Source organism: Cibotium barometz, chromosome 26, assembly GCF_041138505.1.
Source record: "Cibotium barometz isolate CiBa-2024 chromosome 26, ASM4113850v1, whole genome shotgun sequence".
Classification (NCBI taxonomy): Eukaryota; Viridiplantae; Streptophyta; class Polypodiopsida; order Cyatheales; family Cibotiaceae; genus Cibotium; species Cibotium barometz.
Genome location: NC_141071.1, coordinates 37,987,121 through 38,131,299, shown reverse-complemented (window position 1 = coordinate 38,131,299; position 144,179 = coordinate 37,987,121).

Below are 144,179 nucleotides of genomic sequence, written 5' to 3'. Positions count from 1 at the left end.
TGGTACCCGGGACAACCTAACCAAATTCTTAATTGGATCCCATCACTACAGTGGTTGGGTGGTTGGCTAACCCATGGGACTGGATGGGGTGAGGTTGGACTGATGGATCCCTAAATTGAGACTCAATTCTGTTTTGGTTCGATAGATGAAGTAAATCCTGGACAAAATTGTTCTATGGAAAAGAATCAACGGCTGTGCCTTTCAATGAGGAAAAAAGCGTTGGTCTCTATGATCCAAGTACAATCTATTCCCTGATCTGACTATGGGACTTACGGGTTCGGTCAAATCAGTTCAGTTAGTTAAGGCTTTTGACTACGTTAGAGAAAAGTTATCCTGGAGGAATCGCCCATGCTTTCCGGGCAAGGGAAGTTTTTCCGGGTTCGGTTTTGGAAGAACCGATGGATTAGTCTCTTGTCCGGATGTCCGTGTGGTGGGCGAGGCCCCGAGTGTGGGACCCTGCCCCACGCAAGAAGTGCTACTTCCGCCTGCTAGCACCCTTGAATTCGTTGTGCAGTGTGGGGATAGGGACCTCACAACTGGTATCATCTTGCGTGTGTGCATAGTACTCTAAATTTAAAAAAATGCATGTGAATTTGCAAAGTTGGAGTTGCAAGCTCAATGGAAAATAAAGATCCAATAGTCCATTGTGTGTAGATTGGGAACTTGTGTTGAAAAACCAGTGATGTGAAGGGTATTAAGAATGAGGGGGAACATGAAATTTAATGTGTTGAGTCATAAAAGAATTGGTTCAAAGACTATTTGTTGAGATAAATGTAAGATGAAGAAGTAAGAAGGGTGCCAAAGTCCAAGGTAGATCCCGAGTGATGCAAGCAATGTTGAGATAAATGTAAGAAGAAAAAGTAAGAAGGGTGGATGCCAAAGTCCCAAACAAGTGATGCAACCAATGAGGTGGCAAAGTGTCCCTTGAGGTCGTGAAGAGGTGGAGTTAGCTTTGGGAGGTGGAAAAGGGATCTAGATGCTTCCATGAAAGGCTATATAATGATGTACTATGTTGCTCATTTGTGAGCTTGATAATGCAATGTGCATAGTCTCTTGATTAAGCATATAGTTTTGTTTGCTTAAGTAAAATTAGTGTCATTATCTCTTAATCACTTTCACATATATGATGTTTCCTCAACTTTGTGGTGTTCTTCCAAGACCAATAAAGTCTATAATAGAAAGACCCAAAAGACACGGCTTCAAGGTTTATAACACCCCAATCACGGGATGTTTTAATGTTCTTGTTTGTTGATGTTTTATTATTATAAGTTTGCTTTTCCATCCCCACATTCCCAAAATCTTGGCTATCATGGCATGCTTTCATAGCTCTCCATTATCAAACTAAATCCACCACCCTCTATTTACAAGATGTGTATATTTCTTCCTTCTTAAATTTTAGATGAAACTTTCTTGAAATATAAATCATCTCAATTTAGTCAACATTTTCCACATTGTGCATGTGCAATTAGTTTTTTTTGTTCATCTTATAGGTGTGCTCATGGGTGCACCTACAAAATGTTAAGGGATAAAACTACAACCTTCCTCATAAAAGAAAGAGATAAGTGGTTGCACGCTTTGAGAGGCTAACTTGCACATTAATATTAATTTAATTAGAAGAAATGAACCAACAAATCTTTGGGTTCTCTTTTGAGCTTTCCTTTCTTCCAATATTCAAAGTATTTAATATTTTGAGGTACCATGAAACCTTTTTGATGTGGTCTAACTTGTGGATGCTTTGTTGATATATCTCGTGAATAAATGTTTCCTTCCACAATTATTATCACAAAAACATATTTCCTTCCATAACTATTACAAAAGCATACCTTAGAGATAGTACCACCTTCATTACCATATCCTTACCAAGATTTATTGTTTCTTCTCAAGGTAAAAAATGATTGCTAGCAAAAACACCGATCCAATCAATGTTGATATATCTTGTAAATCAATGCTTCCTTCCATAATTATTACAAAAACATACCTTAGAGATAGTACCACCTTCATTACCATGTCCTTACTAACATTTTTTTTCTCAAGATAAAAGTGATTGCTTGAAAAAGAACCCATCCAATCTTGAGGTTGCAAAAACATTTCTTTACAAAAGTATAAATAAATCCCCAAAAATGCACATTCTACATTAAACTTCAAGAAAAATGGTTAAGAACGGCCTTATACGGTATGAATATAAGTAGAAATGGTTATGTATGGACAAAAATTCTATGAATTCTAACCTCATTCCATTTTGCTCTAGGAAGGATTTTATGTTACGTTAAAATCAACCATTTTGGTAACTTTAGTCCCCTTTAAGAGCATGTTATGCCAACCCTTTTGTTAGTTTTAGATATTGAAAATGAAGGTGGCATACATAATTCAACCTTTATAAAAAACTTTAATTTGTATAAAGTTTGCTTTACTCAATATACATATAAATTTGGCACTAAAACTCAATAAAGACCTTACCTAAATTCAATAAACACCATACATAAATCAAAACTTAAATACTAAATCTTGAATGTTACACACATATGTAATGTTCAAAAAGTTATAGGTAATTTTTTAACACAGACAAACAAGCCAAAGCTCCATTAATATCCACCTTTACCAACATAAAATAATGATAATCAATAGTGAACACATTAGCAAATGATTAGTTTAATCAAACTAAAAATGGAATAGATGGATCAACTAAAGCCAAAAAGTATTAGTATTTTGTTAATAATGATAAAATAAAATGCAATAAGATGCATAATTTATGAAATTTTGGTTGGTCATGTAAAATCAAGAGCCTAATATTGCCAATCACCAAAGCTATACTAAGTTTTATGATTTTAACATTATGTAAAAATTATTGTGGTGTATGTGAAATTTACATTACATTTCTTCCCTTGTTTATTTTTATTTTGAAGAGAGATTATATTCTATTAATGTCCATGTACTATTCATGACTTTATACTTGATCTTTACACCCGTGGTTCCCTTACCATCAAATATTCCTTTGGTTTGTCATGTAAAATCAAGAGCCTAATATTCCCAATCACTAAATCTATACTAAGTTTTGTGATTTTAACATAATGTAAAAATTATCATGGTCCATGTGGAATTTGTATTACATTTCTTCCCTTGTTTCTTTTCTTTTAAATATAGATTATATTATATTAATATGCCTGTACTATTCATGACATTGTGCTTGATCTTTGCACCCTTGGCTCTATTACCATCCAATATTCCTTACTTTTTATTTTGACTACGGCTTGTAGTTCTCTATTTTTTAAATTCCATTTGAGATACTCCGCTCATTCTTATTTATCATTGCAACAAATTTTATTCTATTTTTTCCTCTCCATCTACAAAATGTGGGAATGGAGCGTGTATCCCCCCATACACCCCTCTTTATGTCTCTGCTTTAGTCTTTAATTGGTGGGAATGGAGCATGTACCCCCCCCCCCCCCCCCCCCCGTACACCCCTCTTTATGTCTTTGCTTTAGTCTTTAATTGGTGGGAATTAAGTTGAAAATACAAGACTAGAATGAGCTTGGGTAAATAAGAGTTTGCAAGCTATGCAATACACAATATATTAGTTTATTAAGAATCCTTTTTATAAACTCAATTGCTTTAACATTTCCATTCACTAGCAATCCATTACTCTTGGATTTGATCTTCTAAAGATGAACAAAACCTTGGAAAGGAGAAGGAAGTAGAAAATCGATACAAAAATATACTACTATCAAGAAAATAGGGTCATGTCACCTGGCATTACATGGTAATGGGCATGATGAGGACTTCAACTCTTATTTTACCACAAGATGAAAATTTTGTTGGTTTCAAGCCTTGTTTTTCATGTTACATAACCTTTTAAATGGCATTAGAATCTTCCAAAGTAAAGGTAGAATAAAGGTCTTTATAATATGGCGAAACAACCTTGGCCAAAGAAACCACAATAATCTATGATGTCAATTAAAATGTGTGTTTAAAGATGGTAGACCCCAATTCACAAGATCAACCTTGTGGTAGATATAGATCTCTTACTTACTATACTCATTTTGCTTACTTCTACATGGTTCATGTTAATTTATGAAATTGACCTTTTACTTGCTTCTACATGGTTCATGTTAATTTATGAAATTGACCTTTTACTTGCTTCTACATGGTTCACATCATTTTTGCTTGCTTCTACATGGTTCAAGTTAATTTATAAAATTGACCTTTTGGCTATTTTGAGCTCGTTCTTATACTAAAATCAAGACAAAAACCATTCAATTTATTTCATGATTGCAATTTCAAAACTTCAACCTAAATGGAATAGGATATGGTTCCTCATGTCCCTTGGTCCACCATTGTGATAAACATTTTAACAACATTTAAAACTTACAAACTAGAGGTAGAATAAGCATTACATATTCATGATATTGCAAAATAACCCACAAAAATCTATAATGTTATTCAAAATATGTGTTCCAAGGTGGAGCTCAACTTATGAAATTGAGCTTCCGTTGATTTAGATATCTGAGTGACTACCACATTTTGGTTGTTTTTTAGCTCGTAATGAAATTGTGACAACAAACACTTAAGAAGATTGATTTCATGATCATGTGGTTCACCTTAAACCTTAATGGATAAGTAAAGGGTGTGTCTCATAATAAGAGTGGTGTTAAAAGACACATGTTTAAGTTTGTGTAATAACTTAGATTGACTCCTCAATTTGTGAAACTCTTTCCTTGGTAGACTAAATACACATGTTTAAGTTTGTGTGATAACTTAAATTGACTCTTCAAATTGTGAAACTCTTTTTTTGGTAGACTAAATACTCCTATAATGGACATAAAAATCTCAAAACTTTTGAAATTGTTCTTTTGGTTGATTAGGATACATTATCTCAAGAAATATTATGCTAGCACCTTTATATATTACAAATATAATAAGAAACTTTAATACACGCTTATCATCAACCTTCTTTGGGCTACAATGTTGACTTAACTTGAGATTTTACACTAGGGTAGGAATTTTTACAAATCACTCACTCATGGCAAGGTTGAGAGAGCACACTAGCTCTCCACACATACTTGTGTGCTCATTAAGGCCACATACAACATACATTCATTTCTGACTAATGGTCGAGGCATGGGACTTAAAAACTTTGGGAGATGTACTCCCTCTTGGCACAAGGTTGTTCATGGTGAAAAGAAATGAAAATGAAAATTAAATTTTATTTAATATTTATGAAGCTAAGGTCAATGATGACATTATGGAAGCTCGTATCAAGATGCCCACCACCAGCCACATGAAACAACCCTTGACTCCTTTTATTAGCATCTTAACCTTAACCAATAAACTATAAAGAATAGTTGCATAATGAACCAGCACACTAAATGAAAAAATGGAGTGTGTTTGTAGGGCAAATTACACACCAAAAACATATCTTTCATCCATGGCACCTCTTCATCCATGACATCTTCATTAAGGCTCTATTATAAGAAACTATCCCCATCAACAAAGGAATTACCTGTTGCTGAAACATCATGCATTATGAAAGACTAATCCACCTTCTCTTTTTCCTTACATGATACATGTGAATTTGCTAATTTTTTATCCCCTGTAGTGCAACCAAATGATGTGTTAAAGTTATTGGCATTTTGCCTTAATCTTCTCGACTAAGGTCTAACAATAGACCTACTACTAGAGGACTCTCATGGTCCCCTAAGTACATGTGATTGTTGTTTATATAGCCACACTGTTGTTTACATTAGCCTCTATGGAATCCTTCGCTACTCATCTCATCAAACATAGTATCCCTGCACAAGTGCATCTCATGCGTAGTGGGGTTATAACATCTATAACCTTTCTACTTAAGGGAATAAAGATATGTTTTTTTTTTGCTTAAGGGAATAAGGGGTTATAACATCTATTCCCTTTTTGCTTAAGGGAATAAATATCTTTTTTTTGCCTTGGGATCTAATTTTCTTCTCACCTCATGTGGTACATGTACATAGGTAATGCACCCAAACAGTGTGCCAAATTTAGTTTTTTCCTACCAGTAAACTTCTATTCACGCATCATGATGTGAACTAGTGCAGTGGGGATTCTATTTATAATATAAACTATAATGGTTGTTGCTTCAACATAAAAGTAGTGAGTCATTCCTTTCTTATTTATCAATGCACGAGCAACTTTTGCAATATACATGTTCTTCTTTTCTATAACCTCATTTTGTTGTCGTGGGATATGCCTACATGTAATCTGCCTCTTTATCCCATTCTCTCTTAGATAATCAGTGAATGCATTGGAGAAATATTATCCCCATGATCTCTTAGATAATCAGTGAATTCATTGGAGAAATATTATCCCCGTCTGATTTTAGGCATTTTATGTGCATGCCTTTATCTTTCTCAACCATAGACTTGAAGCTCTGAAAGTGCATAAACACTTCACTTTTCTCTTTCATAAAATATATCCACACTTTCCTAGTGTGATCATTAATGAAAAATACATAATAATGACATTCCTTTTATTGATGTCATCTTTCTTGGTCTTCAAACATTATGATGCACCACGTCCAAATGTTTAGCTTACATTCTTATCATGTGGACATGCATGCTTAGACTATTTTCCTAATTGGCATGCTTCACATTTTTTGTGTATTATATCCACTTTGAACTTTGGCAAACCTATAACAATACTTTGGGTCAACATATTTTTGAGCCACTGAAGATTGGATGATGCGAGATAATATTTCTTCAATGAGTTTAGTGATTTCTTAAGAATCCAAAGGTAATTCACATGCAACTACACTCCGCAAACAAAATGGTGTTATAGAAAGGTAAAATAGGCACGTTGTACAAGTTTCTTATGCTTTGATGTGTCTAAAAAGAATATGCAAGATTATTTTTGGATTGAAGTAGCAACTACTGTTTACATTATGAATAGGACCCCCCATTGGTTGTTCATGGTATGACATGAATAAAAGTTTACAGGTATAAAACCACACGTGTCTCACTTGAAAGTGTTAAGATGTATTGCATACGTGCATGTTCCTGATGAATTGAGAACTAAGGTGGATCCTCCAAAGGTAGATAAATATATCTTTATTAGTTATGCTTTGGAACATAAGGGTTATAGATGCTATAACCCTACCAATCATGAGATGTTGCCTTGCTGAGATGAGTAGGTGGTATGCACCAGTGAAGGCAACTGAAGATGTAGAGGTAAGAAGTAATTATGTTTCCTCACATGTAGAGCAATAAATAATAGGTGTTTAGTGCACCTAGAGAGTCCTCTAGTAATGGATCCAAAGTTAGTTTATAGTCAAGTAGGTTGAGGACAGATGCAAGGAATGGAGATGTATCATCTCATGGTACTATAGGTTATGAGACACATGTATCATGCAAAGTGAAGGAAAAGGTAGATTAACCTTTTGTACTTGATCTATTAAAAATAGGTCACTCTTACATGGATGGTGACTTTGGCATTCCATCACGGAGAACCATGACTGATTTGAAGACACCTTGCAGTGATTCAGGTGTATGTAGGTTTACTCGAGTTAGATACCCTATTGATATGTTGAGATATGATGGATATACAACCAATCATTATGCTTACATGGTTAAAACAATATGGGAGATAAAGCCCGCTTCTTTTGAGTAAGAACTTAGAAATCAGAAATGGGAAGATGCCATGGTGGTGGATAAGGAGATGGCAACATTAGATACAAACGCAACATGGAAAATAGTATCTTTGCCTAAGAATAAGAAGGTAATTAGATATAAGTGGGTGTACAAGGTCAAGCATAACTCAGATGGATCTATGAACAGGTATAAGGTAGAGTATCTTTGCCTAAGAATAAGAAGGTAATTAGATATAAGTGGGTGTACAAGGTCAAGCAACTCAGATGGATTTGTGAACATGTATAAGGTAAGACTGCCAAGGGTTATGCACATACATATGGCATAAAGAGAATGCGGGGGATATTCAGAAAAACAACGTGTGAGGGTGCAACATGAATAGATCAAGGGGAGGAGCATGCACATTAGAAAGAGGAATTTACTAAAGGTACATTGGCAAAGGTTGATTTGTATGGTCATTTGTAAAAGGTGAAGTCAAAGGTAAAATGTTATGACATCAAAATTATCGGGAGCCTAGAGAGCTTGACCGTCTTTGGGCAAGGCACGGGCGGGGTTCAGGGGAGCCAAGAGATCGGTTACAGACTCTAGGGTGACCGGGTACTAATAAGAGTGTCTGGGCATGTGTGAAGAGCAATTTTGCTATTAAAAGAGTTGGGTTTTGATATAGGAACCGGGGTGTGTTTTTGGCATGGTTGGGTGGAGAAGGAGCTCTCAACACTCTAGTCATGAGAGGAAGGTTGCCTAGAAGAGGCTACCATAATACTAGTATCAGAGCATGGACTCTCAAGCGTTGAACGCTACGAATCGGGGAGCAAGGAAATTTTTTGGTATTGGTAAAGCGTGGAAGTGTTTGCCCGTGAATGTGCGCATAACAGTCGTATTAGTAGCCACCAACCATTGGCAAGAAGGATAACTTCCACGATGTCCACAACCACCACCACCAATGCTACTGGTCGGTACACCAATCACTTGGCTTTGGCATTGCTTGAGAGAAGTTGCCACTGCACTCCTGGTCAGCACCAAGGCATCGAATCGTGTGCCTATCTCTCTTAGGAGACAGAAGATGCACCTACACGATGTCTACGCTCTCCTTTCTGTTTATTCGCTTACTGTTGTGGATGACTAGTTGTGTTGTAGGTCCTTGTGCATCCAACAAAGAGTATCCAACAAAGAGTGGAAAAAAATTCAAAGATTTTTCTTTAAAAAAAACAAAGGTTATACCTTATTAAGGTTTAAATATTTGTATCCACCAAGAGCCTGTTCCTATGGTGTATCCAAGAGCTTGTTCCCATAAACTAAAAGTGAAGATTCAAGGCTGTTTTTACGAAGATCCAGAGGTGTTTCATCCACGACAACTCTCAACTTTCATACTGCACCGGTGATTTCACTTCGAGCTAGCAATTTAGTTGCTTTCCTAGAGCTTGGACTTGAGGTTGATGCTTGTGTTATTCTCTTGCATCGAATTTAGACGGTTCACATGGAGTCTAATAACCCTAATAAATTCGTAAGTAGAGATCCTAGTCGTTTGTTAGACACGGAGAAGGTAGTGGTTGACCATCCTGATGTCACGATACCGACGATGATCTTCTTGATGGATAATTTGGTCAACACAAAATAGTTTAAGGCTCTAGAGTCTCGTACTTTGGACATTGAGGCCAAGTATGATAAGATACTCCTCTTTGTTTAGGAGTTAAAGGATAACATGCAAGCTTTTACCATCGTAAGTGCTTCAGTGGGAGGGATGCTAGTGGCTCCCACCTGGCTCCCACCCAAGGGGGCAACATGAGAATGTTAATACATGTCACTCTAGGGAGACAAGAGGCCTCATGGGTGCTTCAATCCTTTGAGGCCTTTGATGTGGGCAAGGGAGAGCAGTGAGCAGGGTGGCTGTATATGCATGAGAAAAAAAAGATGCACGTTGTTTTCTTGCAGAGATATGTCTCTTTTGATGGAGGTCGCCTTGCAGCACCCAGAGAAGGATCAAAGAAGAGCTTTCTCTACCAAATAGAGAAGTGTTGAGCAAGCATAGGAGCTTATTTAGAAGAGGACCCCATGCAGCACCCAGAGAAGGATCAAAGAAGAGCTCGTCTCTGCCAAATAGAGAAGTGTTGAGCAAGCATAGGAGCTTATTAGAAGAGGACCCCATGCAAGGACTCGAAGGCCCTTGTGAAGAGGGAGGAGAAGAGATAAACAAGAGGCTGGAGACGTATGCACCAAACAGAGTCCCCACACTCACCATCAACATCATTACTAACAAGTCAAAGAGTAGGTTTCATTTCTCCAATAGTGCACCAGCTCTAGGGAGAAGAATAATATCGGACCACACAGTTTTTTTTGGGTGATACTATTAGATGTTCGAATAAAAGTGTGTTCACATGGGTTGGTGTCATCTCCAAGCACCTTTTTTTAGCTTCACCAAACATCATCTACAAAGGCTTTCACAAAGACAACAAAACCAACAATAACAAATTCATCATGTTTATCATTGAGTTGGGCATTTACATTATTAGCAATATGTGCATTGCATATGAGATCTTCATCAAAATCAAATTTGTCATATGGATTGGCAGAGGCGTGATAAAGCAGCTCGTCGGTATATTCTTTCTGCTCTTAGTGATTCTCTCATGCTTGATGTGTATGACTTTCCTATTTCCCATGACGTATGGGACTATGTTTTTACCAAAAATATGTAATCCTTGTAAATGCCACCAATATGAGCAGGCAATCTCAATACCAAGAGTTGAAAAATAATGTAACCTTTGAAATGAGGCCAAATGAGCACGCGTGGAGTAAGTGTGTGAGGGAAAAGAAAGAGCTCCTGGGAAAGAAATGGGCAAGAGCCACTGAGTCGTCCACAAACAAAAGGAACAAGCTAAAAGCCTCTGAGTCCAAGGTGAAGAACAAGCCAAAGAGCCCAACAAATAAAGGGCACTAAGGGTGCTAGTAAAGAAATGGCATGGCTTCTAACCCCTGGTTGTAACCCCTCTCTTCTGGTGTGTAAAGTGTCCAGTCAAAGCCAATAGTGTAGCTCATAGAGCAACCTAGATGGACCGCTCCAACCATATGAGTATGGAGTGTAGGTCAGGTTAATGCATGTTAGGTGTTAGACCCTCACCACATTGAGAGGAGGTGTTGAGAAGAAAAATGTGTGAGGATGCAACATGAATAGATCAACAGGAGGAGCATGCACATTAGAAAGAGGAATAGACTAAGGGTACATTGGCAAAGGTTGATTTGTATGGTCATTTGTAAAAGATGAAGCCAAAGGTCAAAAAGATAGCACATGGAAAGTGCAAGGGAGCACATGTAGTGTGAGAATTTATGGACACATGGCTGGCACTAGGGTGCACACATCTTGCGAGTTGCGAGCTCCATGAGAGCTATATAAGAATGTACTTGGATCAAGCTAATGCAATGAGATTATTGAGTTTATGTCATTATTGTGTGATTGCTTAACCTCTAACATAATCTTGTATTAGCATTTTTCTTAATGTTTAATTATGGCCTTGATCACTTGCTTTGAGCCTCCTTAGATTCACATTTTTAACAAGAGAGAGGGAGAGCTTGAGTTCCTTGCAAGCATACACACACACACAAGAGAGTGCAAGACACAAAAGAGAGATGGACGGTTGAATTTTCTTCTATTTTTTTCTTTTCTCTATAACCATATATCTAAAAGATAAGAGTACATGTATAAAGGGAAAATGCTCTCCTACAATAACATACAATGGTCGATCCATAGTGTGAACTCAACTATATGAGCTAGTGCTATAACTATGCCATAACTCTAGTACTCCAAAGTGGCTCTCTCATAGCCTGTCATCCACTGGTGGCATATTAATCATAATCTCACCAACCATGCCAGTGGTATAAGTGCGAAAGCTATCACTTAGGTGGGCTTTCAATGTCTGCCATAGTACTAGTTGAGCTTGACATCTCAACACTCCCCCTCGAGCTCAACTCTACACACTGTACTCCAAGTAAGCTCCTAAACCTATGGAGCTTCTCTACGCCCAATGCCTTCATGAAGATGTCAGCCATCTGATCCTTTGTGCTGACATATACTAGATCTACATCACCTACTAGAACCTTCTCCCTCACAAAGTGATAATTCACCTCAATGTGCTTCGTTCTAGCATGGTATATTGGGTTACTGATGCTACTCACATTGTCACAATAATGACAACTGTCCTATCCACCATGGGCTCACTCATATCACCAAGTAGCTTATGAAACCAAGCTACCCACAAGCTGCCATAGCAGCACCCGTGTACTCTACCTCTATACTCGAAACAAGGCATCTATTGGGGCTGCTTCTTTACTGCTCCAACTCACACTAGCACTCCCAAATGAAAACATGAAACCAAAAGTAGATCTCTTGTAGCCTAATCAACATCTATGTACCCATGTAAATGTATCTCTATACTAGCCTCATAGAAAAGTTCATAAATCAATTATGTACTTTACTTCCTAGGGGCCTGCCTAAACTGACTCACAAGTCCAATAGCATTGCTCAAGTCTGGCCTAGTAATGGTCATGTAGATCAAGCTACCACTATGTGCATGTATGTAGTGGGGTCCTCCAAAAGTTCACCTATATCTGTGGAAAGCTTTGTGTTCTACTCCAATGGCACTGAAATAGGCTTATAGCCTATCATACCATACTTGGACAATATGTCCAAGTCATACTGCCTCTGCAATAACAAAACGCCATGAGGTGATCTCACCACCACTATGCCCAAGAAATACCGCAGCTCCCCCAAATCCTTCATCTCAAACTTCTGCTTCAAAAGCCTCCTGACGTCATGTATGTTAGCATCACTATCACTAGTGTAATTAAGTCTTCCACAACATAGATGACTAATAGCATGATCCCTCTATTTGTCTTTTTCACATGAAGTGAGGCAAAGGCACTAACTCCCATGTTGCATTTGCATCAATGCTGCCATCTCCTCATTCATGGCATCTTCCCATTTCTTATTTCCAAGTGTCTGCTCAAAACAAGTGGCTTCAACTCCTGTATTGCTTTAACCATATAAGCATAATGATGGGCTCTATATCCATCATATCTCAACCTGTCAACAGGGTACCTGATTCTCGTAGACTTGCATACACTTGGATCACTGCTAGGTGTCCTCAAAATAACCCTAGTTCTCCTTACACCAAGAGTAACCATGGATTGAATGCCAAGCTCCTCATTAAGGCTCTAGTCACCATGCACATATGAGTGACCTACTAACAAATCAGGCACAAAAGGTTGATCTTCCTTTTCCTTCCCTTTGTGTAATACATGTGTACCTACATCTGTCCTCAACCTGCTTGACTATGGACTAATATTGGATCCATAGCTAGAGGACTCTCTAGGTCCACTAAGCACATGTGATTGATGCTCTACATGTGGTGCAGCATCATCACTTCTTACATCTGCATTCTTACATCTGTAGTACTTCATTTTGCCATTCTACATAGATAATGGCACTTTACCAACATGCGCAATGGGATGCGCAATATCATCACATGTTTCTACATAACCTGGTTTTTTCATTTTTTGCATGTCTCTAAACCACTCACCATGTCTGGTCATGTGGTTAGAGGTGCCAGAATCCATATACCATATATCTTACACATCTCTTGTTGTGAAACTGAGCATGTGCTACATCATAAACATTTGCTCACTTCATCACCACCCTTTTTACTAGATAATGCATAGTTACTTTGCTGCTGCAACTTTCCACTTTTAATGTCATTCTACTTTTTAAAGCAATCCTTTGCCATGTGCCTTGGTTTGCCAAAATAATAACACTCTATGCTATTTACACATGCTATTCACACTCTGATTTCTTTACCAACCACCTCGACCTCTTTGAATCCCCTGCCTCTAGACTAGCCTCTTTCACCTGTGTATAATTGTTGCCTACTACTGTGAATCATTAGACTGTCGTCTAGAATTTTACTTTCCTTGTTGGCCATTCTAATTTCTTTGTTGGCCACCACCATGACCTCTACCTCTACCCAAATTAGAGTAGAAGGGCTGTTCTGATGTGTTCTTGCTTTATAAAGAAGAGTCCTCACCTAGAGACTTTTCTTCTATGATCAACATAGATACCAAGTCCCGAAAGTTGGGAACATTCTCTTTGACTGTAATGGAGGTCTTGAATGGCTTATATACTCTTTGCCAAGCCCATTCAGACAAACCCTCACCATATCATCATCTTTCATCTCGATACATTGATAGACCCAAGGGATTCAACAATGTCCTTGATAAAGCATACTCATTGATAGACATGCTTTTCTTTTCTATAGTATGCAGCTCTTATTTTAGCTGCAGTTTCCTTGACTTTGTATTGGTTTGGAACATCTCCACACCAAGTTTTTCCATGCAACTGTTAAAGTGTTGGCATCCTGTATGTGTTATATCATTGTGTTTGTGACACTGATTGAAAGCCAATACATGACTTTCCTTACACCCTGATTCTAGACCTTGAATGCCTTTATATTTGCTAGAGTGGCCTTCTCTTTAGACAACCCTGGAGGCTCCTCATTGTCTCCTTTGATATAGTCCCAAAATCCTTTATCCATCAAGAAATTGGTCATTCTAAACTTTCAAGCATGGAATTTGTTCTTATCCAGTTTCTCACTGACAATCTGATTGAGTCCGTCAGACATGTTTTCCTGTAACAATCAGAAACTTGCAACAGACAATTTTTGTATGCAACCTGCAACACGGCAGTATCTTTTGTGATTGTTGTGCGGTACTTCAGCACAACTTGTATGTCACCAGATTTGACCAAAGTACATGTACATATACCCAATATCAACAATACATGTGCAAACATTATCTACACTCCGAAAATGCACTATTGCATTGCAATAATCTGATTTCGACTAGAGACAGTTCTCTACCAAAACGTCCTAAAATTGTCAAAAAATACCTTGCGATCTCTTCTTAAGCTTAATCCACTTCCCGTATGGTATAGTTATAGTTGAGGTGAGCTTCAACCATACTTCGAAGAGAATGGGAGAGAAGACGTATATGCACTATCTTTTGGCCAACAAATTTGTATTATGTGGACATAAGGCATTATTATATCTTTTCAACAAGCCTTGCACAAGTCAATTAATTACTTGATGATTGCTTTTACTTTTGGAATTTGACTTTACAGTCTCACTATGAGAAAAGGATCGCAACATGTGTTAGTTAATCATATGTCACGGATTCCAAATGGGAAACCCGCCACCCCACTGTAGAGTGGATGATGATTTCCAAATGCATAATTGCTCAAGATTGACATTGTGCCTAATTAGAGTGACAAAATATCTTAATACGTCACCTAAGATAAGATGGAATGGCTCATCAAGCTAGCAGCCCCCCTCCCCCCCAACAAAATTGATAGCAAGATAGCTATATAAGCTAGGTAAAAATGATGTTTTGTAAAGGTGTGTCTAAGAAGATGAATTCATACATATGTTGGAGGATGCACACTACTCGAGAATTATGGGAAACAAGTGGGACTATGGTGGCCAACATATGTTGGAGAATGCACACTCACGAATTGTAGGATAAGTGGCACTATGGTGGCCAACATTGTTTGGCGACATTGCAAAATTTGTCAAAGATTATGATGTGTGTCAAAGATTTGATGTACCATAGCAGAGGGACAAGATGCCCCTCAAGAAAATTTTTAAGAATTGTGGGGAATTGATTTTACATGACTCATTAGTCCTATTTGCCACACATAGCCACGTACTATTTTACTAAAAGTGGGCAGAAGCTAGGGTTGCCACCAGGAAAGCTGATGCTCATACTACTATCTTATATGAGCAGGTCATTTCTAGATTTGGATGCCTGTTAGAACTGGTTAATGAGACCAAGGATCACACTTTGTTAATGATGATTGCCTCATGAAGGGCTTCATAATAGTACACTAAAAGTCTTCACCATACTACCCACAAGCCAATGGCCATGTGAAAAGTACAAAAAATAATTATGTCACATCTCAACAAAAACCATTCAAGCCAGTAGAATAGATTGGGAGCATAAGCTTATAGCTATACTTTGGGCAATACCAGCATCTTACAAAAAGTGACAATTGGGTATATACCATTTTGGATGACTTATGAGATTTAATGTTGTAATGCCTATGGAATATATAGTACCCAGCTTGAGGGACCTTAAGCCTATGGGGTTGATATTGTAATGCCTATGGAATACACAATACCTAGCTTGAGGGTCATAAATCAATGAGAAGTTGATTGAAAATGCTATGGATGAGTGACTGACTGACCATGAAAAATTAGAAGAGAACAAACTTTTAACTAAAAACAACAGCCCCATGGGTAACAAAGGAAAGAGCAGAGGAAGAACCTAAACTAGATCCTACCATGGACTCAACAATGAGCTTCATCTAATATTAGGACTAAGAGATACAACACTCAAAGAAGGAGCTACAACACCTCCACCAGACATATCCCTCAATGGAAAAGGAAGAAGGTAGGTACTAGGGAACTAACGTCAGAGGGGAATTAAAGATTCAAAGAAAGAGCAGGTAAGGAAGTTCCCTATACCCCTAGAACTAACCAATAGGTGCCAATGTCCACACGTGACTTTCCTCGAGGATAGTCAAGCCATGTCACTAAAAATTCATAATGTCATAACATGTCCTAAAAGTAGTTTTAGGAACATCTTCCTCTACAATACGGATCTAATAAGAACCAATTTGCAAATCAAGCTTTGTGAAATACTTAGCTCCTTGCAACCTATTAATAAGATCGCCTGATTTAGGCAATGGGTATTTGTTCTTAATTGTAATCTTGTTAAGACGTTTGTAATCAATACACATTTGCTAGGTACCTTGATCTTTTTTCTTAACCAGGAGTACTGGTGCACCCCAAGGAGACTTACTTGGTCTAATCTGACCCATCCTCAAGTATTCATGTATACCTTATCTTCCTCAGTCTGGATAAGCCGATATGGAGGAATACTAATAGGTTCTACACCCGACACTATCTCAAATTTATGGTCCATCTCTCATTTAGGAGGTAGTCCGTGAGGTAACTCATTACGAAATACATCCTGAAATTCGCTCTTAATGGAATTTAACACTTTACTTTCCCAAACATCCAAAGAAACAATGTTTAAATCAAAATGAACATATGAAGACACTGGATCCATAACCAATTGGAAAAGTTCATAGTTAAAAAGATTTTCCATTAACTCAAGCTCAATAATAGAAGTTTCCTTGGGTACAACAATGTTTCCTTTAAGAGTAACAAGGTTTCCATTGTGATGGTGGAAAGACATCAAATGTTTGACCCAATCAACAGAAAAATCCTTATTTTCTCGATGAAACCATTCCATTCCTAAAATGATGTCTACATGACCTAAGCTCATGACATGAAAATCAAGTCTATTTGAGTACAATTGGATGTCTAACGGTAGCTTTGACACCTTCTTGTCCCAGAATTAGATTTGTCCTCTAGCCATCCTGACCTTGTACATGTGATCATTCTGTGTGGTTTCCAGCTTCATCCTCTGTACCACAATGTTGTCAATAAAATTGTGAATACTACTAGGATCAAACAAAATATAAACCTGATGTCCATTTATTGATCCATAAACATGAAATAATTTGTTTGTACCAAACACGTCTTTACTAAAAGTACAATCTGAACATTGGCTTCCTTCATGATGCATAGTATTGACTTTAAAAAATTTACCTTGAAGTTATGTAATGTGCACAGATTTCTTTGATATGAACTTCTTCGGTGCCGCCTTTTGTCCAAGCGCAGAAGGTGCTGTAGCTCCATTCAAAGGACATAATTTCTTCATGTGTCCCTTTTCCTTGCATTTGAAACATGTGATATTATCCTTGCTCACAAATTTCTACTTTTATTGGTGGCATCAATTTTTTTTGGTTTTGGTATGAAAACCAACTTTCTTTTTTGTCCACTATTTGAAAAAGTGAACGTGGATTTTTTTTCATTAGACAATGGTTTTGAAAATCTGGCGCCGACAATAGTCTTATGAAAAACCAGAGATACCTTAATAGCATCCTCAGCCGTTTTGACCTTGCATTTTTTTACCTTATACTGATAGTCATGAGCTAGATCATTGATGAAAATCCCACACAAGGTATGATCATCAGACTTGGCTTTGGTAACCAATTGTCTAAACTTCTGCACATAATTGTCAAAAGACTGATTTTCCATGCTATTTTTAACAAGCTTGGTAATTATTTCAAATTTATCCTCTTGTTTGACAAACTCTTTTTTGAAAGCTTTCTCAAAACTTTGCCAAGTGGTAGGAATAGAATCTTCTTTGAGATCCTTCCACCAAGTTAATGCCTTCTCTTTCAAGAACCTCTGCACCATCTGCAGCTTTTGCGCATCAGTGAATGGATGAATAGCAAAGTGTGTACTCTACCTACCTATTGAGCTAAGCATCTACACATTCTTGAGTCTCATTAGGGAGAAAATGGACTATAAAATGGGTCCTTTACTAATCAAAAAATTAGTGCTAATCAAGATATCCACCAATGGGAAGGGAGGGGAGTGCACATTCTATCCACTAGCTTTAGCTATAAAATATAGGGTAGTTATTACATTTCTTAGCCTTGTCACCCTATCTCTCTAGAGGTCACACCAAGTTCAAGGCAAGGGTCAAATCTCCTTTTTGAAATGACATGGGCCAACTTTTTTAAATAAAAAGTGCAACTCGGCCAAAAAAACCCTAAAAATTTGAAATTTTGGTTTTCCCTCCAAAAAGGTGTTTTTACCTCAAAAAAGGCTATCTAATCATATTCTATGGTGGGAAACCCATTTTTCAAGCTCATTTTAGCTCTCTAAGCTCTTATCTCTCTCTAATCCTCTTCCACAAGTTTCTTTAATATTCTATTATTGCATAATCATCTCTAAAGCTACTGTACTCTCCCTAATCTCACCTTGCTCTCTCTTGCTCACCCATACCAAACTTTAATCTTCTATTTCTTTAATCATTTCTTAAGTTGTTGTGCCCTCTCTTTTCCTCACTCTTCTTCACCCATACATCTCATTATGCCTACCTCTAGTAAGAGACCAAGTGATTCCATCTTTGAATACCTTCTCTACAACAGTACAGATGATGAAGGTGAGTGGATCGAGCATCCATTTAGGGTGAAAGATTGGGTTTATATGAAACCAAGTGCCATAGGTTCACATCGAGTTCTTAACCGTGGTGTTTTGGAACACCATTGGAAGGGAAGGATTCTTCATTTCAAGAAGGATAAGAATGGAGAAATCAAGGCAATAATACAACATGTGTACATGGCTGTAGACATGTATCTTCCTCCTTCCATGGAGAGGAATAGGCTTCCTTTGTAGCTTTAAGTATGTGGTTGTAAATTTTTTTTAAAATGGCTTATTTTGTTTTACTAATTATGGTATGTGGGTTGTAGACATTTTCCCATCAAGCTATATTGAAGAACAACCTTTGAGAAGCCTCACTGGTGTGTTTACTACTTTTCATAGTACAATAGGTGAGCTTATGTTTCCAGATGAGAATTATAGAGCCCTCTTCAACAAAAATATATTCTTTTACACACACTCTTACAAAGTCCCTTCTTGGCCTACAGAATATGGTAGCCTTGAGGATATCCTATGGACTCTTTACATAGTGTAAAGCGGCCAGTTTCGCAAAGGTGGAGTGTTAATGCTTTCAAAAACAAGATGTATTCTGACATACAATCCTCGAAATTTTCTAAGGCCTCTAAGTTTATGGGGCTTAGATGGTTTTCTCCAATCCATCTATTTGTATTTATGTTCTCTGAGCTTTCTCCACAACCCACCCCAACAATGTTCATTTTCAAGAAATTGGAAATTGAACAAATTAAGAAAGTCTTGGGAATTGGATGGAATATTGTGGAGGGGTTTCACAAAGGTGACATCTACTTGTGTAAAGTGGCGCCTTCAAGTGTGACCTTTCGATACTTGAAGACTCATCAGAGCTTATCCATTTGATTTTTTCTATGGACGATGGATGAAGAAGAATGGGGAGTGGGTTCCCTTACAATCAAGTGAGGGTGTGGATACACCCATAGATTTATCTGTGACTCTTCATGATGGTTCAATTGAGGTGGTGAATGCAAGCAATGAATGGAGCTTAGGAGATGTTCGGGAGCATTTGCTCATTCTGGGATTTCAAGGTGTCCAAGAAGCAAGCATCAAGATTGGCCAACGTGAAAGATGAGCCTTGATATTTGTAAATTTGCATTGCTTTGTGTTTTTTGAATATGTTGTTTTATTTATTACACTTGAATTTCCTTGATTAGATTGGAAGACATTTGGAGAAGAGCTTAAAGGTTTGCAAAGACTAGAGTAATGGTGGATGCAAATTTCAACTTTCGCAAGTCGTTTCGAGGGGCTATTTGTCTTTAAAAAAACAAAAAGATGGTTTTGTATCAAACCTACTATAAAATGATGGTTCTGAATGACCACTTGTGTTATGTCTTGTCGATTTAATTTATATTTTTATATAAATTTGGAGTTATTTACTGGTCACTTATGTTATAGTCTAAAATGCCCGATGTTTAATTTTGAGGTCTATAAATATAGGACCTCTCTCATTTTCTAACACTTTGTTTTGAAGTTCCTCTCTCTTTTACCACTCATCTCTCCATTTCTAGCATTCGTCACTCCCTTCCAGCATGGACCCAAACATGGCATACGAGAAGTTTCTCGAGTTCTTGAAGAGGACCGAGTGGCCTGACAGAGAGGAACTTTTCTTTATCTTCTCCTACGAGATTGACTTTGGAACAACCATCCTCTTGGCAGAAGAGGACTACAAAGGTACTCTTGACTACATGGAGGAGTACATGAGGCCTTGGACTACAAAGGTACTCTTGACTACATGGAGGAGTACATGAGGCCTTGGACTATCAAGCTACCACAGGAGGATGGTGATTGAGATCTCCTATGATATATCAACAAGAATGACACGAATGCTCTTAGGAGGTTGCAAAAATTCCAAAATATTGTGCTCCTTGATGGTCACTACAAGAGCAGATCACCAAGAGGAGATGCTTACACTTCAGAGGGGGAAGATTGGCCTTGATTTCCTCTCTTGGGTTGCCACCTTCATATACCTTTATGGTGAGCAAGACTCTGATGAAGAGGTAGAGATGGAGGATGTCTCAATTGGAGGCATGGTACAAGGAAAGGAGGAGGATCCTAAACCTGAGGTCCTCAACCAACTTGTTGAGGCCGTTATGGCCAAAGATCTCCTCCTCCAAATTGAGGCACCTCAATCTAGTGAAGCATCCTCGTCCAAAGGCATTGGTGCCATACTCTGGAGAGACAAGTGCCTTAGCCACAACAGAGGGTGGGGAAGAGGTGGGGGAGGGTCCTATAGAGGATACACTAGATGTACTAGATGTGGGCAAGGGAAAGGAGGCTACACATGAGATGCCGGAGCTTGAGCTTAGTAAGCTTAGCCTTATGGTGATTGAAGGGAGTAATTCCTCTTTTTACATGACCTAAAAGAGGTCTACAAGCTCAACCAAGGCGAGTGCCTCTCCTTGTTAGCTGTGAATTCCCATCCACACAACAAGGGCTCGGAGGCTTTGCAAACCCATATTTCCCAATAAAATTAATAATGCTCAAAATTTCACTTTTGATAAATACTCATAATTTGAATTATGCTAAAAATTTCTCTTTTACCATTTAATTACTTGATTCTCAAATATCATGGGAATTCTTCTTTTTGCATAAAAATAAATTTACCAAAAATTTATCTTTTCTCTTAATAAATTAATTAAGCATAATTATAAAAAAATTATTTCTCATGAATATGATGAGAATCATTCTTTTTGCATAGGATGTCCAATCCTAGAATATGGTAGGAAGTCATCTTTTAGCATTATGCATAAAAATAAGATATGTGTTAATTTCTAAATTTTTTGCCATAGCTTCGCTGCTATTACAGATAATTTTCAATTTTTCTAGAAAAGAATAAGACTTTGTAATACAATTATGATAGAAGAACTATCCTTAAACTTAAATCCAAATTATGGAATTAAATCATAAATTTACCATAATTTTATTAACATAAAAGCATAAAAATACCATTTTCTTAACCTCTAGCTTAACAAGCTTAGAGTTTGGTTTTGAATTAAGAACTTATCAATGAGAAGCATTCTTTTTCTAAAGAATAAGCCATAGGAATGACTATTCTTTTGGGAGAGAGAGATATACATAAAAAGCATTTAAAATAAACATAAAGATTAACTTTTTTTGTGATTAATCATTAAATTCTTAGAGAAAACTTGATTTGCATTAAAAACAACTAATTAGAAACTTCTCAAGCTTGAGAGGGATTGACAAGTGAAATCATTTGAGAATATTAACAAAAACCATGAAATTCCTTCTTATCTCTAGTTTTGGCTTGCTTCTTTATCTAGAAGTGAAGCCCCCAACCAATCAATTGGTTTATTGAGTTGAGAAGAAAGCTTCAAGAGTTGTTGAAGAGAGAGAGAAGCTCCAAGCTCTCCAAAAGTAGAGGATTTTTAAGGGATAATAGAAAATATCATTATTTTAATGTAATACTAGCATGGTATAGTTCACAGATTTTCTTACAAAAGACTGACGATCTATTTATAGTTGAGGGAGGCCACTAACCAAGTCCAACTGGGTTCTAGAATTTTCCAAGTTCAGTTTGACTCAATTTGGACAAGATTTGGACCAGCTTAGCTCCCTTTTTAATTTGGTTTGATTTAGGAGAGAGGAGAGATAAAAATATCACAAGTTTTTTGAATTAAAAACCCTTCCACATGTGTGAAATAGGCGCCTACCTCAAGAGTCCCCCTCTCCTTACCAAGGTGTCAAAAATGCATTATTTTTTTAAAATATCTCATTTTTTTTAGTAATATCTTATAGTTTTTAACTAATAAACCTTGTACTTAGTCAACTCTTCATCTTATGTGAGCATTTACTCGTTTTTGGGTATTTTCTTTTATTCTTTGGATTTATCTCATCCCAACACTTGGATTAATTCTATTGGCCCATAGGAACCTTAATTGGACCATAATCAAAAAATTTCTGAAAATGTAGACCCTTAGGCTAAGGTCCCTTATACCATTTTCAATTAATTTCTAATGCACATTGGAAAGCTCATTTTGAATTTTTGTTTCAGGGGAATTTTAGACACTAGGAGGATTTTTATATCCAAAGATATCTTAATTTTGGATTATCTCTCTCTCTCTCTCTCTCTCTCTCTCTCTCTCTCTCTCTCTCTCTCTCTCTCTCTCTCTAGGCCAAAACAGGGTAAAACAAGATCTTTCTTTTATTTCAGAGAGGGGAATAATTACAAGAATAGAAGAGGAGGTTCTTACACCTTTACACCTCAAAAGCTGGAGGGAGGAATCTTACATCCTACCCCACTTAAAAAACGCGAGATGTCCTCATCTCGCAGGTGGAGTATAATCTCTTCTTCTTCTTCAATCACTTCCAGTGTTACTACCTTCGAAGTGGACGGCCGATTTGGGAACATCTCTCTTTGATTTCTCCTATTTTGAGGCGGAGGTCTTGCATTACTTTGGATTGAAATTGAGGGTCGGTTAGAGGGTCTACCTCTGGGATTTCCTTGATTTTGAGGGTTGGTTAGAGGGTCTACCTCTGGGATTTCCTTGATTTGGAACCTGATTACTCTGGAAGGAAGGAGTTGGTTACAGGGTCTACTGAAAAGATGCAGGGGGGAAGAGAGCTTGAGCTCTTGCAAGCACACACACACACACTCACAAAACCCTAATAGAGAACACACAAAGTGAGAGGCTGAAAATCTTCTTCTTCTCTACTCAACACTCAACACACCATATACAAGAATAAGAGTACACACAATATGAAAGGTACTCAACCAAATACATACACGGGTTCTCTATAGTGTGAACCCGACTAAATGAGCTGGCGCTATAACTATACCAGTCTCTAGAATGGCTGTCACACAGCCTGTCATCCCACTGGCCGCATATCACCCAAGATCTCACCAACCATGCCAGTGGTGTAAATGTAGGGCCTATCCCCAAGGCGGGTCATCAGTGGCCACCGCCTCACTAGACGAGCTCGATATCTCAACACTCCCCCTCGAGCTCAACTCCATCTCATGTACACCAAGCGAAGCCCTGAATCTGCAGAGCGTCTCTGCACCCAATGCTTTGGTGAAGATGTCAGCTACCTGATCCTCTATGCTGACATAAACAAGGTCAAGGTCTCCTGCCAAGACCTTCTCTCTGACGAAGTGGTAGTGGACCTCTATATGCTTCGTACGAGCATGAAAGATTGGGTTCCTGGCCAACTGTATACTGCTAATGTTGTCACAAAAAATGACAACTTGTCTATCCACTGATAGACCCAAATTTGCAAGTAGCTTTCTCAACCAAGCTACCTCACATGTTGCCATAGCAGCTCCTCTCGGCCTCTGTACTCGATAGAGCAATCGTAGGCTGCTTCTTGCTGCTCCAAGTCACAGCAGCACTCCCCAAAGAAAACATGAAGCCACTGGTAGATCTTCTATCTGAGATACTACCAGCCCAATCAGCATCTGTGTACCCATGTACACATATCTCTGTCCCAGTCTCATAGAATAGTCCACAATGCAAAGTAGACTTCACATACCTCAGTATGCGTCTCACTGCATCCAAATGCGATTTTCGTGGAACCTGCATAAACTGACTCACCAACCCAACAGCATAGCTCAAATCTAGTCTGGTGATCGTCATGTAGATCAAACTACCTACTATGCACCTATACATAGTAGGATCCTCCAAGATCTCTCCTGAATCTACACTCAACTTGCCATTCTGATCCAATGGCACAGAAATAGGCTTACAGCCTATCATACCATACTTGGACAACATGTCCAAGCCATACTGTCTCTGCAGTAATCCAATACCATGTGGTGATCTAATCACCTCAATGCCCAAGAAATATCTGAGCTCCCCCAGATCCTTCATCTCGAACTTCTGTCTAAGCAAGATCTTTACATCAAAGATCTCTGCATCATGGTCCCCCGTAATGATCAAGTCATCTACATAGATGACAACAAGCACAACCCCTCTATCACCATGTCTCACATACAATGAGAAATCTGCATTGGCTACATGAAAGCCAATAGTGACAAGATATTCAGAAATCTTGTCAGACCATGCTCTTGGTGCTTGCTTTAAGCCATACAAGGCTTTCTTCAACCTGCAAACATGCTCGGGGTGACCCACATCCTCATATCCAGGTGGCTGCAACATATACACCTCTTCTTACAAATCCCCATGCAAGAATGCATTCTTTACATCCATCTGATGTAAAGACCATTGCTTTGACGCAGCCACTGCTATCACAACTCTCACCGTTGCCATCTTGGCAACTGGGCTGAAAGTTTCCTCATAATCAATCCCATATGTCTGCGCATATCCTTTGGCTACCAATCTAGCCTTGTACCTGTTTATGCTTCCATCACTGTTATGTTTAACTTTGTACACCCACTTGCATCCAATGGCTTTCTTGCCTTCAGGCAATTGCACTAAATCCCAAGTTTCATTTCCATATAGTGCATCCATCTCCTCATCCATAGCTTTCTCCCAACACACATTTCCACAGCCTCATCAATGCATGTGGGCTCAACAACCTGCACAACCTTTGCCATATATGCATTGTGATGTGCCACATAACCATCATATGTAAATCTCTGCACAGGGTTCTTCACTCTCCCTGATCTTCGTAGCTTTTCATTCATGGCTTCCATAGCCTTCTTTACACCAGGTGTTCTCATAGCTGGGATCCCAAGCTCCTCATCAAGGCTCATATCTGAGCCACTAGACTCTCCATCAACATGAGAATGCCCTGCAGAAATGTCAGGCATACCAAGGGGCTCAACCACTTTCTCTTTTCCTTTACGTGATGTAGTAATCACATTTGCAGGACTGGTATTATGACACAGCCTGCCACTCGATGGTCTATCAACAGACCCACTAGATGAGGACTCTCTTGGTCCACTCAAAGACTGTGATTGCTGACCTGCATTCTGTGCAACCACACTTCCACTCACATCAGCCCCAACAGCTTCTTTTTCAGCAGCATACCAGCTGCTGCATCCAAAGACTTTCAGATGAGACAAATCTGGTTTTCTGCCAGTAAACCTCTCCTCTGGGGTTACATCATGTATGGCTGCAGTTGGAGTCCTGTTCATGATGTATACTGCTGTAGAAATAGCCTCAGCCCAATAGCAGTGCGGCATATTCTTCTCTTCCATCAATGCTCGCGCAATCTCTGCAATGTGCCTATTTTTCCACTCAGTAACTCCATTTTGCTGCGGAGTGTATCTGCATGTGAACTGTCTCCGAATACCATTCTTCTTCAAAAATTCAGAGAACTCATTGGAGAAGTACTCTCCCCCTCTATCTGACCTTAGGCACTTTACATATTTCCCTGTTTGCTTTTCAACCAAAACTCTGAAATTCTGAAAGTGAGTGAACACCTCACTCTTCTCCTTCATGAAATATACCCACACTTTCCTTGTGTGGTCATCAATGAAAGTCACATAATACCTGCAGCCTCCCATAGATATGGTCTTCGTAGGACCCCATACATCTGAATGCACAACATCTAGTGCATTTCTGCTCACATATCTGTTACGTGGAAACACATGCTTTGTTTGCTTCCCAAATTGGCATGCTTCACATATTTTCTGCATACCTTCCACTTTAAATTTTGGCAGCCTTGTCACAATTCCTTTTGTCTGCATAGAATTCAATCTCTGCACATTTACATGTCCAATCCTTTTATGCCAAATGTCCATGTCTACAACAATTCCTGAACCATTTGCAAACATCGCAGCACTCATTTCAGGCATGTCTACATTCAACGTAAACATTCTGCCCACTCTGTTGCCTTTTGCAACCAACCCGCACTTGTCTTTGAAATCTTCAACATAACACCCATCAGGGTTAAACCGAACCTGCAAACCCTGCTCAATCATCTGGCCAACTGAAACCAGATTCTTTGTTATGTTCGGTACATGAAGTACATCTGCAAGGTACTTCACTTTGCCATCCTGCATAGACAATGGCACATCTCCAACATGGGCAATCGGATGAGCAGTGTCATCCCCTGTTTCCACAAAACCTGGTCTTTCCGGGTTTTTCATCTCCTTGAACCACTCTCCATGACTCGTCACTCATGTGGTTCGAAGCACCTGAATCCACATACCATACATTATCTTTTTGTGCTGCATCAACATTTTTAGACATGGCATTCACGACATGCTGCATAACAAACAACCTTTCATTATCCTCATTATTTCTGCTTGAGGATGCATAGTTGTTTTGCTGCACTTTCCCATTTTGCATGTCAGCCTGCTTCTTATGACATTCTGCCTGCACATGTCCAGGCTTACCACAATAATAGCATTCACGTGCATCATTATATTGCCTTTGCCAATTTCCACAGCCTCTTTGACTCCCCCTGCCTCTGAATTTGCCTCTTCCACCTGCGTGTTGTTGTTGTTGATGATTCTTGGACTGTTGTTGTTGCTGCCTGCTGCTGGCCATAATTTTGGTTACCTGTTCGGCCACCTCCTTGACTGCGTCCACGGCCTCCTCTACCTCGTCCTCTTCCTGAACTCGTGTAGAAGGCCTGTTGTTCTGAACTATTTTTGCTTTGTGAAGACTGTTGATCTTCACCCAAGCTCTTCTCTTCGATAATCAGCATAGACACCAAATCTGTAAAGTTGGGAATGTTTTCTCGAGTCTGAATAGACATCTTGAACGCCTTGTATTGTGGCCCGAGACCACGTAGACAGACTTCCACCTTGTCATCATCATCTACTGACACACCAATAGATGCAAGGGATTCCACAATGCCCTTTAACTTCAATGCAGTCATTCACAAACATGCTCTTTTTTTTCACAGTATGAAGTTCATTCTTCAACTGTATCTTACGTGCCTTGGTATTTGTTTCATAGAGCTTTACCAAGGTGTCCCAGGCCTCCTTGGGGGGACTTGGCATCCTGAATGTGCCCAATCATGGTGTCCTATATACTAATGGATAGCCAATACATAACCTTCCTGGCTCCTTGGTTCTAGTCTTTAAACTCTTTCACATCTGCAGCAGTCGGATTTATATCCGGTATTTTTGGTGCCTCTTCATGCTCACCTTCAATGTAGTCCCAATAGCCTTTTCCCATCAGCAAATTCGTCAACCTGAACCTCCAAGCATGGAAGTTATTCTTGTCAAGCTTCTCAGCCACAATCTGGGTTATCCCATCATTTGACATTTTGCCAAACACACAATTTTACCAGAAACTGCACTCTGGTTTTTCTGTACAAACTGCTGTATTTTCTACACAGCGGTACTGTAGTACTCTCAAATCTCACAACCAGTGACTTCAATGTACATACATACACCCAATGGCAACTGTAGATCTCTTTGCAGCATCCAAAGTGTCTGCATAGTCAATCTGTCTTCCTGCAGTTCTTAAAACAGAGTTCTGCAGAGAATCGATGACTTACCCGCAGTGCTCGAAATCGCCTGCTTTCTGAAAAACGGAGGTCCAGACGCACCCGAAACGCGTTTTCGGCCCAGAAAGTCCTGTCCGATAGGACTATATAGTTGCCCTATAGCTTTACTCCCGCGAAGAAAGCTCCTCAATCAGATATCGTTGCCGGTGCCTCCCGTAGAGCTCCCGATAAGGGTGTAGTCACCAACACAAATAGGGAAGAGTAGTTGCAGCTCTTACCCCGTACCGCTTCCTGTGGTTCTCTTGCTTGCAGCTCAGCCCTTAGGCTCTGATACCATGAAAAGATGCAGGGGGGAAGAGAGCTTGAGCTCTTGCAAGCACACACACACACACTCACAAAACCCTAATAGAGAACACACAAAGTGAGAGGCTGAAAATCTTCTTCTTCTCTACTCAACACTCAACACACCATATACAAGAATAAGAGTACACACAATATGAAAGGTACTCAACCAAATACATACACGGGTTCTCTATAGTGTGAACCCGACTAAATGAGTTGGCGCTATAACTATGCCAGTCTTTAGAATGGCTCACACAGCCTGTCATCCCACTGGCCGCATATCACCCAAGATCTCACCAACCATGCTAGTGGTGTAAGTGTGGGGCCTATCCCCCAGGCGGGTCATCAGTGGCCACCGCCTCACTAGACGAGCTCGATATCTCAACATCTACCTCTGGGATTTCCTTGATTTTGATGGAAAGGAACCTGATTACTTTGGAAGAAGGAAGGAGTTGGAGTCTGGAATCTTGGTCCTTGATTTCCCCGCCCCAAAAACCTTGATCCAAAAGGAGTTGGGCAATCCATATTGCGATGTCCAAATCCTTGACAATTATGGTATTTCACTTCCTTGTTTAAGGCTTCTGAAGTTAAATTCCAGGGGATTGAGTTTTGAGAAAAGGACCTTTCTTCCCATATCCTGAGATTGACCTTGTTGTCTCTTAGTCAGTGGGAAGTTGGAATCACCTTCCGGAGCTAGAAATCTTTTGAAAGATGATGGTGCTGGCTTTGGCAGGACCTTAACATCAAAGGCCTTGGCGAAATCCTTTGCCGTCCACACTGCTTCAGCCATGGAAACTGGCTTAGCATTCTTCACTAGGACATTCAAAGGTTCGTTCAGTCCCCGAATGAACCCGGCCATCAGCTGTTCCTTATCCAGCGGTGGCGACAAGTACTTGAGGAGGAGAGCGAACGCTTTGGTGATATATTTCAATAGCTCTGCTCCCCTGGGTTAACTCTAAGAATTCATTCATCTTGGTTTCCAAAAAGCCGGGAGGATAGAATCTCTTCCTTAGGTAAATCTTGAGATCATTCCAGGTTTGGGTGTTCTGATCTAGATGGTTTGTCTTGCAGTGGTTTCTCCATGTCACTCTGGCTGTTTCTACTATCTTTAGTCTTACAAGAGTCATTTTTCTTTTCTCATTGTACCCGGTGACATCGAAGTATTCTTCCATTGCTTCGATCCACTTCTCCCCATAGCCTCGCTTGAGTTTTCCTCTTCACCCTTGAAAGGTCCAGGCTGCGATCTCTATGAAGAGATTTACGAACATCCGGGTCGAGCTCTTCCTCATCGAGTTGGGAATTAACATTCCTACCATGACGACCTCGATCCATGATTCTATCAATACGAAAATTCTTGTTAAGTCTCTTTTTCCCAAATTAACCAAGATGCTCATGTGAAAAGATCGCTTTATAATTAAATTTTGACTTTAGATCCAACTGAATTCTGGGGTTCCTTATAGTCTAGTCAACCCACGCAAAATCCCGGGATAAAGATCCCTTCTACAAGAAGAACACACAGAACTCATTATCAGAGAATAATTCATTCAGAACATATCATTCATATCCTTAACACAGTAATTCATTCAGAATATATCATTCATATCCTTAACACAATAATGGTCCATCATATCGAAAATTTCATCTGAACATTCCTCCACAAGAATTTCAGTTATGTAGGTTCTCAATTTGTCATCCCTTAATTAGATCCACTGGGTCAAAGGTTAACAACAGCAATCTGTTAGCACAATCCACTAATCTCATAGTGATTTGCTGAAGTCATAATCGTCATTCTAGTTACTAACATTATTACTGGGATTTGTTCCATTCATCCTCATTGTGGCTTTGTTCAACTTATCTTCCTTCAACCAGAATTCAGGAATCATCATCTTTCAATCAAAATCCAAATCAACTCATCAATTCTCAACTAGAATTCTAAAAGCATATCAACCAGCATTCGAATTTATCCTCTGGATAGCATTTTTGCTTATAACTTTAAGGTCTTAGATTTACTCGTATATATTGTCAGTAAAGAGCTGCAGATATACCCAGGGTATATACGGGTAGTCACGGTCCTTGAAATACCATCATATCTAGGCCTCAAGCAAGTCAGGGATTCCATACAATTGCGGTACTTCCATTTGAAGACCCAATTCTCAATTTATGAATCTTCATTCTGAATATCAATTTGTATGAATTTCATCACACAATTACAATCTTTTATTGGTACTTCATAAATTTTTGACTTTCTGGCTTCTCGGTTGTTCCACTTTAGCCAACCTCGTTCTGAAGCTGAAAGATCCCTGCCCCCTCCGCGCAACGAATTCAGGGTGCTAGCAGCGAATGTAGCACTTCTTTCGCAGGGAAGAGTCTCTCACTTGGGGCCTTGCCCACAGATATCCGGACAAGAGACTAATCCCTCGGTTCTTCCAAAACCGAACTCGGAGAAACTTCCCTCACCCAGCAAACATAGGCGATTTCTCCAGGATATTTTATTCGAACATAGTCAAGGTCTTCATTAACCAAACTGATCCGACCGAGCTCGTAAGTCTCATGGTCACATCAAGGAAAAGACTTGCACTTGGATCATAGAGACCAACGTTTTTTTCCTCGTCAAGAGGCACAGACATTGATTCTTTTCCATAGAAAAAGGACCATTCGGGATTTACTTCATCTATCGTAACATAACAGAATTGAGTCTCATTTTAGGGATCCATTAGTCTAGCCTAACCCCATCCAAACAATCCCATGGGTTAACCAACCGCCCAACCACTATAGTGACAGGATCCATTTAGAAATTTGGTTATGTTTTGTCCCGGGTACCAGGGAAAAGAGTTCCCAAGCCCCCTAGCCGGCGCTTCAAGCAAACTTCAAGATAGTCACACCACTTACACACCCAATATGAAATTGCCTATTTCAGAGATTCAGTTGTCTTTCAAACAATCTTTTAATGAAACCATAGTATCACTGATCATAATCCTCCAAAATATCTAGTTGAATTCTAATTTCCAATCATTCCTTCATCGGTGTAACTATGGCATCATTGGCAACCAAAATGCTCACCACCTGATCACTCAGGGGCCTTTTCAATACTTCCTAGCTCATAGTACCTGGCAATATAATCACATAAGAAAATCTAGATGGACTCTCCGTTGAAGATCAGCAAGATCAACCAACAGATCTATATAAAAGAGCCATGGACTCATCTGTTGAGGACCAGCAAGGACAATCAACCAGATCCATGACCGAGTTCAGAAAACAACTCTAACACCTTATTCCATTTTCTTCCTCAATGCACGCGTGGGTATCTTTGACGACCCAGAGCCCGAGCACCATATGGTCAGCACCCTCTAGGCTCCTTCTTTGCAGGCCACCTAGTGCTTCACTCATAGGCCGCTTCCTTGGTCCCTCATCCACTATATCGGAAGCTCACCATTTAAATCGAATCGAGGCTGGTCAAGACCACGACCGACCTTGCTACATGAGACATCCTCCATTGACTCTCTATCTACTATTGCAACTTTAACACTTAGGTCTCCCACGACCTTATTCACAAGATGGTCAAAATGCTTCCCCAGCATTCTTGACATAAAACAGTCATTTAAAAACAGGTTTCATAAATACAGTTTCTAACGAACTCTTATCATTCCACATTGTTCCACATCATTTCTCATTATTCCATATTCTTCTACATCAATTCACATTGCTTATTCCACATCCAGTCATGTGTATTCCCATTATCCTTCACCCATTCTCATCCAATTACATCATATTACATCTCATCACATCTATCCACATCTATTCACATCTATCCTCATCTATTCTCATCCCATTGTCCTTCACCCATTCTCATCCAATTACATCCAATTACATCTCATCACATCTATCCACATCTATCCTCATCTATCCTCATCACATCTATCCACATCTATCCTCATCACATCACGTCACAACATGTCCACATCACATCTCATCCATTCATATCGTATCACATCCATCTACATTCATTCAGATCCACATCACATCCATTCATATCGTATCACATCCATCTACATTCATTCAGATCCACATCACATCCACATATCATCTCATCCATTCATATCGTCTCACATCCATCTACATTCATGCAGATCCACATCACATCCACATATCATCACATCACATTCACATCTATTTACATCACTTCACATCCATTCACATCTACCCAAGTCCACATCACATCACATCACATCTCATCTATCCACATCATATCTCATCCATTCATATCTAACCAGATCCACATCACATCACATCCATTCACATACCAAATTCATTCACATCTCATCATATCTCATCCACATCTTATCACATCTCGTTCACATCCATCCACATCACATCACATTCACATCCATCCACATCACATTACATTCATTCCATCCACATTACATCACATCCACATCTATCCATATCACACCACATCCATTCATAGCTCATCATATTCATCCACATCCATTCATACATTCACATGCATATCTCTCACATCACATTCACATCTTATCACATCGTATTCACATCTATTCATATTTAGTAACATTTTCTACTTTCGATACCGATGATGGGACTCTTCTAAATTTCTACCAATTGCTTGGCCTAGTTAAAGGTACTTTTTCTCGATGGATATTTTCATATTCTTTCTCAAATTTCTCAAGTGAAATATATTCAATATTCTTCTTTTGAGTAAAAGATTCATGGGATTTACAAAAATCAATTCTACCCATATTGCCCAATAAAATTAATAATGCTCAAAATTTCACTTTTGATAAATACTCATAATTTGAATTATGCTAAAAATTTCTCTTTTACTATTTAATTACTTGATTCACAAATATCATGGGAATTCCTCTCTTTGCATGAAAATAAATTTACCAAAAATTTCTTTTTTCTCTTAATCAATGGATTTAACTCATAAGATTACCATAATTTTAGAAACATAAAAGTACAAAAACCATTTTCTTAACCTCTAGCTTCACAAGCCTAGAGTTTGATTTATGAATTGAGAATTTCTCCATGAGAAGCATCAACTAGAATTTTGAAATAATTATCTTTCAATCAGAATCCAAATCAACTCATCAACCAGAATTCTAAAATCATATCAACCAGCATTCGAATTCATCATCTGGATAGCATTTTGGCTTATAATTTCAAGGTCTTAGATTCACTCGTATATACTGCCATTAAAGAGCTGCAGTTATACCCTCGGTATATACGGGTAGTCACGGTCCTTGGAATTATAAGGCAAATACCATCATGTCTGGGCCTCAAGCAAGTCAGGGATTCCATACAATTGCGGTACTTCCATCTGAAGACCCAATTACCAATTTATGAATTTCATTCTGAATATCAATTTGTATGAATTTCATCACACAATTTCAATCTTTTATTGGTATTTCATAAAATTTTGACATTTCTAGCTTCTCGATTGATCCACTTTAGCCAATTCGCTCTGATACTAGCTGAGAGATCCCTGTCCCCTCCGCGTAACGAATTCGGGGGTGCTAGCAGTGGAAGTAGCACTTCTTGCGAGGGATAGAGTCTCTCACTCGGGGCCTCGCCCACCACAAATATTCGGACAAGAGACTACCGAATCCAAAAAAACTTCCCTCTCCCCCCAGAAAGCACGGGCGATTCCTCTATGATATTTTTATTCTTACGTAGTCAAGAGCCTTAACTAAACAAACTTATCCGACCGAACCCGTAAGTTACATGGTCAGCAGATCAAGGAAAAGACTTGCACTTGGATCATAGAGACCAATGCTTTTTTCCTCATTGAGAGGCACAGCCGTTGATTCTTTTCCATAGAACAAGGACTATCCGGGATTTACTTCATCTATCGTACCATAACAGAATTGAGTCTCATTTTAGGGATTCATCAGTCCACTAGCCTACCCCATCCAGTCCCATGGGTTAGCCAACTGCCCACCACTGTAGTGATGGGATCCATTTAGGAATTTGGTTAGGTTTTGTCCCGGGTACCAGGGAAAAAAGTTTCCAAGTCCCCTAGCTGGCGCTTCATGCAAACTTCAAGATAGTCACACCACTTACACACCCAATATGAAATTGCCTTTTCCACAGATTCAGCTGACTTAAAGACAATCTTTTTAATGAAACCATAGTATCACTGATCATAATCCTCCAAAATATCCGGTTGAATTCTAATTTCCTAATCATTCCTTCAGCGGTGTACCTATGGCATCATTGGCAACCAGAACGCTGACCACCTGTCCACTCAGGGGCCTTTTTAATAGTTCCTAGCTCATAGTACCCGAAAATAAAAATCCAGATGGACTCTTCGTTGACGAGAGATCAGCAAGATCAACTAGCAGATCTATATAAAAGAGTCATGGACTCATCCGTTGAGGACCAGCAAGGTCAATCAGCAAGATCAATCAACCAGATCCATGCCCGAATTCAGAAAACAACTCTTACTCCTTGTTCCAATATCTTCCTTGACACACGCGTGGGTATATTCCGCGACCGAGAGCCCGAGCACTGTATGGTCAGCAGCCTCTAGGATCCTTCGTAGGTCACCTAGCGCTTCACTCATAGGCCGCTTCCTTGGTCCCTCATCCACCGTACACCGGAAGCTCACCATTTAAATCAAACCGAGGCTGGTCAAGACCTCGGTTGACCGTGCTATGCGAGACGTCCTCCTTTGACTCTCCGTCAGCTTTTGTAACTTTATCACTTAGGTCTCCACGACCTCATTCACAAGACGATCAAAATGCTTCCCCAGCATTCTTGACATAAAACAGTAATTTACAAACAGGTCATAAATACATTTTCTTTAACGAACTCTCGTCTTTCCACATTGTTTCACATCAATCCACTTTACTCAATCCAAGTCCAATCATATGTATTCCCATCGTCCTTCATCCATTCTCATCCAATCACATCATTTTCCATCTCATCACATCTTTCCACATTTATACTCTCATCACATCTCATCCACTCGCATCTACCCAGATCCACATCTCATCCACTCATCACATCTCATCCACTCGCATCTACCCATATCCACATCCCATCACATCACATTCATTTCACCTCACATCTCATTCATTCACATCTATCCTGATTCACATCCCATCACATCTCATCCATTCACATCACATCTCATTCATTCACATCTATCCCGATTTACATCACATCACATCCATTCACATCACATATCATTCATTCACATCTATCCCAATTTACATCATATCACATCACATCTCATTCATTCACATCTATCCCGATTCACATCACATCACATCCATTCACATCACATATCATCCATTCATATCTATCCCAATTTATATCATATCACATGACATCCATTTCACATCACATCTCACCCATTCACACTTATCCCGACTCACATCACATCACATCCATTCACATTCATTGTATCCCCATTCCATCACATAAATTCTATCCATATTACATCACGTCCACATCTATCCACATCATATCTCATTCATTCCATCCACTTTACATCACATCGTTATCATATCTCATTCATACACATCCCATCTCATTCATCCACATCCATCCAATCATTCACATGCACGAATATCCACATCTATCCATACATTCACATCTATCACTTCACATCCAAATATATTCACATCACATCACATTTCATCCACATCTCTTTACATCACATCACATCACATCTCATCCACATCCCATCACATTCACATCCACATCTCTTTACATTACATCATATCTCATCCACATCCACATCCACATCCACATCCACATCCACATCCACATCACATTCACATTCACATTCACATCTCTTTACATTACATCACATATCATCCACATCCACATCACATTCACATCCACATCCTCTTACATCACATCACATCTCATCCACATCCACATCACATTCACATCCACATCTCTTTTTAGCACATCACATCTCATCCACATCCACATCACTTTCACATCCACATCCCTTTACATTACATTCTTTCACATACACATCCATTCATTACATTCTTTCACATACACATCCACATCCCTTTACATTACATTCTTTCACATACACATCCACATCCATTTACATCACATTCTTTTACATACACATCCACATCCATTTACATCACATTCTTTCACATACACATCCACATCCATTTACATCACATTCTTTCACATCCACATCCATTTACATCACATTCATTCACATACACATCCACATTCATTTACTTCCCATCTCACCCTTTCACATATCCTCTCATCTTATTCTCATCTCATCATTCACATCTACATCATTTTACTTCACATCTCATTCACATCCATTTTCATCACACCACATCCTATCACATCCCATTCACATCTTATCACATCCATTCACATCCTATCGCATCCCATTCACATCTTATCACATCCATTCACATCCTATCGCATCCCATTTATATCTTATCACATCTATTCACATCCTATCACATCCCATTTACATCTTATCGCATCCCATTTATATCTTATCACATCCCATTTACATCTTATCACATCCGTTCACATCTTATCGCATCCTATTTACATCTTATCACATGCTATCACATCTCATTTACATCTTATCACATCTATTCACATCCTATCACATCTCATTCACATCTTATTGCATCCTATTCATAGCTTATCACATCTTTTTTCCATTTAGTAGCTTTTTCTATACTTCGATACCGATAATGGGACTTTTTCTAATTTTTGCGAATTGTTTGGCTTAGATAAAGGTTCTTTTTCTCGACGACTATTTCCATATTCTTTCTTAATTTCTCAAATGAACTATATTTAATATTCCTCTCTTGAATAAAAGAATTCATGGGATTTAAAAAAATTAATTCTACCCATATTTCCACTTTTGATAAATATTCATAAATTGAATTATATTAAAAATTCCTCTTTTTCACATTTAATTTCTTGGATCTCAAATATCATGGGAATTCCTCTTTTTGTATTTAATTAATTGCATTTCAAATGTCATGGAAATTCCTCTTTTATTATCATAAGATAAATTTATCTAAATTTTATCTTTTAACTTTAGATAAAATATCCATTAATTTTAATATACCAAGAATTCCATTTTTTCCATTTAAATGATTGAATTCCAATGTCATGGGAATTCCTCTTTTATCATTTAAATAGAATTACCATAATTTTCCCTTTTCTTAATTATTTAATTATACATAAACCTTAAAAATAGTTTTCCATTGAATGTGATGAAAATCAATTTTAGCCTAGGAGGATTTTTATATCAAAAAATATATTAATTTTGGATTACCTCCATCTAGACATTTTCTCTCTCCAAGATAAAACAGGGTAAAATAGGATCTTTCTTCTATTTCAGAGAGGGGAATAATTATAAGATCAGCAGGGGAGGTTTTTATTCCTTTACACCTCAAAAGCTGGAGGGAGGAATCTTACATCCTACCCCACTTAAAAAACACGAGATGTCCTCATCTCGCAGCAACTGGAGGTCAACTCTTTCCCTTAAGATCCAACTGATTCTGGGGTTTCTTATAGTCTGGTCAACCCAACAGAATCCTGGGATAAAAATCCCTTCTACAAGAAGAACATATAGAACTCATTATCAGATAACAATTCATTCAGAATATATCATTCATATCCTTAACACAATAAGGATCCATTAGATCGAAAATTCCATCTCAACATTCCTCCATGGGAATTTCAGTTATGCAAGTTTTTAATTTGTCAACCCTTGATCCACTGGGTCAAGTGTTAACAGTAGCAATCTGCCAGCACAATCCACTAATCTCATAGGGATTTGCTGAAGTCACAATCATCATTCCAGTTATTATCATCATCACTGGGATTCATTCCATTCATCCTCATTGTGGCTTTGTTAAGCTTACCTTCTTTCAACTAAAATTCCAAAATCATTATCTTTCAATCAGAATCCAACTCGACTCATCAATTCTCAACGAGAATTCTAAAATCATATCAACCAGCATTCGAATTCATCATCTAGATAGCATTTTGGCTTATAATTTCAAGGTCTTAGATTTACTCGTATATAGTATCAATAAAGAGCTGCAGTTATACCCTCGGTATATACGGGTAGTCATAGTCCTTGGAATTATAAGGCAAATACCATCATGTCTAGGCCTCAAGCAAGTTAGGGATTCCATACAATTGCAGTACTTCCATCTGAAGACCCAATTTTCAATTTATGAATTTCATTCTGAATATCAATTTGTATGAATTTCATCACACAATTTCAATCTTTTACTGGTACTTCATAAATTTTTAACATTTTTGGCTTCTCGGTTGATCCACTTTAGCCAATTCGCTCTGATATACCAGCAGCAGTTGAGAGATCCCAGCTGAGAAAAATCCATTAAGTCCAATATACCAAGAATTTTACTTTTTCCATTTAAATGATTGAATTCCAATGTCATGGGAGTTCCTCTTTTATCATTTAAATAGAATTACCATAATTTTCTCTTTTCTTAATTATTTAATTATACATAAATCTTAAAAATTAGTTTTTCATTGAATGTGATGAAAATCATTCTTTTAGCCTAGGATATTCAATCCTAGAATATGGTAGGAAGTCCTCTTTTCACCTTATGCATAAGAATGAATTATGTATCAATTTCTTAAAAATTTTGCCATAGCTCCGTTGCTATTACTGATAATTTTTAATATTTTAGAAAAGAATAAGACTTAGTAATGTAATTATGATAGTATAACTATCTTTTAACCTTAAATCCAATTTATGGATTTAACTCATAAGATTACCATAATTTTAGAAGCATAGAAGTATAAAAACCATTTTCTTCACCTCTAGCTTCACAAGCCTAGAGTTTGATTTATGAATTGAGAATTTCTCTATGAGAGAAGCATCAATTGAATAGAGAATTGGTCATAGGAATGACCATTATTTGGGGGAGAGAGAGATGAACATAAAAAGCATCTTAAATTAAGTATAAATGTAAACTTTTCTTAATTATTTATTACAACTATTAAAAAAAGCTTGATCTGCATTATAACCACTTAATTAAAAACTTCTCAAGCTTGAGAGGGGTTGAGAAGTGAGAAACATTGAGAATAGTAGAGAAAAACCATAAAATTACACTTTACCTCTTGTTTTTGCTTGCTTCTCTATCTTAGAAGAAGCCCCCAACCAATCAATTGGTTAGTGTGTTGAAAGGAAAGCTCCAAGGATGGTTGAAGAGAAAGAGAGAGGCTCCACTCTCTCCAAAAGTAGAGGATTTTTAAGGGATAATAAAAAATATAATTATTTTAATGTAATACTGGCATGGTATAGTTCATAGATTTTTTTACAAAGGACTAAGGATTTTTTTATAGGTGAGGGAGGCCTCTAACCAAGTCCAACTAGGTTCTAGAATTTTCTAGGTTTAGTTTGGCTGAATTTGGACAAGATTTGGACCTAGTTTGGCTCCCTTTTGACTTAATTTGATCCAGGAGAGAGGAGAGATAAAAATATCACAATTTTTTTGAGTTAAAAACTCCACCACATGTGTGAAATAGGTGCCTCCTTGAAGTCCTTCCTCTTCCTTACCAAGGTATCAAAAATGTATCATTATACCAAAATATATCATTTTTTTAGTAATATCTCATAGTTTTTAACTAATAAACCTTGTACTCAGTCAACTCTTCATCTTATGTGGGAATTTACTAATTTTTGGGTATTTTATTTTATTCATTGGATTTATCTCCTCCCCACACTTGGATTGATCCTATTGGCCCATAGGAACCTTAATTGGACCATAATCCCAATTTTTTTAAAAATCTAGACCCTTAGGCTAAGGTCCTTTATACACATTTTGAATTAATTCCAATTGCACATTGGAAAGTTCTTTTTGAATTTTTGTTTCAGGGGAAACCATTTTAGACACTAGGAGGATTTTTATATTCAAAAATATCTTAATTTTGGATTACCTCCCTCTAGACATTTTCTCTCTCCAGGCCAAAACAGGATCTTTCTTGTATTTCAGAGAGGGGAATAATTACAAGATCAGAAGGGGAGGTTCTTACTCCTTTACATCTCAAAACATGGAGGGAGGAATCTTACAGAAACGCCGGCTAGGGGGCCTGGGAACTCTTTTCCCTCTGGTAGCCGGGGCAAAACATAACCAAATTCCTAAATGGATATTAAAAGACTAAGGTCATGTAAAAGGGTAGGAGAAGGGTGTGTGTGTGTAAGGTCCACTAGCTCACCTATTTAAAGGTGAAGCTAGAAGGCTTTTGTGTATGGAGCAAGAAGCCTAGTTGTATTTGAGCAACTTAATAAGCAAGATATTTTCTTGTATTTTGTGAGTCCCTCTCCTCCACATACTTGATCTAGCATGAGCACCACGAATTCTAACATGGTATCTAGAGCCTTGGTTGAGTAGGTCCCTTTTGTGGTGTAGAATAGGTCATCTTCCTTATCTTTTCATTTGTGGAGCTCAACCCCTTGCTGGTGGAGGACCTCTAGCTATTCGTGGAGGCAGTATCTTGGGGAGACTTCAACTAGAGAAATGAAGTGGAGGTTTGGGCGCTTGGATTCGTACAGTTCATCAGTTGTGTACTTCGCTCTCAGTCGTGGCATTACTCACTGAGCAGGATGGCGTATGTTCTCTGCAGCGCAGCTGTTCATACAGTAATACGCTGCGTGTGGGCAAGCTTAAGCCTTACAAGATTAGGGCTTTTGAAGCCCTAAGCCTCAAGGTCCTATAGCCCAGGCCCCAGCCCTAATGGCGGCCTGAATCGAGTGCACGAGTCAAAATACCAAGCTGATGTCTTGTTTTTTCCATGGAAGCTTGCATAAAAGCTTCATAATTATGCTTTTTCTTGCTCTAATTCTCTCCACTTTGCTCTAATCACCTCAGTGATCTTGTGAGGGCTTGTTCCTGATCTTATTCTTGATTTTGAAGCGGTGGCCAACCACATGAGGTTTTCATAAGTCTCATTCATCAAAACGTCATCAAGCTTCCTCATCATCTTCAAGTTCACAAAGCTTTTCAAAGTGTGCTTATGAGCACTAATAGTGTTGATTAACACTAATGAAGCTTCTAATCCAACAAAGGGGAGTTATTCCAAAGTGTTTTTAAATACTAAGAGTGTTCTTAAACACTAATGGTGAATCTAATCACCAATACAAGTGTCATTAGACGCTAGAAATGTGCTCTTAAGCACTAATCATATTTTTTAAACACAAATGGTGATCTTAATCATCAAACAAAGTGTTGCTTGACACTAATGTGGTCTTAACCATCAAAGGAGGAGGTCTTTAACACTAAGGAGGCTCTTCTTCATCAACATTGGAGGCCGGGCACACACCATAAGTGCCACATTATAAGTCTTCATCGTCAACCCGCTTCTATGCTTACCTTGGCAATCTTCCAAGGAGAAATGGTGGAACCATAAGCCATTGTCTTCATCCCATAAGCCAAAGAGGTTGAAGATTTCTGGTTTTTCATCAACAAACTCAATTTTTGAGTGGTTTAAAGTTGGGCACATGTACACTAAGTGCTCATCTTTAATGTTTTCGTGTATCACCCTTGAGGCTCTTGTTTGTAAAAGGCATAGGCATGTCATAAGACATATGCTCTCATTTCCCAAGCCCAAGGCATGTTATTCCACTGCATATTCAACATTTTCATCTTCTAAGATGAGTTGTAAGGTTGAGCATAGCATCACTAAGTGCTCTACCTTGTTTTTTGTCATGTTTTTAAGCATCTCTTGGCATTGTCCTTGTAAGAGGCATAGGCAACATTATGAGCCATGCCCTCTCCTTCTTGAGCCAAGAATGATGTACCTTATTGGTTTGAGCATTTACCTCAACCACTTACTTACTTTCATTAAGCTTGTACCTTCAAATCCTAATGGGTATCATGTAACCAACATGCACAAAAGTTTTTGTTGTAATTATGGAGTAGACACTGCCCTTGACCAATTCATAAGGCAAGTCGTAAGACCCTCCCTTTCCCTTTCCCATATAAATCTACCTCATAACCATTACTCTAAGAAGGAAGACCCTCATTGCCCATGGATGAGGTATGGTATTCAAGGAAGCATCAAGCATGTTGAAGGAACATCTATGTGCAAACCACTTAAGCAAGGGTGGCAGCCTTGTTTTGATCATTGTGTGAGAATGGTCAAGGTGGAAGCAATGGCATGTATGTCTAAAGCATGTCAACTACAAGAGGTTAAGTAAACACAAAGAGTGGGGTGCACCATCATTAAGATGTACATCTTCGACATCAAATAAAGACTTAGATGGCATCATTGCATTAGCCTCTAAGGCTCTAGGAACAAAGTTGTAAGTCCTAGATAACCACACCACCATGACATCCTTGTACGCCTAATGTTATAAAGGCAACCTATGTCCAATACCACCTATTCCAATTCTTTCATAGTTGGTATTGAGGGAGGGTATTAAAAGACTAAGGTCATGTAAAAGGGTAGGAGAAGGATGTGTGTGTGAAGGGACTTAAGATCCACTAGCTCACCTATTTAAAGGTGGAGCTAGAAGGCTTTTGTGTATGGAGCAAGAAGCCTAGTTGTATTTGAGCAACTTAATAAGCAAGATATTTTCTTGTATTTTGTGAGTCCCTCTCCTCCACATACTTGATCTAGCATGAGCACCACGAATTCTAACAATGGATCCTATCACTACAGTGGTTGGGCGGTTGGCTAACCCATGGGACTGGGGATGGAGACTGATGGATCTCTAAAATGAGACTCAATTCTATTATGGTACAATAGATGAAGTAAATCCTGGATAGTCTTTGTTCTATGGAAAAGAATCAACGGCTGTGACTCTCGATGAGGAAAAAAGCATTGGTCTCTATGATCCAAGTGCAAGTCGCTTCCTTGATCTGACCATGTGACTTATGGGTTCGGTCGGTGATCAGTTTGGTTAGTTAAGGCTCTTGACTATGTTAGAATAAAAACATCCGTGGAGGAATTGCCCGTGCTTTCTGGGTGAGGGAAGTTTTTCTGGGTTAGTCTCTTGTCCGGATATCCGTGGGCGAGGCCCCGAGTGAGAGGCTCTACCCTACGCAAGAAGTGCTACTTCCGCTACTAGTACCCCCGAATTCATTGCGCGAAGGGGGCTAGGATCTTTCAGTTGGTATCAGAGCAAATTGGCTAAAGTGGATCAACTGAGAAGCAAGAAATGTCAAAAATTTATGAAGTATTAGTAAAAGATTGTAATTGTGTGATGAAATTCATACAAATTGATATTTAAAATAAAAATTCATAAATTGGTAATTGGGTCTTCAGATAGAAGTACCGCAATTGTATGGAATCCCTAACTTGCTTGACGCCCACACATGATGGTATTTACCTTATAATTCCAAGGACCGTGACTACCGGTATATATCGTGGGTATAACTGCAGCTCTTTACTGACAATATATACGAGTAAATCTAAGACCTTGAATTTATAAGCAAAAATGCTATCCAAATGATGAATTCGAATGCTGGTTGATATGATTTTAGAATTTTGGTTGAGAATTGATGAGTTGATTTGGATTCTGATTGAAAGATGATTCCTAAATTCTGGTTGAAAGGAGATAAGTTGAACAAAGCCACAATGAGGATGAATGGGACAAATCCTAGTGATGATATTGGTAACTGAAATGACGATTATGACTTCGGCAAATCACTATGAGATTAGTAGATTGTGCTGACAGATTGCTGTTGTTAACCCGACCTAGTGGATCTAATTAAGGGATGACAAATTAAAAACTTGCATAACTGAAATTCCCATGGAGGAATGATCAGATGGAATTTTCGGTCTGATGGACTAGTAGTGTATTAAGAATATGAATGAATTATTCTCTCATAATGAGTTCTGTATGTTCTTCTGTTAGAAGGAATCTTTATCCCTTGATTCTGTGGGGGGCTGACTAGTCTAAAGAACCCCAGAATTAGTTGGATTTGAAGTCAGATTTGAATTATAAATAAAGAGGGCTTAACAAGAATTTTGTATTGATAGGATCATGGATCGAGGTCGTCTCGCGGTAGGAATGATAACCCCCAACTTGATGAGGAAGAGCTCGACTTGGATGTTCGTAAAACTCTTCATTAATTGTAGCCTCGACCTTTCAAGGGTGAAGGAAAAACTTGGGTGAGGCTGTGGAGAAGTGGATCGAAGCAATGGAAGAATACTTTGTCACCGGGTACAATGAGAAGAGTAAAATGTCTCTTGCAAGGCTGAAGATAGTAGAAATAGCCAGAGTGGCATGGAGAAACCACTGCAAGACAAACTGTCTAGATCGGAACACCCAGACATGGAATGATCTCAAAATTTACCTAAGGAAGAGATTTTGTCCTCTCGGCTTTTTGGAAACCAAGATGAATGAATTCTTAGAGTTAACCCAGGGGAGTAGAACTATTGAAGTATATCACTAAGCATTTGCTCTCCTCCTCAAGTACTCGTCGCCACCGCTGGTGGATGAAGAACAGCCAGGTTCATTCGGGGACTAAACAAATCTTTGAATATCCTAGTGAAGAATGCCAAGCCAGTTTCCATGGTCGAAGCAATGTGGATGGCGAAGGATTTTACCAAAGCCTTTGATGTCAAGGTCCCACCGAAGCCACAGTACCATCATCTTTCAAAAGATTTCTAGCTCGAGAAGGTGATTCCAACCTTCCACTGCCTAAGAGACAACAAGGTCAAGCTCAGAATATGGAAAGTTCCAGAATGGAAGAAAGGTCCTTTTCCCAGAACTCAATCCCCTAGAATTCAACTTTAGAAGTCCCACCCTTGAACAAGGAAGTGAAATGTTGTGGATTGCCCAACTCCTTTTGGATTAAGGTTTTCGGGGCGGAAAAATCAAGGGCCAAGATTCTAGACTCCAGCTCCTTCCTTCCAGAGTAATCAGGTTCCTTTCCGTCAAAATCAGGGAAGTCCTAGAGGTAGACCCTCTAAACCAACCCTCACTTTTAATCCAAAGTAATGCAAGACCTCCGCTTCAGAATAGGGGAAGTCAAAGAGAGATGTTCCCAAATCGGCCATCCACTTCCAAGGCAGTAACGTTGGAAGTGATTGAAGAAGAAGAAGATGAAAGAGATTATACTCCACCTACGAGATGAGGACATCTTGCATTTTTAAGTGGGGTAGGATGATGTAAGATTCCTCCCTCCAGCTTTTGAGGTGTAAAGGTGTAAGAACCTCCTCGCCTGTTTTTGTAATTATTCTCCTCTCTAAAATAGAAGAAAGATCTTGTTTTACCCTATTTTGGCCTAGAGAGAGAAAAACTCTAGAGAGAGATAATCCTAAATTAAGATATCTTTGGATATAAAAATCTTCCTAGTGTTTAAAATGGATTCCCCTGAAACAGAAATTCAAAAAGAACTTTCTAATATGCATTTAGAATTAATTGAAAATGTGTATAAAGGACCTTAGCCTAAGAGTCTACATTTTCAGAAATTTTTGAATTATGGTCCAATTAAGGTTCCAATGGGCCAATTGGATTAATCCAAGTGTTGGGATGAGATGTGATGTGAATGGATGTGATGTGAATCAAGATAGATGTAAATGGATGAGATGTGATGATGTGATGTGAATCGGCATAGATGTGAATGAATGAGATGTGATGTGAATCGGGATAGATGTGAATGGATGAGATGTGATGTGAATGGATGTGATGTGATGTGAAGTGAATCGGGATAGATGTGAATGAATGAGATGATGTGATGTGATGTGGATGTAATGAATGAGATGGATGTGAATGGATGCGATGAAATGTGAATGGATGACGTGATGTGATGTAAATAGATGTGAATAGATGTGAATGTGATGTGATGTAAATAGATGTGAATGGATGAGATGTAATGTGAATGGATGTGATGTGATGTGAAATTGATGTGATATGAATTGAGATAGATGTGAATGAATGAGATGTGATGTGATGTGAATGGATGAGATGTGATGTGAATCGGGATAGATGTGAATGAATGAGATGTGATGTGAATCGGGATAGATGTGAATGGATGAGATGTGATGTGAATGGATGTGATGTGATGTGATGTGATGTGAACCAGGATAGATGTAAATGGATGTGATATGGATATGGGTAGATAGATGTGAATGGATGTGATATGGATATGGGTAGATAGATGTGAATGGATGAGATGTGATGAGGATAGATGTGATGAGATGTAATATGATGTGACTAGATGAGGATGGATGAAGGATGATGGGAATACATATGATTGGATGTGGATTAAACAATGTTAAGTGATGTAGAAGAATGTGGAATAACGAGAAATGATGTGGAACAATGTAGAAATATGAGAGTACGCTAGAAACTATATTTATGACCTGTTTTTAAATGATCATTTTATGTCAAGAATGATGGGGAAGCATTTTGACCATCTTGTGTGAATGAGGTCCTGGGAGACCTAAGTGATAAAGTTGCAATAGTTGACGGAGAGTGAATGGAGGACATCTTGCGTAGCAAGGTCGAGCGAGGTCTTGACCAGCCTCGGTTCGATTTAAATGGTGAGCTTATGGTACGGTGGATGAGGGACCAAGGAAGCCGCCTATGAGTGAAGTGCTAGATGACTTGCGAAGGAGCCTAGAGGAAGGTGACCATATGGTGCTCGGGCTCTGGGTCCCAAAGATACCCACACGTGCGTCGAGGAAGAAAATGGAACAAGGAGTTAGAGTTGTTTTCTGAACTCGGGCATTGATCTGGTTGGTTGTCCTTGTTGGTCTTCAATGGATGAGTCCATGGCTCTTTTATATGGATCTGTTGGTTGATCTGGATGATCTTAAACGGAGAGTCCATCTGGATTTTATAAGTGTATATTTTCGGCTACTATTAGCTAGAAACTATTGATGAAAAGGCCCTTGAATGTATAGGTGGTGAGTGTTCTGGTTGCCAATGATGCCATAGGTACACCGATGAAAGAATGATTGGAAATTAGAATTCAACTTGGATATTTTGGAGGATTATGATCAGTGATACTATGGTTTCATTAAAATATTGTTTTAAAGACAGCTGAATCTGTGAAACATGCAATTTCATATTGGGTGTGTAAGTGGTGTGACTATCTTGAAGTTTGCTTGAAGTGTTGGCTAGGGGGCCTAGGAACTCTTTTCCCTGGTACCCGGGGCAAAACATTCCTAAATGGATCCTATCACCACAGTGGTTGGCTAATGGGCGGTTGGCTAACCCATGGGGGACAGGGCTAGACTGATGGATCCCTAAAATGAGACTCAATTCTGTTATGGTATGATAGATGAAGTAAATCCCGGATAGTCCGTGCCTCTCGATGAGGAAAAAAGCATTGGTCTTTATGATCCAAGTGCAAGTCTCTTCCCTTGATCTAACCATGTGACTTACGGGTTTGGTCGGATTAGTTTGGTTAGTTAAGGCTCTTGACTACGTTAGAATAAAAATATCTGCGAAGGAATCGCCCGTGCTTTCTGGGTGAGTCTCTTATCCGGATATCCATGGGCAAGGCCCCGAGTGAGAGGCTCTGCCCCCTATGCAAGAAGTGCTACTTCTGCTACTAGCACCCCCGAATTCATTACGCGGAGGGGGCAGGAATCTTTCAGATGGTATCAGAGTGAATTTGGCTAAAGTGGATCAACCGAGAAGCAAGAAATGTCAAAAATTTATGAAGTACCAGTAAAAGATTGTAATTGTGTGATGAAATTCATACAAATTGATATTCAAAATAAAAATTCATAAATTGGTAATTGGGTCTTCAAATGGAAGTACCACAATTGTATGGAATCCCTCACTTTCTTGAGACCTCAATATGATGGTATTTACCTTATAATTCCAAGGACCGTGACTACCTGTATATACCATGGGTATAACTACAGCTCTTTTACTGACAATATATACGAGTAAATCTAAGACCTTGAAATTATAAGCAAAAATGCTATCCAAATGATAAATTCGAATGCTGGTTGATATGATTTTAGAATTTTGGTTGAGAATTGATGAATTGATTTGGATTTTGATTGAAAGATGATGATTCCTGAATTCTGGTTGAAAGGAGATAAGTTGTGAACAAAGCCACAATGAGGATGAATGGGACAAATCCTAGTGATGATATTGGTAGCTGGAATGATGATTATGACTTTAGCAAATCACTATGAGATTAGTGGATTGTGCTGACAGATTGCTGCTGTTGATTCTTGACCCAGTGGATCTACTTAAGGGATGACAAATTGAAAACCTGCATAACTGAAATTCCCATGGAGGAATGATCATATGGAATTTTCAGTCTAATGGACTATTAGTGTGTTAAGAATATGAATGAATTATTCTCTCATAATGAGTTTTGTATGTTCTTCTGTTAGAAGGGATCTTTATCCCATGATTCTGTGGGGGGCTGACCAATCTAAAGAATCCCAGAATCAGTTGGATCTAAAGTCGGATTTGAATTATAAATAAAGAGGACTTAACAAGAATTTTGTATTGATAGGATCATGGATCGAGGTCATCGTGGTAGGAATGATAACCCCTAACGCGATGAGTAAGAGCTCGACTTGGATGTTTTTAAAACTCTTCATAGATCGTAGCCTAGACCTTTTAAGGGTAAAGGGAAAAACTTGGGCGAGGCTGTGGAGAAGTGGATCGAAGAAATGGAAGAATACTTTGATGTCACTGGGTATAATAAGAAGAGTAAAATGGCTCTTACAAGGATGAAGATAGTGGAAACAACCAGAGTGGAATGGAGAAACCACTGCGAGAGACAAACCATCTTGATCGGAACATCCAGACATGGAATGATCTCAAAATTTACATAAGGAAGAGATTTTGTCCTCCCGACTTTTTGGAAACCAAGATGAATGAATTCTTAGAGTTCACGAGTTCACCCAGGGGAGCAGAACTATTGAAGTATATCACCAAGCGTTCGCTCTCCTCCTCAAGTACTCACCACCACTGAACAGTTGATGGCCAGGTTCCTTTGAATATCCTAGTGAAGAATGCCAAGTCAGTTTCCATGGCCCCGAAGCAATGTGGATGGCGAAGGATTTTGCCAAGGCCTTTGATGTCAAGGTCCCGTTGAAGCCAGCACCATCATCTTTCAAAAGATTTCTAGCTCCAGAAGGTGATTTCAACCTTCCACCGCCTAAGAGACAACAAGGTCAAGCTCAGAATATAGAAAGTTCCAGAATGGAAGAAAGGTCCTTTTCTCGGAACTCAATCCCCTCGAATTCAACTTGAGAAGTTCCACCCTTGAACAAGGAAGTGAAATGCTATAACTGTCAAGGATTTGGACATCGTAGTATGGATTGCCCAACTCCTTTCGGTTTTCGGGGCAGGGAAATCAGGGACCAAGATTCCAGACTCCAACTCCTTCCTTCTAGAGTAATCAGATTCTTTTCTATCAAAATCAGGGAAATCGCAGAGGTAGACCCTCTAACCAACCCTCAGTTTCAATCCAAAGTAGTGCAAGACCTCTGCCTTAGAATAGGGGAAGTCAAAGAGAGATGTTCCCAAATCGGCCGTCCACTTCGAAGGCAGTAACGCTGGAAGTGATTGAAGAAGAAGAAGATGAAAGAGATTATACTCCACCTGCGAGATGAGGACATCTCGCGTTTTTTGAGTGGGGTAGGATGTAAGATTCCTCCCTCCAGCTTTTGAGGTATAAAGGTATAAGAACCTCCCCATCTGTTCTTGTAATTATCCCCCTCTCTGAAATAGAAGAAAGATCTTGTTTTACCCTGTTTTGACCTAGAGAGAGAAAAAGTCTAGAGAGAGATAATCCTAAATTAAGATATCTTTGGATATAAAAATCCTCCTAGTGTCTAAAATGGATTCCCGTGGTGAAACAGAAATTCAAAAAGAACTTTCCAATGTGCATTTGGAATTAATTGAAAATGTGTATAAAGGACCTTAGCCTAAGGGTCTACATTTTCAAAAAATTTTGGATTATGGTCCAATTAAGGTTCCAATGGGCCAATTGGATTAATCCAAGTGTTGGGATGAGATGTGATGTGAATGGATGTGATGTGAATCGAGATAGATGTGAATGGATGAGATGTGATGTGATGTGAATCGGGATAGATATGAATGAATGAGATGTGATGTGATGTGAATTGGGATAGATGTGAATGGATGAGATGTGATGTGAATGGATGTGATGTGATGTGAAATGGATGTGATGTGAATCGGGATAGATGTGAATGAATGAGATGTGATGTGATGTGGATGTAATGAATGAGATGGATGTGAATGGATGTGATGAAATGTGAATGGATGACATGTGATGTGATGTAAATAGATGTGAATAGATGTGAATGTGATGTGATGTAAATAGATGTGAAAGGATGAGATGTGATGTGAATGGATGTGATGTGATGTGGAATGGATGTGATGTAATGTGGAATGGATGTGATGTGAATCAAGATAGATGTGAATGAATGAGATGTGATGTGATGTGAATCAGGATAGATGTGAATGGATGAGATGTGATGTGAATGGATGTGATGTGATGTGAATGGATGTGATGTGAATCGGGATAGATGTGAATGAATGAGATGTGATGTGAATCGGGATAGATGTGAATGGATGAGATGTTATGTGAATGGATGTGATGTGATATGGATATGGTGGGTAGATGTGAATGGATGAGATGTGATGAGAATAGACATGATGAGATGTAATATGATGTGACTAGATGAGAATGGATGAAGGACGATGGGAATACATATGATTGGATGTGGATTAAACAATATGAATTGATGTAGAAGAATGTGGAATAACGAGAAATGATGTCGAACAATGTGGAAAGATGAGAGTTCGTTAGAAATTGTATTTATGGCCTTAAGATAACATCAAGAGACCATAGCCTAAGCCTCAAGCCCCCCCTTGAGTGTGCCCCATACCCCTATTATATAGGAGGGCCATCAAGTGACTCTTGACTCTCCATCTCCCATGTGTGACCCTTGGATGCCTGACCCTAACCTTAACCCTTAAGGTTAGTCCTAACCCATGCTCCACTAGAGCTTGTTCCCATGCTCCCATGCTCACAAGCCTAATGTGGGTTAGCCTCCTAGTATATACACACATAATGTGCATATAACACGAGAGTAGATGTAATGCTCTATACAAGAGAACATCCCTTGAGAGTGCCCCATGTCCCTATTATATAGGAGGGCCCTCAAGTGACTCTTGACTCTTCATTTCCATGTGTGACCCTTGGTTGCATGACCCTAACCTTAACCCAAGTATCATTCAAGACTCCTTCTAGAAGTGGATGACAAAGTCATAAAACTAAAGAAAAGAAGGAGGACGCAGATTTGGTTGGGATGACTAATGAAGCAACTCAAGGATGAGTTTAAATTAGTTCCAAAAGAGACGGGCAATTCCCATGTCTATCCATGTAGGGAAATGGTTTGGTGTGCATACTATCAAGCAAATCATACAACTACAGAATGCCCACATCTCAAACCAAGATCTAACTTAAGGTGTGTATATTGTGCTACCATGACACCAACATATGTTATCGGCTCAATCCTACTTTAAGGATGAATCAAGCAGCTGAGCTCCGGCTTTTGAGCTCCGGCTTTACCAACTCCACAAAGACCATTAGCATTACCTACACCACACGTGACATCCCAAAGTCAAGTGTAGGTAGGGGGAGGTACAAACCCTTTAGCACCCCCAATCTTGCCACCACAACTAGTCCCTCCAAGGGTGACTCCAATGCATCAAATGGTGGCAGAACCCAAAAGTGACATTGAGAAAGTTACCATGGAACCAAGCTATGATTCTCCTGTTGAAATTTCTAAAAACAAGGAATATTTGGTCATGCCTCCTGGCTCCACCATGGTTAACTCCAAGGAATATACCATCTTGTTAAATATGATTGCGGCCAACAAAGTTAAGGACATCAAATCCTTGACTAGGAGAGCTACATTACTATTCTTGTGGGGAGGTCCTCATGTAAAAGCCAAATGCCCTAACAGAGAATACAAGGATGCTCCTATAGTTGTTACTCCAAATCCTTTGGAGAGGTGGTGTTAAAGGGTGCAGAGTAGATCACCTACTCAAGGATTTACCCTACAAAACACAATAGTCCGCCAGTGCTAGTAATCCTTTGGGGTGGACAATAGGGTTAAACATGATGAGTGTACTCCAACATAGAGATGCTGAACATTTTGTTCTATGTCCTGTCAGTGCGGCTTAGAGGGCTCAAGCCAAGAATGCCAAAATTGGCGATTTGGAAGCTTCCACTTCCAAGATTGCTAAGAGAAGAATGGCAAAGTGGAAGAACTCCATAACTATTGGCAAAGGACTAGATCAAGTGAAGATTTCGGATGGAACAAGATTATCATCTAGTGAGTCTCTTCCCTTGATCCTTGAGGATGAGGATTTGCGGTTTGTGAAAAGATCAATGGAGAATAGCCTTGAGGATGACCCTTAGAAGCTTTCTAAGAAGCTGGAGCAATACCCAAATCCTTTCAAGGAGAAAGAACAGATTACTAAAGCTAGAGTTGGTTTAAAAGACTCAACATGAGGAGGAAAGTGTTTATGGACCAATCAAGGCTCCAAAACTGAGTCCTCCACCTCCACTATCTGTCATTCTAGAGTCAGGAAGTGAGGTCTTGCCTAAGGAAGATGTGGACTATGGAATGATGATAGTTCTAGACTATGAGGAGTTAAACCTCTTTCAATTACCCAATGAGAGCAACACTGATGAAATGCCATTGGGAAATACACAAGGACAAGTTGAAAACTTGATAAGCCCTATTTCCAATCATCAAGATTAGCCAGAGTCTCATGATTTTTGGTTAAATCTTAGAAATAGATCTCCACCAAGATCTAGAGTTCCTTCTATCATCAATGCCATTGAACCTCTCGAAGGGTCAGTAAAAGGATCTATTCCTACGCTTCCAAATTACCTGGAGAGTGGTGAGAACTCTGAGTATGGGTGTGAAAAAGAAAGAGGATTCTCACTAGTGATGGCAAAAATGGAAGCCAACAGGCAAGCTAAGTGTAAATACATGGGGTAACAAGGAACAGTTGTGCCTAGGAAATTAGAATGACAAGGGAAAAACAGTAGTGGATCAAGGGTTATCAGCATATGACATGAAGATAATTGATGAGCTTATCCGCAACCTACCCTCTAGTTCAATGCCTCTTTTAGGTATAGACAATAGTAGTCGACCTCTTATTTTATTTTTAAAGGTTGGTGGTAAACTAATGTATGTCCAAAGGTTTGCCCCAATTGGAGCTGTGGATCAAAAGCTATGGCCCAAGCAAGGGGTGTTTTTTGCAATAGATAAGGGGTACATGGCTCCACATTTGGCATTTAACAGTACTTCTTGATGCTAGTTGGTTGTGGGGTCTTGAATGCATGAAATTTACCTATTGTATTTTCTTGATATAAAATCTTGACTCATTTTGGTAATTTTTGCCCTGTCCTGGCTCATAAAATCACAAATTGATACTGGAAACTAAAAATGTGGCAAGGCTTTACTAGCTACACTAAAATTTCTTTTGAGTGGCTATAATTCTTGCTATAAAACTCTGATGGCTATGATACTTTCAAATTTGAATTCCTTGTTTTTAGGAGATAAATTTTGACTATTTGGTCAACCTGATCAGAATTGTAGGTCGAAAGTTATGTCTTCCGAAAATTAGAGCTGTTTCTAGAGATAGTAGGCACACAAGCCAGGTCAGGGCTCCACGTTTGGTATTTAGGCATACTTTTGATGTTAGATTCTACCTATCAGCTCACTCATGCACTTAGTCCACATATTCAACTAGCCACATATCAAATCTCGACCCATTTTGGTAAGATTTGCCTTGTTTTCAGGCTATTCCATGGAGGATGTGGTTAACTAGTCAAAACTGCTCCAGGGATCATTATTTATCATTCACTTTTACCTGAATAGATATAACTTTTGATGGAGTGCCCATTTCTGCAAAGTTCTTTCACATTTGGAATCCATGTTTTTAGTAGATAAGTTTTGACTATTTGATCGCCATAATCAGAGTTGTAAGTAAAAAGTTACGGCCCAAACAAGACAAGGGTGTACTGGATGAAGTAGCCCAAACCTTGTCCAGATTATTCCTAATACTTCATTTCCATGTCCTTAATAATGGGTTAGGTCCTTGAATCCTTATAATATGTACAAATATTGGCTACACTAGGTAGCCAGCCCACCTGACAGCTCATTTACTATTTTCTCTTGAAGGGCATCAATTTGTTCTTGCATTGTGGGCTGTGCATGTAAATTGATCATTTTTGAATGTATTTTGGCTAATCCAAAATCATATTTGTGCTTAGAACACTTAATACAATTCTCTAATTTGTGCCTATGTGATCAAGCTCATTTACTATTCACTATCAAAAGAGGAGCAATTTGTTCTTGCATTGTTGGTTGTGTAGGTAAATTGGCCAATTTGTGTAAACTGAAAGTACAGTAAATAATTTATAAAATATTAAATAAAGCACACAAATTAACTTAGCTCAATACTCCTAATATGGCTTGAGTTTGTGTTAAAGTTGAACCAAAACTTTTTGTCAAAGGTTGAACTCGAGTCTTGCTTTACATAATAATTCGGGCGGAGTCTGTGCGAGTATACAAGAATGAGTGTAGGTCAAAATCTAGTCGAAATCAATCTTTGCACTTTGACCATTGCTTGAAAATTTTAATCCTAGTCCTAAAAGCTGAAATAAAAATGTTAAAAAATATTCTCGGTCTATTTGGGATTTTCTAGTATTTTTGGGCTATTTTTAGACCTTTTTATGCTTAAAATAGACCAAAAATTGAGTTTCGGGCCCCAAAAATGAACTAAAAATCACCTAAATTTCTGAAATTTCTGGCTGAATCTATGATTTCCCACTCGAAATTTATAGCAATCCATTCGATCACCAAAAACTCCAAATAATGAGGATTTGAGTCTTTTATAATCTTTTTTTGGGTTTTTGAGATTATGGGGGCTTAATCCCAATTAATCAAAACCACATAAGCTGAATATAGGCACATACTTGAAGAGAGAGAGCTTATTGAGAGTGGCCTAAAATCCTTGATGATGAGAGTGACCTACAAAGCTTAAATATCCACATAGTTTAACATGTAGTCAAGAATTTTCAAGGTCAGCACAAGTGACTGCCATCTTTGGCACTATGCTTTGAACAAAGAAGAGGCACTTTCATAGTACAAGTACATTAGATCATGGTGGATAAACATGAAAGTTTAATCAATAGAAAATTACCAACCCCATAGATTTCTGGCATAGTTGGTGGCACATAAGATACCCCCATTGGAGGAAGCACCCCTATAGGGGTAAGTGGTACTTCTTCTGTTTTCAAAACATAGAACTTACAGTTTGGATTCTCATATGCTAACTTAATATTTTTTCTAGGATGTGGATGATGCCACTCTATCACACATGCTAACCACCAATCTAGCTAAAACAAAATATGCAAGCTCGTTGGTAGAAGAGGGTTTCAAGGGAGCCATCAGTTTATATGATTCTGCTATTTCAGATCTTGCTAATGCCCTCTTATAATCCACAAATAAGCATCCCTTCATGCTAGGTAAATATTATAATGCAAGCCCTACAACAACAAAGTTAATGGAGAAGGCTAGATCATCATAAAAAGCTCCAAGCCTGTCAGCACCACCACTAGCATATTGGTGGGAGAAGTAGTGAGTGGTATGCCAATGCATAAGTAGCCAAACTATTTGGTGATAACACTGTAGTTACTCGGCATCTAAAACTAATTGTTATAAACCTTGAAGATAATAACACATCACATTTCCCTGAGTATGTCACAGAGAGCTAGCCATGCAAGAAAAAGGGTAGGAGGTTAAACTTTTTACCCCCTATTCCTACAGCTACACAAGGTGGTCAACACAATGAAGAAGGATTTATAAACTGAAGATGAGGTGATCCATGACTCAATGTGGACTATATTTCAAATACCTCTAATAGCAAGGTAACCTACCAACAAGGATGGTTAGGTGGCCAAGGTGTTGGCCCAAATAGGAATTGCACATTCTGCAAGCCAAAACTTTCCCAAGGACATAGCAAAAGCAATCTTAATAGGGGAGCTACCCATAGCTAAAAAGCATCGGATAGCCCTTGTAGGACAAATCCCACCATCTCATATGTAAACTCTTATGTAAACGATCTCTGTCATAATGTTATGTTGCAATGTCTGTGAATCGTTGGTCGAGCTCTATTGCAATATAAATAAATGGGCTCTTTTAAATTGTAATTCGTATTTTGTGGAGTTTGTATATGATTCGTCTTTTGTGGAGTTTGTATATGATTCGTCTTTTTATGTTCTCTGTGAGCTTCTTCATGTGTTGTAATTGCACAAAACATCAAAATCCATAAGCAAAAATGCCCTGTGCACTCCTCTCGCACATGCCTTTTTCGCACCCTTCTAGCCCACTTGTTTTTTCATTTGTTTGATATTTGGTTGATCAAAACACCATACAATTTGATTTAATTGGTTTAAATTGTTAACTTTAGTATAACTCATAAATTTTTGGGTGAATCAATTAAATTAGTCATATTGTAAAAATTAACAGTTTGTGTCTTAGGTTGAAATATTTCTAAAAATTAACAGTCTATCTTAGATTAGAATCCAAAGGGGCCAGAGGGGTGCGAAAATGCCATGTGTGTGCCTCCCACACACAGGCCTTTTTTGCACACTTTTGGGCCACTTGTTTTCTCATTTATTTCATATTGGTTAATCAAAACACCATACAAATTGATTTAAATTATTAGCTATTGTTTAACTCGTAAATTTTTGGGTGAATCAATCAAATTAGACATACTGTAAAAATTAACAGTCTGTGTCTTAGGTTAAAATATTTCTAAAAACTCCATAGAACATAGTTTTGGAAATTTAATGCCGACAAAGACCCTAATTTGAATAGAATTTTAGACTTAAGATTATGCTAATAAATTTACTCCAAAAATTATAAAAATCAATAATATTCTTTTAAGTTGGGTCAATTTAGTTAAGATGTGCATGTGTACCTCATGCACATAGGGATGTTTTGTTCAATCAATGTAGGAATATGGCCCAATAAAATTGCATTAAATTAGAAGTTTAAAATTCCTAGAATTGACCCTAGAATTAGCAAGAGGGATGCCATAATTATAGAGATATAGAATCCCTCTTAAAGACTTATATCTTTCTAGAATATTGAAGGCTAAAGGAAGGGGGGATATTCTTAAAGATAAATCCTTAAAATTAGATTTAATTTGATAAATTTTTGAATAAATTTAGGGCTAAACACTAGTGAACCCTACCAAATTCTAGAGAGAGAATAAACCCTTACAGTACAAGTAAATTTTTAAACCATTCTCAATGAAGGGATATGTATTTAAACCCGAGAGTTTGGGAATATGAATAGAATTAATATGAGATTTTGAGTTATTTAATTCTTGCATAAAACATCAAAATCCAAAGGGGCCAGAGGGGCCAGAGGGGTGCAAAAATGCCATGTGCAGGCCTCCTGCACAAGCCTTTTTTGCACCCTTTTGGCCCATCATGTGGACACGTCTTTCTAGTAAAACATCAATTCCTCTTTAGAACTATGTGACATTGCACAAAAAAGCCTCAAACATTGCACAAAACACCGAAATCCAAAGGGGCCAAAGGGGTGCAAAAATGCCCTATGTGAGCCTCCTGCACAAGTGTTTTTTGCACCCTTCTAGCCCACCTGTTTGGTACAATTTAAAAAAAAACAATTGCATACAACACAATTGCATACTATGAAACAAAGACAAAAAAGTTATCTTGCATAGACAATTGCAAAAATATGCATGTCCTTTGTCACGATGGTCACTCCCTTAGCGCATGAATTGTGCAGAGGTTAGTGTCTTCAAAAAGAGTGACTAGTTAGGCCTCTGCCGCCTCTTGCAACGCTTTGAGGGTAATGGACTGCATGTGACATTCCATCTTGTAATCCCAAAGAATTTCCTTTGCATGTCCATGCAAATGGAGCCCTTCAGCAACTTTGTCGACTTCTGGTAGTGGCGTATCTCCTGGAATACTTTAAAGACAAAAGATCTTGGGGGGTTGGGCCATGCATGTGGGGGGACCTAAAAAACATGCTCTTACGGTTGCAATGTTGCAGAGGTCACACTGGCCATTCGGGCTCTTGAAGAGTCTCGATGGCCTCTAGCTGTGACGTCCCTATCCCTACCGCGCAATGAATTCAGGGGTTCTAGCAGTGGAAGTAGCACTTTTGCGTGGGGCAGGGTCTCACACTAGGGGCCTCACCCACGGATATCCGAACAAGAGACTAATCCATCGGTTCTTCCAAAACCGATCCCGAAAAAACTTCCCTTGCCCGGAAAGCACGGGCGATTCCTCCAGGATAACTTTTCTCTAACGTAGTCAAAAGCCTTAACTAACTGAACTGATCTAACCGAACCCGTAAGTCCTAAGTCAGATCAGGGAAAAGATTGCACTTGGATCATAGAGACCAATGCTTTTTTCCTCATTGAGAGGCACATCCGTTGATTCTTTTCCATAGAACAATTTTTTGTCCGGGATTTACTTCATCTATTGTACCATAACAGAATTGAGTCTCAATTTAAGGATCCATCAGTCCACAGCGCAGTCCTGTGGGTTAGCCAACCGCCCCAACCACTATAGTGATGGGATCCAATTAAGAATTTGGTTAGGTTTTGTCCCAGGTACTAGGGAAAAGAGTTCCCAGGCCCCCTAGCCGGATATTCATGCAAACTTAAAACTAGTCACACCACTTACACACCCAATATAAAATTGCCTTTTTCTCAGCATCATCTATCTTTGAAACAATCATTTAATGAAACCATTGTGTTACTGATCACAATCCTCAAAATCTTTGGTTGAATCCTTATTTCCAATCATTCCTTCATCGGTGTACCTATGGCATCATTGGCAACCAGAACGCTCACCACGTGTTCAGTCAGGGGCCTTTTCGATAGTTCTAGCTCTTAGTAACCGGTAATATATTCACATATCAAAATGGAATCTCCGTTGAAGATCAGCAAGATCAACAAACGGATCCATATAAAAGAGCAATGGACTCATCCGTTGAGGACCAGCAAGGTCAACCAACCAGATCCATGCCAAAATTCAGAAAACAACTCTTACTCCTTGTTTCAATATCTTCCCTGACGTACGTGTGGGTATTTGATGACCCAAAGCCTGAGCACCGTATGGTCAGCACCCTCTAGGATTCTTCGCAGGTCACCTAGCGCTTCGCTCATAGGCTGCTTCCTTGGTCCCTCATCCACTGTACCGGAAGCTCTTCATTTAAATCAAACCGAGGCTGGTCAAGACCTCGGCCGACCTTGCTATGCGAGACGTCCTCCGTTGACTCTCTGTCTCAGCAGTTGCAACTTTAACAGATAGGTCTCCACACAACCTCATTCACAAGACGGTCAAAATGTTTCCCCAGCATTCTTGACATAAAACAGTCATTTAAAAACAGATTTCACATACAAAAACAGTTCCAACAATATTTCCATTTTTTCTCATCACTCCACATCCTTTCACATTAGTCCCCATATTTTCTCATCTCCCCACAATTTTTTTTTCTTCATCGATCCCTATCACATCATATTATTCCCACATCAAATCACATCCAATCGCATCATCCACACATCAATCCACATCATCCATACATCCATCCACATCATCCACACCAATCCACATCCTCCATACATCCATCCACATCAATCCTCATTATCCACACATCTTCCATACATCCATCCACATCAATCCTCATTATCCACACATCCATCCACATCTTCCATACATCCATTCACATCAATCCTCATTATCCACACATCCATCCACATCAATCCTCATTATCCACACAACCATCCACATCTTCCATACATCCATCCACATCAATCCACACATCAATCCACATCATCCATACATCCATCCACATCAATCCACATTATCCACACATCAATCCACATCATCCATACATCCATTCACGTCAATCCACATTACCCACCACACATCAATCCATATCATCCATACATCCATCCACATCAATCCACATTATCCACTCATCCATCCACATCAATCCACATTACCCACACATCAATCCACATCAATCCACATTCATTTCATAAGTATTCCCATTCTCATCTAATCACATCTTTTTCTAACTCATCACTTATTTCCTCATTTATCCTCATCAGATTATATCTACTTGCATCTACCCATGCATCTCATCACTTCACATACATTAACATCTATCCAGTTTACATCGCATCTTATCACATCCATTTCACATCACATCTCATTCATTCACATCCCGATTCACATGCTAACACATTCATTCACATCCCTTATCGTTCATTCACATCTCGATTCACATGTTATCACATTAATTCACGTCTCTTATCATTCAATCACATCCCGATTCACATGTTATCACATGTTATCACATTAATTCACGTCCCTTATCATTCATTTACATCCCTTATTGTTCATTCACATCTCGATTCACATGTTATCACATTAATTCACGTGCCTTATCATTCAATCACATCCCGATTCACATGTTATCACATTCATTTACATCCTGATTCACATGACATCACATCTCATCTATTCATTCACATTTATCTGACTCGCATCACATATCATCACATCTATTTACCTTTCATTCTCATCATTTCTATTCTCATCGCATCCATAAAAAGCAACTGTAGGTTGCTTTTTACTGCTCCAACTTACAGCTCCACTACCAAGGCTGAAAACATAGCCACTGGTAGACTGCCTGTCATATGCACTACCGGCCCAATCTGCATCTGTATATCCATAGACATGCATGTCTTTTCCTGCCTCATAGAAAAGACCATAATGCACGGTAGTTTTGACGTATCTCAGAATACGTCTCACAGCATCCAAGTGAGGTTTACGAGGACTCTGCATAAACTGACTCACCAAACCAACTGCATAACTGAGATCTGGCCTCGTAATGGTCATGTAGATAAGGCTACCAACCATTTTCCTGTACATGGTGATATCATCAAGCTCATCACCCAAATCAGCCCTAAGCTTCATGTTTTGCTCTAATGGTGTCAACATTGGTTTGCATGCTGTCATACCATACTTTGCCAGCATGTCAAGTGCATATTGCCTTTGCACCAACCATATACCCTTGCTTGTTCTAATCACCTCAATGCCAAGAAAGAACCTTAAATCACCAAGGTCTTTCATATCAAACTCTTTGCATAAAGAGGCCTTAACCTCATCAATGCCTTTTCCACAATCACCTGTGATAATCAAATCATCAACATAAATGACTATCATCACGATACCATCATGTGTCTTCTTCACATAAAGTGAAGAGTCTGCATTTCCAACCACAAATCCAATACTGACAAGATATCTACTGATCTTGTCACTCCAAGCACAAGGTGCTTGCTTCAAACCATAGATTGCTTTCTTTAATCTGCAAACAAAAGTAGGATATTTTGGATGTACATATCCTTCTGGCTGTTCCATGTACACCTCTTCTTGTAGTTCACCATTCAAGAAAGCATTTTTTACATCCATTTGATGTAAAGCCCAACCTTTTTGTGCTGCTAGTGCAATGATAGACCTCACTGTAGCCATCTTAGCCACTGGGCTGAAAGTTTCATCATAATCAAGACCATAAGTTTGTGCATATCCTTTAGCGACCAGCCTTGCCTTATGTCTCTCTAGGCTGCCATCTGACTTGCACTTTACCTTATACACCCATTTGCAACCAATTGCATTCTTTCCTTGAGGTAACTCAGCCAATTCCCATGTATCATTTTTGTCCAAAGCATCCATCTCTTCATCCATTGCTTTCTCCCATACATGCTCTCCAATAGCCTCTGTATAGCATGTAGGTTCCACATGCTTTACCATAGATGTCATGTATGCATAGTGCATAGCAAAATCTCGATATGTCAATCTTTCAACTGGATATCTGACTCTCTGGGATCTCCGCAATGCATGCGGGTCACTCTGTACACCTGTAACTCTAGCATGTGGTGGCACATATCTGTCCTGCCTAGCACCAGGTGTGCGCAAAACAGGTATGCCGAGCTCCTCATCCAAACTCTCAGAACTAGATGACTCATAACCTGTGATTCCAATTCCTTCGACTTTCTTCTTGCCTTTATCCATAGCACTACTCCCAGTGCTCACACTCTCATGCCTCAAACGTCCTGACCATGGACGTATACTACTACTCTCAGCTTCTCTGCTGCTGGCCCAGACATAGTAGTAGAACTAGAACTTGCTTGTGATGGCAAGTTCACAGGCACATTAGCCTCAAGTGAGTCAATGACTCCCTCATCTTTTGCTTTGTACCAACTAGCAAGCTCATCAAACACCACATCTCGTGAGATGACTACTTGTCTAGTTTGAGGGTTATAACATTTGTAGGCCTTTCGATCCTATGCATATCCAACAAATACACATTTCTCTGCCTTAGGATCCAACTTCCGTCTTCTTTCATCAGGCACATGGACATAAGCTACGCATCCAAAGACTTTGAGATGTCCAATGTCTGGCCTGTAACCTGTAAGCTGCATCTCTGGCGTGCTTCCATGAATGGCTGCTGTAGGTGTTTTGTTCAGGATATACACTGCAGTAGCACATGCTTCTGCCCAATAGTAATCTGGCATGCTCTTTTCATTGAGCATTGCCCTTGCCACTTCACATATGACTCGATTCTTTCTCTCAGCCACACCATTCTGCTGAGGTGTATACCTGCATGTCAACTGTCTTCTTATCCCATGCTTCCTCAAGAAATGCTCAAAAGCTTTTGAGGTGTATTCACCACCTCCATCTGTTCTCAAACATTTAATCCAACAGCCATATTGCTTTTCTACAAGAGCTTTGAAATCCATGAACTTTTCCAGCACTTCACTCTTCTCTCTCAGAAAGTATATCCATGTCATCCTGCTGAAATCATCTATAAATGTCACATAGTATAGACTGCCTTTGATAGATGGATTTTGTGCAGGGCCCCATACATCACTGTGTACTATCTCAAGTGGCTTATTACTCATATTTCCTTCTCTAGGAAACCTCAACCTTGCCTACTTTCCAAACTGACAGGCTTCACAAACATGCATATGTCCATCATATTTGAATCTAGGCAAACCACTGACAATGCCTCTTGTTTGCATGTTCTTTAATCTCTGTATATTGACATGTCCAATCCTCTTGTGCCACATGTCAATGTCCTGCACAATCCCATTGCTCTTTGAAAACATGGCTGAGCTCAATTCTGGTATGCTTGCATCCAATTTGAACAACCTTCCTTCCTTCTTGCCCTTGGCAATCAATCTACAGCCATGCTTAAAGTCTTCCACAAAACAGCCATTCTCATTGAATCTTACTTGTAGTCCCTGCTCAACCATTTGGCCTACTGATGCCAAATTCTTTGTAATGGATGGTACATATAGTACCTCTGACATATTTTTCACATTTCCATCATGCATCCTCAAAGGCACACTACCAACATGTGTTATAAGATGCTGAGTATCATCTCCTGTGACCACATAACCATTTGTATCCAATGGTTGCATCTTCTCAAACCACTCACCATGACATGTCATGTGGTTTGAGGCACCCGAATCCATATATCATGACTCATCTCCAGCATTCTGAGAATCCATTGTCCCCATAATGTGCTTCATTTCAAAAAGATGATTTGAACTCCCATCATTGTTACTGGTAGATGCATAATTTCCATGTTGTGGTCTTCCATTCCTCGCATCATTCTGCTTTTTGTAACAATCTTTTGCCATATGTCCAAGTTTGCCACAATAGTGACATTCAATCCCATTCAAATTTTGTTGAGGACCTTGCCATCGTCCTCTACCACGAGCACCTGTTCCAAATCTCCCCCTATGGGATTGAAATCCACGACCTCCACGTGATCCAAATGATGACTGTGAATTCTGAAAATTCTGATTTGATTGTGGTTGAGTAAACCTGTCATTCCAACCACGTCCTCCACGGCCTCGAGGGTTAAATCTCCCCCTGCCTCGAAAGCCTCTAGATGAGTAAAAAGCCTGATTCCTTACATGCTCATCATTGCTTGACGAGGATGCACCACCTGTAAGACTCATACCACCAAGTCCAAGCTTCAATTCTTCCACAATGAGCAATGACACAAGCTCATGAAAATCTCGCATTCCTCCCAACCTTACTGAGATGGAAGTGTCAAAAGATTTGTATTCTTTGCCTAAACCACACAATGTGAGAGCAACCAAATCATGATCATCCATTGGGGCATGGATTGATGACAAGGAATCTGCATAACCCTTGATTTCTTGAACATACTCATGTATACTCCTATTCCTTCGTGTTACACTGTGAATCTGTTCCTTTAGTTGAATCTTCCTTGCACCAGTGTCTGTCTCATACATTCAGCACAATATACCCCATGCTTCTTTCGGTGTATCTGCATCTTGGATGTGAATAAGCAAGGCATCTGTTACACATATTGAAAAGTAATGCAACACTTTCGAAGACCGCTCTACCCATTGCTTGTGAGCCAACATCTGAGCATTATTTGGTTGAGGAGGTAGGAATGGCTCTGGGTCTTCATCCGATACAAGGCTCCACAATCCTTTGCCTTTCAAAAAACTCTTCATTTGAAACTTCCACACTTGGAAGTTAGTTCTGTCAAGCTTCTCTCCAACAATTTGTACTGGGCCATCTCCCATTTTGAATACCTGTGATGTACCCTGATGTAACACTCTTCCCGATGCTTTCCAAAGCTCCAAATGATTATGAACCAAGCTCAATATGTGCTATACATATGCATTCACATCACAAATGACTTCATGTTGCATAAGAACTTCATTTGTATCATCAAAATTGAAAAGGGGTAAAGTTGAATTTTTTGGTTTTTTCTTGCCAGCCAATAACCAGTCAAAGATTATGCTCTAAATTCTTCAAATCTCGTCCAAATGCAATGATTCAACTTGCATTGGCTTCCCAACACATTGCTCCAACATATCCTAGAAGGGTTTGATCAAATTCTTCAAGGTGAATGAGAACCGCCAATTTTTTGTAGCTCCCTAGTTTGCCTTTTTCTGCATCTGTCAGAGGTACCACCTCTCACTAAAAATGCTCTATCTCCTTCAAATCTTATCCAAATTCAAAACTTTTTGAATCAAAAGTTTAGCAACTCATAGGACTCTACTTGTACCAAAGGAATTAGGCCAATTTGATATAGACAAGGATTAATGCCTTGATTAATAATGCTCTGTTTCTGGACAGACTTTCTGCAAACCTGCAAATCTCTGCTAATTGAGTTCAATGAGCTCCAAATACATCAAATGAGCTGCCCCAAATGTTATCTTTCTCTCAATCAGACTTTTGCTAAGTACTCCAAGCTTTAAAGTATCCAATTTGGTGTCCAAATGAGGGAATTAGACCATAATCATTGCAAACTGTCCAAGAAGCTGCTCCAGAATGCGCCGCCTGCTCCTGGGGGCTGTAGAAGAGGGGCAATTCACAGTTGAGGTGATAAGATTCTTAGCAATGACCTAAAACAAATTGTGCTTGAAGGGTTTGGCTCAATTCTTCCTCTAGCTTCTGCAATCGATCCTCCACCGGGCATATGTTCTCTGTTTTTGTAGAGTCCAAAAAACCAAAATTTTTTCCTTCACAAATAGCATGTAATGCATCAATTTTCCATGCAATGACTTGCCCAAAGTTGCTAATACATGTGTTCATTCACAATACATGAGAGCCTCAGTGTTTTCTTTGTATTTGATCCAATACATTTGCCAAGATACACTCCTTCATAAGCTTTCCATTAAAGCTTCAAAAATAGAAATTTTCTGCTTGCTTTTGCACCTTTAATCTTCTCTTACACTTGCTCTTGATACCTGCAATCTGCAGAGGGGGTCTTGCTACACTTACCAATGGTCCTTAGCTCTCAGATCTGATGCCGATGTGAGCTCCACAGCTTCTCCTTTGCTCCAAGCTCCAATGGCTTCCTTCACAGCTTTTTCTTCTTCTTCCCTCTTCTCTCACTCACTCTCACAACAAAGCTAATGAGCTCTAAGCTCTGATACCATGATAAAAAACAGAAGCAGGAGGGAGCACACACAAGAGAAGCAAACCCTAATCCATATCCATCAATCATAAAGAAGGAGAGAAGCCATAGTCATCATCTCTCTCTCACACACAAAGGAGAACATAACATAGTAATATGTCCACACTACAAAGTAAACCTAATGTAATGTCCACACCACACATGACCAGCTGGACGCGGTCATAAACACACCACACGATATCTATCTACCATACTGTCACTCTGTCAGCACCCATGTGCTATCCTCCAACTGTATACGAGCTTGACATTTCAACACTATTTACCTCTCATTCTCATCACTTCTATTCTCATCACATCCATCCATCCATTCATTCCCATCTATCTGATTCGCATCCCATCTCATCACATCTATTTACCTCTCATTCTCATCACTTCTATTCTCATCACATCCATCCATCCATTCATTCCCATCTATCTGATTTGCATTATCACATCTATTTACCTCTCATTCTCATCACATCAATTCATTCCCATCTATCTGATTCGCATCACATATCATCACAACTATTTACCAATCATTTACATCACTTCTATTCTCATCACATCCATCCATGCATTCTTTCCCATCTATCTGATTCGCATCCCATCTCATCACATCTATTTACCTCTCATTCTCATCACTTCTATTCTCATCACATCCATCCATCCATTCATTCCCATCTATCTGATTCGCATCCCATCTCATCACATCTATTTACCTCTCATTCTCACCACTTCTATTCTCATCACATCCATCCATCCATTCATTCCAATCTATCTGATTCGCATCCCATCCCATCACATCTATTTACCTCTCATTCTCATCACTTCTATTCTTATCCATCCATCCATCCATCCATTCCAATCTATTTCATTCGCATCCCATCTCATCACATCTATTTACCTCTCATTCTCATCACTTCTATTCTCATCACATCCATCCTCTTTCTGGTAAAATTGTGTCTGGCAAGATGTCAAATGATGGCATAACCCAGATTGTGGCTACGAAGCTTGATAAGAACAACTTCCATGCTTGGAGGTTCAGTTTGACAAATTTCCCGATTGGGAAAGGGCTATTGGGACTACATAGGTGAGCATGAAGAGGCACCGGACATAAATTCGACTGCTGATGTGAAAGAGTTTAAAGACTGTTCCAAGGAGCCAGGAAAGTTATGTATTGGCTCTCCATTAGTATACAGGACACCATGATTGGGCACATTCAGGATGCCAAGTCCCCCAAGGAGGCATGGGACACCTTGGTAAAACTCTATGAAACAAATACCAAGGCACGTAAGATACAGTTGAAGAACAAACTTCATACTATGGAGAAAAAGAGCATGTCTATGAATGATTATGCATTGAAGATAAAGGGTATTGTGGAATCCCTTGCATCTATTGGTGTGTCAGTAGATGATGATGATAAGGTGGAAGTCTGTCTACATGGTCTCAGGCCACAATACAAGGCGTTCAAGACGTCTATTCAGACTCGGGAAAACATTCTCAACTTTACAGATTTGGTGTCTATGCTGATTATAGAAGAGAAGAGCTTGGGTGAAGACCAACAGTCTTCACAAAACAAAAACAGTTCAGAGCAACAGGCTTTCTACACAAGTTCAGGAAGAGGACGAGGTAGAGGAGGCCGTGGAAGCGGTCAAGGAGGTGGCCGAACAGGTAATCAGAATTATGGCTAGTAGCAGCAGCAACAACAGTCCCCAGAATACACAACAACAACATCAACAACACACAGGTGGAAGAGGCAAATTCAGAGGCAGGGGGAGTCAAAGAGGACGTGGAAATTAGAAAAGGCAATATAATGATGCACGTGAATGCATTTATTGTGGTAAGCCTGGACATGTGCAGGCAGAATGTTATAAGAAGCAGGCTGACATGCAAAATGGGAAAGTGCAGCAGAACAACTATGCATCCTTAAGAAGAAACAATGAGGATAATGAAAGGTTGTTTGTTATGCAGCATGTCGTGAATGCCATGTCTGAAAATGTTGAAGCAGCACAAAAAGATGATGTATGGTATGTGGATTCAGGTGCTTTGAACCACATGACAAGTCATGGGGAGTGGTTCAAGGAGATGAAAAACCTTGAAAGACCAGGTTTTGTGGAAACAGGGGATGACACTGCTCATCCAATTGCCCATGTTGGAGATGTGCCATTGTCTATGCAGGATGGCAAAGTGAAGTACCTTGCAGATGTACTTCACATTCCAAACATAACAAAGAATCTGGTTTCAGTTGGCCAGATGATTGAGCAGGGTTTGCAGGTTCGGTTTAACCCTGATGGTTGTTATGTTGAAGATTTTAAAGACAAGTGCAGGTTAGTTGCAAAAGGCAACAGAGTGGGCAGAATGTTTACATTGAATGTAGACATGCCTGAAATGAGTGCTGTGATGTTTGCAAACGGTTCAAGAATTGTTGCAGACACAGACATTTGGCATAAAAGGATTGGACATGTGAATGTGCAGAGATTGAAGTCTATGCAGACTAAAGGAATTGTAACAGGGCTGCCAAAATTTAAAGTGGAAGATATGTAGAGAATATGTGAAGCATGCCAATTTGGAAAGCAAACAAAGCATGTATTTTCACGTAACAGATATGTGAGCAGAAATGCACTAGATGTTGTGCATTCAGATGTATGGGGTCCTACGAAGACCATGTCTATGGGAGGCTGCAGGTATTATGTGTCATTCATTGATGACCACACAAGGAAAGTGTGGGTATATTTCATGAAGGAGAAGAGTGAGGTGTTCACTCACTTTCAGAATTTCAGAGTTTTGGTTGAAAAGCAAACAAGGAAATATGTAAAGTGCCTAAGATCAGATGGAGGGGGAGAGTACTTCTCCAATGAGTTCTCTGAATTTTTGAAGAAGAATGGTATTCGGAGACAGTTTACATGCAGATACACTCCGTAGCAAAATGGAGTTGCTGAGTGGAAAAACAGGCACATTGCTGAGATTGTGCGAGCATTGATGGAAGAGAAGAATATGACGCATAGCTATTGGGCTGAGGCTGTTTCTACAGCAGTATACATCATGAACAGGACTCCAACTATAGCTATACATGATGTAACTCCAGAGGAGAGGTTTACTAGCAAAAAACCTGATTTGTCTCATCTAAAAGTTTTTGGATGCATTGCATATGTGCATGTGCCAGATGAGATAAGAACTAAGCTGGATCCAAAAGCTGAAAAATGTGTGTTTATTGGATATTCCCTTGAGCAAAAGGGATACAGGTGTTATAACCCTGCTACACGTGAGTTGAGGGTAAGCAGGGATGTTGTCTTTGATGAGATGAGCAACTAGTATGCTGCTGAAAAAGAAGCTGTTGGGGCTGATGTGAGTGAAAGTGTGGTTGCACAGAATGCAGGTCAGCAATCACAGTCTTTGAGTGGACCAGGAGAGTCCTCATCTAGTGGGTCTGCTGATAGGCCATGGAGTGGCAGGTTGCATCATAATACCAGTCCTGCAAATGTGATTAGTACATCACGTAAAGGAAAAGAGAAAGTGGTTGAGCCCCTTGGTATGCCTGACATTTCTGCAGGGCATTCTCATGTTGATGGAGAGTCTAGTGGCTCAGATATGAGCCTTGATGAGGAGCTTGGGATCCCAGCTATGAGAACACCTAGTGTAAAGAAGGCTATGGAAGCCATGAATGAAAAGCTGTGAAGATCTGGGAGAGTGAAAAACCGTATGCAGAGGTTTACCTATGATGGTTATGTGGCACATCACTATGCATATATGGCAAAGGTCGTGCAGGTTGTAGAGCCCACATGCATTGATGAGGCTGTTGGAAATGTGTGTTGGGAGAAAGCTATGGATGAGGAGATGGATGCACTATATGGAAATGAAACTTGGGATTTAGTGCAATTGCCTGAAGGCAAGAAAGCCATTGGATGCAAGTGGGTGTACAAAGTAAAACATAACAGTGATGGAAGCATAAACAGGTACAAGGCTAGATTGGTAGCCAAAGGCTATGCGCAGACATATGGCATTGATTATGAGGAAACTTTCAGCCCAGTTGCCAAGATGGCAACAGTGAGAGTTGTGATAGCAGTGGCTGTGTCAAAGCAATGGTCTTTACATTAGATGGATGTAAAGAATGCATTCTTGCATGGGGATTTGCAAGAAGAGGTGTATATATTGCAGCCACGTGGTTGAGGATGTGAGTCACCCCGAGCATGTTGCAGGTTGAAGAAAGCCTTGTATGGCTTAAAACAAGCACCAAGAGCATGGTCTGACAAGATTTCTAAATATCTTGTCACTATTGGCTTTCATGTAGCCAATGCAGATTTCTCGTTGTATGTGAGACATGGTGATAGAGGGGTTGTGCTTGTTGTCATCTATGTATTTGACTTGATCATTAGGGGGGACCATGATGCAGAGATCTTTGATGTAAAGATCTTGCTTAGACAGAAGTTCGAGATGAAGGATCTAGGGAGCTCAGATATTTCTTGGGCATTAAGGTGATTAGGTCACCACATGGTATTGGATTACTGCAGAGACAGTATGGCTTGGACATGTTGTCCAAGTATGGTATGACAGGCTGTAAGCCTATTTTCGTGCCATTAGATCAGAATGGCAAGTTGAGTGCAGATTCAGGAGAGATCTTGGAGGATCCTACTATGTATAGACGCATAGTAGGAAGCTTGATCTACATGACGATCACCAGACCAGATTTGAGCTATGCTGTTGGGTTAGTGAGTCAGTTTATGCAGGTTCCATGGAAATCGCATTTGGATGCATTGAGATGCATACTGAGGTATGTGAGGTCTACTTTGCATTGTGGACTATTCTATGAGACTGGGATAGAGATATGTGTACATGGGTACACAGATGCTGATTGGGCTAGTAGATGCTGATTGGGCTAGTAGTATTTTAGATATAAGATCTACTAGTGGCTTCATGTTTTCTTTGGGGAGTGCTGCTGTGACTTCAAGCAGCAAGAAGCAGCCTACGGTTGCTCTATCCAGTACAGAGGCCGAGTACAGAGGAGCTGCTATGGCAGCATGTGAGGTAGCTTGGTTGAGAAAGCTACTTGCATATTTGGGTCTATCAGTGTTGGATAGACAAGTTGTCATTTTCTGTGACAACATTAGCAATATACAGTTGGCCAGGAACCCAGTTTTTCATGCTCGCACGAAGCATATAGAGGTCCACTACCATTTTGTCAGAGAGAAGGTCTTGGCTGGAGACCTTGACCTTGTTTATGTCAGCACACAGGATCAAGTAGCTGACATCTTCACCAAAGCATTGGATACAGAGAAGCTCCGCAGATTCAGAGCTTCGCTTTGGTGTACATGAGATGGAGTTGAGCTCGAGGGGGAGTGTTGAGATATCGAGCTCGTCTAGTGAGGTGGTGGACACTGATGACCCGCCTGGGGGATAGGCCCCACACTTACACCACTGGCATGGTTGGTGAGATCTTGGATGATATGCGGCCAGTGGGATGACAGGCTATGTGACAGCCATTCTAGAGACTGGCATAGTTATAGCGCCAACTCATTTAGTTGGGTTCACACTATAGAGAACCCTTGTATGTATTTGGTTGAGTACCTTTCATATTGTGTGTACTCTTATCTTTGTATATGGTGTGTTGAGTGTTGAGTGAAGAAGAAGAAGATTTTCAGCCTCTCACCTTGTGTGTTCTCTATTAGGGTTTTGTGAGTGTGTGTGTGCTTGCAAGAGCTCAAGCTCTCTTCCCCCTTGCATCTTTTCATATAACCCTAGATGAAGGGGATAATCTACCAAGAGAAGCGTGTGAAGTGGAAGACTGTCTTTACACCAAAAAGGACATCGAGAGCAGATGATCAATCATCCCACGTTCTTACACAGGACATAGAACTCTTAATTTTGCAAAGGCATACAGAGGCAACTGATGATGAGCCATTCTAGAATGAAGTGGTCGGACCGTCCCATAGACTAGAAATGCCTAGAAGAGCCAACAAAGGAAGAGGACGAGGTCTAGGTAGGGGGGAGTAGCTCCTCAAAGACTAAGGGTAGATCCAACCATAGATCTTAATGCAACCACAAGGACATATTTGTTGAATATGGCTGTAGAAATGGGCCTAGGAATGGTCAGAGAACTAGGCACTGCTCTAGAATCCCGACCCTCTCAAATGAAGCCACACGTCATTTCAAAGCTTGTTCAAAAATTCTCTGGGGGTGTCGGGATCCTATTCAACATGTAGAGATCTTTGAGTCCACATGCGAAACTTGTGGGGCAGTAAGTGATGTAACCATCATTCATGCTTTCTCACTGACCCTAGAAAGAAAAGCACATCAATGGTTTCGAACCCTCAAACCTAAAGATAAGGTTAATTTCACACGGCTCAAGAATGTGTTTATGCCCAGCTTTGCCTAGAAGCGGCAATAGATGGAGTCCTATTCCGCAACTGCAAAACATCAAACAATAGGAAATGGAGTCGTGCAGGTGAGACTATGTGTCTAAGCTAAAGCACTTAAATTCAAGGTGCAAACTATGGGAAAGGCTAACTGATGTGATAAGTTATTGCCTTGCTTCTTCTAGAGAGGAGTTAGAGACCACAAGATGCATGATTATCTGGTATTAGCCCGACCTGCTACTCTGGATGCATGTCGTAAAACTGGCAATTGAATATGAAGACAATATGCTAGAATTGCCACAATCGATGTTAAAATACCTTTGGCAGCAACAACTTCGTGGGTTTCGAGTCACCAAGAGATTGGAACTTGGAGCAAGCAAGTTGGGAACATGATTGTGGATGAACTTAGTAATGAAATACTGGAAAAATTGAAGGTAAAGGATGGAAGAGAAACATATGGGCATGGGCATACCCATCTTTACCCTCGTAGAGAATTGGTGTGGTGCTCTATGTGCAGATTGAATCACACTACCACACCGACGAATGCCCATAGTTAAGAGAAAGGCCATTACTCTATTATGCACACTGTAAAATTAGGGAATCATGAAACCTCCATGTGCAGATATCCAAGGTTCCAAACAGTAGCACAGTTTCCACTGGCACCTAGAGCTCCATTGGCCTTACCAACCAGCACCACTTGTGCTAATCACTTCAGCATGCAGGATAGCCTAACTCTTCCTATTTAACCAGGGGATGTTTTGGGTACATGACACTTCACCTCTGCCGCCACCTTTCCTACCATCATAGGCTAAAATCAACCAAGTATTGATTGAAGAGCCATCATGAGATATGGATATGGTGCATGAAGTAGAACTCAATGGTGAGCACTATGAGAAAGCTGCGGAGATTGCACCAGAATTCTATGTCTTACAGAATAACATGCTAGTTCCTTTGTTTCAAACCATGGTACAGTGGAAGGGTAAGGACATAAACTCAAACATGAGGAGAGGATTGCTACAATGTTTTGGCTGTGGGTGGGACCGCATCAAATCGCTGAATGTCCAAACAAGAATGTGGTTCATATGCACCAACCCCAACAATTGACTACTCCACCCAATGACATGCTAGTACTTACTTGTACTAAATGTGGGATTGATCATTTGATCAAATATTGTCCATACCGCGCAAGTCGTTTGACTTCCACTTATAACTAGGCAACTGTCTGGACCATTAGTGTGCAGCCTATAAACATCACGCCACTCAATGTCCTAACACAAGCCCAGGCCCAATTGGGGGACAAAGGGAAGAACCCAGCAGATGCAACCACTTCCAAAACTGGCAGGAGAAGGAGGGTGAAAAAAATGGGTGAAGGTAACACCAGGGTCACAATCCAAAATGTATCTATAGAAGATACGATTGGCACTGGATCCACCCAATAATCAAGAGAAGAAAGGGATCAAGCGGTCAAACCAAAACATATTGACCAAGAGATGCAAGGGGAAAGACCATCAACCCCTAAAGGAGTCAGTGAATACCCAAATGCCGAGTAGGAGATAAGGAAGCTCGAAGAAGCCAGGGACCTAGTAGAAGAATGTCAACGACTTCACAAAGCCAAGTTAAGGGATACAATGTATCCAAGAAATGAACCAACAAGGGAAAGGGAATTGGACGTACCTACTCCAATTCCAAAAGAGATAGAAGAGGAACCGAGTAAGGGATACAATGTATCCAAGAAATGAACCAACAAGGGAAAGGGAATTGGACGTACCTACTCCAATTCCAAAAGAGACAGAAGAGGAATCTCAAGGAAACACGATGTCAAGAATGTTTGAGGAAGATGCGTAGGATGAGTCCATCCATTCATTCCCTTGGGATGGATACAAGACACACACATGGAAGGAACCCTAAATTGCCAGAGAACCTAGAGACATAGGCAACCTCATGGCTGTACTATCCATTTCTGTGCAAATGCCATTGGGACAATTGGATACGAGACACACACATGGAAGGAACCCTAAATTGCCAGAGAACCTAGAGACATAGGCAACCTCATGGCTGTACTATCCATTTCTGTGCAAATGCCATTGGGACAATTGCTATGCAGTTCACCAACATTATGGGCAAACATAAAAGAATGGATAGAAGGTGGTGTACTAAGGCCAACCGACACTACAAAGGATGTTATGTCACCTTTGGCAGAAAGAACCTTAAAACACACAAGGGAAAGAACAACCAGAGTTATCAAGATATCGGTTAATCAACTGGGGGCATTATTACGAAAGCGACGACACTAATGCTACGATCCCAATTCATCATAATGGATACCAGGCACTAGCTATCCTAGATGGTGGGGCAGGGGTTAGCATCATCACAAATCGATGTTGGAAAAATTGGGGAAAACCCAATCTAAAAAGAGCAGATCTTATCTCATTAAAATGGCAGATGGAACATCTTCAAGGCCCATTGGGCTTTTAGAGAATGTGAGACTCAAACTCTTTACATTTTGCTACCATCATACATTTGTAGTAATGGACTTTCTGTGCCAACCAGACTCATGACATAATATTGGGGAGACCCTTCATGAGGGAATCCAAATTGGTGCACGATTGGGATTAGACCATGTGTATGTTTGTAGGGATTCATAAATTCTAAAGATAGATCTGAGAACTTGGAAAGCACACCCCATGGAAGGGCAACTGTTTGATAATGATTCGGTCACAACCAAATTAACCACATCTGTACAAATATGCCAATCCACAGTGGAAAATTCCAAAGAGGAAGAGGAAACAGCAATGTATGCATCACTTCCTCCTTCGAATTTCAATGAAAACTAGATGCATGTGCTAGCTACCATAGATGTGATGCAACTCCGAGGAACCCAATATGTAGAATCTGGAACTATTCCCACTACCTCTGTCTGTATGGTCAATTGGCAAACCATTGATGAGGAATTAGAAGAGGAGGTCTCTAGCATAGAAGGGAATGGATCACAGGGTCTTTCTAATGCCCAATGCCTTAGAAGATAGCGGAAGCAGAAACGATATATCGCTCGACAAAATGCCCTACTATGAAGAAAACCCACAGATGCCCAATGGTTGAGATACCTCGAAGCCACTAAGGTACACGACAAGTTTTCTAAGGATTGGGGTGAGGAATTGAGTAAGATATCACTTGAAGGGAAACATAGGGAGGAGGTCATCCTTCAAGAACCGGAAACGCCTAAGCTTACGAAAGCTGGGCACCAAAAATGAAACAAAGCTTTGCTAGAGGCTGAGCAAGAGGCCAAGAAAGTTATGGCTAAAACAAAAAGTGAGAATGAGGATAAACTAGACCTGCTTTCAGTACCAGACCATTTCAAAACCTACATAATTAACGAACAAAAGGTGGTTTGACTGATGGCAAAAAGAGTTAAGGAAGATGGGTTACCCACATCATACGATGGCCCCCAGCTGAAGTAAAGGAAGTTGATATTGCGGAACCATGGGAGGAAACCAAACTTGTTTATATCGCTAAGGACTTGACTTTGGTTGAAGAAAATGAGCTTGTTACTCTCCTGAAGGAGTTTAAGGATTGATTCACCTGGAACTATAAAGAGATGAAGGGTGTACCACCTGAGGTGGTGCATACAATCCCAATCATGGAAGGATCAAGACCAACCAGGTAAAAACCATACCAAATGAATCCTAAATATGCGGCAACTATAAAGGAGGAAATCGTTAAACTCATTGCGGATTTCATCTATGAGATAGAGCATACGGATTGGTTGTCACCAATCGTAATAGTGCCAAAGAAGAATGGAAAACTTAGGGTATGTGTGGATCTTAAAAAGGTCAATGCAACTACTAGGAAGGACCATTATCCATTGCCCTATACAGAACATGTTTTGAAGATAGTAGCTGGTGAAGAAGCTTACAGCTTCTTGGACAGTTTTTCAAGCTACAATCAGGTGTCTATAGCACCCGAACACCAGCATAAGACGGACTTCAATACAATGTGGGGGACATTTGCTTACAAATTCATGCCCTTCGGTCTTACCAATGCCCCAGAAACATTCCAACGATTAATGTACACAGCCTTTAAAGACTACTTGTAGAAGTGGTTTGAGGTATTCATGATCTGTGTGCACACTCTCGATGGTGGACAGACCATCTAGCTTGCTTAAGGAAGGCGTTTAAGCGATGTTGATTGTATCAGATATCCTTAAACCCTTTAAAGTGCCAATTTTGGGTCAAACACGGTGTCATATTGGGACATAATATCTCTAAGAACGGTGTATCCATAGATGATAGCAAGGTCAGATTGATCTTGGAGCTACCACCACCCTTTAATTACAAAGGTGTGCAAATATTCATGGGCCACGTTGGGTATTACTGCCACTTCATAATCTTCTATGCTGAAATCACCAGGCCATTATATAAGCTACTCATTGTCTTTGAATGGATTGAAGAATGCTAGGAAGCATATGATAGATTGAAGCAACCATTGGCTAGCGTATATTTCATGTGCATATTGATGCATCAAACTTTGCTATTGGATGCGTATTGGCACAGCCTGGTGAGTTCAATTTGGACTACCCAATTTGCTTCGCTAGTCGCTAATTGAATGATGCAAAGGTGAATTATACTACCACACACAGAGCAAGAAGGGTTGGCCATGGTTTATGCAGTCAAGAAGTATTGAAATTACCTATTGGCCAACAAATTCGTGTTCTTCATGGACCATCCGGCCTTATTATATTTGGTTAACAAACCTTTCACCATGGGAAGAATCACACATTGGTTGCTATTATGGACTTATGGTCAAAAAACTACGAAGAAAACAATGGTTTGACAATAACTTAAAACAAAAAGAACTGGAAACGGGGGACCTTGTCCTCATGTATAGTGTAGGGAGCACCAGAAAAAAGAAACTCAAGTACAGAGGTCTAGGACCCTTCCGAGTGTCCGAGATCACACCTCAGGGGTGTAAGATTCCTCCTCAGCCCCTGAATAACAATTAAGCCTCTACTTCAATCCCTTGTAATCATTCTATGTTTCTGAATACAAGAAAATATTATTTTTCCTTATTTGGCCTAGTGAGATAAAAATTTCTAGAGAGTGGTAAATCAATATTGGTATATTTTTGGATAAATAAATTCTACAAATATCAAAAAAATGTTTCCTTGAAATAGAAAATCAAAATAGATTTTCCAAGGTGCAATTGGAATTAATTAAAAATGATTTAGAAGACCTTAGCCTAAGGGTCAAGATTTTCTAAAAATTTTAGATTAAGGTTTTTATGGACCAATAAGATTAATCCAAGTGTTGGGATAAGATAAATCCAAAGAATAAAAGAAAATACCCAAAAAATGAGTAAATGCCCACATAAGATGAAGAGTTGACTAAGTACTAGATTTATTAGTTAAAAATTATGAAGTATTAATAAAAAAATGAGATATTTTGGAGTAATCATTCATTTTTGACACATTGGTAAGGAGAAGGGGGCCCTTCAAGGAGGCGCCTATTTCACATTTGTGGATGAATTTTAAACTTAAAAATCATAGGATATTTTTATCTCTGCTCTCTCCTAGATCAAACCAAATAAAAAAGGGAGCCAAACTGGTCCAAAACTTGTCCAAATTTAGCCAAACTGAAGCTGGAAAATTCTAGAACTTAGTTGGACTCAATTAGTGGCCTCCCTCACCTATAAATAGACCCTCATTCTTTTGTATTCTCATTTGTGAACTAAACTATGCCGGTATTACTCTAAGATAAGCTTATTTTCTATTATCCTCTAAAAATCCTCTACAAATTGAAGAGATTGGAGCTTCTCTCTCTCTTCAATCTTCCTTGGAGACTTCATCAACATACCAAACCAATTGATTGCTTGGGGACCTCTACTTTGATCAAAGAATCAAGCAATCTAGGAGGTAAAATGTGGTTTATGGTCTTTTTTCTTTAATCTCCAAATGTTTCTCTCTTCTCAACCCCTCTCAAGCTTGAGAAGCATTCAATTGAATGGCTTTTGAATACAATTGAAGCTTTTTAATGAATTGTAGTGATAAAACACATAAATTTTCATTTATGCTTAAATTATAATGTTTTTTTAAGCATATCTCTCTCTCCCCCAAAGATTGGTCATTCCTATGATGTATTCTATATTCAAATGAATCTTCTCATGAAGCAATTCTCTAATCTAAAAATAATTTCTATGCTTAAAATTGAGGCCAAATAAGTGGCTTTTTAATGCTTTTTGCTATTTAACTTATGGAAAATTTAAGAATCAAGTTCATAATTGGATATTGATCCAATTAATGGTTATTCTAATCATAGGGATATTACTAAACTTTATGCTTTCAAATTATTGAGATTTATCAGTAATAGCAGCGGAGCTATGGTAAAATTTTTAAAAAATTAACACATAAATCATTTTCATTCATAATATGAAAAGAGGACTTCCTACCATATTCTAGGATTAATCATCCTAGATTAATTGAATGATTCTCATTATAATCATGGAAAATTTAATTTTTATGTTTATGCATAAATAGTTAATTAAAAAAAAGAGAAATTTCTAGTAATCCATTTTTATATTAAAAGAGTAATCCCCCCATGACAATGGATATCCATGTATTCCAATGAAGTAAGAGAAAAATTATGATGCTAAAATAATGTATATTTTATTTAAAAATTAAAGAAGGATTTTAGTTAAATTTATCTTTTTATATAGATAAGTTTAAATGATGAAAGAGGAATTCCCACCAGAATTCAAATATTTAAATGAGGAAAGTGTAATTCCTAGTGTAAAGGAATGGAGATTTTTATTTAAATTTTAAGAGAAAATTTATTTAAATTTATCTTTTTACATAGATAAGTTTAAATGATGAAAGAGGAATTCCCACCATATTGGAATTCAAATATTCAAATGAGGAAAGTGTAATTCCTAGTGTAAAGGAATTAATGGAGATTTTTATTTAAATTTTAAGAGAAAATTTAGTTAAATTTATCTTTTTGCATAGATAAGTTTAAATGATGAAACAGGAATTCCCACCATATTGGAATTCAAATATTTAAATGAGAAAAGCGGAATTTTTAGCTTAATGGAATTAATGGATATTTTTATGTAAATTTTACGAAGAATTTTAGATAGATTTAATTTTTGGTAAAAGAGGAATTCCCATGATAATTGGATTGCACTCATTAAATGTGAAAAAGAGGGATTTTAAGTTTATTCAAAAAATAGGTATTGGTATTTAGTTAAAAGAAGAAATTTTATGATATTTAAGAAAAGAGGGATTTGAATTAAATCTTAGTGTCAAAAGATGAATTTCCACCATAATTCTACCTAATGAATTAAGGTCGAGAAATTATGTGGCATAAAGAATATCTTTGGATATTTTAATTGGTAAAATCACTAAATGTATATTTACCCAAAACTAGATGTTAATCTGAAGGGAATCCTTGTAGAACTAAACCAAATGAATTTGGTTAGACTACGAGAGGGACAGACAATAAACCTACTTATCCATCTCTCGATCTCAATCAAGTAAAAACTTCATGACCAATTCCAGTTTCTAATCACAAAGAATAGACTACTAGAACTTAAGTAGTTTTTCCTGACCTGTGAGATCCCGAGCTCCTGCCCCGCCGAGCGGCGGTAGCGGCATCGGCCTCCCATGCGGGGCGGGGGTCCTGCACACTTGGGGCCTCGCCCGCGGATGTCCAGGACGAGAGGCTAGCCCGGGGGCGGTCCCTCCGAGACCGGGGCCCGGAAGACTCCCCTCGCCTAGAAGGCACGGGCAATTCCGCCAGGAAGGTGAAAAATCTTTTAACTAGGAGATTACTAACGAGTCAAGTCTCAACTAAATTAAACTGATCTGACCAAGCCTGAAGTCACATGGTCAGATCAAGCAGAGACTTGCACTTGGTCCATGGAATCACGGCTTTTTTCCTCATTTTCGAGGCACAACCGATGATCCCTTCCCACAGGACAAGGTCTTCTCAGGATTTAAACTAATTAACGTAACTAATCGTATCTAGTTGTTTCTCAAGAATCCTCCGATCTAGCCTAACCCCATCCAGCCCATGGGTTAGCCAACCACCTGACCACTGAATTGGTGGGATTCCTTTATAAAGATTTGATTGGGTTTTTGCTCGGGTAACGAGGAAAAGAGTTCCCAGGCCCCCTAGCCGACGATTCATACAAAAATCAAATAGGCACACCACATACACACCCAATATGAAATTGCCATTTATAACAGATTCGACTGGCTTTAAGACAATCCTTGAATAAAATCATAATATTTTCGATCATCATTTTCCAAAATTCCAAGTCCATTGTATTACAAACATGCATCTTCTGAACTCTCCGTTGAAGACCAGCTGGCCAACCAACGAGATCCAGTATCAAATTTTTGTTCCCAAAAACCTTTCCTTTTTGTCCATCAGATATCTTCCTCGACGTACGCCTGGGTGTCCTAGCAACCGCGAGCCCATGCATCGCCTAGTCAGAACCCTCTAGGATCCTCCTTAGGTGTCCTAGCACTTCACTCAAGGACCGCTTTGTCGGCCCTCGCCCATCATACACTACCGGAAGCACACCATTTTAACCGTACCGAGGTAGGCTTTGCCGCGGGAAACGTCCCTTGACAACTCCCCGCTAGCTATTCCACAACGAACCTCATTTAGAAAAACATAAGCCAAATACTTCCTCCAGCATTCTGGCGTAAAACAGTCCTTTGAATAAAAAACAGAGTTTCCAATGCAAGTGAGATTCTAGTTTGAGATTGGTTCGAAAGACCCTTTTTCCAATAATTCCCAGTTTCAATAATGAGGATCCTTGATCTCTCATGAGGGTAATCTACCCGTCATTTTATCCATTTATCTAACTAGATTCTTGGTAAGATTGGTGTCAGGGAAAAACTAGATTAGTTTCGGTAGTCTATTCTTTGGATTTAGTAACTCGAATTGGTCACGAAGTTTTTGTCTAATTTAGTTCGAGAGAAGGACAATTAGGTTTACTATCTGACCTCACGTGGTCTAACTAAATTCATTCAGTTTAGTTCTACCAGGATTCCTTTCAACTAAACATCTAGTTTTGGGTAAATATCCATTTAATGATTTTTCCAATCCAAGATTTTCTTTTTTCCACATAAATTCTCAACCTTAATTCATTAGGTAGAATTATGATAGAAATTCATCTTTTGACATTAGAATTTAATTCAAATCCATCTTTTCTCAATTATCATGGAAATTCAACTTTTAACTAAAATATCAATACCTATTTTTTTGAATAAACTTGAAATCCTTCTTGTTTTCATTTCAATGAGTGTTATCCAATTTATCATGGGAATTCCTCTTTTCCCTAAATTAAATCTATTAAAACTCTTCTTAAAAATTATATGAAAATAACTATTAATTCCTTTAAGCTAAAAATTCCACTTTTCTCATATAAACATTTGAATTCCAATATAGTAGGAATTCCTCTTTTATCATTTAAACTTATCTATGCAAAAAGATAAATTTAATTAAATTTTTCTCTTAAAATTTAAATAAAAATCTCCATTAATTACTTTGCACTAGGAATTACACTTCCTTCATTTAATCAATTGGATTCCAATATGGTGGGAATTCCTCTTTCATTATAAAAAATTATCTATACAAAAAGATAAATTTAACTATATTTTCTCTTAAAAATTAAATAAAAATCTTCATTAATTCCTTTGCACTAGGAATTGTACTTTCCTTATTTAAATATTTGAATTTCAATATGGTGGGAATTCCTCTTTCATTATAAAAGTTTATCTATACAAAAAGATAAATTTAATTATATTTTCTCTTAAAAATTAAATAAAAATCTTCATTAATTCCTTTGCACTAGGAATTATACTTTCCTTATTTCAATATTTGAATTTCAATATGGTGGAAATTCCTCTTTCATCATAAAAGTTTATTTATACAAAAAGATAAATTTAACTAAAATCTTTCATAAATTATACATTATTTTAGCATTCCAATTTTATTCTCTAAATCATTGGAATACATGGATTTTCAATGTCTTGGGGATTACTCTTTTAACATAAAAATAAATTACCAAAAATTTCTCTTTTTTCCAATTTACTAATTATGCATAATCATAAAAATAAATTTCTTCATGATGATTACAATGAGAATCATTCAATTAATTTAGGATGATAATTCCTAGAATATGGTAGGAAGTCCTCTTTTCATATTATGAATGAAAATGTTTTATGTGTTTATTTTACAAAAATTTTACCATAGCTCTGCTCTATTACTGATAATTCTCAATTTAGTTAAGAGAATGAAGTTTAATATTATTAGTACGATTAGAATGACCACTAATTGGATCATTATCCAATTATGGATTGATTCATAATTTCTCTATGAAATAAATATCATAAAAGCATTAAAAGTTTATTATTTTGGCCTCCAATTAAACAAGTATAAAAATTACTTTTGGATTAGAGAAATGCTTCATGAGAAGCTTCATTTGGATTGAGAATAGGTCATAGGAATGACCTTTCTTTGGGGGGAGAGAGAGAAATGCTTAAAAACTATTAAAATTAAGCATAAATGAAAATTTATGTGTTTCCTTATTACAATACATTAAAGCATTTCAATAATATTCAAAAGCCATTCAAATTAAAGCTTCTCAAGCTTGAGAGAGGTTGAGAAGAAAGAAACATTTAGAAATTATAGAAAAAAGACCATAATCCACTCTTTACCTCTTAAAATGCTTGATTCTTTAGTCACTGTAGAGGCTCCCAACCAATCAATTGGTTTAGTATGTCGTAGGAGTCACCAAGGAAGATTGAAGAGAGAGAGAAGCTCCAATCTCTTCAATTTTGTAGAGATTTTTAGAGGATAATAGAAATTAAGCTTAGTTTAGAGTAATACCGACATAGTTTTGTTCACAGATAATAATACAAAGGAATGAGGGTCTATTTATACAAGAGGGAGGCCACTTACTGAGTCCAACTGAGTTCTAGAATTTTCCAGCTTCAATTTGGCTGAATTTGGACAAGTTTTGGACTAGTTTGGCTGAATTTGGACAAGTTTTGGACCACTTTGGCTCCCTTTTTGATTTGGTTTGATTTAGGAGAGAGGAGAGATAAAAATATCCTATTATTTTTGAGTTTTTAACTCATCCAAGCATGTGAAATAGGCGCCTCCTTGAAGGTCTCCCTTTTCCTTACACATGTGTCAAAAATGAATGATTACTCCAAAATATCCCTTTTTTTAATACACCATAATTTTTAACTAATAAACCTAGTACTTGGTCAACTCTTCATCTTATGTGGGCATTTACTCATTTTTGGGTATTTTCTTTTATTCTTTGGATTTATCTTGTCCCAACACTTGGATTAATCTTATTGGTCCATAGGAACCTTAATTAGACCATAATTAAAAAAAATCAAAAATCTGGACCCTTAAGCTAAGGTCTTCTGAATCGATTTTAATTAATTCCAATCGCACCTTGGAAAATCTATTTTGATTTTCTGTTTTAGGGAAACATTTTTCTGATATTTGAAGAATTTATTTATCCAAAAGTATCCCAATTTTGACTTACCACTCTCTAGAATTTTTTATCTCACTAGGCAAAACAAGGAAAAATGATATTTTCTTGTATTCAAAATCATAGAATGATTACAAGGGATTGAAGTAGAGGCTTATTTGATATTCAGGCTGAGGAGGAATCTTACATCCTCTCCCACTTGAAAAACGTGAGATGTCCTCATCTCGTAAAGTGAGGGTAATCCTTCGCCAACTCTTCTTCTTTCTCCCAAGTGGCGTCTTCTAGAGGGAAGAACTTCCATTTTACTAAGAATTCTTTGAGGACTCTGCTTCTGAGAATCTTCTCCCGAACGTCAAGGATTTCCTTAGGTTGGAGTACCATCTAGCCTTGAGTCGAAGAGATCAATTGCTCATCACCAAACACGTGATTCGGGCTAGATACATACTTCTTAAGCAAACTGACATGGAATACATCATGTACCTTGAGATGGGGAGGTAGAAGAAGTTTGTAGGACTTTCTTTATGACAGCATACAGCCCACAATATTTGGGAGAGAGCTTCTTGTAATTCCCTAAGGATAAGAAACTTCTTTTTGGTTGTACTCGAATGAAGACCATATCTGATTCTTCAAACTCTCTCTCGGATCTCTTTTTATCTGCATACTGCTCTTTATATCTTTACGGATTGATTGCATCTGCTGGTCCATGTCATCAAGCATTTGTATGGACATTTTGACTCTGATCAATGGGTCAGACCAAGTCAACAGTGTAAGGCAATCTTGTCTATACAAGGCTTTGAAAGGACTCATCCCAATGCTCCAATGAGATAAGAAGCATTGTAAGCAAATTCGACCAGATGCAAATGACTTAACCACTTTTTGGGTTCCTGCTCTGCAGCATGACTGAAGGATATCTTTAATTACTTGATTCACCCTTTTCGTCTGGCCATCTGTTTCGGGGTGGTAGGCTGTGCTAAGATCTAAGAAAGTTCCTACTGCTTCAAAGAATGCAGTCCAGAATTTTGATGTGAATTTGGGATCTCGGTCACTTACTATCCTTCTGGGTAAACCATGCAATCTGAAGATCTCCTTAAGGAAAACTCTGGCAACATCCACTACAGAGTATGTTTCTTTCACTAGAATCAGATGGGCAACTTTGGTTAGCCTATCAACTACCACAAAAATAGAGTTGTAACTTGATTGCACTGAAGGTAATCCCGTGATAAAGTCCATATACTGATGCGTTCCCACTTCATATGTGGAATGTCTAGAGGCTGCAGTTTCCCTGGCATCTTGACTCTCTTTGCCTTGACTCTTTGGCACATTAAGCATTTCCTTACATGATCAAGTACATCCTTTTTGAGTCCTGGCCAGAAGAAGCTTTTCTTCATAGACATATAGGTTTTTATAAGCCTTGGATGTCCAGTTATCAGGCTGTCATGGGCTTCTCTCAAAATTCTTCCCTTTATTCCCGCATCATTGGGGATACATAGCCGATTATTATAATACATGCATCCTTCATCCAGTTCGTATCCAAGAACTCGACTCATTTTCTCAGAGGAGTCTTGCTTTCCTGCATCAGAAGGGTAGCAATAGGGGCAAAGAATTTATCCTGCATGATTTTCTCCCCTTTGCTTTATTGATCAATGGATTTGACACCACTGTAATTACAAGCAAGGAGGCTTTTTTGCTGAGCGCATCTGCAACCACATTTTCTTTCCTTGGCCGATACTTTATTTCAACATCAAATTCCTATAGGGTTTGCATCCATCTCCTTTGACGCGTGTTGAGATCCCTTTGGGTGAAGATCCACTTCAGACTTTGATGATCTGTCATCAAGGTGAATCTTTGTCCCAAAAGATAATGTCTCCACAACTTCAGAGTATACACTACTGAGAGTAACTCCAAGTCATGGAGGATGGCATAATTCCTCTCATGTGTTCTGAGTTTTCTAGATTCATAGGCCACTGCATGACCTTCCTGCATTAGAGCACCGCCTAAGGCAAATCCACTAGCATCAGTAACTACCTCAAAGGGTTTGGTAAAATCTGGCAATTTAAGGATAGGGTTGGTTACTAAGGCTATCTTCAGCTTGTCGAAGGCACTCTGACACATTGCCGTCCAGTGAAAAAGTGTACTTTTCTTGAGAAGGTTAGTTAAAGGGGATGCTATCTGAGCATACCTAGGTATAAAGGAATCCCATCAATATAGTGGTTGGGTGATTGGCTAACCCATGGGCCGGATGATGCATCGAAGGATTCCTGAGAAACAACTAGATACGATTAGTTACGTTAATTAGTTTGAATCCTGAGAAGACCTTGTTCTGTGGGAGGGGATCAGCGGCGACGGCTGTGCCTCATAAATGAGGAAAAAAGCGGTGATTCCATGGACCAAGTGCAAGTCTCTTCTTGATCTGACTATGTGACTTCAGGTTCGGTCATATCAGTTTAACTAGTTAAGACTTTGACTCGTTAGAGTAATTCCCCGTTAGAAGATTTTTCCCATGGCGGAATCGCCCTTGCCTTGTGGGCGAGGGGAGTCTTCCGGGCCTGATATCAGAGGGACCGCCCGGGCTAGCCTCTCGTCCTTGGACATCCGCGGGCAAGGCCCCGAGTGTGGATCTTTGCCCCACGTGGGAGGCTGACGTTGCTTCCTCCGCCGGCGCTGCAGTGCACCGCGGAGGGGGCAGGGACCTCACAAGGGGTCGGTTAGGATTGAGACAATTGAGGGCGTACAAATGGAGGGTTACGTCAATGGGAGCAAACTTAAAAAATATTTTGGACCATTAACCCAAGAGATTCTCTTGCAAGAACATCTTTTAAAACAACGAAAGGAGCTCGCAAAAGAAAAAATCCAACAAGCTCAAGAAGAGGCTAAGGCAGGGGAGGCCAAGGCCAAACAGATACTCCAGAAGAGAATGTTGCATGTGAACATGGCTTCGCTAACTCTCCTAGATCAAGAAGAGGCTAAGGCAAGGGAGGCCAAGGCCAAACAGATACTCCAGAAGAGGATGTTGCATGTGAACATGGCTTCGCTAACTCTCCTAGATCAAGATGAACTAAACATTGAGCTAGCACGACTCAAGGTGGGAGTCTCTATGGCTAAATGTCATGCCAACAAGCATTGCATTGATAGATACAGGATCAAGTTATAACCTAATCTCATATGAGACATGGGTAGCCTTAGATAAACCGCACCTTAAAACCACCAATGCACAAGTACGCAGTGTGCACTTGACAACTACGAAAGCTTAGGGATTTCTAAGTGTTAATGTTTCCATTAGTAATAATTCCTTGGTTGGAAAGGTGTTTGTCATGCCTGCAAGTTTGATGGAGGAGGAAATGATCCTGGGATGAGCTTGGATACATCCATCTACCAAGTCAAGCTATGCAACCAAAGCCAAGACTAAGCACAGGGTGGTCATCTTAACCACAGGAGGGAAGACCTCATCAAAGTTAACACCGTGCTCCTGCTTAAAACCCTTTGCTACCAATCCTGGCTTGTATGCGGGCCTGGGGTGTCCAGGGGTACTTTTCAACTTGTACACCCACTTGCATGGCAGAGCCTTCTTGCCACTAGGCAAGGAAACCAAATCCCAAGTATGATTCTTATGCAATGAATCTATCTCAGACTGCATAGCCCTCTCCCAGGAGTGGCTGTCACCCCTGCGCATAGCCTCATCATAGGTGAGAGGCTCTCCTACATCTATAACCAAGACATAGTGCTAGAGGGCTCAAAGCGGTGTTAGGAGGGCATCTATCTCTAGTAGAACGCCTCACTGTAGTGCTGCCTGTCCAACATCATGTCGAATATCCTGGCCATGAGTACCAACTGCTACTGTGCAGACTATCCAGTTGACTGTACAGGAGAAGGCGGCTCCTCCTACTGAAAGATAACCGTGCGTATCCACTACTTTCTCAGGCTTCCTATGCATTTTGTCCTCATGGAACACAACATCATGGCTGCGAATGACCTTCCGCGCGTGCGGATCCCAGAGACGATATCCCATCTCACCTGCATCTCCATAGCCAAGGAATATGCATTTCACACTTTTAGGATCCAGCTTATTGCGCTTGTCCTTGGGAACATGGCAAAATGCCTCACATCCAAAGACACGCAAATGAGTATAAGAGGGAGGCTTTCTTGTCCATACCTCCTCTGCAACCTGGAAGTCAATGCCACGATTAATGATATGCACTGCAGTCGTAACTGCCTCAGCCCAAAAATGTTGTGGTAATCCTGCATGGCTAAGCATACTGCGTACCCTCTCCTAGATAGTCCTATTCATGTGCTCAGCCATACCATTCTGGGGAGGGGTGTAAGAGGCAGCGCTTAATACCCCACTCATCACAAAACTGCTCAAAAGTATGTGAGACATATTCACCCCCATTATCTATCTTTAGGCATTTCAGCCTATGCCTAGACTGGTTCTCCGCTAAAGCAAGCCAACGCTGAAATACTGCCAAGACATCAGACTTCTGCTTTATGGGATAAGCCCAAACCTTTCGTGAAAAGTCATCAATAAATGTAACGAAGTACGTCGCACCCCCTAGTGATTGACAGGGCTGTTCACAAACATTAGAATGCACAAGAGCCAATGGCTCACCCATGCGTGACATACCAGACTTCTTATGCGAGTCCCTAGTCTGCCTGCGATCACATGATGCAAAGTCAGAAGAGGCAAAAGGCGGGATATACTGCAAAGCACAAAACATTTTCATTCCTTTAAGAGACATATGCCCCAAACGTGCCAAAGAGATACATGTGGGATAGAACCCATTGCCAAAACATGATCAAGAGTAGAACCAGATACAACCAAGGGGTAGAGGCTGCCAGACTTGGCACCTCTTGCAAGTATAAGCCTGCCACCATGAGTAATTTTCCATGCAGAGTCCCCAAAAGACACATGATATCCTGCATCATCAAGCTGTCTAGCTGACATAAGATTGCGGGTCAATGTAGGTACATGGCGTACATGCAGAGTCCCCAAAAGACACATGATATCCTGCATCATCAAGCTGTCCAGCTGACATAAGACTGCGGGTCAATGTAGGTACATGGCATACATCATGCATAATAAAAGTGCTGCTAGAGGGAAACTGTAGCATAACATCACCTATGCCCACAATATCAAGAGACCTGTCATCACCAAGACGCACAGAAGCAGAAATAGTGCGGTATGTATGAAACCACTCTCTGTGGGTGTCACATGAAAGGACGCACCCGAATCCAAAAGCCAACACTGTGCATACATAGAGTGAGTGTTAGTCATCTGTGAGGCATCACATGAAGAGGCTACAAGAATATAATTTCCATCAGAGTCCTCGGGCTACATAACATTAATTTCCTCAATCTTAACACTAGACTTTGCAGGTACAGTACAACGATCAGAGGACTTCTCCTGGACTTTCTCTTTCCCCTTTTCTTTGTGCCTTTCAGTGCGCAATTCATGACATTGTGGCCTAATGTGGCCCTTTTTCCCACAATGATGGCATGTAACATTTGCATTCCTGCCAACGGGATTTGCTACGTGACTTCCCATGAGACTTGGGGCGGGATCTCTGAGAATCCCATCCACGGCCCACTGCCATTCTTTCCATTTCCATCATTCTTGCCTTTAACTGTCAATGCATGAGAGACACGTGAGGCATCCAAATTCTTTCTGTTATCTCTTCTTGAAGATGAGCACTCTCAACATCAGATAGCTTAAGTGTAATAGCAGAGGCACACAAAGCAGTACGAAAGATATCCCAAGAGTCATTAAGAGTGCCAAGCAAGAACAAGGGAGTCACATCCTCCTTAAAATCAATGCCTTGCAAAACCAAATGCTTTAAGATAGCATGAAACTGACTCAAGTGAGTAGACATAGTCACATTCTCCTTCATACGAAGATCCATGAGCTGTTTCAACCAATACATTTAACTAGTAGGACTTTTCTTATCATACAAGTTCTTGATCTTCTCCCAAAGATCCCATGCACTCTGTGATTCCTCAACTACATTGTAGTGTACCTGTTCTGTGAGAGACAATATGATAGTGGACTTGCACAGTTCATCAAGCTCAAGCCATTGATCATTAGGCATCGTGGCGGGCTGCTACCCACTCAATCTTAGTGGTTTATTAACCTGCGATTTCTACACCAACACTTGCCAAATTTGGCTTTTCCAATAGAAATAGTTTGTACCATCCAACTTAGTGATGTTGAATATAGCATTATCAGTGGAAGAACTAGCCATAATGCAAGCTGGAAACAGTGCAGATTGTCAAAACTGCTTGTTGTATACTACTGTAAACAGCCCAAAATGCCACCAAATCAAGACAAACGAGCAAGGTACAAGTGATCAATGCTACTTTCCCCACCAAGTACTAGTGAAAGTACATCAAATGAAAGTGATTTAGCATGATAAATGCATGTCAAACCAAAGCAAATAGCTTGCTGTAATAACCTACAGCAGTAGGTAAAAGAGAGCTAATAGTGAGCAAATGAAGATCCAAAGTTAATCAATGACTGCCAAATCCAAAACCGGCATCAAGCGGGCATAGCATAGGCATATGACAGCCAAAATACATGAACCAAGCATCATACACAGTGAGATCCCAAGTCTCAAATCTCAAGTCGCACAACCAAGCATCATACACAGTGAGATCCCAGTCTCAAATCTCAAGTAGCTCAAGTATATGATCCGCAAGCTCTAGGTATGGCCAATGACAATAGGCATGGCCAATGACAATAGGCATAACCTCTCCCATTGGCACAAAAGTCGATAGGGAATCAAGCATCAATGCTCACAGAAGGCATGTAACTGCACCAGTGAAGTATCGAAGACCGTACATCAACCAAGCATGAAGAGCATGTACGCGGTCAAGCATCTCTGCTGATAGCATCCAAGTACATCATGTACGAGCCCAAGTCCATCTCTAACAAGCCAATAATCATCCAAAGGAGGCTCCAAAGTATCCAAGTACAAGCCCAACTGAAGCTCCAACAAGTGGCAAAGAAACTCAAACAATGTATGTAGTATGCATCTCTGACATATGCTCCAAAGCATGTACCAACGGGTCAAGCATAGACCATAGGTATAACCAATGTCAAAAAAGCATACCATAGTAGACCAAAGTTGATCAAAGGCCACTCTCGACATTCCGGAACCATCCAAGACATTTGCCAACCTCCATTTGCATCCAAATAGTCATAGGCATCACCCGGGAGGCACCCGAGACCAATAGGCAATAGATAAAGTGAGTTAAATAGGCAATAGATAAAGTGAGTTAAATAGCTTCAGCCCTGGTGTATTACAGCAGTAAAATCACTACTAAACTGAGCATAAACACGGCCAAAATCAGCACAAAATCAATGGCATATCATATGCATAGCTTCCCATAACATCCGGGCATCATTCGGGTAGGTATGAGCATCCAATGTCAGTGCGCCAACCAAGCATTAGCATCAAATGTCAACGTAGCGCTGCCTGTAAATGATTGTGGACTATTATGACAGTCATGGACTAAAGTCCAAACCCTTCAATGTCAATGCCCAAGCTCAAGGAGCAATGTCAGGCCTCAAAGGAGTGTTGCCAATGAGGATGAAGACCACAAATGAGTAGCCAAGCATGAAGAGGAGCTGGAGTTGAATTCCAATGCTGAAACAGGCCAATGGACAAATCACATGACTATGCCTGATTGTTTGGGAGGGCTGGGAGGGCTGCTCCAGGGCCACAGGAAGGTGGGGAGGGTAGCACAAGCTCTCTCTTGAAGACCAAAGTCATGGAACAGTGTATGCTTCAATGGAAGCAAAGAGCAATGGACTGCCCTACTTCAAAACCCTATGGACTGAAAAAAAAGAGTGGAATGAGAAATCCACATGACTAAGTAGAAACACTCAACACTCTTCAGTTGGGTAGAAGGAAGAATCAAGCACTCTCACACGGAGTTAAAACGCCTACAACAACACCTACCCAGAAGTGCCAAAGTACCACCACCTTAGTTTCTTTCCATGGCAATAAAAAGATGAAGGGATCAATTACTCAAAAAATGGATACAAGGTAAAAATGAGTATCATTCACTTCATCCAATCTTTGAATGCATGGTTGAGTGTCTGAGCATGAATAGAAATATAGGGTATAAATCTTGCATACACATGGTCTAAAAAGGTTCACTCCATGAACTGGTCCAAGAGGCTTCACGCTGTGAAACGGTTACTTTTTCTCAACCAATCGTAGGAAGACACATGGCATTCTTCATTAAAGAAGCCTCCCAATCTGACGACTGCGCGCCATAAAATCAAAATTCCTTCCTTTTTTTTTTCATTCATCATGTGTGCATCGCAAGCGTCAAGCCTTTCTCTCATCGCCTTCCTCCTTACTTCATCGAGTGCAAAATTGACACATACGGGTTTGAGGTGGGAGCTTGTGCCTTTCCTTTACGTTTTCTTTCCTTTCATGTTTTCAAATCTTTTCTTTGTAAACATAAAATTACAAGATTTGAAATCATTGATTGCCCTTGTCGGCAATGTCTTTCGTTATCATTGTTGCACAAACCACGCTCTACAGTTCAATAACATCATGCATTCATTAAATCAAATTAATCAAAAACAAAGCTTCACTAGTTCACGGCTCAAAACCTGCTAGTTCACGGCCTGAAAATTCACAGGTTTACCCCATCTCATGGGATTACCCTTCACGGGTTTACCCCATCTCACGAGATTACCCTTCACGGCCTACACTTTCACAGAATTCCACCATTTTACAAAACTAACTTTCACGGAACTGAACTTCATGGAATTGAACTTCACAGGTTTACCCCATCTCATGGGTTTATCCTTCACGACCTGCACTTTCACGAAATTCCACCATTTCACGAAACTAACTTTTATTAAGAGACTAAGGTTATGTAGAAGGGGAAGAGAAGGGTGTGAGTGTGAAGGGACTTAAGGTCCACTAGCTCATCTATTTAAAGGTGGAGCTAGGAGGCATTTTGTATTGAGCAAGGCCTTGTTGTATTCATAAACAACTTAATAAGCAAGAGATTGTTCTTGTATTTTAATCACCAAAATAAGTGTCATTTGACACTAAAAATGCCAAAGTGTTCTTTAACACTAATGCAGCTAATCCCCATAAAAATTAGTAATGAAGCACAAATCCTAAGTGCTAAACCATAAAAATTACTATTTTAATCTCCTATCTATGCAACATTCTCAACTTGATTAGGGTTGTTGCACTCTCATAAGCCTCTCTCTTTCTAATTAAGCCTAAATATCATAAAATTTTAGTTTTTTTTCTTCATAATCAGCCCATTACTCACTCATAATCTCTTTCAATACCCAATGTCAAAGGACAACACACAAATCAAGAAGTTCTCGGGAGAGGGCTTCCACACTTGGCACGTTCTTGTCAAGTACAAGATGATGTCCAAAGGCTTTTGGCCATTCATCTCCAGCACTAAGGTTATTGAACAAAGGCTGAAGATATTGAAGATGATGACAGGGCACTAAGGTTATTGATCGAACAAAGGCTGAAGATATTGAAGATGATGACAGGGCACAAGCCATCATCATGCTTCATCTTGCATCCACCATGTGGACCAACTTCCGACTGCAAAGGAGAAATGGGATGAGCTTGATAAGCTCTATGGAGCTCGTGGTAAGAATTCCAAGATCTCACTCAAAATTGAATTTTTTAGCTTAGAACTCAAAGAGGGAGATGGCATTGGAGCCTTCATCTCTCACTTGAAGGGCCTTGCTCAACTTGCATCAGTGAATGCGAGAATGGATGAAGATGATGTAGTGGCTGTTTTGCTCAAAGCAGTCACCACCCTCAAGAAGGTGTACCCCACCTTGGTCACCAACCTGAAGAACATACCTAATCCCACCCTCAAAGGAGTCATTCAATCATGTCTTGATGAAGGAAAGAGGCCAAAGGGAGCAGCTGAATCTTCAAATGCAACCACTTCATCGACTATCGAACAAGCTTTGTCACATCAAGTGGTCAAAGTAAGATGTGCCCATTGTAAAAAGGTGGGTCATTTGGCAAATAATTGTTGGATCAAATATCCCAACAAAATAAAATGTAATAAGTGTAAACAAACGAGACATATCACTTCTAAATGTCCTAACAAAGAGTCAGATGCCAACTTTGTATTAGCCTCTACCTCTGCTGAGAAATTGTTTTAATTCTCAATGTAATCACACCTATATTCCAAACCTTGTATGCCTAATGTTATAAAGATATCCTATGTCCAATACCACCTATTCCATTCTTTCATAGTTGGTATTGAGGGGGGGTATTAAGAGACTAAGGTTATGTAGAAGGGAAAGAGAAGGGTGTGAGTGTGAAGGGACTTAAGGTCCACTAGCTCATCTATTTAAAGGTGGAGCTAGTATAGAATTGATTCATGTATAAACTTTTTATATATATATCTTGTCTTTGGCATGATTGTATTGTGTAAAAAGGCTCTTTTTTGTGAGCTCTTTTCCTCCACACACTTGATCTAGCATGAGCACCACGTTTTCTCAACAACTTTCACGGAACTAAACTTCATGGGTTTACCCCATCTCACGGGATTACCCTTCACGGCTTGCACTTTCACGGAATCCCACCGTCTCACGAAACTAACTTTCATGAAACTAAACTTCACAGAATTACCCCAATTCACGGAACTAAACTTCACGGGTTTACCCCATCTAACAGGATTACCCTTCACGGCGCCTGCACTTTCACGGAATTCCACCATTTCACGAAACTAACTTTCACGGAACTGAACTTCACAGGTTTACCTCCAACTTTCTTGATTGCGTCATACAGTCCACAATATCTTTTTGCTAGCTTTTGAAATTTTCCCAAGGTTAGAGAACTTTAAAGAATAGGTTAGAGAACTTTTAAGAATACCATATCTTCTTATTCAAAGTCTCTAACAGATCTTTATAAATTAAAAAAGTTTTTTTTATGGTCTTAAGTTTTCTTTTAGGTTCTAATGGATGAGTTTTATTTAAATTTCCATCTCATTCATGTTTGGTAGCCTCAACTTTGATCAATGGGTTGGACCATAACAATTACACTCTTGTCCATCCAAAGCCTTAAATGGAGACATTGATCGCCTCTTAAAGTGTCACATAGACTATGCATCACTATGCTTGGTAATGCTTAACAAGATGAGGTGATTACAAAAGTAGAGAACATTCTCAATGAGATTGGTTGTCATGGTGGTAACATGGAGATTCGAGTGAACCAAAAGATCTCAGGAGGTTCTCATATGGTTACGCAAAAGGTTTCAATTAGTGGTCCGAAGGCTAAAAGGTTTCTCCAGCGGCCTGCAAACACATGCAAGAAGGTTCTAGCAAATGCACACAGGGAAGGTATGGAAATTATAGCTCCAAGGAGATGACAGCTATGGAAAGATCTTTGCACTTGCACTACCTTCAACTGCTTGGATGCAAATATTGTTGTCTTGCGTGAGCAGGTGTGGACAGATTTCAACAAGGTTGTGTGGTTGACGAATCTAAGCAACACAATTGAGGAACAATGTAAACAATTTCAAGCGGAGTTGCAAAGCTTCATTAAAGCGGTGGTTAACACATGGGGTGAATTGAATATTGTGCATTACATGGTATTCCATAGATTTCTAAGCTTTGCACTAAAGGTATCTTCTATTAATGCATTTTACAGAAATTTGGTTTTGTTCTTTGACTATAACACATATTGTACGCTCATGGCACATGGTTCATGAACACATATGGCTCCCTTGACATGTGGAGTACCCAAGGAATGGAGAAGAGTCATTACCATGCAAGAAGAATGTACTTCAAGAACACACGACATGGAGGTGGTAATACTTACACAAACTATCTCAAGGAAATGTTTGATTGGTTCTTTTGATACGAGTTTGGCAAAAACATTTCAAGGGAGAGGGCTCAAAAGTCCAAATTGGCCCAGCTTGCCAAGCAGATAGGGAAGGAGAAGAAAGTGTGGGACCCCCATCCCCCCTCCACGATGCCCCCTCCGAGGACGTTGGTAGCGGAAGCAGCGTCAGCTTCTCATGTGGGGCAGGGGAAGTAGTGTCACCCTCTCATGCAGTGCAGGGATCCACACTCGTCGGGGCCTCTCCCACGAATGTCCAAACAAGAGACTAGCTCGGTGGTTCCTCCAAAACCGAAGAACCCAAAAAAACTTCCCTTGTCGGTTCCGCCATGAAAATCATCTAACGTAAGAATTGATCTAACGAGTCAAAGTCTTAACTATTCAAACTGATCCGACCGAACATGAAGTCACACAGTCAGATCAAAGAAGAGACTTGCACTTGGTCCATAGAATCACCGCTTTTTTCCTCCTCCTTTAACGAGGCACAGCCTCGCTGATTCCCTCCCACGGAACAAGGATCTTCCTAGGACTTAATCTAACTAATGTAACTAATTGTAACTTATTTGTATCGTAGGAATCCCTTGATCCAGCCGGCCCATGGGTTATTAGCCAACCACCCAACCACTATATTGGTGGGATTCCTCTATAAAAATTTGGTTATGTTTTGCCCAGGTACTGAGGAAAAGAGTTCCTAGGTCCCCTAGCTGGCGTTTCAAGCAAAATTTAAGGTAGGCATACCACATACACACCGAATATGAAACTGCCATTATAACATATTCGACTTTCTTTAAAACAATCTTTTAATGAAAATCATAGTATTGCTGATCATAATCCTCCAAAATATTGAGTCCATTGTTTTACAAAATATATCATCCGGACTCTCCGTTGAAGACTAGTGGGTCAACCAACGAGATCCAATATCAACATTCGATTCACAAAAGTCACTATTTTCAGTTCATCCGAATCTTTCTCGACGTACGCATGGGTGTCCTAGCAACCGTGAGCCCGTGCATCACCTGGTTAGAACCCTCTAGGATCCTACTTAGGTGTCCTAGCACTTCACTTAGGGACTGCTTCATCGGTCCTTGCCCATCGTACCGGAAGCGCACCATTTTAACCATACCGAGGCTGGTCAAGACCTCGGCAGGCTTTGTCGCGTGAGCGACATCCCTCGACAACTCCCTGCTACCCAGCTGTTGCAAAATGAGTCTCTCCTTAGTTAAACACATACCAAATGCTTCCTCCAACATTCTGGTGTAAAACAGTCCTTTAAAAGAAAATAAAGGTTCTATGTAAGTAAAATTCCCGGTTTGAGATTGGTTCCACAAAACCTTTTTTCGTTAATCCATATTTTCTTAATGAGAATCATTGATCTCTCATCAGGGTAATCTACCCATCATTTGACTGAATGTCCAACTAAATTCTTGGTGATTTCAGTCAAGGGAAAACTAGGTTAATTCAATGGTAGATTACCCTGATCTCTCATCAGGGTAATCTACCCATCATTTGACTGAATGTCCAACTAAATTCTTGGTGATTTCGGTCAAGGAAAAACTAGGTTAATTCAACGGTAGTCTATTCTTCTATTAAGAACTGGAATTGGTTTCACGGGGTTTTTGCTTGATTTAGATCGAGAGATGGACAAGTAGTTTACTGGCCGTCCCTCTCACAGTCGTGGTCTAACCAAAATTATTCAGTTTAATTCTAACTTTAATTCCAAGGATTTTCTTCAGATAAACATCTACAGAACTTCTAACCATAAGAAAATTCCAACTTTATAGATTTCATTCCTTCTTAACCATAATAGATTAAGAAATGGTTTTATATGAGAATATCAAATTCTTATAAAAAATCTTCTTCCATTTAATCTAATTTTGGGTAGATATCAATTTGGTGATTTATCCACATAAAATATCTAAAAATATTCTTTCTGCTAATTTAATTTATCAACCCTAATTCTCTAGGTGGAATTATGGTAAAAATTCCTCTTTTATCACACCAAAATTTAATTCAAATCTTTCTCTACTTAAATACCATAAAAATTATTCTTTTAACTAAATACAAATATCCTTTTTTTAATATGCTTAAAATTCCTCTTTTTCTCATTTAATGATTGAATTTCAAATGTCATGGGAATTTCTCTTTTATCATAAAATAAATTTATCTAAAACTCCTCTTAAAATTAAATAAAAATATCTAATATTTTAATATACTAAAATTTCTATTTTTTCATTTAATTACATGGATCTCCATTATCATGGGAATTCCTCTTTTTGTATAAAAATAAAATTACCAAAAATTTCTCTTTTCTTTAATTAATTATTTATGCATAAATACTAAAAATTAGTTTCTCATGAATATGATGAAAATCATTCTTTTAGCATAGGATGTTCATCCTAAAATATGGTAGGAAGTCCTCTTTTAGCATTATGCATAAAAATAAGATATGTGTTAATTTCTAAAAATTTTGCCATAGCTTCGCTACTATTACAGATAATTTTTAATTTTTCTAGAAAAGAATAAGACTTTGTAATACAATTATGATAGAAAAACTATCCTTAAACTTAAATCCAAATTATGGAATTAAATCATAAATTTACTATAATTTTATTAACATAAAAGCATAAAAATACTATTTTCTTAACCTCTAGCTTAACAAGCTTAGAGTTTGGTTTTGAATTAAGAATTCATCAATGAGAAGTATTCTTTTTCTAAAGAATTAGCCATAGGAATGACTATTCTTTTGGGAGAGAGAGATATACATAAAAAGCATTCAAAATAAGCATAAAGATTAACTTTTTTGTGATTAATCATTAAAGTTCTTAGAGAAAGCTTGATTTGCATTAAAAAAAACTAATTAGAAACTCATCAAGCTTGAGAGGGGTTAAGTGAAATCATTTGAGAATATTAACAAAAACCATGAAATTCCTTCTTACCTCTAGGTTTGGCTTGCTTCTTTATCTAGAAGTGAAGCCCCCAACCAATCAATTGGTTTAGTGAGTTGAGAAGAAAGCTCCAAGAGTTGTTGAAGAGAGAGAGAAGCTCCAATCTCTCCAAAAGTAGAGGATTTTTAAGGGATTTTTTGAAAATCTTGACCCTTAGGCTAAGGTCACTTATATCATTTTTAATTGATTCCTAATGTACCTTGGATAATTAATTTTGAACTTCTATTTCAGGGAAATATATTTTTGATATTAGGAGAATTTTTATATCTAAAAATATCTCAATATTGAATTACCTCTCTTCTCTAGATATTTTCTTCTCTCTTCTAGGCAAAAACAAGGAAAAATAATATTTTCTTGCATTCTAAAATAGGGAATGATTACAGGGGATTGAGGTAAAATCTTATTCATTATTCAGGCTAAGGAGGAATCTTACATCCTCTCCCACTTTGTAACATACCCATCTTCACTAGTAAAGAAATGTTCATGTAATAGATAAATTTATGAGTTTTTATGGTATAAAAATCAATGATTTTATTATTTGAGTAATTTCTACTTAGAATCTTCAAATTCTGAGCCCAAATTTAGAATCTACGTGTGATTTTACCCTAATATAGAATTTTACAGCATCCAAAACGGAAATTTCAGTCATTTTAGTTAAAAAGCGACGACCTTTAAACTTTAATAAATGCATGACCGGGCATCCGATCGAACGATCTGAACCCCAACGACTAGGAGAACCTCCCGGACAAAAAAAAAATTCGCCCCTCGGGGCGGTCCGGCACACAAATCGAGGCGGGTGTCCTAAATTTGGGAACCCTGCCCCAAAATTTAGACCGTACACACTTATTAGGGTGCTCGTACGATGGCCGCACAAGAACCAAAGGACGCCGTCCACTGTGTGGTCCACACGTACAGCTACGTGGACACCCATGCTGCCCCATACTGCCATACAAACCTAACTGAAATAATCATAGGTGGCCTCAAGCATACGTCATATACCGCACGTATTAATATTTATAGTGGTGTCACCCACGATATTAACCTAGCCGGCATGACGCAAGAGTAATCTAGGCATCCCCAAATTACTCAAGAGGGGATAAATAATATTTTTATAGAGGACTTAAAATATATTCTCATGACATCCCTCTTGCTTGAGTTTGCAATTGTCCTCAATTGCGGATTTGCTGGGTTTGAAAAGAATGAAGAATTTCAGGGTAAACTCGGAAAAATTTCTCAGGCATCCATTTAGCATCTTCTTGTGGATGATTCTTAAAAGTCAAAAGATACTTGAAGTATTGATTACCTATCCTTGTTGTTGTTATCTCTTGATCAATGATTGCATCAGGAACTAGTACTTCTTCCTCTCCTTCAATAAGAGGTGGTTCCTCATATGTTGGGTGAGTAGGAAGTGTTCCTCGAAAAGGTTTCAAGAGATGGATATGAAAAGAATTGTGGATATTCCAATTAGATGGAAGCTCTAGTCTATAGGCCACATCATTAATCTTTTGAAGGATTTTAAATGGCCCATAATATCTAGGCGCTAGCTTCACTGCAGGGAATTTGTCCACACTCTTTAATCGACGCTTTTCAATTCTCAAGAGTACATAATCACCTTCTTGAAATGAAAAATCTTTGCGCTTCCTATTTGCTTGAGATGTATACTTCTCTTGAGCTCTTTGAATACAATCACGCACTTCAGATAGAATGCGATCAAAGTCTCTAACATATTGGTCGGCTGCTTCAATCTTATGAGAGAGTCTAGTAGCCGGAATAGGCAATGCTCTTCCATAGATGATCTCAAATGGTGCTCGACCAGTAGCAGTATGAGGAGTATTATTATAAGCAAATTGGAGTAGGTGTATGTACTTATCCCATGCACTAGGTTGCTGGGAAACATAGGCTCTAAGCATATCTAAAATAGTGCTATTTGTAACTTTGGTTTGTCCATTCGATTCCGGATGGAAAGCCGTAGAAAAATCTAACTTAGTGCCTAAGTTTGAGAAAAGAGCAACCCAAAAGTGACTACAAAATTTAGAATCTCTATCAGAAACTATCACTTTTGGTAGACCATGATGAACAAAAATTTGCTTAACAAATATGTTCGCGGCTTGCTGAGAAGTTAGTGTCTTTTTACATGGAATGAAATAGGCTTGCTTACTAAATCTGTCCACTATTGTCCAAATCATGTCATGGTGACTGGAAGTAGTAGGGAAGCCAGTAATAAAGTCCATAGACACTTGTTCCCATGGTCTATCAGGAATAGGTAGAGGCATAAGCAATCCTAAAGCTTTGCCTTTGTAGCTTTTAATTGTTTGGCAAATGTTACATTCAGCTACAAACTTAGCTACATCATTCTTCAAATGGGGCCAATAGAATTCTCGAGAAACTACTTGAAGTGTTGCGGAAACTCCTCTATGTCCCACAAATGGTGGTTGGTGCATCTCTTCCAAGACAAGCTGTCTGTAAGGCTGAGTAACACACAATCTTTTCTCAAAGAAAAGATAGCCATCACTATGAGAATAACTTCCTTGAGGTGTCCAATTGTTTTCACGCAATTTGATCCATATTTGAGAAAAATCTGGATCAACTTCATAAGTTTCTTTCATGAGGACAAATGGTTCACTTCCAATTATAGAAATGTTGTTAATATTTGGTCTTCGACTCAAAGCATCGGCAACAACATTTTCTTTTCCAGGTTGATATTGAATCATAGGTTGGAAACTTTGAATGAAAGCTGCCCATTTGATATGCCTATCTGAAATAAGAGGTTGCGTAAGCAAATGCCTAATGCTTTGTTGGTCTGTCTTGATAAGAAATTCAGAGCCCATTAGGTAATGCTTCCAGATTTTCAAAGCATGCACTACTGCTGCTAATTCCTTGTCATAAGTGCTATAATTTTGCTCTGCAGGCTTAAGCTTTCTACTTTGATATGCAATAGGATGGTTGTCTTGCATAAGAACAGCTCCAAATCCTTTGCCACTAGCATCAGTCACTACTATAAAGAATGGTCTTTGAAAATTAGGTAGTGTAAGAATTGGTGCTTGTGTTAAAGCATTCTTGAGTATTGCAAAAGATTTATCTTGCTTATCAGTCCAATTGAAATTTGTAGCTTTCTTAAGGAGTTCAGTCAAAGGATTGGCAATACAAGCAAAATTCTTGACGAACTTCCTATAATAACTACATAAGCCAAGAAAAGATCTAAGATCATGTATGTTTCTAGGCATAGGCCAAGAAGCAATACACTCAATTTTCTTAGGATCTACACGAATCCCTTCGGCCGATACTATATGTCCTAAGTATTCAATCTCCTCTTGAAAGAAAGAACTCTTTTCAGGATTGACATACAATTCATTTTCTCTCAAAAGATTGAACACTTGTTCCAAGTGTTATTCATGCTCTTGTCGATCCTTGCTGAAAACAAGAATGTCATCAAAGAACACTATAACAAAACTTTGAAACTTAAGGAATATACGATTCATCATACGGCTGAAAGTAGCTGGAGCATTGGTCAAACCAAATGGCATAACCAAAAACTCATAATGACCAGTTTGGGTTCTAAAAGCTGTCTTGAAAATGTCAGATTGAGTCATACGAACTTGATGATACCCAGACTTTAGGTCAATCTTGCTAAAGACCTTTGATCCTCTAAGCTTATCAAGAAGATCATCTACCCTAGGAATAGGATATCTGTTCTTGACAGTAATCTTATTCAATGCACGATAGTCTACACACATTCGGTAAGTTCCGTTCTTCTTCTTAACAAGAAGTACTGGAGCTCCAAAAGGTGAACTACTAGGTCGAATAAGGCCTCTCTCTAGCAAGTCTTCTATTTGGCTTTGGATTTCTCTTTGCTCTAAATTGTTGACTCTATAGGGAGCTTTACAAGGCGGGGAATTTCCAGGCAATAAGTCAATACTATGATCCTCTGGTCTAGACTTAGGTAATCCTGGAGGCAGATCTTCCATGAAACAGTCACTAAATTTGGAGATAAAAGAATCAAACTTTGGTCTTTTGGATGTGTCCAACTCAGCATCAAGCTGGTTAACCCATACCATATAAGTCTTATCTCTTTTTCTTAGAGCTCTCTTTGCTTGAGTGTGACTCAACAAAGGACTCATTTCTCCTTTGACTTGACACTGAATGATAATATTTTCATTGTCCTTCTTTAGAGAAATGCTATGAGTGTCATAGTCTATAATAGGATTGTATTTGTGTCTCCAAGGCATACCCAAAATTATATCTACCCCTTGTAAAGGTGCAACTAAGAAATCCCTCTTTTCTGTTAAAGGTTTGATGCATAAATCCAAATCTTTCACTACTTGCATGCAATTGTACTTTGTTCCAGTAAATGCTGCTTTGACTTTATAGTGCGTAGGTAAAGAATGAAGATTTAATGCTCTAAGTACCTTTTCAGAAATGAAATCATGTGTACTACCATCATCATGCAAAATAAGAACTTCATGTCCATTTATCGTTCCTTTTATTTTAAGCAAAGAATGAACATGAGGTTTACCTTCTTGTTCTGAGTAATATGGATCGGAATTACCCTCTTGCTCGAATGATTCTTCTTCATTGTCGTCTTCTTCAATCATGTTGACTCGAGCTGCTGCTGCTGGGGTTGAATTCTTGGTACGCTTCGGACAATTCGGGGCTATGTGACCTTCTTTGTGGCACTTGAAACATTTGATAGGAGATGTCTTCGGTTTGCCACCATTGACTTTCTTATTGGTACTCAGGTTGCCTTTAGCTTCATCCTTGCCTTTGTCATAACCTGGTTTATACATCTTCTTTGAAGCATAAAAAGATTTAGTAAATGGTTTAGAAGAAGTACCCTCATGTGCTTTAATCTCTTTAGGAAAACCATTTTTACGTTCTGAATTAGTTGCCAAGGATATTGCAGAAGATAGTGAATGAGGTCAAAACATATTCACATCGGCCCTAATGGTAGCTCTAAGGCCCGATATGAACTTCCTTTTTTGATCCTTCTCGCTAACTCTATCCACAACCTGCACCTGTAGTAAAGTATTCCAGAACTTTTCTACATACTGTGACATAGTTTCCTTTTCCAATTGATGCAAAGTGTCCCATTGGTGCCTAACTTTGGACTTGAATTGTGAGGGTAAAAAGTGCTTTTTAACCAGCCGTTGAAATCTTTTCCAAGAATCTGGCTTATCATGACCTTGCTTAACTACACTCCACCATAAAGCTGCACTGTCTACCATATGATTGACTGCACATTTAATCTTATCTTTCTCTGAAAATTTTTCTCTAGAAAAATAGTCATCTAGTTGACTAAGCCAAGCTAAAATGACCCTAGCATCCTTCTTTCCATCATAATTTTGAAATGTGAAAGCTTTCCGACTAATCTTGGATTGTTTTTGTGACCTTTGTGCTTGCAATGTAGCATTTACAGCCCTTTGAATAGTGTCATCTTCGTCATCAAAAGATAGCGAAGAGTCACGCTTGCGTCTACGATTTGAGAGCTGTCTCTCCAATTCAATACGCTTCTCTCTTTCTTCTACAATTTGATGTTGTAAAGAAAGGAGTTGCTCTTGAATTGATGGCGAGATAGGCAAATCTGCCATAGTGCTTGTGCAAATGATGTAGATAAATAAAATTTTACTTTATTTGATGTAAATAAATAAAGCAAAAATGAGTACTTATCTTATTTTTCTCCCGCAATTCGATCTTGGTTGAAGCTAAACAAGATGTTGTTCAATGGCTGAATTGAATTCTCGTCGCCTCAAACAAATCCCGAACGATTTCGCGTGATTCAAGAGTCTTGGGCTAGTCGAATTGTTGATGAAATAATTTTTTTACACTTTGAAACCTGCTGAAACAGTCCTGTAAACCTTGCCCAAACTCTGTAATATTTTTCTGAAATTTTCAGAATTTTTCAGAAGCGATTTCGAAATTTTCTAACCTTTTCTAGGCAATTTCCAAGCTTTTTAAAACCTGTAAATCACTTTTCTGCAGCCAGAAATTTTCAGAATTGGAAAACCTTTGAATTTCTCCTCAAATTTGGAAATAGGGAAAAGTAGAGGTTGAAAAAGGAGTGATGTGACTTGCATAGGGATTGGGAAAAGTAAACTTGTTTAGGATTAAGAGAAAATCAAGCTTATGGAGTGATTAGCTTATGAAGCTATTTTTTTTTTCTTCTCCACTCCACGCTTTTGCACCGGCAGGCTGCCGCCGTGCGCCCCTTGTTCCAAAAGATTATTGAGATTTATAATATGGCTTTTGCATGGATTTATCTCCCCTATCCATTATAGATTTGCTCAACCTTGAAGCTTTCTGATTTCTGAGAGTTACCCGTGAGGTTTTTGGCTATGAGGATTTCATCCATACGGTCAGATTCTGATTTCACAGAGTATTTGGAAAAACCGCTTTTTGATAAAGAGGGATGGTTTTGCAGGGTGGTGAGTGGGTTTGAGAGTAGATCTAGTTTTGAATCTTTAACCTTTGGGTAAAGACCTGCAAAACACCCTTCTGTCCACTGGATAAATTCCTGCACTTTCTTGATTTTTGAGAAGTTGAAGCCCTTTCCTACCTTCTCCACAAATCTCCTAGCCCAAGCTCTGATACCACTGCAACCGGAATCTTATTCTAGGAATTGATTGTGGAAAGTAGAGAATTAATTCAATCATAAAAACCATTGCTTGTAAGCTTCAACTAAATCAAAGCAATTGAAAAATTAAACACTCAAACAAAAATACTTAGCTCCAAAAAGACCATATTGGGTGCAATCTTCCCCCCTCTTGTGCGTGGCCTCTCCCCACACAAGAGTATTTCTTTATTAGCTTTCCTTTTCACCAAAATTAGGCCATAGCCCCCAAAATACAAGATGTGCTTTTTAGAGAGCACGGCACTCTTCTTTAACAAAAATAGAGTGTCAAATTGGGACTAGGGTAAAGCCATAGGCTTTAATAAATTCCACAAAAAATAAATGTATCTTTCCTAAAGTTCAAAATGGAAAAATCATTTAATAAGATTACAAGCTACTATGCTTGCCAAAAATGAAATGTGATGATCCAAGACATTTCTTCCAAAGTAAACTCTTCAATTCCCATAGTCTTCATCACCTGAAAATATAAGCCCAATTAATTATTAAATTAATCCCACAAATATTAAACAGGCACAAATCATCACCAACTCATGACTACCAGGTGTAAGTATCCCAGGAATCACCCTGCCATAGAAACCTAACTGAAATAATCATAGGTGGCCTCAAACATACGTCATATACCGCACGTATTAATATTTATAGTGGTGTCACCCACGATATTAACCTAGCCGGCATGACGCAAGAGTAATCTAGGCGTCCCCAAATTACTCAAGAGGGGATAAATAATATTTTTATAGAGGACTTAAAATATATTCTCATGACACGTAGACTTTAATAAGGGGTTTTTGCCTTAAGAAAGGGTTCATGCGCTACAGTCTTTTGCTCATACGGTGAGCAAACGATCTTAGAATTGAGATCCAACTGAAGCGTTTCGATCGTGGCAGCAAGCCCTACAAGTCAATGTCCAAGATGGACCCATCCCAGAAACGTCAAAATATTGCCTCGAGAGGAGCGCGCAACCCTCCCTTTTCAAACTCCTCAAGGAAATGGTGGCCAGGTTAGCTTGGTTATATTTTAAAGAAGAGTTTTTTTTATATTAGTGCTCATAAATATGTATCTTTTTCTTTTAAAAATAATAACATAAAATTGTATGAAGTTACGAATTGTGTGATGTTGTATTCAATAAATTGCTTTGAAATTGTTACCTTTAAAGAGTGCAAGTTTTTCCTGGCTTCAGCGCTAACTCCGTTCCGTGCTTGTGTAGCCGAGTGGCATCGTTAGCAAAGCCCGGGAATGGCCCAAGGTATCCCTCATACCATTGGGATAATAAGGTTCGCCGATTGAGGCGAGAGGTTATGATGCTGCCTAGTTCTAAGGGCCTAGGCTAGTGCGGTAAATAAGCCTAGTGTGCAGACATCCCTTTGAGGGGCAGGAGGATCGAGCGATGGAGCCTGAGAGGGCGACAGGTCAGCTTGATTCCTCGCCACAGCGGGCGGTCGACGATGAGATGTATGGTCGCGTAGGGTTTTTCCCAGCATCGTGTAGAGGCTGGGGAAGGCCAAATTCTAGATCATCGGCAGTATAAAGGAAAAGAATAAGAGAGCCGGTTTGGCTTGTATGGAACTGATTCATGTATAAACTTTTTATATATATATCTTGTCTTTGGCATGATTGTATTGTGTAAAAAAGGTTGTTTTATATATATATCTTGTCTTTGGCATGATTGTATTGTGTAAAAAGACTGTTTTAACAAACCTTGTGAAAAGGGCCTTAATTAAGGAACATGTTTATTTATGTCAACAAATAGTATGGAAGGATTAATTAGAAAACAAATTGACGCGTGAGTAGGGTGGAAAGTGGGAGGATGGAATGCCCCGATGGCACCATCCTACGGACGGGTGGACCCGATTAGTCGGGTAGCTTTCCAATAGATTAAGTGAAAGCCCTATGCTAGATAATTAGGTTCTTGGTCAACTCTATTCTAGAAGACTAGGTCAGCGGCTGTGCCTTGCGTGGATGAGGAAAAAAGCGTTGCCTCTAGAAATAAAGTCTAGTAGTTGCCCAATTTATGATAAATTACCCTATGGGTGATTTGACTTTTAGAAGATCACGCTTCCCCTGTGGGATAGGACTAGGTCTTACCTATGAATCGTATCCTTGAATCTCTACATGGTCAAGGTGTCGATAAATAGGAAATTTCCTCCAAGTTAAGACTTAGTGGACTATCTTAAGTGTTTCTCCTATTTTAGAAGGGGGGAACCTTACAATTGGTATCAGAGCCGATCTTAGCTCCTAGGAATTGCCATTTAAGGACTGTTTTGTAATGAATGTTTTACCTAACATAATGCTAATTAATAAAAACATCCTACTAAAATAAACAAGTTGAATTGATGTTTGAATGATTGTAGAAAGAGGAAGATGCCTACTTGAAGTTTCTAGTTTTCCAATGCATCTTCGAGACTGCTAGTCACTCCTCAAATTTCGAGTTCCATGACACCATGGTGTTGTAGCTGCAGTTCGACACATGAATCAAGGACCACGTGATAGAGGCATGATGTTATATTATCATCGCCTAAGGTATCTACCAGCCTATATGCATGTCACATTCGAAGACATGGTCGACAGTGGGTTCTAGGGATCACATGCTGCATTCAGAAGAACCCTAAAAAAGCTTCAGTCCGGAACTTCTATCATCAAGTTCGGCGACCATATCTTTCAACCTCGGTAAACAGGTTCCGAGGATAGAACCTACATCAGGTAGGGGGGATGTTAATCCCATTTTGGATTAACAAGTATGCTCCTCCATTTGAGGACATTAATAGGTGTGTCATGCAAGGCACTATAAAAGTTGTACATCATGAGATATTGGCCACCCAAAGACTTAATTAAGTAAGTTATGGGCGCCCAAGTGTGAATAAGGGCCAATTGTATATAAGGCATTTTCTCATAATGAATGGACACAATCCCCCTTTGTTTTATTGAGAGCTCTTACTTTTGTCTTGAGAGAGAGATTGAGAGAAAGCATTCTAACACTTGTGCCTTCTTTATACTTGTATGTTGCATGCTTGTATTCAGGAGTGAGAGAGAGTGATTACCTTATGTGGTGGTATGAGCGGCTCTACGATGACAGCGTGGAGGTGGAGTTTGGAGGATTGGAGCTTCTCAAGTGAGCTTGGAGACCTCAAGGGACACAAGTTCAAAGTGAGCTTGGAGACCTCAAGGAACTCGTATGACAGTTGTTCTATTGCTCTTCCCTAAGATGAATGCATTGAGTTCCCTCTTGGAGGTGTGGTAGCCCATAAAAGGGTCCTATCCCTGCTCTTCACCATGGTGCTTTCTATAAGATTCCTCCTCAGCTTGAATAATGAATAAGCTTTTACCTCAATCCCCTGTAATCATTCCCTATTTCAGAATGCAAGAAAATATTATTTTTCCTTGTTTTTGCCTAGAGAGAAGAAAAATTCTAGAGAGAGATAATTCAATATTGAGATATTTTTGGATATAAAAATTCTCCTAATATCAAAAATATATTTCTATAAAATAGAAGTTCAAAATTAATTCTCCAAGGTGCATTAGGAATCAATTAAAAATGATATAAGTGACCTTAGCCTAAGGGTCAAGATTTTTAAAAATTTCTAGATTATGGTCCAATTAAGGTTCCTATGGGCCAATAGGATTAATCCAAGTGTTGGGATGAGGTAAATCCAATAAATAAAAAAAAACCCAAAAATGAGTACAAGGTTTATTAGTTAAAAGTTAAGAGATATTACTAAAAAAATGAGATATTTTGGAGTAATGATGAATTTTTGACACCTTGGTGAGGGGGACCTTTGAGGTAGGCGCCTCCTTCACATGTGTGGGAGGGTTTGTAATTCAAAAAAATTGAGATATTTTTATCTCTCCTCTCTCCTGGATCAAACTGGATCAAAATGGGAGCTAAACTGGTCCAAATCTTGTCCAAATTCAGCCAAACTGTAAGATTCCTCCCCAGCCCCTCAAGATGTCCAGCCCCTGTAATCAATCCCCTTTTCAGAATAATAAAATATCTTGTTTCTACCTGTTTTGGCCTAGAGAGAGATAATTCAGTTTTTAGATATCTTTGGATGGAAAAATATCCCTTCTTATTAAAATAAATTCCCTCGAAATAGAAGATAAAAAGAAATTCCTAAGGTGCATTAGAAATAAATTATAGTGTGCACAAACTACCTTAGCCTAAGGGTCAAGATTTTCTGAAAATTTTAGATTATGGTCCAATTAAGGTTCCTATGGACCAATAAGATGAATCCAAATGTAGGGAGGAGATAAATTAAAGAATAAAAGAAAACCCCACCAAAAATGAGTAAATGCTCACATAACATGAAGAGTGGACTAAGGACCAAAGAAAAGAATTAAAAAACTAAATTTTGACACCTCAGAGTGGGGATCTCCCCTCATGAAGTAGATGCTTTTTTTCTCATCTTTACCCCAAATTTTTAATCAAATAAAATGAGATATTTTTATCTCTCCTCTCCCCTGTTTCAAAACTAGATCCAAAAGCTGAATTGACCCAAAAATGGTCAAAAATTGACCAAACTGATCTGGAAAATTCTAGAATCAGTTTGCTTGGTTAGTGGCTCACTTTTTCCTATAAATACAAGCCTTCCCCTTTGTAAAAGCTTAATGGTGTTTATGCATTGTTATTCTACTCTTGTCCTAAGCCATCTACATTGAATTTTTTAATAATTCAATTGTTTTTGGCCTAATTTTCTCTAAAGTGAATTGGTGGCTACTCTTGCTTCAAACGAGAGTAGAACCCTCAATCCCTCAAGCCAAAGGAGAGCTTACAAGCTCCATGTAACTTTTTGAGTGGAATGCAATGTGTCAGAGTGCCTTTGATAAACTGAAGACAGCCTTATAACCAGCCCTATCCTTAAGGTATTTTATTGTCTAAAGTTGTGGAGACATTATCTTTTGGGACAGAGGTTCACCTCGATGGCAGATCATCAAAGTCTGAAGTGGATCTTCACCCAAAGGGATCTCAACATGCGTCAAAGGAGATGGATGCAGACCTTGTAGGAATTCGATTTTGAAATTAAGTATCGACGGGAAAGAAAATGTGGTGGCAGATGCGCTCAGCAGAAAAGCCTCCTTACTTGCAATTACAGTGGTGTCAAATCCATTAATCTATGAAGCAGGGGAAAAAATCATGCAGGACAAATTCTTTGCCCCTACTATTGCTACCCTTTTTGATGCAGGAAAGCAAGACTCCTCAGGAAATGAGTCGAGTTCTTGGGTACAAATTGGATGAAGGATGCATGTATTATAATAATCGACTATGCATTCCCAATGATGAGGGAATAAAGGGAAGGATTCTGAGAGAAGCATGATAGCCTGATAGCTGGACATCCAGGGTTTATAAAAACCTATATGTCTATGAAGAAAAGATTCTTCTGGCATCATGGACTAAAAAAGGATGTACTTGATCATGTGCGACAATGCTTAATGTGTCAGAGAGTCAAGGCAGAGAGAGTCAAGATGCCAGGAAAACTGCAGCCTCTAGACATTTCATAGATGAAGTGGGAATGTATCAGTATGGGCTTTGTCACTGGATTACCTTCAGTTGCAATCAGTTTACAACTCCATTTTTGTGGTAGTTTGACAGACTAACCAAAGTTGCCCATTTGATTCTAGTGAAAGAAACATATACTGTAGTGGATGTTGCCAGAGTTTTCCTTAAAGAGATCTTCAGATTTCATGGCTTACCCAGGAGGATAGTAAGTGATAGAGATCCCAAATTCACATCGAAATTCTAGACTGCATTCTTCGAAGCAGTAGGAACTGTCTTGGATCTCAGCATAGCCTATCACCCCGAAACAGATGGCCATACTAAAAGAGTGAACTAGGTAATAGAAGATATCCTTTGGTCATGCTGTGGCGGGGAACCCAAGAAGAGGTGGTTAAGCCATTTACATCTTGTTGAATTTACTTACAATGCTTCTTATATTATTATCATCGAAGTATTAGGATGAGTCCTTTCAAAGCTTTTTTGTATGGACAAGATTGACTTACACCGTTGACTTGGTCCGACCCATTCATCAAAGTCAAAATGTCTAGACAAATGCTTGATGACATGGACCAGCAAATGCAATCAATCCGTAAAGATATTAAGGTAGCCCAAGATAGGCAAAAGTAGTATGCAGATAAAAAGAGATCAAAGAGATCAAAGAGAGAGTTTGAAGAATCAGATATGGTCTTCATTCGAGTATGACCAAAAGAAGTTCCTTATCTTTAGGGAAGTAAAAGAAGCTCTCTCCCAAATACTGTGGAACGTATGCAGATAAAAAGAGATCAAAGAGAGAGTTTGAAGAATCAGATATGGTCTTCATTTGAGTATGACAAAAAAGAAGTTCCTTATCTTTAGGGAAGCAAAAGAAGCTCTCTCCCAAATACTATGGAATGTATGCTGTTATATAGAAAGTAGGTGATCTAGCTTATAAACTTCTTCTGCCTCCCCATCTCAAGGTACATAATGTATTCCACGTCAGTTTGCTTAAGAAATATGTACCCAACCCAAGTCACGTACTTGATGATGAACAATTGATTTCTTTGCCTCAAGGCCAGATGGTACTCCAACTTGAAGAAATCCTTGACGTTCGGGAGAAGGTTCTCAGGAGCAGAGTCCTCAGAGAGTTTTTAGTCAAGTGAAAGTTCTTCCCTCTAGAAGACGCCACCTTGAAAGAAGAAGAGTTGGCAAAATATTACCCCCACTTTGCGAAATGAGGACATCTCACGTCTTTCAAGTGTGTAAGGTTTCCCCCTTCTAAAATAGGAGAAACACTTAAGATAGTCTACTAAATCTTAACTTGGAGGAAATTTCCTATTTATTGACACCTTGACCATGTAGAGATTCAAGGATACGATTCATAGGTAAGACCTAGTCCTATCCTGCAGGGGAAGCATGATCTTCTAAAAGTCAAATCACCCATAGGGTAATTTATCATAAATTGGGCAACTACTAGACTTGATTTCTAGAGGCAACGCTTTTTTCCTCATCCACGCAAGGCACAACCGCCTAGTCTTCTAGAATAGAGTTGCCCAAGAACCTAATTATCTAGCATAGGGCTTTCACTTAATCTGTTTGGGGAAAGCTACCCGACTAATTGGGTCCACCTGTCCGTAGGATGGTGCCATCGGGGCATTCCATCCTCCCACTTGATAAAAAACAGAAGCAGGAGAGAGCACACACAAGAGAAGCAAACCCTAATCCATATCCATAAATCATAAAGAAGGAGAGAAGCCATAGTCATCATCTCTCTCTCACACACAAAGGAGAACACTACATAGTGTTATGTCAACACTACAAAGTAAACCTAATGTAATGTCCACACCACACATGACCAGCTGGACGCGGTCATAAACACACCACACGATATCTATCTACCATACTGTCACTCTGTCAGCACCCATGTGCTATCCTCCAGCTGTATACAAGCTTGACATTTCAACACTCCCCCTCAAGCTCGACATGTCCATCTCTAGGACTCCCAATCTAGTACGGAAATACTCGAACTTATCCTTACCAAGTGCTTTGGTAAAGATATCTGCAACTTGCTCATCTGTCTGTACATATGTCAAATCAACATGCCCATCTAGCACTTTCTCTCTGATGAAGTGATAGTGGACCTCAATATGTTTGGTCCTGGCATGATAAACTGGGTTGCTAGCAAGCTGAATACTACTCATGTTGTCACAATGAATGACAACTCTCATATCACTCTGTAACCTGACATCATCTAGCAACTTCTTCAACCACATAGCCTCACATGCAGCTATGGCTGCTCCACGATACTCTGCCTCTGTGGTAGATAAAGCAACTGTAGGTTGCTTTTTACTGCTCCAACTCACAGCTCCACTACCAAGGCTGAAAACATAGCCACTGGTAGACCTCCTGTCATATGCACTACCGGCCCAATCTGCATCTGTATATCCATAGACATGCATGTCTTTTCCTGCCTCATAGAAAAGACCATAATGCACGGTAGTTTCGACGTATCTCAGAATACATCTCATAGCATCCAAGTGAGGTTTACGAGGACTCTGCATAAATTGACTCACCAAACCAACTGCATAACTGAGATCTGGCCTCGTAATGGTCATGTAGATAAGGCTACCAACCATTTTCTTGTACATGGTGATATCATCAAGCTCATCACCCAAATCAGCCCTAAGCTTCATGTTTTGCTCTAATGGTGTCAACATTGGTTTGCATGCTGTCATACCATACTTTGCCAGCATGTCAAGTGCATATTGCCTTTGCACCAGCCATATACCCTTGCTTGTTCTAATCACCTCAATGCCAAGAAAGAACCTTAAATCACCAAGGTCTTTCATATCAAACTCTTTGCATAAAGAGGCCTTAACCTCATCAATGCCTTTCCCACAATCACTTGTGATAATCAAATCATCAACATAAATGACTATCATCACGATACCATCATGTGTCTTCTTCACATAAAGTGAAGAGTCTGCATTTCCAACCATAAATCCAATACTGACAAGATTGCTTTCTTTAACCTGCAAACAAAAGTTGGATATTTTGGATGTACATATCCTTCTGGCTGTTCCATGTACACCTCTTCTTGTAGTTCACCATTCAAGAAAGCATTTTTTACATCCATTTGATGTAAAGCCCAACCTTTTTGTGCTGCTAGTGCAATGATAGACCTCACTGTAGCCATCTTAGCCACTGGGCTGAAAGTTTCATCATAATCAAGATCATAAGTTTGTGCATATCCTTTAGCGACCAGCCTTGCCTTATGTCTCTCTAGGCTGCCATCTGACTTGCACTTTACCTTATACACCCATTTGCAACCAATTGCATTCTTTCCTTGAGGTAACTCAGCCAATTCCCATGTATCATTTTTGTCCAAAGCATCCATCTCTTCATCCATGGCTTTCTCCCATACATGCTCTCCAATAGCCTCTGTATAGCATGTAGGTTCCACATGCTTCACCATAGATGTCATGTATGCATAGTGCATAGCAAAATCTCGATATGTCAATCTTTCAACTGGATATCTGACTCTCTGGGATCTCCGCAATGCATGCGGGTCACTCTGTACACCTGTAACTCTAGCATGTGGGGGCACATATCTGTCCTGCCTAGCACCAGGTGTGCGTAAAACAGGTATGCCGAGCTCCTCATCCAAACTCTCATCAGAACTAGATGACTCATAACCTGTGATTCCAATTCCTTCAACTTTCTTCTTGCCTTTATCCATAGCACTACTCCGAGTGCTCACACTCTCATGCCTCAAACGTCCTGACCATGGACGTACACTGCTACTCTCTCAGCTTCTGCTGCTGGCCCAGACATAATAGTAGAACTAGAACTTGCTTGTGATGGCAAGTTCACAGGCACATTAGCCTCAAGTGAGTCAATGACTCCCTCATCTTTTGCTTTGTACCAACTAGCAAGCTCATCAAATACCACATCTCGTGAGATGACTACTTGTCTAGTTTGAGGGTTATAACATTTGTAGGCCTTTCGATCCTGTGCATATGCAACAAATACACATTTCTCTGCCTTAGGATCCAACTTCCGTCTTCTTTCATCAGGCACATGGACATAAGCTACACATCCAAAGACTTTGAGATGTCCAATGTCTGGCCTGTAACCTGTAAGCCGCATCTCTGGCGTGCTTCCATGAATGGCTGCTGTAGGTGTTTTGTTCAGGATATACATTGCAGTAGCACATGCTTCTGCCCAATAGTAATTTGGCATGCTCTTTTCATTGAGCATTGCCCTTGCCACTTCACATATGACTCGATTCTTTCTCTCAGCCACACCGTTCTGCTGAGGTGTATACCTGCATGTCAACTGTCTTCTTATCCCATGCTTCCTCAAGAAATGCTCAAAAGCTTTTGAGGTGTATTCGCCACCTCCATCTGTTCTCAAACATTTAATCCAACAGCCATATTGCTTTTTTACAAGAGCTTTGAAATCCATGAACTTTTCCAGCACTTCACTCTTCTCTCTCAGAAAGTATATCCATGTCATCCTGCTGAAGTCATCTATAAATGTCACATAGTATAGACTTCCTTTGATAGATGGATTTTGTGCAGGGCCCCATGCATCACTGTGTACTATCTCAAGTGGCCTGTTACTCATATTTCCTTCTCTAGGAAACCTTAACCTTGCCTGCTTTCCAAACTGACAGGCTTCACAAACATGCATATGTCCATCATATTTGAATCGAGGCAATCCACTGACAATGCCTCTTGTTTGCATGTTCTTTAATCTCTGTATATTGACATGTCCAATCCTCTTGTGCCACATGTCAATGTCCTGCACAATCCCATTGCTCTTTGAAAACATGGCTGAGCTCAATTCTGGTATGCCTACATCCAATTTGAACAACCTTCCTTCCTTCTTGCCCTTGGCAATCAATCTACAGCCATGCTTAAAGTCTTCCACAAAACAGCCATTCTCATTGAATCTTACTTGTAGTCCCTACTCAACCATTTGGCCTACTGATGCCAAATTCTTTGTAATGGATGGTACATATAGTACTTCTGACATATTTTTCACATTTCCATCATGCATCCTCAAAGGCACACTGCCAACATGTGTTATAAGATGCTGAGTATCATCTCCTGTGACCACATAACCAATGGTTGCATCTTCTCAAACCACTCACCATGACATGTCATGTGGTTTGAGGCACCTGAATCCATATACCATGACTCATCTCTAGCATTCTGAGAATCCATTGTCCCCATAATGTGCTTCATTGCAAAAAGATGATTTGAACTCCCATCATTGTTACTAGTAGATGCATAATTTCCATGTTGTGGTCTTCCATTCCTCACATCATTCTGCTTTTTGTAACAATCTTTTGCCATATGTCCAAGTTTGCCACAATAGTGACATTCAATCCCATTCAAAATTTGTTGAGGACCTTGCTATCGTCCTCTACCACGAGCACCTGTTCCAAATCTCCCCCTATGGGATTGAAATCCACGACCTCCACGTGATCCAAATGATGACTGTGAATTCTGAAAATTCTGATTTGATTGTGGTTGAGTAGACCTGTCATTCCAACCATGTCCTCCACGGCCTCGAGGGGTAAATCTCCCCCTACCTCGAAAGCCTCTAGATGAGTAAAAAGCCTGATTCCTTGCATGCTCATCATTGCTCGACGAGGATGCACCACCTGTAAGACTCATACCACCAAGTCCAAGCTTCAATTCTTCCACAATGAGCAATGACACAAGCTCATTAAAGTCTGGCATTCCTCCAGACCTTATTGAGATGGAAGTGTCAAAAGATTTGTATTCTTTGCCTAAACCACGCAATGTGAGAGCAACCAAATCATCATCATCCATTGGGGCATGGATTGATGACAAGGAATCTGCATAACCCTTGATTTCCTGAACATACTCATGTATACTCCTATTCCTTCATGTTACACTGTGAATCTGTTGCTTTAGTTGTATCTTCCTTGCACCAGTGTCTGTCTCATACATTCGGCACAATATACCCCATGCTTCTTTCGGTGTATCTGCATCTTGGATGTGAATAAGCAAGGCATCTGTTACACATATTGAAAAATAATGCAACACTTTCGAAGACCGCTCTACCCATTGCTTGTGAGCCAGCCAACTGAGCATTATTTGGTTGAGGAGGTAGGAATGGCTCCGGGTCTTCATCCAATACAAGGCTCCACAATCCTTTGCCTTTCAAAAAACTCTTCATTCGAAACTTCCACACTTGGAAGTTGGTTCTGTCAAGCTTCTCTCCAACAATTTGTACTGGACCATCTCCCATTTTGAATACCTGTGATGTACCCTGATGTAACACTCTTCCCGATGCTTTCCAAAGCTCCAAATGATTATGAACCAAGCTCAATATGTGCTATACATATGCATTCACACCACAAATGACTTCATGTTGCATAAGAACTTCATTTGTATCATCAAAATTGAAAAAGGGTAAAGTTGAATTTTCTGGTTTTTTTCTCGCCAGTAATTTCTCGCCAATAACCAGTCAAAGATTATGCTCTAAATCCTTCAAATCTTGTCCAAATGCAATGATTCAACTTGCATTGGCTTCCCAACACATTGATCCAACATATCCTAGAAGGGTTTGATCAAATTCTTCAAGGTGAATGAGAACCACCAATTTTTGTAGCTCCCTTGTTTGCCTTTTTCTGCATCTGTCAGAGGTACCACCTCTCACTAAAAATGCTCTATCTCCTTCAAATCTTATCCAAATTCAAAAATTTTTGAATCAAAAGTTTAGAAACTCATAGGACTCTACTTGTATCAAAGGAATTAGGCCAATTTGATATAGACAAGGATTAATGCCTTGATTAATAATGCTCTGTTTCTGGACAGACTTTCTGTAAACCTGCAAACCTCTGCTAATTGAGTTCAATGAGCTCCAAATACATCAAATGAGCTGCCCCAAATGTTATCTTGCTCTCAATCACACTTTTGCTAAGTACTCCAAGCTTTAAAGCATCCAATTTGGTGTCCAAATGAGGGAATTAGACCATAATCATTGCAAACTGTCCAAGGAGCTGCTCCAGAATGCGCCGCCTGCTCCTGGGGGCTGTAGAAGAAGGGAAAATGCTCATTGACATCATCAGCACCTTAGCAATGACCTAAACTAACATGTGCTTGAAGGGTTTGGCTCAATTCTTCCTCTAGCTTCCGCAACGGCGGGGGGTATGTTTTCTGTTTTACAGTTCACAAAACCAGAATTTTTCCTTCACACATCACTTGTAATGCATCAATTTTTTGCATGAATGATTTGCTCCTGAGTTGCCAGTACATGTGCCCTTCCAAATACATGAGACCTTCACTTCTTTGCTTGCATTTCCCAAAATACATGTGCCAAAGTACATTCATTCACAAGCTTTCCATGAAAGCTTCAAAACAGAAATTTTCTGCTTTCTTTTGCACCTTTAATCTTCTCTTACACTTGCTCTTGATACCTGCAATCCGCAGAGGGGGTCTTGCTACACTTACCAATGGTCCTTAGCTCTCAGATCTGATGCCGATGTGTGCTCCATAGCTTCTCCTTTTCTCCAAGCTTCAATGGCTTCCTTCACAGCTTTTTCTTCTTCTTCCCTCTTCTCTCACTCACTCTCACAACACAGCTAATGAGCTCTAGGCTCTCATATCATGATAAAAAGCAGAAGCAAGAGAGAGCACACACAAGAGAAGCAAACCCTAATCCATATCCATCAATCATAAAGAAGGAGAGAAGCCATAGTCATCATCTCTCTCTCACACACAAAGGAGAACACTACATAGTGTTATGTCAACACTACAAAGTAAACCTAATGTAATGTCCACACCACACATGACCAGCTGGACGCGGTCATAAACACACCACACGATATCTATCTACCATACTGTCACTTTGTCAGCACCCATGTGCTATCCTCCAGCTGTATACGAGCTTGACATTTCAACACCACTTTCCACCTGTAAGGTTCCTCCCTCTAAAAATGGGAGAAACACTTAAGATAGTCCGCTAACTCTTATCTTGGGAAAAATTTCCTATTCATTGACACCTTGATCCTGTAGAGATTCAAGGATACGATTCATAGGTATGACCTAGCTCTATCCCGCAGGGGGAGCGTGATTTTCTAAACATCAAATCACCCATAGGGCAATTGATCAAAAATTGGGCAACTACTAGACTTGATTTCTAGAGACAACGCTTTTTTCCTCATCTTATGCAAGGCATAGCCGTTGACCTAGACTTCTAGAGTAGAGTTGCCCAAGAACCTAACTATCTAACGTAGGGCTTTCACTTAATCTGTTGGAAAGCTACCCGACTAATCGGGTCCACCCGTCCGTAGGATGGTGCCGTCAGGGCATTCCATCCTCCCACTTTCCATCCTACTCACGCATCAATTTGTTTTCTAATTAATACTACCACACTGTTTGACATAAATAAACATATTCCTTAATTAGGGCCCTTCTTCACAAGGTTCGTTAAAACAGCCTTCTTACACAATACAATCATACCAAAGACAAGATGCAATTATATAAAAAGTTTATACATGAATCCATTTCCATACAAGCCAATCCGGCTCTCTTATTCTTATTCTGCCGATGATCTAGAATTCGGCCTTCCAGCCTCTACATGCTGGGCAAAACCCTACGGGACCATACACCTCATCGTCGGCCGCTGGCGAGGACTCAAGCCGGCCTGTCACCCTCTCAGGCTCCATCGCTCGATCCTCCCGCCCCTCAGAGGGATGTCTGCACACTAGAGTGGGCTTATTTACCGCACTAGCCTGGGCCCTCAGAACTAGGCAGCCTCATAATCTCTCGCCTCAATCGGCGATCCTTATTCTCCCAAAGGTATGAGGGATACCTTGGGCCATTCCCGGGCTTTGCTAATGACGCCGCCCGGCTATACAAGCACGGAACGGAGTTAGCGTTGAAGCCAAAAAAAATCTTGAATTCCAAAGATAACAACTTCAATGCAATTTTCTAAGTATAGCATTCACAATTCATGAAGATAGCAATTTCAACGCAATTTATCGAAAACAACATCACATAATTCGTAATTTCATATAATTTTTATGTCCTCATTTTAAAAGAAAAAGACACCATTCATTAATACTAATTTAAGAAAAAATCTCTTCTTTTGAAAATTAACCAAGCTAACCTGGCCACCGTTTCCTTGAGGGGCTTGAAAAGGGAGGACTGGAGCCGCATTGGGCGAATCTCCCTCCATCTCGTTGTTATGTGCCCCTCTTGAGGCAATATTTTGCCATCTCCGAGATGACGCCATCTTAGGTGTCACCTTCTAGAGCTCGCTGCAGCGATCGAAACGCTTCAGTCGGATTTGAATTCCGAGCTCGTTTGCTCACTGTATGAGCAAAAGAATATGGTGCACGAACCCTCGCTTGAGTCAAAAAACCCTTACTAAAGTCTACGCAAATGGGGGGGGGAATTGTGAGATGTCCTTAAGGCCAAAGGCAAAAACATGGAGAGGGCTAGGAGGGGTGGTTGCAAGCCTCTCTGTAAGTCTATTCACGCGCGGGGGGGGGGGGGAGAAGAGTTAAGGACACTAGCCTCTAGGGGGGGATGGTGGAGGAAAATTGGCTTATCTGAAAAGAGCCAAATGAGGGGGTGTGAGAGGGGTGGCTGCAAGGGCGGCTGTACTTGCAGCAAGTATGCTATACAGGGACGGACAGTGGTACGGGCGGCGGCACAACAGGGCATACGCTACACAGAAATGCGTGCCGTTTGTGGAGCACCCCGGGGGTTTATATAGCTGAGGGGTGAGGGTACGGGCGCTGCGCAAAGCAAGGATGAAAGGACGGTGTACCTTCAAAGGCTATGGATCAGTGGCCTGCATGGGTCTACGGGAAAGGTATGGTGTCGGTTGTCTGGGAAAGGAGTGGTACGCATGTACCTTATCCGGTCTGGTGGGTGTCCATCTAAGGATACGCGTGGACCATACAGTGGGCGGCCGTCCTTTGGTTCTTGGGCGGCCATTGTACGGGCGCCCTAGTAAGTGTGTACGGACCAAATTTTGGGGCGGGGCATCCAAATTTGGGTCGCTCGCCTCGATTTGCGTGCCGGACCGCCCCGGGGGACGAAATTTTTTTTTGTCCGGGAGGTTCTCTTGGTCGCAGGGGTTCAGACCGTTCGTCAATCGGACGTGCGGTCGTGCATTTATTAAGGTTTAAAGGTCGCCGTTTTTTAACTAAAATGATTGAAATTAGCGTATAGGCTTGATCCGGTGTCCGTTTTGGATGCTGTAAAATCCTATATTAGGGTAAAATCGCACGCAGATTCCAAATTTGGGCTCAGAATTTGAAGATTCTAAGTAGAAATGACTCAAATAATAAAATCATTGATATTTGTACCATAAAAACTCATAATTACATGGACATTTCTTTATTAGTGAAGATGGGTACGTTACATCCTTCCCCCCTTAAAGAAATCGAGATGTCCTCATCTCATCATGAATTGGGGATAATCCTTTAAGAGTGTAGCTTCATCTTCCCAAGTTGCATCCTTTTCAGGGTAATCTTTCCACTGAACTAGATGTTCTACAAGAGTTCTATTTCGGAGTTGCCTTTCCCTAGAATCTATGATGCTACTGGGCTGTAATTCAAGGACTCCTTGAGTAGGGATTACAACTTGTTCATCATCAAGAATATGATCGAGACTGGGGACATATGGCTTTAACAAACTTACATGAAATACATTATGGACTTTGATATGGGCTGGGAGTTGGAGTTTATAGGCGCTTTTACCTAGACACTTGATAACTGTATAAGGACCACAATACCTAGGGCTCAGCTTCTTATATTTCCCAAGTGATAGAGAACTTCGTTTGGGTCGCACCCGTAGAAGAACTTTGTCTCCTTCGTTGAAGATCCTTTCAGACCTCTTGTTGTCAGCATAATGCTTTTGTCGATCTTGGGCAGCTTTAATATCCTTTTGGATAGCCTTGGTTTGTTCCTCCATTTCTTCGAGCATTTTCTTCGATGCCTCAACTCTTATGGTTGGATCAGAGAAATTTAGAGGAGACAGGCATTCTTGCCCATAGAGTGCCTTGAATGGTGACATTCCTATGCTTTGATGATAAGACGCATTGTAGGCGAATTCTACCAGAGGAAGGTATTGAATCCACCTTCTGGGTTCCCGTCCACAGTATGATCTGAGAATGTCTTCAATTACTTGATTAACTCTTTCAGTCTGGCCATCGGTCTCTGGATGATAAGCTGTGCTAAAGCAAAGTTGAGTCCCCAAAGCTTGAAATAGAGACTGCCAGAATTTTGAGGTGAAGTCAGAATCCCAATCACTTACTATCCTTTTTGGGAGGCCATGAAGTTTGAGGACTTCCTTGATGAATATTCGAGCAACGTTAGAAGCTTTGAAGGTCTTCTTTGCTGGTATAAGGTGAGCTACTTTGGTAAGTAAGTCCACACTACTACTAGAATGGAGTCATATCCTCCTTGAACAGTGGGAAGACTTGTGACAAAATCCATACTAATGCACTCCCACTTCATTTGGGGAATATCTAAGGGTTGAAGCTTTCCAGGCATCTTGACCCTTTCAGCCTTGATCCTTTGGCATGAGAGACATTGTTTCAAGTACCGAAGCACATCATTTTTCAAGCCTGCCCAATGAAAGCTCCTTCTTACCGCATTTAATGTTTTTGCATAACCTGGGTGTCCTGCACAGTAGGGCTATCATGAGCTTCATGGAGGATTAGTTTCTTTAAAGCAGGATCCTTAGGGATACATAGCCTGTGATTGAAGTAAAGGCTTCCTTCATGAGTGGAGTATCCCTTGATTAGATTCTTCTCTTTCTCTGAATGTCCCCCTTCTTCTACTAACTTTATCATCCTTTGATAATCTGGGTCATGAGATGAGACTTCTTCCACCTTGACCAGTATGGGATTATTTGGCATTGAAATTGCATTCAACAAAGATTTGCGGCTAAGTGCATCAGCTACCACATTATCTTTCCCAGGGCGGAATTTGATGTCGAAATCATATTCTTGTAGAATTTCAATCCATCTCCTTTGCCGCATGTTGAGGTTCGCTGGGTGAAGATCCACTTTAGACTTTTGTGGTCGGTTACAAGCTGGAATTTGCCTCCCAAGAGATAATGTCTCCATAATTTGAGGCAATGAACAACTGCTAAGAGCTCCAAATCATGGGTGGCATAGTTTGCTTCATATTGCTTCAGCTTGCGGGAAGTATAAGCGACTGGTCTTCCTTCTTGGCCTAAGACACCACCAAGTGCTAGACTACTAGCATCGGTAACCACTTCAAATTCCTTGGAGAAATCAGGAAGCTTTAAGACTGGGGCAGAAGTAATAATGACTTTCAGCTGATCAAAGCTGTTTTGATGGATTGGCAGCCACACTATTTTGCAATCCTTCTTAAGAAGATCTGTCAAGGGTGCAGCTACCAAGGCATAATCTTTGATAAAAATCCTATACCAACCCGTGATTCCCCAGAATCCACGAACTTCACGAACTGTTTTAGGGGGTGGCCATTCTAGAATATCCTTGACCTTGGCGGGGTCTATTGAGATGCCATCTTTGGAGACGATGAATCCAAGATACTCAATTTGATGAGTAAAGAAGGTACATTTGCTCTTCTTGGCATAGAGTTTGTGTCTGCGCAGCAATTGCAGAACTCTACGCACATGCTCCTCATGCTCTTCCATTGATTTGGAGTAGATTAGGATGTCATCAAAGAAAACAAGCACAAACTCATCCAAGTACGGGCGGAATATATCTTGCATTAGGCGGTTGAAGGTTGCAGGAGCATTGGTTAACCCGAATGACATTACAGTAAACTCATAGTGGCCATAACGGGTATTGAAGGCTGTTTTGGGTATATCTGCTTCCTTGACTTTGATCTGATAGTAACCAGACCTCAAATCTATTTTTGAAAAGACTTTGGCCCCATGAAGCCTATCAAGAAGTTCATCGATGCGAGGGATAGGATACTTATTCTTGACAGTGACTTGATTTAGCCCTCGATAATCTATGCAGAGGCGGAGAGTCCCGTCCTTCTTTTTTTGGAAAAGAACAGGTGCCCCCCCACGGAGAGCTACTGGGGCATACGAATCCTTGCACAATGAGTTGGGAAAGTTGCTCCTTAAGTTCAATGGCTTCAGGAAGGGACATTTTATAGGGAGTTTTTGAGACGGGTTGAGCTCCAGGGATCACCTCGATTTCATGGTCGATTTCTCGAGGAGGCGGTAACCCTGTAAGCTCGTCAGGGAAGATGTCAGAGAATTCTTGGAGCCAAGAGGGTTCTGTCTCCATACTAGGTTCAATGACTTTGTTGAGTTTAACTAAGAAAACTTGCTGACCCTTACGTGTCCCCTTGAGAAGATGTTTTGCCTTGACTACCCTAGACTTAGGTTTTCCTGTGATTCCCTGAACAGATATTACTTGGCCATGTTCATTTTCAAAAGTGATACTCCCCTGGTTACAATGAATGCTAGCTTTGTTTGCAATTAACCAATCCATCCCAAGGATTCCATCATAAATTCCTAGTGGCAAGACTCTAAAGTGACCATGAGTTTGCTCATTACCCAGCTCAAAATCAAGGTTTCCTATAGAGTGGCGAGATACTACTTCTTTCCCACTGGCTAACTCTACAATCATTTTTCTAGCTATTTTTTGACTCAAGTTTAATTTTTGCAAGCACCTAGGAGAAAGGAATGAATGGGTACTGCCACAATCAATCAAAAGTTGAAATGGCTTACCGTGATGAGTGGCGGGGGTTTGGATTACACCAAATTGTTTGTTCGGACCTTGGTGTTCTACTGTCGCATGGACGGTGGCACGCTCTTCTTCAGCCGTTTCCAAGGTCGGTTCTTCACTTATAACACAGGCAGTTCTAGCAACTGTTCCTCCGCGGCCTCTGCCACAGCCACTGCCTCTTGCACCTTGGTGGGTAGGGGTTCCACGGCCTTGATTTCCTCTGTTACCTTGGGGGAATGATGTTGCCATCTTGGGACAGTTGGCTCTAAAGTGTCCCGGCTCATTGCACTCAAAACACAGAGGGCCTTCTCTGGAAGAAGCAGCATACGAGCGGGGGGCAAAAGAGTTGCCTTGTCGCCCTCTGTTGTAGTAGGGAAAACTCTGTTGAGGTTTCTTGTAGGGTTGATCTCTAAGGTTTGCCTCAGGGTAAGATCTCTTTTGATTCTTCGGTTTGTTAGCCTTCATTTCTTTCACAAGGGGCTTAGCTCGTATGAGAGCATCCTGTAATGTGCTTGGCCTCATTGCTTCAAGGCGGGAATCTAGGGGTTCATTTAGCCCTTGGCAGAAACGAGCCACTTGCTGGGAAGTAGTCATAGCTGGGGCATACTTCCGAAGGGTAATGAATTTGGAATAGTAGTCCTCAAGAGTTAAGCTGCACTGTCTAAGGCTAAAAAACTCATTCATCTTTATGGATTCATGGGATGGAGGAAGATCTCTTTCCTTCACTGCCTGCTTGATGTCTTCCCACGTTTGAGAATGCTCGGTGACTTCCTTGTCATGGCACCACTGTTTCCACCAGAGTTTAGCATCTCCAGTGAGGCAAAACCGTGCGAGCATAGACTGATTTGCTACTCCAGTACCGGCAGCAAAGAAATAATCGTCCATCGCCTCAATCCAGACTTCAGCATCCTTCTCAACCTTTGAACCTTCTCCTTTAAAGGAGGGAGGTTGCATTTGCTTGAGCAGGAGCTTCTTCTCCTAGGTATCGGTATAAAGCGCATTGGGAAGTGGAGGGTGGTCATCCTGGCCATCATCGTAAAAATAATTTCTAAGATTACAAGATTCATATTTGCACAACGCTTAATTTTTGGAGAGTAAAACCATTGAAATTATTTTATTTCCAAATATTTACAAGGACAAGTTTTATTACAAAGTTCTGAGACTATAATCAGTCTTATTTGCTATGAAGGGAAATTCCTAGGCTTGACTATGACATAAGGGTGGAGCGGTCCACATAGGTGAAATATGGGGGTTCCGCTGTAGTTTCTAAGACTCTAAAAACTGATGGTAAGGGTGGTAAACTCGGGATTGGGGTAGGTCCCAACACTGCTACTCTATCAGCAGGTAAGACCTGCATCACTTTGTCATACACCCAACGATCCTGAGGTATGCGAACCCCATCTATAGTCACCGAGGTGTCGGCCCTGGGGGTACCGACGAACCAAAATAAGCGGATCATCTTCAGCTTCTCAATCCAACGAATCCGCTTAAGGCCGGTGGTGAGGTTCCCAATCTGATCTGCTCGGATGATGAAGTATCTCGGCCCACGACTCCAGAAATCTCTGCCCCATCCTCTCTGAATACGAGAGAAATGAGGGAGGGATATCTTCTCTAATATCTGCACCATGGTGTCGCGGAACTCTCGAAATTCGAGGAGTGACTAGCAGTCTCGAAGATGCATTGGAAAACTAGAAATTTGGAGTAGGCATCTTCTTCTTCCTACAATCATTCAAACATCAATTTAACTTATTTGTTTAAGTAGGATATCTTTACTAATTAGCATTACGTTAGGTAAAACATTTATTACAAAACAGTCCTTAAACTGCAATTCCTAGGAGCCAAACTTGCTCTGATACCAATTGTAAGGTTCCTCCCTCTAAAAATGGGAGAAACACTTAAGATAGTCCGCTAAGTCTTATCTTGGGAAAAATTTTCTATTCATCGACACCTTGATCCTGTAGAGATTCAAGGATACGATTCATAGGTATGACCTAGCTCTATCCCGCAGGGGGAGCGTGATTTTCTAAACATCAAATCACCCATAGGGCAATTGATCAAAAATTGGGCAACTACTAGACTTGATTTCTACAGACAACGCCTTTTTCCTCATCTTATGCAAGGCACAGCCGCTGACTTAGACTTCTAGAATAGAGTTGCCCAAGAACCTAACTATCTAACGTAGGGCTTTCACTTAATCTGTTGGAAAGCTACCCGACTAATCGGGTCCACCCGTCCGTAGGATGGTGCCGTCAGGGCATTCCATCCTCCCACTTTCCACCCTACTCACGCATCAATTTGTTTTCTAATTAATACTACCACACTGTTTGACATAAATAAACATATTCCTTAATTAGGGCCCTTCTTCACAAGGTTCGTTAAAACAGCCTTCTTACACAATACAATCATACCAAAGACAAGATGCAATTATATAAAAAGTTTATACATGAATCCATTTCCATACAAGCCAATCCGGCTCTCTTATTCTTATTCTGCTGATGATCTAGAATTCGGCCTTCCAGCCGCTACATGCTGGGCAAAACCCTACGGGACCATACACCTCATCGTCGGCCGCTGGCGAGGACTCAAGCCGGCCTGTCGCCCTCTCAGGCTCCATCGCTCGATCCTCCCACCCCTCAGAGGGATGTCTGCACACTAGGGTGGGCTTATTTACCGCACTAGCCTGGGCCCTCAGAACTAGGCAGCCTCATAATCTCTCGCCTCAATCGGCGATCCTTATTCTCCCAAAGGTATGAGGGATACCTTGGGCCATTCTCGAGCTTTGCTAATGACGCCGCCCGGCTACACAAGCACGGAACGGAGTTAGTGTTGAAGCCAAAAAAAATCTTGAATTCCAAAGATAACAACTTCAATGCAATTTTCTAAGTATAGCATTCACAATTCATGAAGATAGCAATTTCAACGCAATTTATCGAAAACAACATCACATAATTCGTAATTTCATATAATTTTTATGTCCTCATTTTAAAAGAAAAAGACACCATTCATTAATACTAATTTAAGAAAAAATCTCTTCTTTTGAAAATTAACCAAGCTAACCTGGCCACCGTTTCCTTGAGGGGCTTGAAAAGGGAGGACTGGAGCCGCATTGGGCGCATCTCCCTCCATCTCGTTGTTACGTGCCCCTCTTGAGGCAATATTTTTTTGTCTTCGAGATGAGGCCATCTTAGGCGTCGCCTTGTAGAGCTCGCTGCTGCGATCGAAACGCTTCAGTCGGATCTGAATTCCGAGCTCGTTTGCTCACTGTATGAGCAAAAGAATATGGCGCACGAACCCTCGCTTGAGTCAAAAAACCCTTACTAAAGTCTACGCAAATGGGGGGGGGAAATTGTGAGATGTCCTTAAGGCCAAAGGCAAAAACGTGGAGAGGGCTGGGAGGGGTGGCTGCAAGCCTCTCTGTAAGTCTATTCACACGGGGGGGGAGAAGAGTTAAGGACACTGGCCTCTAGCAAGAGGGGGATGGAGGAAAATTGGCTTATCTGAAAAGAGCCAAATGAGGGGGTGTGAGAGGGGTGACTGCAAGGGCGGCTGTACTTGCAGCAAGTACGCTACACAGGGACGGACGGCGGTACGGGCCGCGGCACAACAGGACATACGCTTCACAGAAATGCGTGCCGTCTGTGGAGCCCCCCGGGGGTTTATATAGCTGAGGGGTGAGGGTACGGGCGCTGCGCAAAGCAAGGACGAAAGGACGGTGTACCTTCAAAGGCTATGGATCAGTGGCCTGCATGGGTCTACGGGAAAGGTACGGTGTCGGTTGTCTGGGAAAGGAGTGGTACGCATGTACCTTATCCGGTCTAAGGGTACGCGTGGACCATACAGTGGGCGGCCGTCCTTTGGTTCTTGGGTGGCCATTGTACGGGCTCCCTAGTAAGTGTGTACGGATCAAATTTTGGGACAGGATACCCAAATTTGGGGCGCCCGCCTCGATTTGCGTGCCGGACCGCCCCGGGGGGCGAATTTTTTTTTTGTCCGGGAGGTTCTCCTGGTCGCAGGGGTTCAGACCGTTCGTCAATCGGACGTGCGGTCGTGCATTTATTAAGGTTTAAAGGTCGCCGTTTTTTAACTAAAATGATTGAAATTAGCGTATAGGCTTGATCCGGTGTCCGTTTTGGATGCTGTAAAATCTTATATTAGGGTAAAATCACGCGCAGATTCCAAATTTGGGCTCAGAATTTGAAGATTCTAAGTAGAAATGACTCAAATAATAAAATCATTGATATTTGTACCATAAAAACTCATAATTACATGGACATTTTTTATTAGTGAAGATGGGTACGTTACATCACCCTACTCACGTGTCAATTTGTTTTCTAATTAATCCTACCACAGTGTTTGACATAAATAAACATGTTCCTTAATTAAGGCCCTTTTCACAAGGTTTGTTAAAACAGCCTTTTTACACAATACAATCATGCCAAAGACAAGATATATATATATAAAGTTTATACATGAATCAATTCCATACAAGCCAAACCGGCTCTCTTATTCTTTTCCTTTATACTGCCGTGATGATCTAGAATTTGGCCTTCTAGCCTCTACATGCTGGGCAAAACCCTACGGGACCATACACCTCATCGTCGGCCGCCGTTGGCGAGAGGACTCAAGCCGGCTTGTCACCCTCTCAGGCTCCATCGCTCGATCCTCCCGCCCCTTAGAGGGACGTCTGCACACTAGGGTGGGCTTATTTACCGCACTAGCCTGGGCCCTCATAACTAGGCAGTATCATAACCTCTCGCCTCAATCGGCGAACCTTATTCTCCCAATGGTATAAGGGATACCTTGGGCCATTCCCGGGCTTTGCTAACGACGCTGTCCAGCTACACAAGCACAGAACGGAGTTAGCACTGAAGCTAGGAAAAACTTGCACTCTTTAAAGATAACAATTTCAAAGCAATTTATTGAATACATCATCACACAATTCATAACTTCATACAATTTTATGTCATTATTTTTAAAAGGAAAAGATACACATTTATTAGCACTAATATAAAAAAAAATCTTCTTTAAAATATAACCAAGCTAACCTGGCCACCATTTCCTTAAGGAGCTTGAAAAGGGAGGGTTTGGAGCCGCATCAGGAGCATCTTCCCTAATCTCGTTGTTGCGCGCTCCTCTCGAGGCAATATTCTGACATTTTCGGGATGGGGCCATCTTGGACGTGTAGGGCTCGCTGTCACGATCGAAACGCTTCAGTTGGATCTCAATTTTGAGATCATTTGCTCACCGTACGGGCAAAAGTCTATAGGGGTTGGTTCCTTCTCCCGGGCACATGGGTGTCCAAAAAGTACATGGGTGGCTTCACCTGAGTAAAATATGTATATATACATATGTATATATGTACATACACACACACACACACACACACACACACACACACACATATATGTATATATATGCATATATATATGTATATATATGCATATATATATGTATATATATATATATATATATATATATATATATATATATATACCTTATTAAAGTCTACGCAAATGGGGGGGAATTGTGAGATGTCCTTAAGACAAAAACGTTTTGCAAAAGGGGAGAAGGGCTGAGGGCTACTGTAAGTCTCTGCACACGGGGGGGAGAAGAGCTAAGGACACTGCCCCTAGCAAGAGGGGGATGGAGGAAAATTACCTTGTCTGAAAAGAGGCAAATGAGGGGGTGTGAGAGGGGTGGCTGCAAGGGGCGGCTGTACTGCAGAGCAAGTACACTGCACAGGGATAGACGGCGGTACAACAGGGCATATGCTACGCAAAAATGCGTGTTGCCTGTGGAGCACCCTGGGGGTTTATATAGCTGTGGGGTATGGGCACGGGCACTGCGCAAAGCAAGGACAAAAGGACAGTGTACCATCAAAGGCTATGGAGGGAAAACGGTACGGTGTCGGTTATCAGGGAAAGGAATGGTACGCATGTACCTTATCTGGTCTGGGGCAGCATGGGTGTCTATGTAGCTATGCGTGTGGACCACACAGTGGGCGGTTGTCCTTTGGTTCTTGTGCGGCCATCGTATGGGCATCCTGGTAAGTGTGTATAATCTAAATTTTGGGGTGGGGTCCCCAAATTTGGGACACCCACCTCGATTTGCGTGCCGGACTGTCCCGGGGGTGATTTTTTTTTGTTCGGGAGGTTCTCTTAGTCGTTGGGGTTCAGATTCGTTCATCAATCGGATGCCTGGTCGTGCATTTATTAAGGTTTAAAGGTCGTCGCTTTTTAACTAAAATGACTAAAATTTGCGTATAAGCTTGATCCAGTGTCCGTTTTGGATGCTGTAAAATCCTATATTAGGGTAAAATCACGCGCAAATTCCAAATTTGGGCTCAAAATTTGAAGATTCTAAGTAGAAATGACTCAAATAATAAAATCATTGATTTTTATACCGTAAAAACTCATAAATTTATCTATTACATGAACATTTCTTTATTAGTGAAGATGGGTATGTTACATCCTTCCCCCCTTAAAGAAATCGAGATGTCCTCATCTCGTCATGAATTGGGGATAATCCTTTAAGAGTGTAGCTTCATCTTCCCAAGTTGCATCCTCTTCAGGGTAATCTTTCCACTATACTAGATGTTCTACAAGAGTTCTATTTCGGAGTTGCCTTTCCCTAGAATCTATGATGCTACTGGGCTGTACTTCAAGGACTCCTTGAGTAGGGATTACAACTTGTTCATCATCAAGAATATGATCGAGACTGGGTACATATGGTTTTAACAAACTTACATGAAATACATTGTGGACTTTGATATGGGCTGGGAGTTGGAGTTTATAGGCACTTTTACCTAGACACTTGATAACTGTATAGGGACCACAATACCTAGGGCTGAGTTTCTTATATTTCCCAAGTGATAGAGAATTTCGTTTGGGTCGCACTTGTAGAAGAACTCTGTCTCCTTCCTTGAAGATCCTTTCAGACCTCCTGGTGTCAGCACAATGCTTTTGTTGATCTTGGGTAGCTTTAATATCCTTTTGGATTGCCTTGGTTTGTTCCTCCATCTCTTCGAGCATTTTCCTAGATGCCTCAACTCTTATGGTCGGATCAGAGAAATTTAGAGGAGACAAGCATTCTTGCCCATAGAGTGCTTTGAATGTTGACATTCCTATGCTCTGATGATAAGATGCATTGTAGGCAAATTCTACCAGAGGAAGGTATTCAATCCACCTTCTTGGCTTCCATCCACAATATGCTCTGAGAATGTCTTCAATTACTTGATTGACTCGCTCAGTCTGGCCATCGGTCTCTGGATGATAAGCTGTGCTAAAGCAAAGTTGAGTTCCCAGGGCTTGAAATAAGGACTGCCAGAACTTTGAAGTAAAGTCAGAATCCCGATCACTTACTATCCTTTTTGGGAGACCATGAAGTTTGAGGACTTCCTTGATGAATATTCGAGCAACATCAAAAGCTTTGAAGGTCTTCTTCGTTGGTATAAGGTGAGCTACTTTGGTAAGTAAGTCCACTACTACCAGAATGGAGTCATATCCTCCTTGAATAGTGGTGGGGAGACTTGTGTGACAAAATCCATACTAATGCACTCCCACTTCATTTGGGGAATATCCAAGGGTTGAAGTTTTCCAGGCATCTTGACCCTTTCAGCTTTGATCCTTTGGCATGAGAGACATTGCTTCAAGTACCAAAGGACATCATTTTTCAAGCCTGCCCAATGAAAGCTCCTTCTTACGGCATTTAATGTTTTTGCATAGCCTGGGTGTCCTGCAGTCAGCAGGACTATCATGAGCTTCATGGAGGATTAGTTTCTTTAAAGCAGGATCCTTAGGGATACATAGCTTGTGATTGAAGTAGAGGCTTCCTTCATGAGTGGAGTATCCCTTGATTAGGTTCTTCTCTTTCTCTGAATTTCCCCCTTCTTCTACTAACTTCATCATCCTCTGATAATCTGGATCATGAGATGAGACTTCTTCCACCTTGACCAGTATGGGATTATTTGGCATTGAAATTGCATTCAAGAAAGATTTGCGGCTAAGTGCATCTGCTACCACATTTTCTTTCCCAGGGTGAAATTTGATGTCGAAGTCATATTCTTATAGAATTTCAATCCATCTCCTTTGCTGCATGTTGAGGTTAGGCTGGGTGAAGATACACTTTAGACTTTTGTGGTCAGTTACAAGCTGGAATTTGCCCCCAAGAGATAATGTCTCCATAATTTGAGGCAATGAACAACCGCTAAGAGCTCCAAATCATGGGTGGCATAATTTGCTTCATATTGCTTCAGCTTGCGGCGGGAAGTATAAGCGACTGGTCTTCCTTCTTGGCCTAAGACACCACCAAGTGCTAGACTACTAGCATCAGTAACCACTTCAAATTCCTTGGCGAAATCAGGAAGTTTCAGGACTGGGGCAGAAGTAATAATGACCTTGAGCTGATCAAAATTGTTTTGATGGATTGGCAGCCACACTATTTTGCAATTCTTCTTAAGAAGATCCGTCAAAGGTGCAGCTACCAAGGCATAATCTTTGATAAAAATCCTATACCATCCCGTGATTCCCAAAAACCCACAAACTTCACGAACTGATTTAGGGGGTGGCCACTCCAGAATATCCTTGACCTTGGCAGGGTCTACTGAAATGCCATCTTTGGAGACAATGAATCCAAGATACTCAATTTGATGAGTAAAGAAGGTACATTTGCTCTTCTTGGCATAGAGTTTGTGTTTGCGCAACAATTGCAGAACTCTACGCACATGCTCCTCATGCTCTTCCATTGATTTGGAGTAGATTAAGATGTCATCAAAGAAAACAAGCACAAATTCATCCAAGTAAGGATGGAATATATCTTGCATTAGGTGGTTGAAGGTTGCAGGAGCATTGGTTAACTCGAACGACATTACAGTAAACTCATAGTGGCCATAACCGATATTGAAGGCTGCCTTGGGTATATCTGCTTCCTTGACTTTGATCTGATAGTAACCAGACCTTAAATCTATTTTTGAGAAGACTTTGGCCCCATGAAGCTTGTCAAGAAGTTCGTCGATGTGAGGGATAGTATACTTATTCTTGACAGTGACTTGATTTAGCCCTCGATAATCTATGCAGAGGCAGAGAGCTCTGTCCTTCTTTTTTTTGGAAAAGAACAGGTGCCTCCCAAGGAGAGCTACTGGGGCGTACGAATCCTTGCACAATGAGTTGAGAAAGTTTCCCTTTAAGTTCAATGGCTTCAGGAAGGGACATTTTATAGGGTGTTTTTGAGACGGGTTGAGATCCAGGGATCACCTCGATTTCATGATCGACTTCTCGAGGAGGTGGTAGCCCTGTAAGCTTAGGGAAGATGTCAGATAATTCTTAGAGCTAAGAGGGTTCTGTCTCCATACTAGGTTTAATGGCTTTGTTGAGCTTGACTAAGAAAACTTGCTGACCCTTACGTGTTCCCTTGAGAAGATGTTTTGCCTTGACTACCCTAGGTTTAGGTTTTCCTGATATCCCCTGAACAGATATTACTTGGCCATGATCATTTTCAAAAGTGATACTACCCTAGTTACAATGAATGCTAGCTTTGTTGCAATTAACCAATCCATCCTAAGGATTCCATCATAAATTCCTAATGGCAAGACTCTAAAGTAGCCATGAGTTTGCTCATTACCGAGCTCAAAATCAAGGTTTCCTATAGAGTGGCGAGATACTACTTCTTTCCCAATGGCTAACTCTACAGTCATTCTTCTAGCTATTTTTTGACTCAAGTTTAATTTTTGCAAACACCTAGGAGAAAGAAATGAATGGGTACTACCACAATCAATCAAAAGCTGAAATGGCTTACCGTGATGAGAGTGGCTGGGGTTTGGATTACACCAAATTGTTTATTCGGACCTTGGTGTTCTACTGCCGTGCATGGACGGTGGCACGCTCTTCTTCAACCATTTCCAAGGTCGGTTCTTCACTTATAATACAAGCGGTCCTAGCAACTGCTCCTCCGCGGCCTCTGCCACGCCCACCGCCTCTTGCACCTTGGTGGATAGGGGTTCCACGGCCTTGATTTCCTCTGCTACCTTGGGAAAATGTTGTTGCCATCTTGGGACACTTGGTTCTAAAGTGTCCAGGGTCATTGCACTCAAAACACAGAGGGCCTTTCTCTGGAAGAAGCAGCATACGAGCGGGGGACAAAAGAGTTGCCTTGTCGCCCTCTATTGTAGTAGGGGAAATTCTGTTGGGGTTTCTTGTAGGGTTGATCTTTAGGATTTTCCTCAGGGTAAGATCTCTTTTGATGCTTAGGTTTGTCAGTCTTCATTTCTTTCACAACTTGGCTTTGCTCGAGAGCATCCTGTAATGCTTCCTCCCTGAATTCTTTTTAGATGAGCACTGATTCATTGGGACTGGTAAAATAGCTACCCTGTCTTGCTCACCCTTGTCTGTGATGACAAACCTGTTAAATTTGCAGCAATGTGATGAGCTATGGTGGATCAAATGCTAGAATCAACATCATTAAAAAAGAGATTAGATGATAATTAAGACGTGATTAGTGAGAGCAATTAACTGATAGCAGCTTAATGTAGGCATGGATAATCAAAAACCAACAAATTCTCATTAGGCCAATGCCTCAATTTATAGAGTTTACATCCAAGCATCTAATCCCACTGATCTCTCCTTGATTCACTCCACCTCTTTTGCTTGATTCTCTCCACCTCTTCCCAGAATATCTCCACACCTCCTAAATCTTCTCATGCTACCCTTTATTCTCTCCGAGTAGATACTTCTCACCTTTTCACAGCTTCTCTCTCATTTACGGATTCTCTTTTATAGCATCTTGCTAAGGGCTTGTTCCCGCACACACCCTATTCACTTGTATATTTCAACACCTCCCCTCAAGTGAATACTCCTAGCACACCTGGACCTTATACCAAGTTTCCCTCTTACTTGGTAGCCCGCGACCAGTGCCTTAAGCCCCTAAACTCATAGTCCTTGACACACTCTCTCTCTATGTGTCCAAGGCTACTACAAGTGCCCGTGACCTTGACTAAAGTGCTCACACATACATCTACCACATGGCCTACATCATCGGTGGCTCAGAGGTGGTTTTACTCTGTTGGGGCAGGTTACATTGGTTTGTGGGGTCTCTCTCTCTCTCTCTCTCTCTCTCTCTCTCTCTCTCTCTCTCAGAAAAGATGATCTGACTCCACTTCCTTAGGAGTCTCCATCAAGTTTGCCGATGTCATTCCTTCTCCACTGGGTTTACTATAGCAATCTCTTGCCATGTGTCGTGGCTTTCCACAGTTGTGGTAAGTGAAGGTCCTTTCTTCTACTCTGCCCCTTCCTCGTCCTTGTCCCCTCGAGAGAATCCTCCTCAGGTGAAGAATGCTTTTTTCTCTCCAGCTATTGAGTCCAGCCATTTCTTCTCTTTGACCTTGGTCTCTTGCTCTAGTAGAGCTCCTTCTATCTCGTGCAGCTTCAATTCAGGTACATTCTTTAATGTTGCTACAATGTTTTCATATTCACCTTTGTCCACACTCTTCTGCTAGTGCCTCATCATCTTCTACCTTCTTTTGCCAATGGCCAATTGTTACTTAATGCTTTTATATTTGTTCAAGTGTGTGATTAAAAGTTCACTTTCCTTCATATCCAGTTTATAGAATTGCATTAACAGATTTATCTTTGAATTTTTTGCTTAAGTGCCAAATAATTTATTGAGTTCATCCCATGCATCTTTTGCACATTGTATCCCTATGATGTGATGAATGATTTCATCATTTAAACTGAGTGCGATAAGTCCTAATGCTTTCTCATTCTTGCTCTTCCACTCATTTTTCCCACTCACTTCTGGGCATTCATCTCTTCCCTCCATAGATTTTTCCTCATGAGTAGATACATGGTTTTTGTTTTTGCCATGTATAAAACTGCTCCCCATTAAATTTGGCTATCTCTTGTGCCGTGTGAAGGGGGTCTTACCTCTTGATCCAATTTCAAGATTCAAGGACAGTGTCTACCCTTTTACAACTCAATCTGGTGTTTAGGTGATGATTACAATAGATTTATCAACATAAATTCACCAAAAATTACATTAATCCAAGGGTAACAAATCTGTACTAAATGGTTGGAGTATCAAACCATCTCTGAATTGCAATATGAAGTTATAGGGATCTGTATCAGATACCTAATGGTTAATTTTAACCCTCATTGCACCAAAATATAGTGATTAGTGCTGATTAATCATCACTGATTAGCAAAATAATTCTCTGTCTTGTGTACAAAAAATAGAGTATGCGGGGAGTCTAGATCTGGGGCCTTGGAGTTCAAATGATTAATCATCACTGATTAGCAAAATAATTCTCTGTCTTGTGTACAAAAAATAGAGTATGCGGGGAGTCTAGATCTGGGGCCTTGGAGTTCAAATGAGCTCAACCCCTTTCAAGGCCATCAAAAGCAGTTAAGCTAGTAGAGGATTAAGCCAAAAAACACAAGATTTGACCAAACATTGAATGCTTAATCTTTGTTTTACCAAAGTCACCGACAGATTTGATGGAGAGCTTGGATCTCACTGTAGACTTGATGAAATCAAAAACTATCTTCACTTGCTTGTAGAGAACCCTTGAAAATGAAAAGATGCAGGGGGGAAGAGAGCTTGAGCTCTTGCAAGCACACACACACACACTCACAAAACCCTAATAGAGAACACACAAGGTGAGAGGCTGAAAATCTTCTTCTTCTCTACTCAACACTCAACACACCATATACAAGAATAAGAGTACACACAATATGAAAGGTACTCAACCAATACATACACGGGTTCTCTATAGTGTGAACCCGACTAAATGAGCTGGCGCTATAACTATGCCAGTCTCTAGAATGGCTGTCACACAGCTAGTCATCCCACTGGCCGCATATCACCCAAGATCTCACCAACCATGCCAGTGGTGAAAGTGTGGGGCCTATCCTCCAGGCGGGTCATCAGGCCACCGCCTCACTAGACGAGCTCGATATCTCAACACTCCCCCTCGAGCTCAACTCCATCTCATGCACACCAAGCGAAGCCCTGAATCTGCGGAGCTTCTCTGTACCCAATGCTTTGGTGAAGATGTCAGCTACCTGATCCTTTGTGCTGACATAAACAAGGTCAAGGTCTCCTACCAAGACCTTCTCTCTGACGAAGTGGTAGTGGACCTCTATGTGCTTCGTACGAGCATGAAAGACTGGGTTCCTGGCCAACTGTATACTGCTAATGTTGTCACAGAAAATGACAACTTGTCTATCCACTGATTGACCCAAATCTACAAGTAGCTTTCTCAACCAAGCTACCTCACATGCTGCCATAGCAGCTCCTCTGTACTCGGCCTCTGTACTCGATAAAGCAACCGTAGGCTGCTTCTTGCTGCTCCAAGTCACAGCAGCACTCCCCAAAGAAAACATGAAGCCACTGGTAGATCTTCTGTCTGAGATACTACCAGCCCAATCAGCATCTGTGTACCCATGTACACATATCTCTGCCCCAGTCTCATAGAATAGTCCACAATGCAAAGTAGACTTCACATACCTCAGTATGCGTCTCACTGCATCCAAATGCGGTTTCCGTGGAACCTGCATAAACTGACTCACCAACCCAACAGCATAGCTCAAATCTGGTCTGGTGATCGTCATGTAGATCAAACTTCCTACTATGCGTCTGTACATAGTAGGATCCTCCAAGATCTCTCCTGAATCTGCACTCAACTTGCCATTCTGATCCAATGGCACAGAAATAGGCTTACAGCCTGTCATACCATACTTGGACAACATGTCCAAGCCATACTGTCTCTGCAGTAATCCAATACCATGTGGTGACCTAATCACCTCAATGCCCAAGAAATATCTGAGCTCCCCCAGATCCTTCATCTCAAACTTCTGTCTAAGCAAGATCTTTACATCAAAGATCTCTGCATCATGGTCCCCCGTAATGATCAAGTCATCTACATAGATGACAACAAGCACAACTCCTCTATCACCATGTCTCACATACAATGAGAAATCTGCATTGGCTACATGAAAGCCAATAGTGACAAGATATTCAGAAATCTTGTCAGACCATGCTCTTGGTGCTTGCTTTAAGCCATACAAGGCTTTCTTCAACCTGCAAACATGCTCGGGGTGACCCACATCCTCATAACCAGGTGGCTGCAACATATACACCTCTTCTTGCAAATCCCCATGCAAGAATGCATTCTTTACATCCATCTGATGTAAAGACCATTGCTTTGACGCAGCCACTGCTATCACAACTCTCACTGTTGCCATCTTGGCAACTGGGCTGAAAGTTTCCTCATAATCAATCCCATATGTCTGCGCATATCCTTTGGCTACCAATCTAGCCTTGTACCTGTTTATGCTTCCATCACTGTTATGTTTAGCTTTGTACACCCACTTGCATCCAATGGCTTTCTTGCCTTCAGGCAATTGCACTAAATCCCAAGTTTCATTTCCATATAGTGCATCCATCTCCTCATCCATAGCTTTCTCCCAACACACATTTCCAACAGCCTCATCAATGCATGTGGGCTCTACAACCTGCACAACCTTTGCCATATATGCATAGTGATGTGCCACATAACCATCATATGTAAATCTCTGCACAGGGTTCTTCACTCTCCCTGATCTTCGTAGCTTTTCATTCATGGCTTCCATAGCCTTCTTTACACCAGCAGGTGTTCTCATAGCTGGGATCCCAAGCTCCTCATCAAGGCTCATATCTGAGCCACTAGGCTCTCCATCAACATGAGAATGCCCTGCAGAAATGTCAGGCATACCAAGGGGCTCAACCGCTTTCTCTTTTCCTTTACATGATGTACTAATCACATTTGCAGGACTGGTATTATGACGTAGCCTGCCACTCCATGGTCTATCAACAGACCCACTAGATGAGGACTCTCCTGGTCCACTCAAAGACTGTGATTGCTGACCTGCATTCTGTGCAACCACACTTCCACTCACATCAGCCCCAACATCTTCTTTTTCAGCAGCATACCAGCTGCTCATCTCATCAAAGACAACATCCCTGCTTACCCTCAACTCACGTGTAGCAGGGTTATAACACCTGTATCCCTTTTGCTCAAGGGAATATCCAATAAACACACATTTTTCAGCTTTCGGATCCAGCTTGGTTCTCAGCTCATCTGGCACATGCACATATGCAATGCATCCAAAAACTTTCAGATGAGACAAATCTGGTTTTCTGCCAGTAAACCTCTCCTCTGGAGTTACATCATGTATGGCTGCAGTTGGAGTCCTGTTCATGATGTATATCGCTGTAGAAACAGCCTCAGCCCAATAGCAATGCGGTATATTCTTCTCTTCCATCAATGCTTGCGCAATCTCAGCAATGTGCCTGTTTTTCCGCTCAGCAACTCCATTTTGCTGCGGAGTGTATCTGCATGTATACTGTCTCCGAATACCATTCTTCTTCAAATATTCAGAGAACTCATTGGAGAAGTACTCTCCCCCTCCATCTGACCTTAGGCACTTTACATATTTCCCTGTTTGCTTTTCAACCAAAACTCTGAAATTCTGAAAGTGAGTGAACACCTCACTCTTCTCCTTCATGAAATATACCCACACTTTCCTTGTGTGGTCATCAATGAAAGTCACATAGTACCTGCAGCCTCCCATAGATATGGTCTTCGTAGGACCCCATACATCTGAATGCACAACATCTAGTGCATTTCTGCTCACATATCTGTTACGTGGAAACACATGCTTTGTTTGCTTCCCAAATTGGCATGCTTCACATATTTTCTGCATACCTTCCACTTTAAATTTTGGCAGCCCTGTCACAATTCCTTTTGTCTGCATAGACTTCAATCTCTGCACATTCACATGACCAATCCTTTTATGCCATATGTCTGTGTCTGCAACAACTCCTGAACCATTTACAAACATTGCAGCACTCATTTCAGGCATGTCTACATCCAACGTAAACATTCTGCCCACTCTGTTGCCTTTTGCAACCAACCTACACTTGTCTTTAAAATCTTCAACATAACATCCATCAGGGTTAAACCGAACCTGCAAACCCTGCTCAATCATCTGGCCAACTGAAACCAGATTCTTTGTTATGTTTGGTACATGAAGTACATCTGCAAGGTACTTCACTTTGCCATCCTACATAGACAATGGCACATCTCCAATGTGGGCAATTGGATGAGCAGTGTCATCCCCTGTTTCCACAAAACCTGGTCTTTCCGGGTTTTTCATCTCCTTGAACCACTCCCCATGACTCGTCATGTGGTTCGAAGCGCCTGAATCCACATACCATACATTATCCTTTTGTGCTGCATCAACATTTTTAGACATGGCATTCACAACATGCTGCATAACAAACAACCTTTCATTATCCTCATTATTTCTGCTTGAGGATGCATAGTTGTTTTGCTGCACTTTCCCATTTTGCATGTCAGCCTGCTTCTTATAACATTCTGACTGCACATGTCCAGGCTTGCCACAATAATAACATTCACGTGCATCATTATACTACCTTTGCCAATTTCCACGGCCTCTTTGACTCCCCCTGCCTCTGAATTTGCCTCTTCCACCTGCGTGTTATTGTTGTTGTTGATTCTGGGACTGTTGTTGCTGCTGCTGCTGCTGGCCATAATTCTGATTACCTGTTCGGCCACCTCCTTGACCGCGTCCACGGCCTCCTCTACCTCGTCCTCTTCCTGAACTCGTGTAGAAGGCCTGTTGCTCTGAATTGTTTTTACTTTGTGAAGATTGTTGGTCTTCACCCAAGTTCTTCTCTTCGATAATCAGCATAGACACCAAATCTGTAAAGTTGGGAATGTTTTCCCGAGTCTGAATAGACGTCTTAAACGCCTTGTATTGTGGCCCGAGACCACGTAGACAGACTTCCACCTTGTCATCATCATCTACTGACACACCAATAGATGCAAGGGATTCCACAATACCCTTTATCTTCAACGCATAGTCATTCACAGACATGCTCTTTTTCTCCACAGTATGAAGTTCGTTCTTCAACTGTATCTTACGTGCCTTGGTATTTGTTTCATAGAGCTTTACCAAGGTGTCCCATGCCTCCTTGGGGGACTTGGCATCCTGAATGTGCCCAATCATGGTGTCCTGTATACTAATGGATAGCCAATACATAACCTTCCTGGCTCCTTAGTTCCAATCTTTAAACTCTTTCACATCTGCAGCAGTAGGATTTATGTCTGGTATCTCATGTTCACCTTCTATGTAGTCCCAATAGCCTTTTCCCATCAGGAAATTCGTTAACCTGAACCTCCAAGCATGGAAGTTATTCTTATCCAGCTTCTCAACCACAATCTGTGTTATGCCATCATTAGACATCTTGCCAAACACACAGTTTTACCAGAAACTGCACTTTGGTTTTTCTGCACAACTGCTGTATTTTCTGCACAGCGGTACTGCAGTCCACTCAAATGTCACAACCAGTGACCTCAATGTGCATACATACACCCAATGGCAACTGTAGACCTCTTTGCAGCACCCACAGTGTCTGCACAGTCAATCTGTCTTCCTGCAGTACTTAGAACAGAGTTCTGCAGAGAATCGATGACTTACCCGCGCAGTGCTCGAAATCGCCTGCTTTCTAAAAAACGGAGGTCCAGACGTGCCCGAAACGCGTTTTCGGCCCAAAAATCTCAGTAGAGCACCCTGGTAGAGAAGAAAGCTTCTCAATCAGAGACCGTTTGCCAGTGCCTCCCGTAGAGCTCCCGACAAGGGTGTAGTCACCAACACAATAGGGAAGAGTAGTTGAAGCTCTTACCCTCGTACCGCTTCCTGTGGTTCTCTTTCTTGCAGCTTAGCCCTTAGCACGAACAGGCTCTGATACCATGAAAAGATGCAGGGGGGAAGAGAGCTTGAGCTCTTGCAAGCACACACACACACTCACAAAACCCTAATAGAGAACACACAAGGTGAGAGGCTGAAAATCTTCTTCTTCTCTACTCAACACTCAACACACCATATACAAGAATAAGAGTACACACAATATGAAAGGTACTCAACCAATACATACACGGGTTCTCTATAGTGTGAACCCGACTAAATGAGCTGGCGCTATAACTATGCCAGTCTCTAGAATGGCTGTCACACAGCCTGTCATCCCACTGGCCGCATATCACCCAAGATCTCACCAACCATGCCAGTGGTGAAAGTGTGGGGCCTATCCCCCAGGCGGGTCATCAGTGGCCACCGCCTCACTAGACGAGCTCGATATCTCAACAAAAAACCCCTAGGGCCAAGAGGAATTAGAGCAATATCTTTTGGTGCAGACAAATCTCAAATTTTCTTCAGAAAAAAGGCACCTGAAAAAACGTGAAAATCTACAGCTTTGCACGACGGTTTGGGTATTTGAAAAAAGAGGTAAAAACTTGATTATCTACTAATCCTAATTAACTAGGTGATTAGCAAGGTAATGGGCTCATAAATTTGATGGATTCTAAGCTAGGCTCTGATACCATGTTAAATTTGCAGCAATGTGATGAGCTATGGTGGATCAAATGCTAGAATCAACATCATTAAAAAAGAGATTAGATGATAATTAAGACGTGATTAGTGAGCAATTAACTAATAGCTTAATGTAGGCATGGATAATCAAAAACTACCAAATTCTCATTAGGCCAATGCCTCAATTTATAGAGTTTACATCCAAGCATCTAATCCCACTGATCTCTCCTTGATTCACTCCACCTCTTTTGCTTGATTCTGTAACATACCCATCTCCACTAATAAAGAAATGTCCATGTAATAGATAAATTTATGAGTTTTTATGGTATAAAAATCAATGATTTTATTATTTGTCATTCCTACTTAGAATCTTCAAATTTTGAGCCCAAATTTGAAATCTAGGTGCGATTTTACCCTAACATAGGATTTTACAGCATCCAAAACGGACACCGGATCAAGCTTATACGTAAATTTCAGTCATTTTCGTTAAAAAGCGACGACCTTTAAACCTTAATAAATGCACGACCGAGCGTCCGATTGACAAACGGTCTGAACCTCAATGACCAAGAGAACCTGCTAGATAAAAAAAATTTACCCCCGGGATCCGGCACGCAAATTCGGGGACCTCGCCCCAAAAATTTAGACCGTACACACTTACCAGGGTGCCCGTATGATGGCTGCACAAGAACCAAAGGACGGCCACCCACTGTGTGGTCCACACGTACCCCTACGTGGACACCCATGCTACCCCAGACTAGATAAGGTACATGCGTA